The 126,200-nt window shown below is 36.6% G+C and overlaps 5 protein-coding genes and 3 pseudogenes across 6 annotated transcripts; all 8 read right to left on the bottom strand.

The window, feature by feature from the left end:
• Window positions 1–2,338: 2,338 nt before the first annotated feature.
• On the bottom strand, window positions 2,339–14,658 carry LOC131799968 (somatostatin receptor type 1-like). 2 transcript variants are annotated; one of them, XM_066168856.1, is made up of 2 exons: window positions 14,536–14,658; window positions 2,339–3,470 (listed from the first exon to the last, which is right to left on the bottom strand). In XM_066168856.1, exon 2 carries the CDS (start codon window positions 3,431–3,433, stop codon window positions 2,375–2,377), a length of 1,059 nt encoding a protein of 352 aa, XP_066024953.1. In that variant the 5' UTR covers window positions 3,434–3,470; window positions 14,536–14,658; the 3' UTR covers window positions 2,339–2,374. The 2 variants fall into 2 exon arrangements, with proteins under 2 accessions (XP_066024953.1, XP_066024952.1); XM_066168855.1 differs by lacking the exon at window positions 14,536–14,658 and adding an exon at window positions 10,913–10,974.
• Window positions 14,659–25,209: 10,551 nt separating this feature from the next.
• Window positions 25,210–26,189, bottom strand: LOC136281844 (somatostatin receptor type 1-like; annotated as a pseudogene).
• Window positions 26,190–36,117: 9,928 nt separating this feature from the next.
• LOC136281843 (octopamine receptor beta-2R-like) lies at window positions 36,118–37,176 on the bottom strand. Its single transcript, XM_066168879.1, has one exon. The coding sequence runs from the start codon at window positions 37,174–37,176 to the stop codon at window positions 36,118–36,120; it is 1,059 nt and encodes a 352-aa protein (XP_066024976.1).
• A 19,768-nt stretch (window positions 37,177–56,944) lies between these two features.
• On the bottom strand, window positions 56,945–59,655 carry LOC131772722 (uncharacterized). The gene has a single exon (XM_066168710.1). It carries the CDS (start codon window positions 59,307–59,309, stop codon window positions 56,991–56,993), a length of 2,319 nt encoding a protein of 772 aa, XP_066024807.1. The 5' UTR covers window positions 59,310–59,655; the 3' UTR covers window positions 56,945–56,990.
• A 6,238-nt stretch (window positions 59,656–65,893) lies between these two features.
• On the bottom strand, window positions 65,894–66,951 carry LOC136281842 (somatostatin receptor type 1-like; annotated as a pseudogene).
• A 9,930-nt stretch (window positions 66,952–76,881) lies between these two features.
• Window positions 76,882–83,666, bottom strand: LOC136281812 (somatostatin receptor type 1-like). The gene is made up of 2 exons (XM_066168834.1): window positions 83,361–83,666; window positions 76,882–78,220 (listed from the first exon to the last, which is right to left on the bottom strand). The coding sequence occupies exon 2, from the start codon at window positions 78,181–78,183 to the stop codon at window positions 77,125–77,127; it is 1,059 nt and encodes a 352-aa protein (XP_066024931.1). The 5' UTR covers window positions 78,184–78,220; window positions 83,361–83,666; the 3' UTR covers window positions 76,882–77,124.
• Window positions 83,667–93,271: 9,605 nt separating this feature from the next.
• On the bottom strand, window positions 93,272–103,611 carry LOC136281841 (RYamide receptor-like). Its single transcript, XM_066168878.1, is given in 6 exon segments — window positions 93,272–93,360; window positions 103,065–103,293; window positions 103,295–103,335; window positions 103,338–103,364; window positions 103,367–103,448; window positions 103,450–103,611. Coding segments are annotated over 6 exon segments (630 nt in total).
• An 11,851-nt stretch (window positions 103,612–115,462) lies between these two features.
• Window positions 115,463–116,536, bottom strand: LOC136281840 (octopamine receptor beta-2R-like; annotated as a pseudogene).
• Window positions 116,537–126,200: the final 9,664 nt, after the last annotated feature.

The raw sequence follows: 126,200 nt of genomic DNA, 5'->3' as shown, positions 1-126,200 counted from the left end.
GGCCTTCAGATCAAGTGAAAGATCCTCTGTAGTTTGAGAAAACACATTACTTGTCATCGGACTAACGCTGTTTCTGAATTAAAGTTTGAACTCCAATTTTTTTAGCGATATTTTTCACTGCCATTTTTTCGCCTGTAAGACCACCTTTACGCTCTAGGAGAACATGAATATTCCAATGAACAAAAAAAAGAAGGGTTAAAAACAGGGTTCATGTCTCGAAATTATGCGATAAACACGTTGTCCTGAATTAAGGCTTGAAAAGTGGTTGCTATTTCCCTGCTAGAAAGACATGTAAGGATCGGAGCTTATCGTGTGCGGATCATCTGCATCCAAAACCATAAACATCTGAGATAATTTAACTTTGAAATGTGCAAATACGTGTTATCCTTTATGACTTTTAAAGAATGCTCTCGATTTTCGCCTCAGGAATTAAAAAGTGATGAATTTCAAGTTGTAGACGATCGAATCAAGGACTTCTTCCTTCGTGAGTAAGAAACATTAACTTGTGAGCCAAGTGAAACAACCGAGTGATAAGTGTCTCAATTGGGTTAACTATTTGCCGTGAAAAGACCAAAAACCTTTTTAACCGTTATTCGTAACAAAAGGTAACCGTAATGTTTCCTTTCTGGAATGTGTAAGTTTGTCTGATTTGGACGGCTAGTCGTAAAATGGCCAATTTTTTTTCGTGAGCCGTAAAAGCCATCACCCACTGATCTCATAGTAAATCTTTTAATCACAAGCTTTTAAAATCCAGACAGCTCTGGTATCCCGACTAACTGTCCAGGTACTTTGCTTTCGTTTCAGTAAGATTATTCAAGAATAAATATATATTTTTAGACGTATTTGTGTGTAGTATCGCTGAGTAATTTCACGAGTTGTGCTTTTTTTTTACTATTCCGCAGAGCGAGTCAAAATACAAAAAAAAAGACTAAAATACTCAGTGATACTGCGCACCAAAACGTCTCATAAGATATTTATTATCCAACTGCTTTAATTTTTATGCAATTCTCATAAGGCGGGAAAAGCGAAACAAACAAAGGAGCGGTTTGTGACAGGTCTTGCCCAATGCTCGCGTCGGATTGGCCCATGAGACGTCAACTTGTCACATAGGGTTTCAAAACGATTCAAAGTTGAATTTTATTTTCGATCGTTGTTCTCAACTCGTGCACATCTGAACGTACTGCAAGAAGAAAAGTGTTCGTTTATCGATGAAAAGTGATGAATAATTTACCACAAGTAACAAAGCTTTGAATCTACCAGGAGACAAACTCTCAAAGACATGTATGAGCTCTAAGCCTACAAAAAGAGAATTTCCAAAACTACCTCTCATTTTCATCGTCCGACTCAATCATATGCCGACGACACTTACAGCTGTTAAATACGGCACCAGAGAAGGCAAGTCTACCAAACTTATCAAACAGTTTTTTTTTCAACAGTACAAAATAACTAATTGTCCAAGTAACCGTATAATATCGCGGAATATTTATAATCTAATCGCGCATTATATGTACTCTACCTTATGTAGTTGGAAAATAAAATTATTAGTTGCACACTACTTATAATAAAAAAAAGGAGGAAAAAAAAAGGTGAATTAGAAAGGCCATATTTTCCCGCTCCTTTTGTTCACAGAAGAAAAATTTACCACTCACCGCGTATTAGGTTTCTAAAGAAAAACTTGAGCTTTGGAAAAGAATTGTGCGCTCAAAAATTCCTAAAACTCGACGCCGCTATTTTTAAAAAATTGGCCGAAAAAGAAAAACCAAAACGTCAGCTCACAAACAGACCCTGCTCTAGTAATCGTCAAAAACCATTCTTTGTATTGAGTTTCCATTTCCTAATTTTTCAAACAAGTCGCTAAGAGACAGGAAAATGCAGGGTGGGACTCATTTCCTCACAGTAAAGAGGCTAAGTTGTTAAACACGATTCAAAATGGCGCTGTCAATCGTCAAATTCTTTACCACCCATGAAAACAGTTCAAAACTCACCAGCATGAGAATACATATTTTAAATCTAATTTCAAACGATTACTATAACTTTTCACAAAACATGTAAAAGACAAAAATTAGCGAACCTATAGTTATTAATAAAATGCTTTTGAGTTGTGGTACAATACGTCAGTAAATTCTGTATCACTTAAAGAAAATAATAATATACCAATTAATTAATGTTAAAAGAATGCTCTATCACTGGTAAATAAATTGGACGTGCTTTTGAGGTGCTACGCCGGTCCTATTTTTGCAATGTGATTGGTTTAATGAGCTAAACTTAATCCAATACCCGCGGAGTGTTCAGTCCAACTTATCTATGACTTTGTGCTGTTTTCTTAGGCAAAAAAAAAACCTTTCTCAGTGGAGTGTCCATCACCTTCTAGCAGTTAAACACGGCTTGTAAGAAATGTCTCTTCCCCAAAGGTCACGTTCCTATTGGGAATCATTCTCGGTTCTTGTCCTTCTCCTTCGAGCGTCGTTAACCTTCTGCTGTTGACGCTTGATCTGGATCTCAGTCGGCTCGTAAGACTAAGACACCCTGTTTGACTTTTTTGAGAAGTAGAACTGACCTTTTCCTTGTTTTGCAACAGATTCTGAAAGGCGGACCAGAAGTCGCGTTTGAAAAACGTGTAGAGAAGAGGGTTGGCCAAAGATGTGATATATCGAATGACCATAACAGCTTCAATGACGCTAAGCAAATCTTTTAGTCCTATTTGGAATAAAAGCATGACCATAAAATAAGAGAACCAACAGCAGGCAAATATGATCGCCATGGTTGCGAAAACCAAGATACACTTCCTGTCACTTTTTTTTTTCTTCTGCTCCCGCGAGTTTTTATTCTTAATCAACGATGGTCGTTGCCTTTTAGTAATTGCACTGAACATGGCTATGTATGCATAAATCATAAATATGTACGGGAATAGGAACACTGCAACAAGGCAAACTGCAGTATGAATAACTTCCCAACGTGCAGATACCTCAGAATTATGCAAAACGACAGGAATGATAGCAAAAACAGTAGAAGTGATCCAAATGCCGAACACAATTTTCAAAACCAAGCTCTTGGTCACCAAGTGGTGTTTCAGTGGACTGACAGTTGCCATGTACTTGAGCCCAGTAATAAAGAGTATGTGATAAGCACCTGAAATGACTAGTAATGTATGCGAGGCGTAAACCCCATCAACCATTTGTGGCGGCGAAATGCCAAAATTATGAACAATGAAGTATGGAATAGCGATAGCGCCAATACTGAAGTCACAAATTGCCAAACTGAGAAGCACGTAGTTAGAAGAGGTGCGAAGTCGACGACATCGGTAAAACAAGACAAACACGAGTCCATTAGCCAGAACTATTACTATGGCAATTGGAAGAAATTTACTCAGGGTCTTGAGTCCATCGTCGGAGTGTTGTTTAGGAAACTTTGAGGTTGCATTGCTGTCATTCATGATTTATTACGATGAACAACATGGGATGACGAAAACACTGAAAGAGAGCAAAAGTGTAAAAATGAAACAATGCTAGAGAAAGGTATACTATTACGCATCATGTGAGTAACGAGAGACTCAGATTATTTGGAATACAAAAACTGAGATTGAAAGAAAATTTCAACAAATGTCAGTGGGAATTTCGTAAGTGAGATCAATTAAAGATTTCAAGTTGATTTGGCAAATTGAAATACTGATATTGAGGTCAAAAAGCTTATGCTTTTACGGTTTTCAGGAGGTGGAGAAACCTGATATATTTGCCATGTTTGAAGACTTCTTTACAAAGGCCAGTTAAAGGTGATTGATATCTTTTGCACGATAACACCCACAATCGATAGTTTTCTTCGTTATATTTTTCATTAGACAGCAATCAATCATACTCGTATACATTATATCTCTCTTAAACTTGCTTGGCTAGAAAAACGAAATGTTAACAAAATACGCAATAGTTGATTGTCAGGGGTTTTTTAAGGGTTTGTTCATTGCTTTCTCGATAAACATCAACTGGCCTGCGGAGATGTTATACATATTTAGCAACTATGATGATTAGCAATAAGTACGAGCTCAGTTTCAGTTTTAAATTCAATACCGTTTTGGACAAATTTAGAAAAAAAGTTTTACCTGTTTTACCATTTAACTCAAATGGCCGAGACAATACCTTAGAAAATTAACGATTACTGTGTTTACACCACCTAGGGCAAAATGAATGCATAAGAGCAAAGAAATTTGATATAAACATAAATGCTAAGAGGTTTAATTGCTTATTTACGAATTATCTCCGTCACATCTTTAATTGTTAAATATGAAAAACATAATTGCTAAGTTATGAATTATCTCCGTCATATCTGTAATTGTTAAATATGAAAAACAAACATATACATGCGTATTCAAAAAAAAAAGTTGCGATAAAAGTTTTTTCTTGTTCTCGATTTTTCTTCTTTATTTCTTGTTTCTTTGTTTTGTTAGAATCGTTTTGTCTTTCCAGCTGTAAAATGGATATTCCGCTGAGCAAATGGCAGAGTCCTAAGCACAGAACAGCCAAAGAATTCATAATGTAAATCGGAGGCTCAAAACTTGTCATATGAAAATAAGAACCGTCGCTGATTCTGACCAGCCACAGCTCCAACACTGTATTTTCTTCCAATTAAGAACAAACTCTGCCGAATAAAAGCATATCAGATGTTTCCTTGTGTTGGTACCGCTACATGTCATGGCGATGCGTTATTAATAAATAATTTCTCTTTGCCGTATTTCAAGTCATACTGTCAATCCTTAATTTATTCTTCTATGAAAACAAAGCACCAATGGGCTTTTAAATACAAATGAAAACAAATTTCGAATCGAGATATTTTTTTCGACCTTTCACGAGGTTAGGTAAAACAAAAAATTAAGAGTGCTTATGGTGAATGAAACCTAAAACTATAGGCAAATTATGCGCACCGATGCTCTACCAATCCAAAAAACTCATATGAATGGTAAGCCACACTAGCTTCATATGGCAGCTGTGCCAGCTACAAGCTGTTCAAAGCTTCGTGTGTTTATATAAAATTGGAAAAATGGTAAATTTTAAGCTCTGCAAAAAGGATACGTTTAGAATATTTGAAAATTGCAAGTTTACTTACGTTTTGCCGAGTTATTGCCTGCTAAAGCACTTTTTGAGCTATATATACCAAGGCACAAGTGGAGTGAAAATACGTCTAAACACATACAATGATATACCAGTAATGATAAAGGTTCCTGTCGAAAGCATCCAATAACGTAGAATCTATTTTATATCCTGATATACAAGGCAATATTTTAGAATGATAACGCGAAGATCGACTCAATATATAGCGAGTGGCTTTGGTGGGATTGCTACGTTTTTGATTCTCTCTCAATGAGTCTTCATTATTCAGTCGTCAGTGGTTCGAATCTGTCGTAGACTACCGCTGTGCTGAAAGATTGTGTTTATTTTTCCCTCGAGAGTTTCATTTTCACCTCCATTGTTTTAAAATCTTATTTGGATGAAGCCTTAAATGTGATACCGTGTCGTTGCTCTGCGGGATCTTGTAATAATGAAACATTTTGTAACTACCTCCACGTTTTATATCATAATAAAGTACGGATATAACTCGCGCTATCATCGGTTTAACGAGCGCGTTATCAGGTTACAAAACACGGAGCTGGGCTAAAGCTGTCACGTCATCTGCCGATTTGCACAATGTCTGACCATTTTCCGAATTCCCCTCTAGCTTTTTTGCTAAAGGGCTGGCAAGTAGCAACAGAAGAACCAAGCAAGGGTTTGTGAACATGCCAAGCGCCTTGATAGACGTTATTATAACTTTAGCAAAGACTAAAATCACCAAAGAGAAGAAGAAATGGACTCTCCGAGTTGTGAAAGTTTTGGCGCTCAATTAGATCAATTAGTTTACGTACGATAATAAAACTCAAACACAGCTAACATACGTATAGCAGATATAGTTTGGTGACAAACGGAAACAAAACATGAACGATGAAAATATAGTCAAACTCATTATTATAGTATAACTGTTAAAATTCATACAAACTACGACGGCGTCAGAGCGTCTATGGTCATACTATGGTCCATCGTGGTTTGCTCATCATGGCGATCTCCCGCAGTGAAGCAAGCCTCAGAAGAAACATCGTCCGCCCTTTATATAATTAACAAGAGCTTGCTCTGTTATCCTTTCCGATGCATCGAACGTAGGGTCACATCATTCACAGCACCTGAGTTTTACAGCGCTGTCACCCTGAGCAATCACCATGTTCCCGAGAATTAGGCCGTCGTTCATTCCACCATAAAACTCACGCCTTGAGCAGTTTGTTTTCTAAAAGTCATATGAGATAACTTGTGCGCTTTATGATTTTACCTAACATTTCACCTTCAGATTCTGTATTAAGAATAAAAAAAAACTAAAGGGCAAAAGTGTTGAATTCGACCTGCCTTACTATTTTAGTTTGTAAACTATTGCAAATTGCGAACTTTGACGTCTCCTGGTATGTATATACTCTGTTGTAAAAGAGTTACGAGGTATTTCCTGGTCCATATTTCGTTCTTTCAGCTTTCAGTTGTAGTACTTTGCTTTCTTCCTGACGCTCGCGTGTTGTCAAGATAAGTTTTTCCCTCTTAATTAACATTGCAACACTATTGTCGATCGTTGCCCAAAGTAACCTTCAATGCGCCTGGAACAGCTACAGTGTATATTCCTCTTCTCTCCCTCATTATGGATTCCATAGTACCTTGGAATGTTTTTTTTATAAACACACCGCCTCGATACTTATGACGAAATCCATAAGTTAATGAAAAGATGCCGCAACCATTACTACAAAACGTGTAAGTTAATACAAAATGCCTCAATACAGTAAAAACTTTAACTGGCTCCAAATATATCTTCAAATACAAAAAGAAGCAGGAGAATTTGTCTTCTGTCGAGCAGGTCAGGAATATATTGAATTCATTATGTCACAAGCACGGGAAAAATTAAAGATTCCAAATTCCAACTAAAGATATTACACCTGCCTGCTAAAATTGAAAGAAGAATCACTATTATCGTCAAAACGAAGCCTTGTCACTCTACTTCCTTCCAAGCGCAAACTTAGCCGAATGATAATCATAAGCTGTTTCTCATATTTTGTGCCTCTACGTCTCTTTGATAATGACGAGAAAATTTGTAACATACTGAGTTTTCTGTGCCGTGTTTCAAATCAAACTGTACACCTGGAGTTTTTAAAAGCTTCTTTACTAACATAACAAGTTACGGCTTTTAAATGTGAACACATGCTGGTATGAATTCTTTCAAATTTGAATTTGTTTTCTTACCTAAAGTGTGTCTTTAGCTACTGATATGTTTTTAGGACAATTCTAATGGAAATTAGTTATTCCCATTTTTCCAACGGAAAAGACAAAGATCTTCTACGCGAGGGATGGTTGGAGAAATAAGATCCAATTGTAAACCCGGACGATGATAGGACAGTCAAGCGATGCCGTAAATTGATAACGCGCAACGTGAATTATTAGCACCTGGCTCGCACACTGTTATTGGCTCATTTTATATCGCTGTCTTTTCCATGTCGATCCTCATTGGTAATATCCCTCAGATCGGCATTGTGTTTTTTTTATTTTACGCACTCTGTCTAAGAGAATTATTCACCATTTTTATCACGACGCATTTGGCTCGGATCCATTTCTTCAAAGAGAACAACTTTAATAGGCTTCCCAGTTCCAACTTCTGGCCAGAAAGAGTGACCCCTACAAAGCTTATCGGTGTCAGTATTCAATAAGTCTTAAAGAGAAAAGAACATATAAATAATGTTTCTAGTGTCTCTAATGGCACCACCGGCTACATGACTACCCCTAGAGGTGCGTAAAATATCTAATCGCGTGTTGCCTGCGCAAAAGGCTTGAAAGTGGTTCATATATACACCTCTCCTCTCCATGTCAGATTTCTCTCCGCGGATAACTAAAATTGAGTTTTTCCCCATGAAAAAACAGACTAAAGGAAAAAAAACAAAACAAAAACAAACGTGAAATTTTCTTTTGACTGCCTTCGTCTTCAGCGGATATTTGTCGGATAATATCTGTTCTGAGTCCTCATGGGGACTCAGAATTTTTTCTTTGTCCCACGCTCGTGACAAGACGAAAAAACATCTTTCTTAATATCTACGTTGTTATCAAGACTGTGTAAACCTAAAATTTTTACCAAACTGTTGATGATTTCAGTTTTTATACTAGCTTATTTATTGACCAATTAAGAATCAAATATGCTCATTCGTATTTAATTAAATGATTCGGCTCAATTTTCGACCCTTTAATTTGTAATCTTTTTGTTTGGTCTTACTTTTTGCTCGATAAATGAAGGCTGAGTTGCTCATAACGTTAAATAACTTATATAAATTAATTCAAATCAATCAGAGGGTTAACACCTATCTAATAGAAATGGAAATTGTCCCTAATTCTGACCAAATAAAGCTTTGCCGCTGTATTTAATTTTAAGAGCAAACTGAGCTAGATAATAAATTATAGATTTCACTGACATCGACGTCGTATAGTCTTAAAAAGGTAAAAGCACAAGAGAATTCACAGCCGGTTATCTTCATTTCGAAAATTTGACAATAACTTGCAAATTCTGCATCGACATTTCTACCCTCTGACTCAACCCTGAGTTTCAAAATTTCATCTATAAATTACGTTCTGGCTGCCATAACGCTGGGTTTCTTCATTCCTTTCCATACAACAACGCTTCCAAACTGATAAAAGCAATACGGCTACTTATGATCAGTTGTAAATGAATTTGGAGAGTCCCCTTACCTATTAGATAACGAAGTGTAAATTTATGAAGTACTTCTTACACTGTTTATGTCCGGGGATAAGTGCAGTTGAAAGCATGAATGAACACGTCTATTCACATACCACAATCGATGATATTTTCTACAGAAGGGAACGTTTAAAGAAATGAAGAACGATTTTCATTAGAACGATAACGCAATTATTGATGAAGCAGGTTGGCTAGCTGCTATTGTTGCGGTTTAGTTCGCTATCAATGTGTCATTATTATTCAGTTGTCAAAAGCTTTCAGCAGTTATGACCACCTATTGGGCTTTTTCATTGTACACTTTTTCAGTTTTCGTTTAGCTTTCACCATTGATATTACAGATGAAGTCCTAGTATCGATAATACTGAAAAACATTACAACTTTCTTCAAAAATACTGGACGGAGTAGCCACGCAGGCTCAGTCTCTGCGTCAAAAAAACTAACATATGCATAGAAGAGTAAGAAGAAAGGGTGAGATTGACAAGGCTTCTCAAAAACTTCATTGATTCTATTATGGTGCAACAAAGAAAGGCTCGAATCCAAAACTCCAAAAAAAAAAAGGCTTACGAGGCTCTGATTGTTTCATTAATGAATTGCTGAATTTACACTTTTTAGAGTTCATATAATACCGAGTTAGACTGTCGACGATAACTCCGCCCTATGGTTTTCTAAATAGGTTATTGTTCCACATCGAGACAAAAGTGCATCGATGCAGACATCATCATAGTAAGCTCAAATAATTTAACTTGTGTACGATTTTAAGTCCCAAACTTTACCTGGGGATAATGACTACTCACAGAATTTCTCAGTGTTGATATCCAGGAAATTTCAAAATAAGAAAAATATGCATTTAATGTGGGATCACCTGGCCGTTACTTACGCACTGCCTTCTGTGCAAGTATTTTTCACAGGTTTCATTCTCTCCAAACTCCCCATCTGCAATTTTGCTTTACACTACAAGCTTTCGTGCATCGTTTTAAACAACTTGAAGCGGTCCCATTTTTGGCGCATGTTTTGTCACCGCGGGAAATGCGAGAACAGCATAAATTGATCTAAAACCGCCTCCATATAAACAGAAGAAGAAAAACTTTTACTTTAAAAGAATACCATGATATTAATCTTTAAGCTCGTCCTATTCGTTTTTATGGCCACGATATGAATACGCTTTAGCAACACCCCAGGAAATGAAATGCTTAATGCAAATCCAACCTTTGAGGAAGATATTCAATAGATTTTAACGCCCTTGAGTGATCTCAGTTTCTGCTATATTCAGCATCTCCACAAGACATCCATCGCTGCGAAGATCACTTTCATATTCAAGATATCCATGAATGGTACAACATTTTTTTTCCACTAACTTTGCTTCATCTTATCTCGTTCTTTTGTCTCTACATAAAGTTCCCGTTTACGTAAAAAACGGGAAGTTTCGTCTTTATTCAACAAATTCAGGAGATATGCAGATTTCACGGTAAGATATCTTTCTTCATCACAACCTGATTTTATATTTTTAAATAACGTTTTTAGAGCTAATTCGCAAAAATAGGCCACAAAACTTACGGCTTAGCACAATTCAGAATAATGTGTTTCGACTCAACACTGCCATTGATTTTCAAATTTATTGCACCAGACGCCAGTTGCTTTCAAAGGTAGACATCAAATTTGCCCCGATCATTCACCACTTTTCAAAAAAATATGTCTCATGATCCTACCGATAACACATATTTTTTGCCCTCTTGCATATTTTAACGAAATTAAGGTGGAAAAATAAGATCAAATCACAAACTATTAATGCTTATTTTGTAAATATTGATGAAACACCGGAATTTCGCCTGTTTCGAAAGCAATGTATGGAGGTATAGAGAGAAAAACAATTTTTCGATGCGATCTCGTTTAAATTGAAAGGTTTAAGTAACTTTCTACCGCCTCAGTTTACATGCGGGTGATTTCTGAATTCGTTCTTCCTCAAATGGGTTTCAAATTGTCTAACCTAAGTTTAGATATGTACACAACATTACGAATATTTTAATCACACTTCTGGTGACAAATTCTTTTTCCTGTGGTCATGAAATTCATTTCAACGTTTGGGTTTTTTACATCCGTTATGACTACTCATATCTTGATTTTCTACCTTCAAGGCCTTGGACATTTTCTCACCCACACTTTTCAAGTATTCCCTCTATTCAATAGATCTTTTTCCCTTGAAATGTCACGTTTCTTGAGCTTTTTCAACAATATGACTGTTCAGAAGAAAGGCTCTTTACTCTTAGTGGTCTTTTTCACCGTCATTTCAGTGCCTTGTCATCATTTGTTCTGCTGATTTTCGACCACCAGAGATCCTATTTGTTTACCAAATTAAGGGAATCAATCGAATGTTGTCCAAAACCCGTAATGCCTCAGTGTCCTCGCTAATCAAAACTTGTATATCATATCGCTCGATTGATTTGTCTTCTCTGTTCATTTGCCACAAAAGCAGAAAAAGTCTTTTAAAAAGTTGGTCATCATCTCCACTTGATGAGACCAAATGGCGCGGCATGGCGTGGTCAGAGATAAGGTATCAACGTGTACAGTTCTAAAGTAGTTACTGAAAATTTTCCACCAGCCATCAACACTCAGACAAATTTCAAATCAGGCAAGCGCACAGCACGATCGAGGTTGATTTGAAATTGCGGGTAGAATATCGAATAAAATGTCTAAATTTCTCAGACATGTTTTGAGCAAGATTTGAGGTTAAACAGATCGAATTTCTATTTGAGCAACGTTCAAAGAGGATCTGTATGAGCTTAACCACTAAACTTAAAACGGGCTTAAATTCAACAGCGTTTTCAAGGTCCTTCAGAACTCACCAATTAAGCTACCCCTCACGGGAGGCTCTCGATCTTGAAACATCTTTAAAATTAAAGTAAAAATAATCTTTTTACAGTCATTTCTCCTAGTTTTCGCAGTAACTGAGAGTTTGAAAATATGCCTCACGTCATTGATTACCTGTTTCTGACCACACCACCCAAAACCGACTGACGGTAGAACGCGTTCGGCTGCATCTTCCACTGCTTTAGTTCATATTCTTCCAAGCCATCTTTTTAACTAATAAATTTTTTAGAATGAAAACATTGATAATTAAGAAAAGTGTTAAAAACAGAAAATCTTGGCGAGATGAATATCCAATACTTTTACCGACGTGGTTTCGGTGTGTACAAGCTGCTTTGAAATAAATTAGCTTCATGTTTTTCTTCCCCAAGATTCGCTACTATCGAGATTACGAGATAATATGGTTTTGTAATTGTTGGGTTGTAACAGTTGAAACTGTCAAATCATGATCAAAATTGAGAACGGAAAAAATCTTTGAACAAACAGAAAGAAATTTGGAGATAAGCACATCTAGTGATATCAATATCTAAAAATAGAGGAGGAATAAATAGCGAGGAAACTGCCTCTGCAACCCAATTTTATCTCGCCTCTAAATGATCGGCAGGACAAATTGCACAAATTGTGAACATTTTGAGAGATCTTACCCAAGCAAATTAAAGAAAATCAAAAGCAAAGCCAAATTGACACTAGCAAGCACGAAAATCATTTTGATAATATTTACTACAGCAAACGAAAGTTCGAACCTCGCTCATTGCCTTTTGATGGCTTTTAGTGACCTTGAAATGAAAAAAAAACGCCTAAAAAGCTACGAGAGAAACATTACGCTGATGCGCGCGTCAACATTGAGCAAAAACTCTCATCTTCATGAGACTTCATCGAACATTACGTGTACCAATTCCGTTGAATCGATTTTAGGTGCAGAACCATTTGGAGCAAGTTAAATTTAAAGCTTTTCGTCGTAACCATTGGCTAAATGACTTTCCTCATTGTTGTGACAATGTTTTTCACCAAAACACGAACGGAGCTCTTGATAGAAATGAAATCTCGGAACTTTCTCACAATTGCTTTGAAATAATGTCAATTTTGAAGCTTCAAGAGAAAAGCTGTAGAATCAACTTACCTTGCTCCTTACCATGTAGTAAAGAACTTAGATGCACAGTAAAAAAAAATAACTTCGACTTCCTCAATTTCAAGGAAATGTCAATATTCGATCTGAGTAAGAAGTATGGTAAGATGACTTATCATTCAGACGACCAATCGTACAAAAGATACTTAAATTACTAACCGACTAAAAATTTAACTGAAAATTACTTAGCCATTTGAGAGGGAAGACAAGGAAATGCAACGAGTGTCATCACTTGAAAATAAAATATAACGTCTGTTAATCCTAGAGGTAAGTTATCCTGTTGTAGAAAGCAAGATAGCTTTTTTTGCAACGTTTTTTTTCCTCGTCGCGTAGTTTGTGTTTGAAAAATCAGAAGGGAACGGGAACAGTTTTAATTTGTTTAAACTGCTCGGAAAATAAATGGTGGAAAGGTCTGAATGTAGCAGATGGTTAAATGTAAAGTACATTGTCTCATTTGATCATAAGGAACAGTTTGCCAGAATTGATAACTTCCTTGTTATTAAAAAATTCATAAATGTTTGTGTTTTTACCGTTCAGAGTGATATACGTGATTGATGTTATCAAGACTCTTAAACAAAAATTTTGAACAATGTCTCTTTGACTGTGCTATACAGGGGGACATAAAGTGAGAAAGGATTTTTTTGTTCACCTGCGTCGACTGAAATCCATGAAATCAGTCAAATTTAGAGGCAAAACTAATAATTAAATTGTCTTAGGTCGACAGACATCAAGTCAATACCATTTTCCTTCAATCATGGTGGTAATTTCCTGTGGGAGTACATTTCTTTACCTCGGTTTATAGTAAGAGTTTGTGAGAATCGATTCATATTGGTCGGAATATGAAAACTATATATGACTACTAATCAGATCGGCATGCCTAGCTATAACTATCAAAGCTTAGAAATTTGAATAACGCAGGTTTTTAATAAATATCCCCCAAATTACGTTCTCAGGGTCTTTATTTACTTTATCTCAATTCAAAATTAGTGATCAGAAAGAGAAAGCTGTCTCAAAAACCATTACAGCAAAGCGACACTTATGCAAACCTGTCTTTTAAAAAATCAGTGCTTATTTCACTTTTCAAACTACACTTATTGGCTAAGAGAACACCAAAGTCACACTGGAGCAAACAGTCGGAAAAGACTGAAAGTTTTAAATAATCGCACATGTGTTCTATTAAATATCAAAAATTGCAAACCTCCAAAAACTGAAAGTGAAGTTTACTTAATACAAACATTTTAGTAGCAACAAGAACTTTGTCTTATTAATGCTCCCGGAGAAAGACATTAGTCTCGTTTTCCCACCATGATAAGAAAGTTCTTCTTGTATATGTCAATATTGTTTTGCTGTTGGCCGAAAAAAGTGTCCGCCAGAATGCAAAAGATGAGCTTCTTGCTCAAGCTATGCTTGTACAAGCTCACATAAAAAAAAACTCTTATTTTGCATCATACGATGTCCATATACATGGGAGAGAAAAAGGAACTGTAACCCAAATCGTTAATTTACAGAACTATTGTAGCATACATCAAAAATTCAAAATGAAGTCAAATCTTTAATGTATTTACCAAATCTTTCCCAATAATTTTGGCGTTGATCTCACCTACGTAAATTATTTGTACATGCCAACTTTGGAACCGTAAGTGAAAAGGGAAATTCACTTTTGAATTCAAATTTCCAATTTACCTTTAGTATCAAAGTGTCGACCACCATGTCTTAAACTGTCTTCTTGATTTCATCTTAGAATTGGAAAAATTACTAACCTATAATTCAAACCGTGGGCATCTTCCATCCTGGACTAGATTGTTGTTATACCCCAAAAAATATGGCTTACAGCTTCTGTTGCATTTTCTAGACTTCCGTTAATCAAATATGTTGGCTAGAACTGTTAAAGGTTAAGTCGACTCATTCTCAGCTGACGGCATTGATCGCCTCGCATTTTAAAACAAAACAAAAAGAAATATTAAAATGGCACGTATAAAATTAAAATTTCTACCTAAACTGAAGAACACATGAATATATTGACTACGGAAATATTTGTCTTGTTTTCAATAAAATTCTCGAGACTCAAAAATCGACTATAAATCCAGAGTTTTTCAATACCTTCTCGTTTTCATTTAATTTATTTTACCTTTCCCTTTTTTGTCTAATTAATTCTCTTGTTTGGCTCTGCTTTTGTTGATATGCTCTTTCCAGAAAAAGAAAAGCAGTAATTTACTTATCATGAAAGATAGTTAAGAAAGGAGAATTAGAAAGACAGAGCCTTTTCCCTCCGCTTTTTAGAAAATGTTCAGAGAGATTTACCGCGCATCACGAGTTGTTCCTAAAGAGAAACTAGATTCCAGTTTCGATCTCTTAATTATATAAACAAATCGCTAAGAGATGGAAAAACTCGAGACGTAACTCAGTTACGTCACCGGAAAACGGCTAGGCTGCTCAGCAAAATTCAAAATGGCGGCGTTCATCGCCAAATTCTTGAGCACATACAATGTTCGAAGACAGCTCTCCAAAGGCTAGGTTACTCTTTGGAATCTAAAAACCTCAATCAGTGTAACAATGACATACGTGGTTCTAATTTTCGGAGATAGAAATGAAAGGTCTCCATCAGCATACCTCTTCTTTGACTTGATAGCCACCACTTCATGTGCTAGACACGCTTTTATTACTTCCGTGAATGAAATCTTACATTATCTCTTGAAACCTAATGATTGCTACTTTCCGTCATAATCCACGAGCGCAAAAGTACCAGCCATCATTTCAAGAGTATTACAACAATCTAAAACAAAATTATGCAAACATGCATATTACTATTTATGCAACATGCATATTACATATTATTTTTTGGTTCAACTGCTCTTAATGGCGATTCAGCAGGAACTCTTGATACGTAAATGAGCCACCAAGTCTGTGTTCTTCTTTAATGCCCTGCAAGCAGTTAAATGTTTGGAATGTCTCGTTACCAGATGTTACTTTCCATTCTTGGTTCTTGTCCTTCTTCTTCAGGCGTCGTCAACCTTCTGCTGTTGACGTTTGATTTGGATCTTAATCGGCTCGTGATATTAAGAGACCCCGTTTGACCTTTTGAGTAGAAGAACGGAGGTTTTCCTTGTTTTGCAACAGATTCCGAAAGACAGACTAGAAGTCGCGTTTTTTATGCTTTATTGACTGAAAGCATGACGATAAAATAAGAGAACCAACAGCAGACAAATATGATCACCATGGCTGCAAAAACCAAGATACACTTCCTGTCCCTTTTTTTTTCTTCTGCCCCCGTGAGTTCTTATTCTGAATCAACGACGGTCATTTGCCTTTTAGTGATTGCACTGAACATGGCTATGTATGCATAAATCATAAATATGTACAGGAAAACTGCAGAATGAATAATGTCGACAGCGGTAAAACAAGACAAACACGAGTCCATCAGCCAGAACTATTGCTATGGCAATTGCAAGAGGTTTGCTTAAGGCCTTGAGTCCATCGTCAGAGTATTGTTGAGGAGATAATCTCAAATTGCCCAACGAAGTTAAAGAATTACGCTCTAAAAACCATATAGCGATAATCTCCACTATTTCACGATCACTTACCAAGGTGGAGGTCACTAGTGGTGGATATTTACCGAGCTGTGAAGCGGCTACATAAATATCCTACACTTTTACCGATGTTCAGGTAGGTTATTTTTTTTAACTTATAACATTTAGAAACAAAAAAATTAGTTTATTTCTGTGAATATATCGAGAAGTGGTAAATTAAAGAAGTTCAACTCTTGACGCGCAATTTTGTCTCTTCGGATGCTAAGAAGTGAAGAGATCTTGATAATAACTTCCAAACCAGCCAATCAGCCCACGGGTAAAGCACTATTCATCTCTGTAGTACATACTACAAAAAAAGATATTTATGAAAATTTGCTGCGGGGTGCAATTTGGGATTCTGGTTTGAAAATTTTCTACTAATCTCCGAATGATTTATCATTTCGATAACAATTGGAAAAGAGGAGCAAAGCTTAGCTTTGTCACTCGCAAACTGCAAATTTTGACAGATTTCAACACAATTTTGATATGATTAGCTTACTCTTTGAAATCTCATTGTCAAAATTCTTTGCAATCGCAGATATGACGTGGTTTTGGTGTACACATGCTGCTTTGAAATAAATTAACTTCATGTTTTTCTTCCCCAATATTCGTTACGAGATAACATGGTCTTAATCATTGTTGGGTTGTACCAGTTGAAACTTTCAAATCATGATCAATGTTCAGATCGGAGAAAATCTTTGAAAATACAGAAAGTTACCTTAAGAACTGATCAAGAACATTTTGCCTAGGGAAGTTTGTATTACAGTCAATTATTATTCATGAACGCTGAAAATGAGTTGTTCTCGAAATCAGTGTCAGATAGAGAAGAAATAACTGGCGCCTGAGAATTGAAAATTCAACTTATGGTAGCTCCATAGTGTTTTTTTACCTGAAAAGGTGTGCTTAAACAGTTTAATACAATACAGTTTTTATGTCATGGAATCTATGTGTTCCAGCAACTACACCTGTAATATTCATAGGCCTTCTACGCGTGAAAAAGAAGTCAGCCAAACAATAAACATGATGGGAAAGATTGCCAAAAGGCGACAGCTTCGAAAGTGTACGCACGCTTAGATACAGATCTTGGCGAACTTCTATTTCATTACGCAATATTTTGCAACAAAGAAAATAAGGATTTTTAGAGCAATATTTATTGCGTTTCCTCCGGTGGAATATCCTTAGATTTGCTAGATCGTTGAACACATTTCTGTCCTTCCTACTGCCTGTTTTCAAAAACTTCGTAGGACCAAAATTTAAGATGGAGGAAAAAACGCAAAATTGCAAATAGTGAGGATACTGCCTCTGCAACCCCAATTTTTTTGGCTTTCAAATGATCGGCAGGACAAATTGCATAAATTGTGAACATTTGCAAAGCAAAGCCAAATTAACACTGGCAAGCACCTTCCTTCATGGAGCCTCAGCCTAGTAACGAAAATCATTTTGATAATATTTACCACACCAAACGAAAGTCCGAACTTTTTGATGGCTTTAAGTGACCGTGAAATGGAAAAAAACAACCTGAAAAGTTACGAGAGAAACATTACCCTGATGCGCGCGCAAACATTGAGCAAAAACCCTATTGAGCCTCCTCAAGTTCTCCATGACGGAGATAGTTTCATTTTTATGAGATTTCATCGGACATAACGTGTTCCGTTGAATCGATTTTAGGTGCATAGCCATTTCTAACAATGAAAAAACAATGTAGCTATTAGAGCAAGTAACATTTAAAGCTTTTCGTCGCAACCATGGCTAAATTACTTTCTTCATTGCTGTGACATTGTTTTCCACCAAAACAATAACGGAGCTCTTGATAGAAATGAAATTTCGGAACTTTCTCATAATTGCTTTGAAATAGTGTCAATTTGGAGGCTTCAAAAGAAAAGCTATTGAATCAACTTACCTTGCTACTTACCATGTGGTAAAGAGCTGAGTGAGATGCACAGAAAAAAAATAGCTTCGACTTCCTCAATTTCAAGGAAATGTCAATATTCGATCTGAGTGAGAAGTATGGAAAGATGACTTATCATTCGGACGACCAATCGTAGAGAAGATACTTAAATTACTAACAGACTATAATTCAACAGAAAATTACTCAGCCATTTGACAGGGCAGACAAGGAAATGCAACGTGTGACATCACTTGAACATAAATCAATAAAAATATAACGTCTGTCAATCCTAGAGGTAAGTTATCCTGTTGTAGAAATCCTGTTGTAGCGTGGTTTGTGTTTGAACAATCAGAAGAAGGGGACAGGAACAGTTTTAATTTGTTTAAACTGCTCGGAAAAGAAATGGTGGAAAGGTCTGAATGTAGCAGATGGTTAAATGAATATAATCATTTCCCTGTATCATTAGAGATAAATTTTAACTCAAAGTACATTGCCCCATTTGATCATAAGGAACAGTTTGCCGTTTGCACTTCGATAAATTCCTTGATGATAAAAAAAGGAAATAGATACAGACATGTGTGTGTTTTTATTGTTCGGAGTGATATACGTGGTTGACGTTATCAAGACTTTTAAATAAAAATTTTGAATCATGTCGCTTTGATCGTGCTATACGGGGGGGGGGGGACACAAAGTGAGAAAGGATCTTTTTGTTCACCTGCGTCGTCTATGTTTGAACAGTCGACTGAAGTCGATGAAATAAGTAAAATTTGGAGGCAAAACTAATAATTAAATTGTCTTAGGACGACATACATTGAGTCAATACCATTTTCCATCATGGTGGTAAATTTTCCTGCAGGAAAACATTTCTTTACCTCGGTTTATAATAACAGTTTGTCAGAATCGATATCATATAAGTCGGAATATAAAAACTATGAATGACTACTAATCAGATCGGCCTACTTAGCTGCTTCTATCAAAGCTTAGAAGTGTGAATAATACAGATCTCTAGGTAATATCCCACAGATTCTGCTCCCGGGGTCTTTATTTACTTTATCTGATTGCAAAATTATTTATCAGAAAGAGCAAACTTTCAAAAACCATTAAAGCGAAGCGACACTTATGAAAACCTCTCTTTTAAAAAACTAGTGTTTAAACCAAAACTTACTGGCCAAGAGAACACCAAAGTCACCAAAAATACTGGCAGAAACATTTGAAAAAAAACTGAAAGTTTGAAATAATCGCGCATGTAATGAATTTGTTCTTTGGACCATCATAAATTGCAAACCTCCGGAGACTGAAAGTGAAGTTTACCTAATCCAAACATTTTGGTGGCAACAAGAACTTTGTCTTATTAATGCTCCCGGATAAAGACATTAGTCTCGTTTTCCCGCCATGATAAGAAAGTTTCTCATCTTTTGTATTCTGGCGGGAATGCAAAAGATGAGCTTCTCGCTCAAGCCATTTCAGGAAAAAAAAAAAGCTACAATCTTCATACTTGTACAAGCTCACCAACTTGTGATCAACTGAAAATGAATACACGTCTTAAACTATCTCTGATTTCATCTTAAAATTGGGAAAGTTATTTACCTACAATTCAAACCATGGGCATCTTCCATCCTGGATTAGATTGTCGTTGTACCCTAAAAAATATGGCTTTCAGCTTCCTGTTGCATTTTCTAGACCTCCGTTAATTAAATATGTCGGCTAGAATTATTAAAGGTTAAGTCGACTCCTTCTCAGCTGACGGCATTGATCGCCTCGCATTTTAAAACAAAACAAAAAGAAATATTAAAATGACACGTATAAAAATTAAAATTTATACCTTAACTGAAGATTACATAAATATATATACTACGGATATATTTGTCTTGTTTTCAATAAAGTTTTGTTTATACTTTGACAGCTTTTCATCCTTCTGGGCCTATTTTAATGAAAAAAACTGCTAAGAACTCGAGACTCAAAAATTGACTAAAATCCAGAGTTTTTCAATACCTTCTCATTTTCATTAAGTTCTTTTATGTACCTTTCCCTTTTTTGTCAAATTAATTCTCCTTTTTGGCTCTGCTTTTGCTGATATGCTCTTTCCAGAAAAAAAAATCAGTACTTTACTTATCGTTAAAAATAGCTAAGAAAGGAGAATTAGAAAGACAAAGTCTTTTCTCTCCGCTTTTAGAAAGTGCTCCTAAAGATTTACCGCGCACCATGAGTCAAGTTTCTGACGAGAAACTAGAGTCCAGTTTCGATCTCTAAATTATTCAAACAGAGAAAAAATTCGGGGCGAGACTCAGTTACGTCACGATAAAACAGCTAGGCTGCACAGCACGATCCAAAATGGCGGCGTTCATCGTCGAATTCTTGAGCACATACAATGTACGAAGACAGCTGTCCAAAGACCAGGTTACTCTCAGTGTAATAATGACATAAGTGGATTCTAATTTACAGAGATACGGAGAAGGTTTCTGCAGCATACTTCTTCTTTGACTTGATAGCCACCACTTCATGTGCTAGACACGTTTTTGTGACTTCCGTGAATGATATCTAACATTATCTCTTGATACCTAACGATTGCTACTCTCCTTTATAATCCACAAGCGCAAAAGTACTACATATCATTTCAAAACTATTACAACAATCCAAGAAATAATTACGCAAACATACATATTACTACATCGGACAGAACGCGTGGATATCATTAATTATTTGTTTGTGCTGTGTCTTTGCGCGAAAAAACCTTTTACAATGCCTCTCTCTATCCTTGAGTATAAATGGAGACTGACAAACCACCTCGTGCGTTTGTAATAAATGAAAGTTATGTTTCAGTTCAATCACACAACTGCTCTTAATGGCGATTCAGCGGGATCCTTTGACTCGTAAATGTGGCACCAAGTCTGTGTTCTTCTTTTATTCCCCGCAAGCCGTTAAACACTAATTGTATGCAACGTCTCGTTACAAAAGGTTAGGTTGGCTCTTGTCCTTCTTCTTCTTCTGTTGACGCTTGATCTTGATCTTAATCGGATCGTGAGATTAAGAGACCCCGTTTGACCTTTTTGAGAAGAAGGACGGACGTCTTCCTTGTTTGCAACAGATTCTGGAAGACGGAACAGAAGTCGCGTTTGAAAAACGTGTGAAGAAAATCTCAAATTGCCCAACGAAGTTAAAGAAATACGCTCTAAAAACCATATAGTGATCATCTCCACTGTTTCACGATCATTTACCGAGGTGGATGTGACTAGATGCGGATTTTACCGAGCTGTGAAGCGGCGAGATGAATATCCTACACTTTTATCGATGTTGAAGTAGGTTATTTCTTCTTTAGTTTATACCATTTAGAAAACAAAAAAATAGTTTATTTCTGTCAATATATTGAAGAGTGGTATATTAAAGAAATTAAACTCTTGACGCGCAATTTTGTCTCTTCGGCTGCTGAGAAGTGAATAGATCTTAATAATGCCGCGGGGTGTAATATGGGATTTTGGTTTGAAAATGTTTTCCTAATTTCCTAATGAGTTACCGTTTCGATATCAGTTGGAAAAGAAGAGCAAAGCATAGCTTTGTCACTGGCAAACTGCAAATTTTGACCAATTTCAACACAGTTTTGGAATGATTAGCTTACTCTTTGAAATCTCAGTGTCAAAATTCGACATGAACTTTTCAATCGCAGATATGAAAATCATGGTTTCGTCGTATAAATGCTGCTCTGAAATAAATTAACTTCATTTTTTTCTTCCTAAGATTCTCTACCTTCTAGATTACGAGATAATATTGTTTTAATCATTGTTGGGTTGTAACAGTTGAAACTGTCAAGTCATGATCAAAACTGAGAACGAAAAATGGAGTTCATTACCTCGCCTTAAGAACTGTTCAAGACCTTTCTGCCTTCGGGAAGTTTGTATTATAGTCAGTTAATATTCATTTACGTTAAAAATGAGTTGTTCTGGAAATAAATGTCCGATAGAGAAGAAATAATTGGCGCCTGAGAGTTGGAAATTCGACTTAAGGAGGCTCCATAGGGTTTTTGTACCGCGCGATATCTGGGTACGAACATAGCGCAAGTATAAAAGTGTCAATGTGCAAAACAAACAGGGCGGCTCCATACGATCGGGGTGTGTTAAAGCAGTGTGTTAAAGCAGTGTAACACAATGCAGTTTTTATGTCATGGAATCTAGGGTTTCCAGCAACTGTATCCGTAATATTCGTAGGTTCTCTATGCCTGAAAAAGAGGTAAACCGAAAGAAAACACTGCGGGAAAGATTTCCAAAAGGCGACAGAATTGAAAGTTAACGCATGCTCAGATACAGATTCTTGGCAAAGTCCTATTCCATAACGTAATGTTTCGCAACAAACAAATACGGATCTTTCGAGCAATATTTATCGCGTCTCCTTTTTGAGGAATTTCCTAAGATTTGCTAGATTTTTAAACATACTTGTGCCCTTCATACTGTCTGTTTTCAAAAAATTCCTAAGACCAAATTTAAGATAGAGGGATAGAACACGAAATTGCAAATAGCTAGGAAAATGCCTCTGCAACCCCAATTGTTTTCGGCTTTTAAATGATCGGGAAGACAAATTTCACAAATTGTGAAAATTTTTAGAGATTTTACCGGAGCAAATTGAAGAAAATCAAAGGCAAAGCTAAATTATCACTGGCGAGCGCCTCCCATCGTGGAGCCTCAGCTCAGTAACAAAAATTATATTGATAATATTTACTACAAAAAACGATGGTCCGAACCTTGCTTATCGCCCTTTGATGGCTTTTAGCTTTTTAACCCTCTAGAGCCTCTTTAAGTTCTCCATGACGGAGATAGTTTCGTCTTTATGAGACTTCCCAGAACAAAACATGTTATATGTTAAAGCAAAACCATTTCCAAAAATAAAATTTAAAAAAATGTAGCTATTGGAGCACGTCATATTTGAAGCTTTTCGTCTATTCTTAAGTCGTTTAATAATAACAGTCTATCTGAATCGATATCATATAGGTTAAAACTATGTATGGTTTTACAAGTCAGATCGGCATACCTAGTTGATACTATTAAAGGTTAGAAGTGTGAATAATGAAGGTTTCTGAGTAATATCCCACAAATTCTGTCCTTAGCGTCTTTATTACTTTATCTCATAACAAAATTATTCATCAGAAAGAGAAAGCTTTCTCAAAAACCATTACAGTGAAGCGACGTGTATGCAAACCTGTCTTTTTAAAAAACACTGCTAATTTCACTTCTTCAAACTAAACTAGTTGGCTAATAAAACACCAAAGTCACCAAAAAGACTAGTGAAAACATTTGAAAAAGCCAGAAAGTTTGAAATAATCGTACTTGTAATGAATGTGTTTTATGGAATATCAAAAACTGGAAACCTCCAAAGACTGAAAGTGAACTTAACCTAATCCAAAAGTTTTGGTAGCAACAAGAAACTTTGTCTTATCAATGCTCCCGTATAAAGACATTCGTCTCGTTTTCCCACTAAGATAAGAAAGTTCCTTTTAAATATGTAAATATTGCTTTGCCGTTGGCCGAGAAAGTTTCCGCCAGAATCTAAAAGATGAGCTTCTTACTCAAGCCATTTCAGAAACAAAATGCTATAATATTCATGCTTGTACAAGCTCACAGAAAAAACTGAGTTTCCTTTTTGCAACCTGTGATGTCCATATGCATGGGGGAAAAAAGGAACTGTTACCTAAATTTTTTTTTACAATACTAATGAAGTATCCAGCAAAAATTGAAAATGAATTGAAAATGAACTGAAAATCTTTAATGTATTTACCAAATCTTTCTTAGAAATCTTAGCACCTATGTAAATTATTGTACCTGCAATCTTTGGAACCGTAAGTGAAAAGGTAAATTTTCTTATGAACTCTCAAATTTGGATTCACTTTTTGTATCAATGTGTCGAAAAACTAAAAATGAATCATATGTCTTAAACTATCTTTTTTATTTCATTTTAAAATTGAAAAAATTACTTACCTATTCAAACCATGGGCATCTTCCGTCCTAGATAAAATTGTCGTTGTGCCCTGAAAATATGGCTTAGAACTTCCTGTTGCATTTCCTAGACTTCCGTCAATCAAATATGTTGGCTAGAATTGCTAGAGGTTAAGTTGACACATTTCCCATTGAGTATAAATGGAGACTAACAAACCATCTCGCGCGTGTATTATACATGAAAGTCATGTATAAGTTCAACCACACAACTGCTCTTAATGGCGATGATCGAAAAAGCAGCAAATTTGAACGCGACCTCGCTTTGAAGAGCCCTAAATAAGAGGAGAGTGTTTCTAAAAAAGTTTTAATTGACAATCGAGGGTAATCTGGAACGGCTTTGGTTTTGTTTTAACGATTTTTTTATCGAAAAGGGCTCTATAGAGCTTAAATTTAACCATTTTTCATAGCATACACTTTATATACGTGGTAACGACAAATTACAAATATTCTAAATGTTTAATTTTAACACGTTCATTTTGACACTCGTCGTAAGGTACTTGAATCAGTAAACACCATATGTATCTGAAGACACAATATCAGCGTCAATACTTCATCGAATTATTAATCGCTTGATAATGATATTACACAAAATAAATGATAAAAATTTTGTGCTTGCTATTGATGAAGCTTGTTTTCACCGCGACAATGTCATCTCTTCAATGTGATTAGCCTAATAAACTTAAATATATTCAAACGACTCAGTCCAGCTTTTTTATTCGTTTGTGCTTTGTTTCTGGGCGAAAAACCTTTTACAATGCCTCTCTCTACTCTTGAGTATAAATGGAGACTAACAAACCGTCTCGCGCGTGTATTATACATGAAGGTCATGCATAAGTTCAACCACACAACTGCTCTTAATGGCGATTCAGCAGTAACCCTTGACTCATAAATGAGGTACCAAGTCTGCGTTCTTCTTTCATTCCCTGCAAGCAGTTAAACACAACTTGTATGGAATATCTCGTCACTAAAGGTCATGTTCCTATCGCGAATCATTCTTGGTTCTTATCCTTCTTCTTCGCGAGTCGTCAACCTTCTGTTGTTGATGCTTGATCTGGATCTTAATCGGTTCGTGAGATTAAGAGACCCCGTTTGACCTTTTTGAGAAGAAGAACGGACGTTTTCCTTGTTTTGCAACAGATTCTGAAAGGCGGACCAGAAGTCGCGTTTGAAAAACGTGTAGAGAAGAGAGTTGGCCAATATCGAATGACCACAAAAGCTTCAATGACGCTATGCAAATCTTTTAATCCTATTTGGAATAATAGCATGACGATAAAATATGGGAACCAACAGCAGGCAAATATGATCGCCATGGCTGCGAAAACCAAGATACACTTCCTGTCACTTTCGCTTTTCTTCTGTTCCTGTGAGTTCTTATTCTGAATCAAAGGTGCTCGCTGCCTTTTAGTAATTGCACTGAACATGGCCATGTGTGCATAAATCATAAATATGTACGGGAGAAGGGAAACTGCAACGAAGCAAACTGCAGTATAAATAACGTCCCAACGCGTAGATACCTCAGCATCATACAGAACAAAAGGAATGATAGCAAAAGCAGTCGAAGTGATCCAAACGCCGAGCACAATTTTCAAAACCAAGCTCTTAGTCATCAAATAGTGTTTCAGTGGACTGACCGTTGCCATGTACTTGAGCCCAGTAATAAAGAGTATGTGATAAGCACCTGATGCAGCTAGTAATGTATGCGAGATGTGTACCCCAATACTTAATTGTGACGGCAAAATGCCAAAATTATAAACAATGAAGTATGGAATAGCGATAACGCCAGTACTGAAGTCACAAATTGCCAGGCTGAGAAGCACATAGTTAGAAGAGGTGCGAAGACAACTACATCGGTAAAACAAGACAAACACGGGTCCATTAGCCAGAAATATTGCTATGGCAATTGGAAGAAGTTTGCTCAAGGTCTTGAGTCCATCGTCGGAGTGTTGTTTAGGAAACTTTGAGGTTGCATTGATGTCGTTCATGATTAATTATGATGAACAACGAGGGTTGACGAAAACACTGAAAGAGAGCAAAAGTATAAAAATGAAACAATGTTAACGGACGGTAGATGATTTTGCATCATGTGAATAAATAGGGAATCAGATTGTTTGGAGTGCAGATAAACGCATATCATTACATTACTCAGATTGAGAAAAAACCGGTAGAAGTCCATGGAAATTTGGGTAGGCGAGATCAATGTGATCAATTCATGATTTAACTCAAAATAGCGATTACTGCGTTTACTATTAAGCCCTTTTTCGAAGGCTGAATACAACAGTACTTTGGTTTTAAAAGAGTTTTAACTATTTCAGTCCTTTCTTTTACGATCAAATTTGAAAAACGAACATGTATATGCGTATCAAAAAGGCTTTGTTCTTTTTCTCGTACTTCTCATCTGTATTTCTCTTTCTTTGTTCTGTTTGGTTTGGTTTTGTTTTTCCAGCGGTAAAATAAATATTTCGCAGAGCAAATGACAGAGTTGTTTTTACAGCACGCCTTTGGAACTGATCAGTGAAACAATCCTTTTCTTATGAAAATGAGAACTGTCGCTAGTTCCGAAAAAATATAGCTATATCAATGTGTTCGGTTCTAAGTACAAGCTCTGGCGAATAACAACTCATTGGATGTTTCCTCGTGTCAGGACCGCTACATCTACTTCATGGCGCTGAAATTCAAATCATTAATGTTTCTTTGTTTTATCTCAAATCACTCTTCCCATCTTGACTTTAGTCTTCTTTAAAAACAAAGCATGAAATCGGCATTCAGTGGCAATGAGAGTTGGTTTTGAAGAGAATATTAATTTTTTGGTACTTCTTTCACGAACTTAGAATAAAGAGAAAATTCTGGGTTCCCATGATGGATCAAAACTCAGATGCTCCACTACTGAGCTTCAAAAAACTTTATGTTGTGCGAGGTTATTGCTGCGTTCATGAATGACTTGGCGTCCCAGCTCATACTTTAAGGATCAGTGCTCTTAAAATCTTTTTGTGGCTATATGGAGTAGGAAAAATGGCAAATTTTGAGCTCAGTAAAAAAGTAAAGGCTTCGATAAAAAGTTTCCGGTTATACAGAATTAGTTTTATATCCGGATTTACAGGGCAAGGATGATAAAGCAAAGATTGAAGAAATATGCAGCGGTTGGACCACCAACTGTGCGTTTTGATTGTATGCATTCTTAACTCGAGAATTTTAATTTAACTTTCATTGTTAATGCTATTTGGGTGGGGTCTTGGGTGAGTGACTCCTTTAACCTCCAATGTCGTTGCTCTGAGGTATTTTGTGATACCTCTTGCAAAGATGTCTTACTTACTCACGAGATTCTGGGCCCTAGTTCATACCGTCCATAGTTTTCGAATAGTTTTCCTAAGTTACATTCTTATTCATTCATGTGACTTCTTTGAAAGAGGCGTGTGCTAGAGATAACGACGAAACACATCCCTGGTCATTTAAAAACCTATTACGCACGTTATTACAAAATGCCTCAACCGTTATTACAAAACTTATCGGTTACTATAATAAACTTCGGATATAACGCGCGTTGTTATTACCTGTTTATTGGGCTTTTTGGTTGTACGCATTACATGCTTCGCGTTGCTGCCAATACGGATCAACCATTCTTTTCATTTTGCAGTTAAAATATCCTTTAAACGTCAATCATGAATGCACCTTTTCGTTCTCTGACTCAAACTCTAAATCGAGATAAAACTGCATCTATGCAGGTATCATCTACATATTTGGCGTGGATCCATACTTCAAAGAGAACTTAAGAAGGCTTTTGAGTTTCAATTTTTGGCCAGACCGGAGTGACCCCTACAAAACCTCTTCGGTGTCAGTATCCAAGAACTCCTAAAGTGTTGCCTATGCAAGAGAATTGCAGGTGTTTCAAACCTCTCAATAAAATTTCGAAAAGTTGAAACCGCAACCGGAAGAGCCGACAAATGTGACACAATTTTTGAGTCGCACTACCGAAATACACAAATATGTCAAAATAAACACAGTTGATCAGATTTCATTTCTGGCGCGTATTGTGCGGTAATAAACATAAACCCAAATCGGGCATTTTGGTTTGCTTTTGCCCTTCTACTTCTACAAATTATCGACATGCAACATCTGCAAATGTTTCCCTCTTCATCCTGTATCAGAGATGTACGTGGAATTCGTGTTGCACCTTACACATGGACCATTTCTCGCCCAGCCGAATTATGGTTTGGTATTCATTACTTGAGCCCTTTGCTCTTCTTGCGGCCATTTGTCGTATTGTTTTTTTTTTCTTTTTATGCCAAACCTTCAGCTGACCTGAAGCTCCCTTACCACACTTGCTGGACTATCGGACTGATTAAGCAAAATTCCGCTTAGTCCCGCTTGATATAAGCTCGGTCCAGCCAATGTATGGTCAAAATGACGAACATTTTGGCTTGGGAATCCCGGCGCATAATTAAAAGGAAAACGTCCATCCATGCTAAAAGTTGGCAAGTGAATATCAAAAATTCCCGCCGATTGAATAGTTTAACTGCAGGTCATATGACTAGCGTTGACAGTTCCGGAAGCGGTGTCTTTTGTTTTTTTTATTTTTTCAAAATCTGCCTGTCCCACCCATACACTTCAGTGTCTTTGAAGTTTCTGCGGACCTTCCGAAATTTTAGAAATTTGTGAAACACCGGTCGCATAAGGAAACTCGCTGTGATAATAGACATTAATCCTTTTTTGACGGATTATTGATCAAAACTTCCCTAGTGCGACCCGGGCCTTAGCTAACTGATCTGTTTTATAAGCGTCTCATCTTACATGCAAACATTTGCTGTTTAGTTAAATCGTTCGCTGGTGGAACTTGTGGGTTTAGTTATCAAGAAGACCAAGTCGTTCCCTTGCGTGATTGTTAAAAAGACATTTCAAGTCACTTGCGGAGTTGCAAGTCTTCAGATCAAGAAAATGCCGTTGTCCGAGCGGATTTGGACCCCCCTAGATTTGGAGCCCCGGTCCAAATCCGCTAACGGATATGGAACCCCCGGTCCAAATCCACTAGCGGCCCAATGACCCATAATGAAAAGATGGGCTTCTGTAAAGAGTTTTTGGTCTATTTCTTCATTTGATTTTCTGAGTTCAGCAGTGCATGGTCATTTTGATTCCGTTCTTAATATTTGTAAAATTCTCTCAAATTTAGATTAGTTGCGTTCTTCATGAGGCAGTAGGTAGTCCATCCCGTATAAACGATGTAAAGAAACGGACAACAGTTTCTTGGAGTACATTTATTAGGCCTCAACTAATGAAGGCTAATTCTCTAAGATTAAAATGTTAAAAAAACCTCAAAAGAAATGCCTGATGGCATTGTCGTAAGAGGTGCTGGAGCTGTTGTGGGGGTTGGAGGTGGAGTTCTATTTTCCAAAGTTTTAACTCTCTCCAACAGTTCTTCAATCACGGAGCTGGCTACCAAAGGACGGGAAAAACTTTTAAAAACGTCTAAGAGTTAATATACGAAATTTTCTTCCTCAACTTTACCCAAACAGCTTAAAAGTGCACAGAGAACATTACATGACCGCCCATGGATACAATTTTTTATCTACTAGTGTTGATACTATCTTTCACGAGTGAGCTTCTCTCACGGGGGACGCGTAAAGATAGACTCGAATCTAAAAGGAAGACATATACTGTTCTGTTTATTATAAAAATATAATTTTCATCAAAATCAAAGACAAATTTAAAGCACATATTAAGAGCAAAGAACGCATATAATGTATGCATGTAAACCACACCGGTTACGAAGCTACTTCAACCTCCGACATAAAAATGCGATTTATAGGTTCTTATCCCAAGAATGTTGCCTCTCGTAGAAAAAGTTGAACTAAACCCTAGCACATGTTCGTCAATTAAAAAAAACCCTTCGTGGAAACAAGACAGTTGTTTAGATAAACTACGTTTCCATGCAAGACGACATTTTTATCTTTACTTATGGACGTGAATACATAAAAGTACGCTCACTGAAAGTACGTTGGCGGTAGTTATCTTTTTGAAAAAGGAGATATTTTTGTATCTCATCAATATCTACATGATAAAGTACTCTGTGATAGGTATTTCATCACCATCACATTGAATATGATAGATCAAGATTTGTTAGTATTATAAACATTCTACAACTTTCTACAAGTTTTAAATGTTAAGTTGGCACTCTTCCAATGCTTTTACCCTGGCTTTCAGCTGTTTCATTTTCTTTCGTCCACCCACGACAGGTTTGTTTACTTTCTTCTCTTAAAATGAATACAAGCAGCGAGGCAACAAAAGTAAAACTCATTTTGGACTGGACTTAAATCTGTGGAGTAGATACAGTAAGTCACAAGAACATTTTTATTCCCATGTCAGCCTCTCTCCTGACTTATTTTCTTTCACATCCTTTCTCGTTGAGGAAAAGAAGAGAAAAAAAAGCAACGAAAACATTTATGGGTACGTAATGACACATTTGGTATTTGCTCCAAAAAAGTTCTCTCATCGTCGACCAAAGTTCTGAATTGATAAGGTTCGCACCTCATATACTAAAATCATTTTATTTTTTGCACGCTTAAGTTTCCTTCAAGAGCATTTTTCATTACAATTCGAATATGAATTCGCAGAGTATAAACAAGGTAAAGGAGCGATGCTTACGGAAGCAGCGGAAACAATGTGAATTCGCAACCTGCCAGTAAAAATAAGATCTTCTCCAAGTAAACAAAAATTTATGATGACTTTTGCTTGAGCTTTCTTAAGATTGCGACTAATTACTAATTTAAAAAGAAACGAAACTGTCGCATCCCATTATGTTCTTGTTGTGAACTGCTGAACGTTTAACCATTTACACATCTGAATGCTCAAACAAAGTCATTTGGTAAAACCTTCTCCGTAACATCTTAACATCTAAGAGATCTCCGTTCCTGAGAGGTGTGGTCAAAATTCCTTAAACCTAATACGACTCTGATAGCAAACTTTTGAACCAACTGCAGTTTGTGTAGATTACGTTTAGATGTGATCTTCCACACTGAAGCACAATGAAACAGAAAACAAAGCTAGTAATAAAAGTGTTTTTATGTCTAAAAGGTGTTTAATTCTACTTATCTTTACTAACTACTTCATACAACTAGAGGCTGTTTTAGTGATATGTATCTCATAGGTAAGATATTGATCAGTGTATAACCGGAGATCCTCAGCAAACGAAACTGGTGAGATCGTTTTGCCTAACAGGGATGAGGAGGATATCCCTATCGTCTCTTTCTCCTATTTCTACTTTTACGATCTAATGGGGGTGGTGGGAAAACAACACCGTCTTTTTAGAAGTAGGGACACTCAGGTGCTAGGTCCAGAAACATAATGTTTGTTAATCCCTTTTCATGGTCACAAAAGTTTTTAAGAAAAGCTACCAGAGATCGTCATCGCTGAGAATACCTTCGGTTCTCGAGATGTTTACTAGTAGTAGTTATAAATCTGAGCCCAGTTGTGCAGAGTGAATAACGCTATATAACGGATAAATTACTATCCAGTGGATAAATGTTAGAAAAACGTACTACGCTATCCACCAGGTAGCGATTTATCCGGTGGATAGCGTTCTCTAACCCTTGAACAACTGGGGCCTGTAGTACAAGCGGTGAAGCGTGTACTGGTTTTTGTTTTAGTCGAGCCTCAATTTTGTGTCTCTTCCTCCATACGGAATGTTGCTCTGTAGCTAGTTACCTTATCAGAGCGGAGTTAGGAAACAAAGACATTGCAAGTTATTATTATCGCTAATATAATTATTATTGTTGAAATTTGGAATCAACAAACATTCTATGTCATTGCAAGCCTACTGACATTTTTACACGGGAAATTTTTTTTTCAGCTCAGGATTTCAATATTCAAAGAGCTCACACGCTCTATTTCTTAGAAAATGCCTCGAGCTTCTAGCCCTTAAAAACTCTCCCATCTATCAAATGTTAATCGATGCCATTTTTCCTTTGTGAAATATCTGGGTAAAAGTGAGATACAAAGTTTCGTTTTTCTCGCGAAAAAATTCCACAAGACTATTAAACTTACTCTGTTATTGTCACCAGAGTTGGTTTCGTTTTCATTGTAGCTAGGTGAGTGAGATATCAGCAAAATATTTGAAGGCTAAATGGTTCCCGTGCAGGTTTCATTGTTTGCGTCAAATCTTTTTGGGCTTACAGAGTTCAGTTGATGCAGGAAACGTCAATTGCTTTGAACACTTTTTTGAACTCTGGATTGCCATCACTAGGGGGAGCATATCAAGAAAATTTGGTTATTATCTACTGAATTTATCATGAAATTAGCCACCGTGAAGAGTTTCAAAGCTGAGGTTTCGAGCGTAAGCCCTTCGTCATTAGCTCTGACTTAGAGCTAGCGCTCGAAACGTCAGCTTTGAAACTCTTTACGGTGGCCAATGCACTATATCAACTCAGTTGAAACCCACAAGAATCAGGGGGAAATTGTGAAATTGAGATTTTTCAACTATTTTGAAACGTTCTTTTACCTAAATATTGGCAAGGAGCTTCCATACGAAAAATTTATGCCCCCTGCACCCTCTTTAGAATCCTGGCTGGCCCAGGAACGAGAAAATTTCAGTAGGAGATATATGAGGGGGTCAATCCACTCTTTACTTTCTTGAAAGAATCCAACCTAGTATAAGTTTGTTCGAGAGTAACGACACGCGACCGTTTAATCAACTGGAGTTAACTTGTATGCATGCCCTCGAGCATTGCAAAACAATAAGTGGGGTAAGTTTCTCAAGAAAATGTGGTACTTTATTTGAATCGATTCAAGATTTGAATTTAGATATAAAATCCGTTGGAATTAAATATAAATTAATTTTCTCTTTGTCAAAAGGCCTTCAGATTAAGTGAAAGATCCTCTGTAGTTTGAGAAAACACATTACTTGTCATCGGACTAACGCTGTTTCTGAATTAAAGTTTGAACTCCAATTTTTTTAGCGATATTTTTCACTGCCATTTTTTGGCCTGTAAGACCACCTTTACGCTCTAGGAGAACATGAATATTCCAATGAACGAAAAAAAGAAGGGTTAAAAACAGAGTCCACGTCTCGAAATTATGCAATAAACACGTTGTCCTGAATTAAGGCTTGAAAAGTGGTTGCTATTTCCCTGCTAGAAAGACATGTAAGGATCGGAGCTTATCGTGTGCAGATCATCTGCATCCAAAACCATAAACATCTCAGATAATTTAACTTTGAAATGTGCAAATACGTGTTTTCCTTTATGACGTTTAAAGAATGCTCTCGATTTTCGCCTCATGAATTAAAAAGTGATGAATTTCAAGTTGTAGACGATCGAATCAAGGACTTCTTCCTTCGTGAGTAAGAAACATTTACTTGTGAGCCAAGTGAAACAACCGAGTGATAAGTGTCTCAATTGGGTTAACTATTTTCCGTGAAAAGGCCAAAAAACCTTTTTAACCGTTATTCGTAATAAAAGGTAACCGTAATGTTTCCTTTCTGGAATGTGTAAGTTTGTCTGATTTGGAGTTAACCACGGCTAGTCGTAAAATGGCCAATTTTTTTTCGTGAGCCGTAAAAGCCATCACCCACTGAGATCCTCTGATATTTCTGGAGTAATTACTCTATACGTCATCACAAACTATGGTTAAATTAGATTAAAATCAGACATTTGCAAACTCAGAAAGAAAAGTCTTGTTTTGCCGAAAACAATGGTCTAATTCGGTTATCACATGATATAGATGCGATATTGATCAAGTGCGAGGTTGACATGGCTGAATATTGGCTGTAATGGTTTTTTGCATTTTGCCAAAAATTGAAAAGGCCAAAAACTGAAACTCGGCGCGACACGCCTTTTTGGCTATGAACCATCTCATGTTCAACGCACACTCTTCGAATAACTGTCAAATATAATGCTCAACCTTATCCAATAATTGCGTGTTATCAGCATCATCAATTATATTAATTTTATTGATACTACCATTTTACCTATTATTATGATTAAGTCATTAGAAAGGAAAATTAAACAACAGAAAGTGCTTTTTAAACAGCTTTGCAGTTCTCTGTGTTAATCATACCTACAATAAATTCGATATACTTTACCAAGGTCCAATTATCCAATACATATAAGGCATGAAGAATGGCTTATATATTCTTAACCACATATAAGGCATGCTACGTAAACTGGTTATAAGTAATTCATACAAATCTCATAGTAAATCTTTTAATCACAATTAGGTCCAATTATCCAATACATATAAAGCATGCCACGTAAACTGGTTATAAGTAATTCATACAAATCTCATAGTAAATCTTTTAATCACAAGCTTTTAAAATCCAGACAGCTCTGGTATCCCGACTAACTCTCCAGGTACTTTGCTTTCGTTTCAGTAAGATTATTCAAGAATAAATATATATTTTTAGACGTATTTGTGTGTAGTATCGCTGAGTAATTTCACGAGTTGTGCTTTTTTTTTACTATTCCGCAGGGCGAGTCAAAATACAAAAAAAAGACTAAAATACTCAGTGATACTGCGCACCAAAACGTCTCATAAGATATTTATTATCCAACTGCTTTAATTTTTATGCAATTCTCATAAGGCGGGAAAAGCGAAACAAACAAAGGAGCGGTTTGTGACAGGTCTTGCCTAATGCTCGCGTCGGATTGGCCCATAAGACGTCAACTTGTCACATAGGGTTTCAAAACGATTCAAAGTTGAATTTTATTTTCGATCGTTGTTCTCAACTCGTGCACATCTGAAAGAACTGCAAGAAGAAAAGTGTTCGTTTATCGATGAAAAGTGATGAATAATTTACCACAAGTAACAAAGCTTTGAATCTACCAGGAGACAAACTCTCAAAGACATGTATGAGCTCTAAGCCTACAAAAAGAGAATTTCCAAAACTACATCTCATTTTCATCGTCCGACTCAATCACATGCCGACGACACTAACAGCTGTTAAATACGGCACCAGAGAAGGCAAGTCTACCAAACTTATCAAACAGTTTTTTTTTAAACAGTACAAAGTAACCGTATAATATCGCGGAATATTTATATTCTAATCGCGCGTTATATGTACTCTACTTTATGCAGTTGGAAAATAAAATTATTAGTTGCACACTACTCATCATAAAAAAAGGAGCAAAAGAAAGGTGAATTAGAAAGACCATATTTTTCCGCTCCTTTTGTTCACAGTGGAAAAATCTACCACTCACCGCGTATTAGGTTTCTAAAGAAAAACTTGAGCTTTGGAAAAGAATTGTGCGCTCAAAAATGCCTAAAACTCGACGCCGCTATTTTTAAAAAATTGGCCGAAAAAGAAAAACCAAAACGTCAGCTCACAAATAGACCCTGCTCTGGTAATCGTCAAAAACCATTCTTTGTATTGAGTTTCCATTTCCTAATTATTCAAACAAATCGCTAAGAGACGGGAAAATGCAGGGTGGGACTCATTTCCTCACAGCAAAGAGGCTAAGTTGTTAAACACGATTCAAAATGGCGCTGTCAATCGTCAAATTCTTTACCACCCATGAAAACAGTTCAAAACTCACCAGCATAAGAATACCTATTTTAAATCTAATTTCAAACGATTACCATAACTTTTCACAAAACATGTAAAAGACAAAAAATAGCGAACCTATACCTATTAATAAAGTGCTTTTGAGTTGTGGTGCAATACGTCAGTAAATTCTGTATCACTTAAAGAAAATAATAATATACCAAACAAAAAAAGTAATGTTAAAAAAATGCTCTATCACTGGTAAATAAATTGGACGTGCTTTCGAGGTGCTACGCCGGTCCTATTTTTGCAATGTGATTGATTTAATGAGCTAAACTTAATCCAATACCCGCGGAGTGTTCAGTCCAACTTATCTATGACTTTGTGCTGTTTTCTTAGGCAAAAAAAAAACCTTTCTCAGTGGAGTGTCCATCACCTGCTAGCAGTTAAACACGGCTTGTAAGAAATGTCTCTTCCCCAAAGGTCACGTTCGTATTGGGAATCATTCTCGGTTCTAGTCCTTCTCCTTCGAGCGTCGTTAACCTTCTACTGTTGACGCTCGATCTGGATCTCAGTCGGCTCGTAAGAGTAAGAGACCCTGTTTGACTTTTTTGAGAAGTAGAAGTGACCTTTTCCTTGTTTTGCAACAGATTCTGAAAGGCGGACCAGAAGTCGCGTTTGAAAAACGTGTAGAGAAGAGGGTTGGCCAAAGATGTGATATATCGAATGACCATAACAGCTTCAATGACGCTAAGCAAATCTTTTAGTCCTATTTGGAATAAAAGCATGACGATAAAATAAGAGAACCAACAGCAGGCAAATATGATCGCCATGGTTGCGAAAACCAAGATACACTTCCTGTCACTTTTTTTTTTCTTCTGCTCCCGCGAGTTTTTATTCTTAATCAACGATGGTCGTTGCCTTTTAGTAATTGCACTGAACATGGCTATGTATGCATAAATCATAAATATGTACGGGAAAAGGAACACTGCAACAAGACAAACTGCAGTATGAATAACTTCCCAACGTGCAGATACCTCAGCATTAGGCAAAACGACAGGAATGACAGCAAAAACAGTAGAAGTGATGCAAATGCCGAACACAATTTTCAAAACCAAGCTCTTGGTCACCAAGTGGTGTTTCAGTGGACTGACAGTTGCCATGTACTTGAGCCCAGTAATAAAGAGTATGTGATAAGCACCTGAAATAACTAGTAATGTATGCGAGGCGTAAACCCCATAATTCATTTGTGGCGGCGAAATGCCAAAATTATGAACAATGAAGTATGGAATAGCGATAGCGCCAATACTGAAGTCACAAATTGCCAAACTGAGAAGCACGTAGTTAGAAGAGGTGCGAAGTCGACGACATCGGTAAAACAAGACAAACACGAGTCCATTAGCCAGAACTATTACTATGGCAATTGGAAGAAATTTACTCAGGGTCTTGAGTCCATCGTCGGAGTGTTGTTTAGGAAACTTTGAGGTTGCATTGCTGTCATTCATAATTTATTACGATGAACAACATGGGATGACGAAAACACTGAAAGAGAGCAAAAGTGTAAAAATGAAACAATGCTAGAGAAAGGTATACTATTACGCATCATGTGAGTAACGAGAGACTCAGATTATTTGGAATACAAAAACTGAGATTGAAAGAAAATTTCAACAAATGTCAGTGGGAATTTCGTAAGTGAGATCAATTAAAGATTTCAAATTGATTTGGTAAATTGAAATACTGATATTGAGGTCAAAAAGCTTATGCTTTTACGGTTTTCAGGAGGTGGAGAAACCTGATATATTTGCCATGTTTGAAGACTTCTTTACAAAGGCCAGTTAAAGGTGATTGATATCTTTTGCACGATAACACCCACAATCGATAGTTTTCTTCGTTATATTTTTCATAAGACAGCAATCTATCATACTCGTATACATTATATCTCTCTTAAACTTGCTTTGCTAGAAAAACGAAATGTTTACAAAATACGCAATAGTTGATTGTCAGGGGTTTTTTAAGGGTTTGTTCATTGTTTTTAGTTACGAATTATCTCCGTCACATCTTTAATTGTTAAATATGAAAAACATAATTGCTAAGTTATGAATTATCTCCGTCATATCTGTAATTGTTAAATATGAAAAACAAACATATACATGCGTATTCAAAACAAACATATACATGCGTATTCAAAACAAACATATACATGCGTATTCAAAACAAACATATCCATGCGTATTCAAAACAAACAGTTGCGATAAAAGTTTTTTCTTGTTCTCGATTTTTCTTCTTTATTTCTTGTTTCTTTGTTTTGTTAGAATCGTTTTGTCTTTCCAGCAGTAAAATTAATATTCCGCTGAGCAAATGGCAGAGTCCTAAGCGCAGAACAGCCAAAGAATTCATAATGTAAATCGGAGGCTCAAAGCTTGTCATATAAAAATAAGAACCGTCGCTGATTCTGACCAGCCACAGCTCCAACACTGTATTTTCTTCCAATTAAGAACAAACTCTGCCGAATAAAAGCATATCAGATGTTTCCTTGTGTTGGTACCGCTACATGTCATGGCGATGCGTTATTAATAAATAATTTCTCTTTGCCGTATTTCAAGTCATACTGTCAATCCTTAATTTATTCTTCTATGAAAACAAAGCACGAATGGGCTTTTAAATACAAATGAAAACAAATTTCGAATCGAGGAGATATTTTTTTCGACCTTTCACGAGGTTAGGTAAAACAAAAAATTATGAGTGCTTATGGTGAATCAAACCTAAAACTATAGGCAAATTATGCGCACCGATGCTCTACCAATCCAAAAAACTCATATGAATGGTAAGCCACACTAGCTTCATATGGCAGCTGTGCCAGCTACAAGCTGTTCAAAGCTTCGTGTGTTTATATAAAATTGGAAAAATGGTAAATTTTAAGCTCTTTTAGCTCTTTTTTAAGCTTCTCTTAAGCTTTAAGCTCCTTCTGCAAAAAGGATACGTTTAGAATATTTGAAAATTGCAAGTTTACTTACGTTTTGCCGAGTTATTGCCTGCTAGAGCACTTTTTGAGCTATATATACCAAGGCACAAGTGGAGTGAAAATACGTCTAAACACATACAATGATATACCAGTAATGATAATGGTTCCTGTCGAAAGCATCCAATAACGTAGAATCTATTTTATATCCTGATATACAAGGCAATTTTTTAGAATGATAACGCGAAGATCGACTGAATATATAGCGAGTGGCTTTGGTGGTATTGCTACGTTTTTGATTCTCTCTCAACGAGTCTTCATTATTCAGTCATCAGTGGTTCGAATTTGTCGTAGACTACCGCTGTGCTGAAAGATTGTGTTTATTTTTCCCTCGAGAGTTTCATTTTCACCTTCATTGTTTTAAAATCTTATTTGGATGAAGTCTTAAATGTGATACCGTGTCGTTGCTCTGCGGGATCTTGTAATAATGAAACATTTTGTAACTACCTCCACGTTTTATATCATAATAAAGTACGGATATAACTCGCGCTATCATCGGTTTAACGAGCGCGTTATCAGGTTACAAAACACGGAGCTGGGCTAAAGCTGTCACGTCATCTGCCGATTTGCACAATGTCTGACCATTTTCCGAATTCCCCTCTTCCTTTTTTTGCTAAGAGGGCTGACAAGTAGTAACAGAAGAACCAAGCAAGGGTTTGTGAACATGCCAGGCGCCTTGATAGACGTTATTATAACTTTAGCAAAGACTAAAATCACCAAAGAGAAGAAGAAATGGACTCTCCGAGTTGTGAAAGTTTTGGCGCTCAATTAGATCAATTAGTTTACGTACGATAATAAAACTCAAACACAGCTAACATACGTATAGCAGATATACTTTGGTGACAAACATAAACAAAACATGAACGATGAAAATATAGTCAAACTCATTATTATAGGATAACTGTTAAAATTTATACAAATTACGACGGCGTCAGAGCGTCTATGGTCATACTATGGTCCATCGTAGTTTGCTAATCATGGCGATCTCCCGCAGTGAAGCAAGCCTCAGAAGAAACATCGTCCGCCCTTTATATAAACAACAAAAGCTTGCTCTGTTATCCTTTCCGATGCATCGAACGTAGGGTCACATCATTCACAGCACCTGAGTTTTACAGCTCTGTCACCCTGAGCAATCACCATGTTCCCGAGAATTAGGCCGTCGTTCATTCCGCCATAAAACTCACGCCTTGAGCAGTTTGTTTTCTAATAGTCATATGAGATAACTTGTGCGCTTTATGATCCACAATTCGGTCGGATTTTACCTAACATTTCACCTTCAGATTCTGTATTAAGAATAAAAAAAAACTAAAGGGCAAAAGTGATGAATTCGACCTGCCTTACTATTTTAGTTTGTAAACTATTGCAAATTGCGAACTTTGACGTTTCCTGGTATGTATATACTCTGTTGTAAAAGAGTTACGAGGTATTTCCTGGTCCATATTTCGTTCTTTCAGCTTTCAGTTGTAGTACTTTGCTTTCTTCCTGACGCTCGCGTGTTGTCAAGATAAGTTTTTCCCTCTTAATTAACATTGCAACACTATTGTCGATCGTTGCCCAAAGTAACCTTCAATGCGCCTGGAACAGCTACAGTGTAAGTTCCTCTTCTCTCCCTCATTATGGATTCCATAGTACCTTGGAATGTTTTTTTTATAAACACACCGCCTCGATACTTATGACGAAATCTATAAGTTAATGAAAAGATGCCGCAACCATTATTACAAAACGTGTAAGTTAATACAAAATGCCTCAATACACACGCTTGGAAATTATTGCTCGAAATTGGGCCAACTTTCAATTTGGCCGCGCGTGACCTGGGGTAAAGTTTTCCAAAATCCAAGATGGCGAATAGCTCTGAACCTACCGAAGAGGAACTAATATTTTCAATAAAAGAAGCCCTTAAGCATAGCAAGTCAGAATTTGAGCGAAGAATTTCGAATGGGCAGAAATTGAGTGATCTAGATATCACATTCAACCGGCTAAACAAGGTTGCTGAATTAGCTGTGAAAGGAAACTTTGGAGCAATTCGAGAGCGACCTAAATATAAACTTGGCGAACTGTATCCAATGCTACAGCGTTGCATGATTCGGGCGAAATGTGCCATTGATCGCCGGCTATCACCAAGGATGAGTAAAGTGCACCCGCGGATGGTCATTTTTGATCTCCCTATGGCACAGGAGGTTTTTAACATTTTACATAAGGACGTTCTTGGTCTAACAAGGTATGGTTTAGAGGTAGAAGAGAAGCCAGGTTCTGTAACAATTACTTTTTTCAGTCTGAGAAGACTATGTCATTTGTTTGACAAATTTATGGACTGTGGTGGATTTATCAAGCAGCTTGGCGAAGGAAAGGGACAAGTCAAGCTCATTGTCAGCCAAGAAAAAAAAGGAGTGATGATCTACAATGCAAAAGCAGAGTGTTTGCAAGCTAAATTTTACTATGGCTATTGGAATTCGTTTGGTATCAGCCAACACTAAATACAGAAATCACCAGTTTATTTTGGAAACCGACATTGCTTAACTGTTGTGTTAAATGGTGTGAGCTACACAAAGAAAAGACACCAGTAAAACAAGGAAATAGTAAAACACTATCAAATAGTAATATTCATTCTGAATGTTATAATGCCTCCACATGATCATATAAGCTTAAATAAGGCAAACCACTACTATAAGCGCTGAAACTTATAAACTTATTATGGTTACAAGAAGTATGTAGACAGAGAAAACTTCTCATATATTATATGACATAAAGTTACAGTTGATAATTTTAAAAGCAAGCAGAGGTATAACTTTAGCCAAGAGCAGACTTAAAAGGCCTCTCAAAATGCACAATCAGGATTAACTCATGACAATTTCATACTTTAGGCCCTCCTTGGTAGGGGCATTCCCCTCTTTGCTGACTTTGTTTTTTCAGCCATGTATTATACAGATTATATAATTATACATAGTTCAATTTGAATTTTTATATTAACTTCTAAATGTTTTTCCTCCAGGTGATTGAATTAAATGAGGAAGAACATCTATAATTTTAATCAATGAAATTGAACCTTATGGTTATGAGCAGTATGTAAACAGAGAAAACTTTGGGTTTAATATAATCAGTTACAGTTAAATATAAACTTACATTTACCTCAACTCCTTATTCATGAAAATGTTACAAGGCATGAAAAATAAAACAGTTGTTTTATAAGTCCTTAAACAGCTGGGGTTCATTGTGAGTCACTGGGAGTCATTGTGAGTGGAGGTGTTTTTTGAAATTACAAATGCACTTGAACGTGGTGTTATCACGAGATGATTTATGCATTCTTGTACTTTCTCACTCTTTTCTTGAAGACGCTTATTTCTCTTTTTTAATGCCGACAACTTCTTACTTTTTGATAAATATTCATCACGGAGGTTACATTTTTCTCTTGCCAACTCACCGAGTGGAAATCGGCTTCTCGCAGAACATTTAGGAGACCTCCGAAGAGGTTTCTTCTTGGTTCCCATACAAGCTCAAACTTGAGCCCAAAATTCAATGGCCTACGATCAAATGCAAAGATTTTTACTAATTTTTCAAACAAAAATTCACCCTCTGAAGCTCACAATATTAACCATTTTTTCCACAAAACGAAAGACAAATACCTTTTCTAGAGAAGTATGATTTTACTTTTTCAAAATTGGGTGGCAATAAACTCAAATATATCACTTTCAAAAGTCCACTAGAACCAGAAATTTCTGAACTTATAGATGGTGTCGAAGTGCTTTTTCACAACCGCCGTATTTTTCGAAAACTGAACGCTATATGGTAAACAAGGTATCAAAAGAAAGCTTTTCCCTCGTAGATTTGGGATTTTTCGGCTAGAAATTGTGTACTCGTACCATTCCCCCCACAAAGGGGGGGAAAGCCTGGCCTGGCTCTTCGCGCGCGAGGAAAATGGCCGCGCCAAATTTTGAATAAGAGGACTGGGGAAAGCGGGACATTTACTTGGCCCAATTTTTGGCAATAATTTCCAAGCGTGACAGCAAAAACTTTAACTGGCTCTAAATATATCTTCAAGTACAAAAAGAAGCAGGAGAATTTGTCTTCTGTCGAGCAGGTCAGGAATATATTGAATTCATTATGTCACAAGCACGGGACAAATTAAAGATTCCAAATTCCAACTAAAGATATTACACCTGCCTGCTAAAATTGAAAGAAGAATCACTATTATCGTCAATACGAAGCCTTGTCACTCTACTTCCTTCCAAGCGCAAACTTAGCCGAATGATAATCATAACCTGTTTCTCATATTTTGTGCCTCTACGTCTCTTTGATAATGACGAGAAAATTTGTAACATACTGAGTCTTCTGTGCCGTGTTTCAAATCAAACTGTACACCTGGAGTTTTTAAAAGCTTCTTTACTAACATAAAAAGTTATGGCTTTTAAATGTGAACACATGCTGGTATGAATTCTTTCAAATTTGAATTGGTTTTCGTACCTTTCAGGTGCCAAACTGTGGCCTTCTAAAGTGTGTCTTTAGCTACTGATATGTTTTTAGGACAATTCTGATGGAAATTAGTTATTCCCATTTTTCCAACGGAAAAGACAAAGATCTTCTATGCGAGGGATGGTTGGAGAAATAAGATCCAATTGAAAACCCGGACGATGATAGGACAGTCAAGCGATGCCGTAAATTGATAACGCGCAACGTGAATTATTAGCACCTGGCTCGCTCACTGTTATTGGCTCATTTTATATCGCTGTCTTTTCCAAGTCGATCCTCATTGGTAATATCCCTCAGATCGGCATTGTTTTTTTATTGTGCGGACTCTGTCTAAGAGAATTATCCACCAATTTTATCACGACGCATTTGGCTTGGATCCATTTCTTCAAAGAGAACAACTTTAATAGGCTTCCCAGTTCCAACTTCTGGCCAGAAAGAGTGACCCCTACAAAGCTTGTCGGTGTCAGTATTCAATAATTCTTAAAGAGAAAAGAACATATAAATAATGTTTCTAGTGTCTCTAATGGCACCACCGGCTACATGACTACCCCTAGAGGTGCGTAAAATATCTAATCGCGTGTTGCCTGCGAAAAAGGCTTGAAAGTGGTTCATAATACACCTGTCCTTTCCATGTCAGATTTCTCTCCGCGGATAACTAAAACTGAGTTTTTCCCCATGCCAGACTAAAGGAAAAAAACAAAACAAAAACAAACTTGAAATTTTCTTTTGACTGCCTTCGTCTTCAGCGGATATTTGTCGGATAATATCTGTTTCCTACTCCTATTCCTCATGGGGACTCAGAATTTTTTCTTTGTCCCACGCTTGTGACAAGACGAAAAAACATCTTTCTTAATATCTACGTTGTTATCAAGACTGTGTAAACCTAAAATTTTTACTAAACTGTTGATGATTTCAGTTTTTATACTAGCTTATTTATTGACCAATTAAGAATCAAATATGCTCATTCGTATTTAATAAAATGATTCGGCTCAATTTTCGACCCTTTAATTTGTAATCTTTTTGTTTTGTCTTACTTTTTGCTCGATAAACGAAGGCTGAGTTGGTCATAACGTTAAATAACTTATATAAATTAATTCAAATCAATCAGAGGGTTAGAACCTATCTAATAGAAATGGAAATTGTCCCTAATTCTGACCAAATACAGCTTTGCGGCTGTATTTAATTTTAAGAGCAAACTGAGCTAGATAATAAATTATAACTAAATTTCACTGACATCGACGTCGTATAGTCTTAAAAAGGTAAAAACACAAGAGAATTCACAGCCGGTTATCTTCATTTCGAAAATTTGACAATAACTTGCAAATTCTGCATCGACATTTCTACCCTCTGACTCAACCCTGAGTTTCAAAATTTCATCTATAAATTACGTTCTGGCTGCCATAACGCTGGGTTTCTTCATTCCTTTCCATACAACAACGCTTCCAAACTGATAAAAGCAATACGGCTACTTATGATCAGTTGTAAATGAATTTGGAGAGTCCCCTTACCTATTAGATAACGAAGTGTAAATTTATGAAGTACTTCTTACACTGTTTATGTCCGGGGATAGGTGCAGTTGAAAGCATGAATGAACACGTCTATTCACATACCACAATCGATGATATTTTCTACAGAAGGGAACGTTTAAAGAAATGAAGAACGATTTTCATTAGAACGATAACGCAATTATTGATGAAGCAGGTTGGCTAGCTGCTATTGTTGCGGTTTCGTTCGCTATCAATGTGTCATTATTATTCAGTTGTCAAAAGCTTTCAGCAGTTATGACCACCTATTGGGCTTTTTCATTTTACACTTTTTCAGTTTTCGTTTAGCTTTCACCATTGATATTACAGATGAAGTCCTAGTATCGATAATACTGAAAAACATTACAACTTTCTTCAAAAATACTGGACGGAGTAGCCACGCAGGCTAAGTCTCTGCGTCAAAAAAACTAACATATGCATAGAAGAGTAAGAAGAAAGGGTGAGATTGACAAGGCTTCTCAAAAACTTCATTGATTCTATTATGGTGCAACAAAAAAAGGCTCGAATCCAAAACTCCAAAAAAAAAAGGCTTACGAGGCTCTGATTGTTTCATTAATGAATTGCTGAATTTACACTTTTTAGAGTTCATATATTACCGAGTTAGACCGTCGACGATAACTCCGCCTTATGGTTTTCTAAATAGGGTATTGTTCCACATCGAGACAAAAGTGCATCGATGCAGACATCATCATAGTAAGCTCAAATAATTAAACTTGTGTACGATTTTAAGTCCCAAACTTTACCTGGGGATAATGACTACTCACAGAATTTCTCAGTGTTGATATCCAGGAAATTTCAAAATAAGAAAAATATGCATTTAATGTGGGATCACCTGGCCGTTACTTACGCACTGCCTTCTGTGCAAGTATTTTTCACAGGTTTCATTCTCTCCAAACTCCCCATCTGCAATTTTGCTTTACACTACAAGCTTTCGTGCATCGTTTTAAACAACTTGAAGCGGTCCCATTTTTGGCGCATGTTTTGTCACCGCGGGAAATGCGAGAACAGCATAAATTGATCTAAAACCGCCTCCATATAAACAGAAGAAGAAAAACTTTTACTTTAAAAGAATTCCATGATATTAATCTTTAAGCTCGTCCTATTCGTTTTTATGGCCACGATATGAATACGCTTTAGCAACACCCCAGGAAATGAAATGCTTAATGCAAATCCAACCTTTGAGGAAGATATTCCATAGATTTTAACGCCCTTGAGTGATCTCAGTTTCTGCTATATTCAGCATCTCCACAAGACATCCATCGCTGCGAAGATCACTTTCATATTCAAGATATCCATGAATGGTACAACATTTTTTTTCCACTAACTTTGCTTCATCTTATCTCGTTCTTCTGTCTCTACATAAAGTTCCCGTTTACGTAAAAAACGGGAAGTTTCGTCTTTATTCAACAAATTCAGGAGATATGCAGATTTCACGGTAAGATATCTTTCTTCATCACAACCTGATTTTATATTTTTAGATAACGTTTTTAGAGCTAATTCGCAAAAATAGGCCACAAAACTTACGGCTTAGCACAATTCAGAATAATGTGTTTCGACTCAACACTGCCATTGATTTTCAAATTTATTGCACCAGACGCCAGTTGCTTTCAAAGGTAGACATCAAATTTGCCCCGATCATTCACCACTTTTCAAAAAAATATGTCTCATGATCCTACCGATAACACATATTTTTTGCCCTCTTGACGAAACTTAACGAAATTAAGGTGGAAAAATAAGATCAAATCACAAACTGTTAATGCTTATTTTGTAAATATTGATGAAACACCGGAATTTCGCCTGTTTCGAAAGCAATGTATGGAGGTATAGAGAGAAAAACAATTTTTCGATGCGATCTCGTTTAAATTGAAAGGTTTAAGTAACTTTCTACCGCCTCAGTTTACATGCGGGTGATTTCTGAATTCGTTCTTCCTCAAATGGGTTTCAAATTGTCTAACCCAAGTTTAGATATGTACACAACATTACGAATATTTTAATCCCACTTCTGGTGACAAATTCTTTTTCCTGTGGTCCTGAAATTCATTTCAACGTTTGGGTTTTTTTACATCGGTTATGACTACTCATATCTTGATTTTCTACCTTCAAGGCCGTGGACATTTTCTCACCCACACTTTTCAAGTATTCCCTCTATTCAATAGATCTTTTTCCCTTGAAATGTCACGTTTCTTGAGCTTTTTCAACGATATGACTGTTCAGAAGAAAGGCTCTTTACTCTTAGTGGTCTTTTTCACCGTCATTTCAGTGTCTTGTCATCATTTTTTCTGCTGATTTTCGACCACCGGAGATCCTATTTGTTTACCAAATTAAGGGAATCAATCGAATGTTGTCCAAAACCCGTAATGCCTCAGTGTCCTCGCTAATCAAAACTTGTACATCATAACGCTCGATTGATTTGTCTTCTCTATTCATTTGCCACAAAAGCAGAAAAAGTCTTTTAAAAAGTTGGTCATCATCTCCACTTGATGAGACCAAATGGCGCGGCATGGCGTGGTCAGAGATAAGGTATCAACGTGTACAGTTCTAAAGTAGTTACTGAAAATTTTCCACCAGCCATCAACACTCAAACAAATTTCAAATCAGGCAAGCGCACAGCACGATCGAGGTTGATTTGAAATTGCGGGTAGAATATCGAATAAAATGTCTAAATTTCTCAGACATGTTTTGAGCAAGATTTGAGGTTAAACAGATCGAATTTCTATTTGAGCAACGTTCAAAGAGGATCTGTATGAGCTTAACCACTAAACTAACGACGGGCTTAAATTCAACAGCGTTTTCAAGGTCCTTTAGAACTCACCAATTAAGCTGCCCCTCACGGGAGGCTCTCGATCTTGAAACATCTTTAAAATTAAAGTAAAAATAATCTTTTTACAGTCATTTCTCCTAGTTTTCGCAGTAACTGAGAGTTTGAAAATATGCCTCACCTCATTGATTACCTGTTTCTGACCACACCACCCAAAACCGACTGACGGTAAAACACGTTCGGCTGCATCTTCCACTGCTTTAGTTCATATTCTTCCAAGCCACCTTTTTAACTAATAAATTTTTTTAGAATGAAAACATTGATAATTAAGAAAAGTGTTAAAAACAGAAAATCTTGGCGAGATGAATATCCAATACTTTTACCGACGTGGTTTCGGTGTGTACAAGCTGCTTTGAAATAAATTAGCTTCATGTTTTTCTTTCCCAAGATTCGCTACTATCGAGATTACCAGATAATATGGTTTTGTAATTGTTGGGTTGTAACAGTTGAAACTGTCAAATCATGATCAAAATTGAGAACGGAAAAAATCTTTGAACAAACAGAAAGAAAATAAGCACATCTAGTGATATCAATATCTAAAAATAGAATTCATTACTTTGCCTTAAGAGCTGATCAAGACCTTTCTGCCTGCGGGAAGTTTGTGTTACAGTCAGTTATTTTTCATAAACTTTGAGTTGGAAATTCGACTTGAGGAGGCTCCATAGTGTTTTTTACCGCGCGACATCTGGGTGCGAACATACCGCGAGCTTTACAAGTGTCAACATGTAATACAAACATGGCGGCTCCATACGATCGCAAAATTGTTATCTGAAAAGCTGTGTTAAAGCAGTTTAGTACAACACAGTTTTAATGTCATGGAATCAAGGGTTTCCAGCAACTGCACCCGTAATATTCATAGGCCTTCTACGGTTAAAAAAGAGGTCAACCGAAACGAAAAATCTGTGGGAAAGATTGCCAAAAGGCGACAGCTTCGAAAGTTTACGCATGCTCAGATACAGATCTTAGCGAACTTCTATTCCATTATGTAATGTTTTTCGACAAAGAAAATAAGGATCTTTAGAGCAAGATTTATTGCGTTTCCTCTGGTGGAATATCTTAAGATTTGTTTGATTGTTGAACATATTTCTGTCCTTCCTTCTGCCTGTTTTCAAAAAATTCGTAGGACCAAATTTGAGATAGAGGAGGAAACACAAAATTGTAAATAGCGAGGAAACTGCCTCTGCAACCCAATTTTATTTCGCTTTTAAATGATCGGCAGGACAAATTGCACAAATTGTAAACATTTTGAGAGATCTTACCCAAGCAAATTAAAAAAAAATCAAAAGCAAAGCCAAATTGACACTAGCAAGCACGAAAATCATTTTGATAATATTTACTACAGCAAACGAAAGTTCGAACCTCGCTCATTGCCTGTTTTTTTTCCTCGTCGCGTAGTTTGTGTTTGAAAAATCAGAAGGGAACGGGAACAGTTTTAATTTGTTTAAACTGCTCGGAAAATAAATGGTGGAAAGGTCTGAATGTAGCAGATGGTTAAATGTAAAGTACATTGTCTCATTTGATCATAAGGAGCAGTTTGCCAGAATTGATAACTTCCTTGTTATTAAAAAATTCATAAATGTTTGTGTTTTTACCGTTCAGAGTGATATACGTGATTGATGTTATCAAGACTCTTAAACAAAAATTTTGAACAATGTCTCTTTGACTGTGCTATACAGGGGGACATAAAGTGAGAAAGGATTTTTTTGTTCACCTGCGTCGACTGAAATCCATGAAATCAGTCAAATTTAAAGGCAAAACTAATAATTAAATTGTCTTAGGTCGACAGACATTAAGTCAATACCATTTTCCTTCAATCATGGTGGTAATTTCCTGTAGGAGTACATTTCTTTACCTCGGTTTATAATAAGAGTTTGTGAGAATCGATTCATATTGGTCGGAATATGAAAACTATATATGACTACTAATCAGATCGGCATGCCTAGCTATAACTATCAAAGCTTAGAAATTTGAATAACGCAGGTTTTTAATAAACATCCCCCAAATTACGTTCTCAGGGTCTTTATTTACTTTATCTCAATTCAAAATTAGTGATCAGAAAGAGAAAGCTGTCTCAAAAACCATTACAGCAAAGCGACACTTCTGCAAACCTGTCTTTTAAAAAATCAGTGCTTATTTCACTTTTCAAACTAAACTTATTGGCTAAGACAACACCAAAGTCACACTGGAGCAAACAGTCGGAAAAGACTGAAAGTTTTAAATAATCGCACATGTGTTCTATTAAACATCAAAAATTGCAAACCTCCAAAAACTGAAAGTGAAGTTTACTTAATACAAGCATTTTAGTAGCAACAAGAACTTTGTCTTATTAATGCTCCCGGAGAAAGACATTAGTCTCGTTTTCCCACCATGATAAGAAAGTTCTTCTTGTATATGTCAATATTGTTTTGCTGTTGGCCGAAAAAAGTGTCCGCCAGAATGCAAAAGATGAGCTTCTTGCTCAAGCCATGCTTGTACAAGCTCACATAAAAAAAACTCTTATTTTGCATCATACGATGTCCATATACATGGGAGAAAATAAGGAACTGTAACCCAAATCGTTAATTTACAGAACTATTGTAGCATACAGCAAAAATTGAAAATGAACTCAAATCTTTAATGTATTTACCAAATCTTTGTCAATAATTTTGGTGTTGATCTCACCTACGTAAATTATTTTTACATGCCAACTTTGGAACCGTAAGTGAAAAGGGAAATTCACTTTTGAATTCAAATTTCCAATTTACCTTTAGTATCAAAGTGTCGACCAACATGTCTTAAACTGTCTTCTTGATTTCATCTTAGAATTGGAAAAATTACTAACCTATAATTCAAACCGTGGGCATCTTCCATCCTGGACTAGATTGTTGTTATACCCCAAAAAATATGGCTTACAGCTTCTGTTGCATTTTCTAGATTTCCGTTAATCAAATGTGTTGGCTAGAACTGTTAAAGTTTAAGTCGACTCATTCTCAGCTGACGGCATTGATCGCCTCGCATTTTAAAACAAAACAAAAAGAAATATTAAAATGGCACGTATAAAATTAAAATTTCTACCTATACTGAAGAATACATGAATATATTGACTACGAGAATATTTGACTTGTTTTTTACTTTTATACTTTGACAGCTTTTCATTCTTCTGGGCCTATTTGAATGTAAAAAAAAACTGCTGAGAACTCGAGACTCAAAAATCGACTAAAATCCAGAGTTTTTCAATACAATCTCGTTTTCATTTAATTTATTTTACCTTTCCCTTTTTTGTCTGATTAATTCTCTTGTTTGGCTCTGCTTTTGTTGATATGCTCTTTCCAGAAAAAGAAAAGCAGTACTTTACTTATCATGAAAGATAGTTAAGAAAGGAGAATTAGAAAGACAGAGCCTTTTCCCTCCGCTTTTTAACGAAGTTAAAGAATTACGCTCTAAAAACCATATAGCGATAATCTCCACTATTTCGCGATCACTTACCGGGGTGGAGGTCACCAGTGGCGGATATTTACCGAGCTGTGAAGCGGCTACATGTATATCCTACACTTTTACCGATGTTCAGGTAGGTTATTTTTTTTAACTTATACCATTTAGAAAACAAAAAAATTAGTTTATTTCTGTCAATATATCGAGAAGTGGTAAATTAAAGAAGTTCAACTCTTGACGCGCAATTTTGTCTCTTCGGATGCTAAGAAGTGAATAGATCTTGATAATAACTTCCAAACCAGCCAATCAGCTCACGTGTAAAGCACTATTCATCTCTGTAGTACATACTATAAAAAAAGATTTTCTACTAATCTCCGAATAATTTATCATTTCGTTAACAATTGGAAAAGAGGAGCAAAGCTTAGCTTTGTCACTCGCAAACTGTAAATTTTGACAGATTTCAACGCAATATTGGAATGATTAGCTTACTCTTTGAAATCTCAGTGTCAAAATTCTTTTCAATCGCGGATATGACGTGGTTTCGGTATACACATGCTGCTTTGAAATAAATTAACTTCATGTTTTTCTTCCCCAATATTCGTTACGAGATAACATGGTCTTAATCATTATTGTGTTGTAACAGTTGAAACTTTCAAATCATGATCAATGTTCAGATCGGAGAAAATCTTTGAAAATACAGAAAGCAAATTTGGAGATGAGCGCATCTAGTGATGTTAATAACTAAAAATTGCGTTTATTACCTTGCCTTAAGAATTTCTCAAGAACATTTTGCCAAGGGAGGTTTGTATTACAGTCAATTATTATTCATGAACGCTGAAAATGAGTTGTTCTCGAAATCAATGTCAGATAGGGAAGAAATAACTGGCGCCTGAGAATTGAAAACTCGATTTAAGGTAGCTCCGTAGTGTTTTTTACCTGAAAAGGTGTGCTTAAACAGTTTAACACAATACAGTTTTTATGTCATGGAATCTATGTTTTCCAACAACTACATCTGAAATACTCATAGGCCTTCTACGCCTAAAAAAGAAGTCAGCCAAACAGTAAACACGATGGGAAAGATTGCCAAAAGGCGACAGCTTGGAAAGTGTACGCACGCTCAGATACAGATCTTGGCGAACTTCTATTCCATTACGCAATGTTTTGCAACAAAGAAAATAAGGATCTTTAGAGCAATATTTATTGCGTTTTCTCCGGTGGAATATCCTTAGATTTGCTAGATCCTTGAACATATTTCTGTCCTTCCTACTGCCTGTTTTCAAACAATTCATAGGACCAAATTTGAGATAGAGGAGAAAACGAAAAATTGCAAATAGTGAGGATACTACCTCTGCAACCCCAATTTTTTTGGCTTTCAAATGATCGGCAGGACAAATTGCACAAATTGTGAACATCTTGAGAGATCTCACACGAGCAAATTGAAGAAAATCAAAAACAAAGCCAAATTAACACTGGCAAGCACCTTCCTTCATGGAGCCTCAGCCTAGTAACGAAAATCATTTTGATAATATTTACTACAGCAAACGAAAGTCCGAACCTTTTGATGGCCTTAAGTGACCGTGAAATGAAAAAAAGAACCTAAAAAGTTACGAGAGAAACATTACCCTAATGCGCGCGCAAACATTGAGCAAAAACCCTATTGAGCCTCCTCAAGTTCTCCAAGACGGAGATAGTTTCATCTTTATGAGATTTCATCGACATAAGTTGTTCCGTTGAATCGATTTTAGGTGCATAGCCATTTCTAAGAATGAAAAAACAATGTAGCTATTGGAGCAAGTAACATTTAAAGCTTTTCGTCGCAACCATGGCTAAATTACTTTCTTCATTGCTGTGACATTGTTTTCCACCAAAACAATAACGGAGCTCTTGATAGAAATGAAATTTCGGAACTTTCTCCTAATTGCTTTGAAATAATGTCAATTTTGAGGCTTCAAAAGAAAAGCTATAGAATCAACTTACCTTTCTACTAACCCTGTAGTAAAGAGCTGAGTGAGATGCAAAGAAAAAAAATAGCTTCGACTTCCTCAATTTCAAGGAAATGTCAATATTCGATCTGAGTGAAAAGTATGGTAAGATGACTTATCATTCGGACGACCAATCGTAGAGAAGATAGTTAAGTTAATAACAGACTAAAATTCAACAGAAAATTACTCAGTCATTTGAGAGGGCAGACAAGGAAATACAACGTGTGACATCACTTGAACATAAACCAATAAAAATATAAAGTCTGTCAATCCTAGAGGTAAGTTATTCTGTTGTAGAAAGCAAGATAGCTTTTTTCGCAACTTTTTTTTATTTTTTTCTCGTAGCGTGGTTTGTGTTTGAACAATCAGAAAAAAGGGACAGGAACAGTTTTAATTTGTTTCAACTGCTCGGAAAATAAATGGGGGAAAGGTCTGAATGTAGCAGATGGTTAAATAAATATAATCATTTCCCTGTATCATTAGAGATAAATTTTAACTCAAAGTACATTGCCCCATTTGATCATAAGGAACAGTTTGCCGTTTGCACTTCGATAAATTCCTTGATAATAAAAAAAGGAAATAGATACATACATGTGTGTGTTTTACTGTTCAGAGTGATATACGTGGTTGACGTTATCAAGACTTTTAAATAAAAATTTTGAATAATGTCGCTTTGATCGTGCTATACGGGGGGACACAAAGTGAGAAAGGATCTTTTTGTTCACCTGCGTCGTCTATGTTTGAACAGTCGACTGAAGTCGATGAAATAAGTAAAATTTAGAGGCAAAACTAATAATTAAATTGTCTTAGGACGACATACACTAAGTCAATACCATTTTCCATCATGGTGGTAAATTTTCCTGTAGGAAAACATTTCTTTACCTCGGTTTATAATAACAGTTTGTCAGAATCGATATCATATTGGTCGGAATATAAAAACTATGTATGACTACTAATTAGATCGGCATACTTAGCTGATACTATCAAAGCTTAGGAGTGTGAATAATACAGATTCTAGGTAATATCCCACAGATTCTGCTCCCGGGGTCTTTATTTACTTTATCTGATTGCAAAATTATTTATCAGAAAGAGAAAACTTTCAAAAACCATTAAAGCGAAGCGACACTTATGCAAACCTGTCTTTTAAAAAACTAGTGTTTAAACTAAAACTTACTGGCCAAGAGAACACCAAAGTCACCAAAAATACTGGCAGAAACATTTGAAAAAAACTGAAAGTTTGAAATAATCGCACATGTAATGAATTTGTTCTTTGGACCATCATAAATTGCAAACCTCCGGAGACTGAAAGTCAAGTTTACCTAATCCAAACATTTTGGTGGCAACAAGAACTCTGTCTTATTAATGCTCCCGGATAAAGACATTAGCCTCGTTTTCCCACCATGATAAGAAAGTTCCTGATCTTTTGTATTCTGGCGGGAACGCAAAAGATGAGCTTCTTGCTCAAGCCATTTCAGGAAAAAAAAGCTACAATCTTCATACTTGTACAAGTTCACAGAAAAAACTCCTTATTTGCATCCTACGCTGTCCATTTACATAGGAAAGAAAGGAACTGTTACCAAAATCGTTAATTTACAGTAACCGCTGTAGTATATAGGAAAAATCTGAAAGTGAACTCAAACCTTTAATGCATTTACCAAATTTTTTTATAAAATTTTGGCGTTGATCTCACCTATGTAAATCATTTGTACATACAATCTTTGGAACTGTGAGTGAAAAGCGAAATTAACTTTTGAACTATCAAATTTCCAATTTACCTTTTGTACAAACGTGTCGACCAACTGAAAATTAATACATGTCTTATCTCTGATTTCATCTTCAATTGGAAAAAAATTATTTACCTACAATTCAAACCATGGGCATCTTCCACCCTGGATCAGATTGTCGTTGTACCCTAAAAAATATGGCTTTCAGCTACCTGTTGCATTTTCTAGACTTCTGTTAATCAAATATGTTGGCTAGAATTATTAAAGGTTAAGTCGACTCCTTCTCAGCTGACGGCATTGATCGCCTCGCATTTTAAAACAAAACAAAAAGAAATATTAAAATGACACGTATAAAAATTAAATTTCCTACTTTAACTGAAGAATACATAAATAAATACGAGAATATTTTCCTTGTTTTCAATAAAGTTTCGTTAATTCTTTGACGGCTCTTCATCCTTCTGGGCCCATTTTTATGAAAAAAACTGCTGAGAACTCGAGACTCAAAAATTGACTAAAATCCAGAGTTTTTCAATACCTTCTCATTTTCATTAAGTTCTTTTATGTACCTTTCCCTTTTTTGTCCAATTAATTCTCCTGTTTGGCTCTGCATTTGTTGATATGCTCTTTCCAGAAAATAAAATCAGTACTTTACTTCTCGTGAAAAATTGTTAAGAAAGGAGAATTAGAAAGACAGAGCCTTTTCTCTCCCCTTTTAGAAAGTGCTCCTAAAGATTTACCGCGCACCATGAGTTAAGTTTCTGAAGAGAAACTAGAGTCCAGTTTCGATCTTTAAATTATTCAAACAGAGAAAAATTCGGGGCGAGACTCAGTTACGTCACGATAAAACGGCTAGGCTGCTCAGCAAGATTCAAAATGGCGGCGTTCATCGTCGAATTCTTGAGCACATACAATGTACAAAGACAGCTGTCCAAAGAACAGGTTACTTTCAGTGTAATAATGACTTAATGGATTCTAATTTGCAGAGATATTTTCTTATACTTCTTCTTTGACTTAATAGCCACCACTTCATGTGCTAGACACGTTTTTGTGACTTCCGTGAATGATATCTAACATTATCTCTTGATACCTAACGATTGCTACTCTCCTTTATAATCCACAAGCGCAAAAGTACTACTTATCATTTCAAAACTACTACAACAATCCAATAAATAATTAAGCAAACATACATATTACTACATCGGACAGAACGCGTGGATATCATTAATTATCACGGTGGTTCGTTGCTAGGTTTTTTCCTCCCGGAAGCGCGGGCGCGTGAATGTCTGCGGTAATTGCCATTAGTATTCCAACGTAAAGCAACATGGCGGCGAATTTAAGTGAAGTCGTGTTCGATTTAAGAGGCCAAACAGATTTTTCAGAGAGGGGAAAAACATTTTGGAACGCAAGTGAACTGGAGCTGAAGTTTTCTTTTGAGCGGGAGTGGATGAAGGCGGTCAGGCGAGCAAAAAGACGACCAAACTATGGTATGGGGAAGATGAATAGCGGACTGGAAGAGGTTTGCGGCAACAAACTTGAGCTTTGTGGTCCACTGGTGGATGGCTACCTTTTAGAAATTGGAGAGCAGATTGCTTCGAAACTAAGTCGCTCAAAAGCAACATCATTGGTAGGCCCAGTTGTCATCTTCATTCCGTGGCAGATATTTCGTCACATAACAGTTTTGTTCAGGGGCTATAGTGGAGAAGTGAAATTTAATGAAAGAAAATCAAAAATTACTTCGACACTATCTTGTATACAAGCAGTGGAGAAAGTGTTTTCGCCGGCGAGATTCGAAGGTCAGGATGTTCTTAGAAAAAGACATTTCAGTCAACAACCGAAATCAAAGGGAAAGCTGTCGTCTGTTTACAAAGGCAGGTCAGCCGTTGTTGTATCTTAAAACACTCCTTTTGTTGTTGAATACTACCTCAAAAGTCAGAAGGCTATGGTGACATTTTATATTCAACGGTACACGGCAGAGGATTTTGTTTTCGACAAAAGCTTACAAAGTCTCTTGAATAAACAAGGTAATATTAATTAATATTGTGAGGTTAGTGTTGATCAAAGAAACACGAGTTTGTAGCTTTTTTTTCAAACATACATTAGTTACACGTCTGTGTCAACATGGTCTCGTGTTGAAATTTTCTAGACACTGTATTTCCTGTAAATATATTTAGTTTTCCATCTGGTGTGTAAAATATATTATTTTAAATTTTATTTCAACTTCAATGATAAATAATCTTAGGTGACATTGCAGTTAAAATTTACCTGGTTAAAAAATAAACTTATGTAAACTTTATAAATGGTAATAAAATATGATTATGGAGTTTTCTGGTGATACATTGACAGTGAAAAGTCTTATTCTATATAGTCTCACTTGCTAATGTACCCTCAAGGCGTCTAATAAGAACATCTTTGTTTCCACTAGTGCTTAATTGCCTACTTTGCAACTCCATTTTTAGGTCACTTACTTTCATATTTCTAGGGTTTAGATTACGGCTATTTGTAGCTGGACCAACAGGCTGTTTGCTGCATAAGTGAACACTTTTATGAGCCTCGTATGTTACAGTATCAGGAAATCTCTCATTACATACAGAGCATAGAACTGGTTTTAATGATGAAAGTACTTCAGGTATTAGTTGCTGTCCCTCTGCACACTGGACAGTCACCCTGGCATCTACACATACCTCACATATATAATCATTAATTTCCTTTTCTCTTCCACAATTGCAAAAGTTGCTTGAATTTAGCTGAGAAGGAAGCCGAGACTTAAAATGAGAAGTATAAGAACTTGGCATTGGTTGATGTTCTGGCAAATAAAATGCTCTTACATAATTAGCTCTCATGACTTGCCACCATTTCCCTTTTTCAGTTGTTTTATCGGATCTGTTTGTCAAATCCAAGTCATTTTTAACCCCTGAATGTTTAGCCTCTTTTGCCTGTAATGATATTATACCATAATCCACTTTGTAACTTTCATACAGTTTAGTTGCATGATATGGTATAGCATACCCTACTGTCCACACAGTTACATTAACATCTGATGAAAAAAATAATGCATATAAATTAAAATAGAGTGTACAAAATTCTGTGAGCTCACTAAGGTAGGAAGGGCTAACTTCAATTTTGTTAAAAAGAGCCCCAGCATTCCTAAGGAATTGTGCAATTTTTCCTAATGCTAATCTTTCTAGTTTCTGGGCTGGGGATTCATCTAAGACCTTAAGGGCATCAATGAGCCTAAAAGAAAAGTTTGCCAAAGCAATGGCCTGGTCTCCTATCAACCGTACTGGAAGCTTCTTGTGCCTCTGAGCCTCATCATTATAGTGATCCTTAATCACAGAAGCTAAATACCCCAACCCACAACCAAGTTCACCAAAATCTTCCTTATGGTTACTTGACAGTGCATTGCCCAGGTCACATACAAACTTTTGGTTAGAGGCATTAACAAAATCAACCCTAGTAGATCGTTCTCCAGCACCATCATTATGTGGAACATAAACTTGGGATTTTCTATTCCCATTACCATTTCCTTGATCAGCTCTCCTTTCTACAGCAGAGGCACTTAATATATCAATAAATTTGGTAAAAACACCTCTTTGTGCTGCTACCCTGTATATGATATTTAACATATGTTGCCATGCATTAATTTCACAGTGGATAGGCTCTGGGCGCTGCCGCTCTGCAAAAATTCCAATTCGGGGGGTGCCTAACTGGCGAATTCCATTCTCTGCCATGAACTGTAGTTTTCTAGAGTGGCGATTTTTTTCACTCAGGGAAGATGGCAAGGAAATCATAAATTCATTTACCCTCTTAACATGGGAATTTCTGACCTCCAGAGTATAAGGTTTGAATAAATCTTCCTCCCCCATCCCAATAGTGGCACCCATAGTACACATATTTCCTTTGCTTACATTAGCATAAGGAGATGGGTAAGTGGCAGCTTGATTTAACTCATTGTTAGCCCAGCTTTGCCAGCTCATATCAGCACTGGGCTGAAACTCTACAGTACACTGCTTGTTAGAAACAACAAATACATTACCCTCTAACATTTCCATTTCATCAGTGTGTTGCTTCCAGATACTTTGTAACACCTCATCTTTCTCCCCCCGACTGACACAATGTAAAATGTACTGGAAATCCCTGCTTCTCACCCTGTCCCCAAAATTCCATGATGTTAGGCTGCCAATTGACATGGTTAGCTGACTTGACTCAGGGGCCCCATCATCAGAAAATTGCATGATGAAATGATTTATGTTGTCATTAAACCAAATTAGCTTACGGAATAAATAGGGAAGTCTAAGGTGCAGATCAATTATCATAAAAACCAACCCAGTTATTGTTCTGGAAACACCCGATGCATTGGGAATTTGATTAACATGACCAATGTCAAGACTTCTCACAAAATTCTCCACCTGTTTGTCAGAAATAGCTATATTTGGCACCCTTAAGTCCAAACCTAAACATTTTATGTTACGGGGTACCCATAGATCAGAGTTTGGATCAAAAACTGAAGACTGAGTTTTGCAGACAAGCGCATACTTTCTGCGAGACAGAAAGTTCTGGTACTTCATAAAAACAGCTTGTTTCAAAGCCTCCTTGGAATTTTGATACCCTTTCATTGTCTTGTCAAACAGACCCTGGAGATATTTCCCTCGTTTAAGTCCAGAAATCAGTGTGTCCATGGTTTGATTGTCAGCAGTAGATGAAATATAATCCCAAGCCCCATATATTGACCCTTCCTTTCCCCCATGAATAAATTATAATACATTTTTTGTCTCCTGTCTTCGTCTGTACTTAGTGCTGGAATTGACATTTGTAATCATATCATAAGTTGTACTGGCATTTTTTCTCCTAGCTACTGAAAAGCCTTTTTGTTCAAGCAGAGATTTAAATTTGTGATATTGCTCATTTAATTGTGTTACTTTTTCCTCTTGTTGCTTTACTTGATCTTCCTTTTCTTCCACACTCTTTTGAAGGCTTTGTAGCTCTTCTTCTACTGCATCTTTCTGAGCAACAGAAGTTTGTATTTGTCCCTCTTAAAAAAAACCAAAAAAAACAAACAGAGAAATTAGATCTCAAAATTTTTTGCAATCACATGTAAATAAAATACTAAAGGAACAGAATGTTGTACATACATAACTTAATTTTCCGTTCGAACTTCAGAGTAGCATGGTGGTAAAAATGAAATCTGTTGCACGTTTCGAAAACACTCAAAGTTATAGTATTACCATATTTATCCAGCCGAGCCTTTTTCGCTTCAATGTCCTGTGATAACCTTTTGTTTTGTTCTTGTAACTCTCCTTTTCTTTTCAAAGCTACATGTGAAGATGAACTCTTCCAGAATGCGTGAAAAGTTCTACTAGAATCACAGCGTCCTTGGTGAGAATTAGGCTTACTGCATTTTCTGCTTTTTCCGCACAGAGGTTTTCGACTGCAAAGTGAGCAAGAAATTTAAGTTATTCAACATAACCACACAAACGCGAATTCGGCGTTCAGAATTGCTTTGCTTACCTATCGTCCCGTTTATCCCCTGAAAAATTGCTGGCCATACGAAGATTCTTCCTCGAATGGTCTTTTCACTGCCGTAATTACACACAATGATTGGCGATCTGTAGAGAATCCAATATGGCTGCCAGCAAGAAGCATCGAGCGCTCGATAAAATCAGGGTTTAAAATGTACAAATTTACGGTTTCCACGATTGAAAATGCAAACAAACGGAGTCTACATATAACGATAAAGCTTTTTTATTTGTGATAGGTAGGATACAACGAGAATAGAAAATTACCCAGGATGGATTTCCCCCTCACAACGCGCCAAATTCACATTCTTAAACGATTTCACCTCGAAAACACAATCCAAAGGGGGGGTCCCGAAATCAAAAAGATACTTTAGTATGAGAAGAATATACCTACCCCTGAAAGTAACGATTTTGACCTTTTTAGCTAGCGTTTAAACCAGGAATTTGTCTCAGAAGGGGACTAAGTAAAACTCGCTTTTCGTTACCAAACGGAAGCGTATGCAAGCTTTATTATTAGAAAGCCATGACTGGAATGTTGAGCAACTGTGTAAGATGCAAATGTATTCATATTGTTTATTGTATTGCCGAGAAGCGAATTTCAATATCTCCACCGCTACTGAGCCATCGAACGCGAAAACAACAAAGGCCTGTTGGATCACGTGACGAGAGGGACGCTATGGGAGGAAATCGCATAGCAACGAACCACCGTGTATTTGTTTGTGCTGTGTCTCTGGGCGAAAAAACCTTTTACAATGCCTCTCTCTATCCTTGAGTATAAATGGAGACTGACAAACCACCTCGCGCGTTTGTAATAAGTGAAAGTTATGTTTCAGTTCAATTACACAACTGCTCTTAATGGCGATTCAGCGGGATCCTTTGACTCGTAAATGTGGCACCAAGTCTGTGTTCTTCTTTTATTCCCCGCAAGCCGTTAAACACTAATTGTATGGAACGTCTCGTTACCAAAAGTTAGGTTGGCTCTTGTCCTTCTTCTTCTGCTGTTGACGCTTGATCTTGATCTTAATCGGATCGTGAGATTAAGAGACCCGTTTGACCTTTTTGAGAAGAAGAACGGACGTCTTCCTTGTTTGCAACAGATTCCGAAAGACGGAACAGAAGTCGCGTTTGAAAAACGTGTGAAGAAAATCTTAAATTGCCCAACGAAGTTAAAGAAATACGCTCTAAAAACCATATAGTGATCATCTCCACTGTTTCACGATCATTTACCGAGGTGGAGGTGACTAGATGCCGATATTTACCGAGCTGTGAAGCGGTGAGATGAATATCCTACACTTTTACCGATGTTGAGGTAGGTTATTTTTTTTTTGGTTTATACCATTTAGAAAACAAAAGAATAGTTTATTTCTGTCAATATACCGATGAATGGTATATTAAAGAAATTAAACTCTTGATACGCAATTTTGTCTCTTCGGCTGCTGAGAAGTGAATAGATCTTGATAACGCCGCGAGGTGTAATTTGGGATTTTAGTTTGAAAATTTTCTCCTAATCTCGCAATGATTTACCGTTTCGATATCAGTTGGTAAAGAGGAGCAAAGCATAGCTTTGTCAATGGAAAACCGCAAATTTTTACCAATTTCAACACAGTTTTGGTAATGATTAGCTTACTCTTTGAAATCTCAGTGTCAAAATTCGACATGAACTTTTCAATCGCAGATATGAAAATCATGGTTTCGGCGTATAAATGCTGCTCTGAAATAAATTAACTTCATGTTTTTCTTCCCTAAGATTCTCTACCTTCTAGATTACGAGATAATATTGTTTTAATCATTGCTGGGTTGTAACAGTTGAAACTGTCAAGTCATGATCAAAACTGAGAACGAAAAATGGAGCTCATTACCTTGCCTTAAGAACTGTTCAAGACCTTTCTTCCTTCGGGAAGTTTGTATTATAGTCAGTTAATATTCATGGACGTTAAAAATGAGTTGTTCTGGAAATAAATGTCCGATAGAAAAGAAATAATTGGCGCCTGAGAGTTGGAAATTCGACTTAAGGAGGCTCCATAGGGTTTTTGTACCGCGCGACATCTGGGTGCGAACATAGCGCAAGTATAAAAGTGTCAACGTGCAAAACAAACAGGGCGCCTCCTTACGATCGCACGATTATTATCTAAAGGGGTGTGTTAAAGCAGTGTAACACAATGCAGTTTTTATGTCATGGAATCTAGGGTTTCCAGCAACTGTATCCGTAATATTCATAGGTCCTCTACGCCTGAAAAAGAGGTAAACCGAAAGAAAACACTGCAGGAAAGATTTCCAAAAGGCGACAGAATTGAAAGTTAACGCATGCTCAGATACAGATTCTTGGCAAAGTCCTATTCCATAACGTAATGTTTCGCAACAAACAAATACGGATCTTTCGAGCAATATTTATCGCGTCTCCTTTATGTGGAATTTCCTAAGATTTGCTAGATTGTTAAACATACTTGTGCCCTTCATACTGTCTGTTTTCAAAAAAATCTTAAGACCAAATTTAAGATGGAGGGATAGAACACGAAATTGCAAATAGCGAGGAAACTGCCTCTGCAACCCCAATTGTTTTCGGCTTTTAAATGATCGGCAAGACAAATTTCACAAATTTAAGTTCTCCACGACGGAGATAGTTTCGTCTTTATGAGACTTCCCAGAACATAACATGTTGTATGTAATACCAATTCCGTTGAATCAATTTTATGTGCAAAACCATTTCCAAAAACAAATAAAAAAAATGTAGCTATTGGAGCACATTATTTTTGAAGCTTTTCGTCGCAAACATGTCTAAATTACTTTCTTCATTGCTTTGACGTTGTTTTTCACCAAAACACGAGCGGAGCTTTAATTTGATGTCAATTTGATGCTTCGAAAGAAAATCTATAGAATCAACTTACCTTGCGACTTACCGTGTAATAAAGAATTTAGATGAAGGGTAAAAAAAAGAGCTTCGACTTCCTCAATTTAAAGGAAGTGTCAATATTTGATCTGAGTGAAAAATATGGTAAGACGACTTATCATGCCGACGACCAATCGTAAGCACGATACTTAATTTACTACCCCAGTAAAAATTTGAAAAAAAATTACTTAGCCATTTGAGGGGGCAGATAAGGAAATGCAACGAGTGTCATCACTTGAACATAAACCAGTAAAAATGCACGAAATGTCTATCAATCCTAGAGGTAAGTTATCCTGTCTTACAAATAAAAGTAGGTTTTTTCGCAACGTTTTTTTTCTCGTCGCGTCGTTTTTGTATGAACAATCGGGTGAAGTGGACGGGGACACTTTTAATTTGTTTAAACTGCTCGGAAAATAAATGGTGGAAAGGTCTGAATGTAGCAGATGGTCAAATGCATACTTTGTCTCATTTGATCATAAGGAACAGTTTGCCAGAATTGATAACTTCCTTGTTAATAAAAAAAAAAAATAATAAATACATTCATGCGTGTGATTTTTACTGTTCGGAGTGAAATACGTGGTTGATGTTATTAAAATTTTTAAATAAGAATTTTGAATGTCTCTTTGATCTTTCTTTGTGGTGGAACATAAAATGAGACAGGTTTTTTCTTTTTCACCTACATTGTTTATGTTTGAACAGTCGACTGAAATCGATGAAATCAGTTGAATTTGAAGACCAAACTAATTATTTAATTGTCTTAGGACGACAGACATTAAGTCAATACCCTTTTCCTGCAATCATGGTGGTGAATTTCCTGCGGGAGTATATTTTTAAATCGTTTAATAATAACAGTCTATCTGAATCGATATCATATTGGTTAAAACTATGTATGGTTTTACAAGTCAGATCGGCATAACTAGTTGATACTATTAATGGTTAAAAGTGTGAATAATGAAGGTTTCTGAGTAATATCCCACAAATGTCCTTAGCGCCTTTATAACTTTATCTCATAACAAAATTCTTCATCAGAAAGAGAACGCTTTCTCAAAAACCATTACAGTGAAGCGACGCGTGTGCAAACCTGTCTTTTTAAAAATCACTGCTAATTTCACTTCTTCAAACTAAACTAGTTGGCTAATAAGACACCAAAGTCACCAAAAAGACTAGTGAAAGCATTTGAAAAAGCCAGAAAGTTTGAAATAATCGTACTTGTAATGAATGTGTTTTATGGAATATCAAAAACTGGAAACCTCCAAAGACTGAAAGTGAACTTAACCTAATCCAAAAGTTTTGGTAGCAACAAGAAACTTTGTCTTATCAATGCTCCCGTATAAAGACATTCGTCTCGTTTTCCCACTAAGATAAGAAAGTTCCTTTTATATATGTAAATATTGCTTTGCCGTTGGCCGAGAAAGTTTCCGCCGGAATCAAAAAGATGAGCTTCTTGCTCAAGCCATTTCAGAAACAAAATGCTATAATATTCATGCTTGTACAAGCTCACAGAAAAAACTGAGTTCCCTTTTTGCAACCTGTGATGTCCATATGCATGGGGAAAAAAAGGAACTGTTACCTTTTTTTTTTTTACAATACCAATGAAGTATCCAGCAAAAATTGAAAATGAATTGAAAATGAACTGAAAATCTTTAATGTATTTACCAAATCTTTCTTAGTAATCTTAGCATTGATCTCACCTATGTAAATTATTGTACCTGCAATCTTTGGAACCGTAAGTGAAAAGGTAAATTTTCTTATGAACTCTCAAATTTGGAATTCACTTTTTGTATCAATGTGTCGAAAAACTAAAAATGAATCATATGTCTTAAACTATCGTTTTTATTTACTATAAAAATTTTATTCTTTTTATTCATTATAAAATTTTTATTCATTATAAAATTGAAAAAATTACTTACCTATTCAAACCATGGGCATCTTCCATCCTAGATAAAATTGTCGTTGTACCCTGAAAATATGGCTTAGAACTTCCTGTTGCATTTCCTAGACTTCCGTCAATCAAATATGTTGGCTAGAATTGCTAGTGGTTAAGTTGACACATTTCCCATTGAGTATAAATGGAGACTAACAAACCATCTCGCGCGTGTATTATACATGAAAGTCATGTATAAGTTCAACCACACAACTGCTCTTAATGGCGATAATCAATAAAGCAGCAAATTTAAACGCGACCTCGCTTTGAAGAGCTCTATATAAGAGGAGAGTGTTTCTAAAAAAGTTTTAATTGACCATCGAGGGTAATCTGGAACGCTTTGGTTTTGTTTTAACAATTTTTTTATCGAAAAGGGCTCTATAGAGCTTAAAATTTAACCATTTTTCATAGCATACACTTTCTATACGTGGTAACGACAAATTACAAATATTCTAAATGTTTAATTTTAACACGTTCATTTTGACACACGTCGTAAGGTACTTGAATCAGCAAACACCATATGTATCTGAAGCCACAATAGCAGCGTCAATACTTCATCGAATTATTAATCGCTTGATAAGATATTACACAAAATAAATGATAAAAATTTTGTGCTTGCTATTGATGAAGCTTGTTTTCACCGCGACAATGTCATCTCTTCAATGTGATTGGCCTAATAAACTTAAATATATTCAAACGACTCAGTCCAGCTTTTTTATTCGTTTGTGCTGTGTTTCTGGGCGAAAAACCTTTTACAATGCCTCTCTCTACTCTTGAGTATAAATGGAGACTAACAAACCGTCTCGCGCGTGTATTATACATGGAAGTCATGCATAAGTTCAACCACACAACTGCTCTTAATGGCGATTCAGCAGTAACCCTTGACTCACAAATAAGGTACCAATTCTGCGTTCTTCTTTTATTCCCTGCAAGCAGTTAAACACAACTTGTATGGAATGTCTCGTCACTAAAGGTCATGTTCCTATCGCGAATCATTCTTGGTTCTTGTCCTTCTTCTTCGAGAGTCGTCAACCTTCTGTTGTTGATGCTTGATCTGGATCTTAATCGGCTCGTGAGATTAAGAGACCCCGTTTGACCTTTTTGAGAAGAAGAACGGACGTTTTCCTTCTTTTGCAACAGATTCTGAAAGGCGGACCAGAAGTCGCGTTTGAAAAACGTGTTGAGAAGAGGGTTGGCGAAAGATGTGATATATCGAATGACCACAAAAGCTTCAATGACGCTAAGCAAATCTTTTAATCCTATTTGGAATAATAGCATGACGATAAAATAAGGGAAGCAACAGCAGGCAAATATGATCGCCATGGCTGCGAAAACCAAGATACACTTCCTGTCACTTTCGCTTTTCTTCTGTTCCCGTGAGTTCTTATTCTGAATCAAAGGTGGTCGCTGCCTTTTAGTAATTGCACTGAACATGGCCATGTATGCATAAATCATAAATATGTACGGGAAAAGGGAAACTGCAACGAAGCAAACTGCAGTATAAATAACGTCCCAACGCGAAGATACCTCAGCATCATACAGAACAAAAGGAATGATAGCAAAAGCAGTCGAAGTGATTCAAACGCCGAGCACAATTTTCAAAACCAAGCTCTTAGTCACCAAATAGTGTTTCAGTGGACTGACCGTTGCCATGTACTTGAGCCCAGTAATAAAGAGTATGTGATAAGCACCTGATGCAGCTAGTAATGTATGCGAGATGTGTACCCCAATACTTAATTGTGACGGCAAAATGCCAAAATTATAAACAATGAAGTATGGAATAGCAATAACGCCAGTACTGAAGTCACAAATTGCCAGGCTGAGAAGCGCATAGTTAGAAGAGGTGCGAAGACGACTACATCGGTAAAACAAGACCAACACGAGTCCATTAGCCAGAAATATTGCTATGGCAATTGGAAGAGGTTTGGTCAAGGTCTTTAGTCCATCGTCGGAGTGTTGTTAGGAAACTTTGAGGTTGCATTGCTGTCGTTCATGATTAATTATGATGAACAACGAGGGTTGACGAAAACACTGAAAGAGAGCAAAAGTATAAAAATGAAACAATGTTAACGGAGGGTAGATGATTTCGCATCATGTGAATAAATAGGGAATCAGATTGTCTGGAGTGCAAATAAACGCATATCATTACATTACTCAGATTGAGAAAAAACCGGTAGAAGTCCATGGAAATTTGGGTAGGCGAGATCAATGTGATCAATTCATGATTTAACTCAAAATAGCGATTACTGCGTTTACTGTGATGCCTTTTTTCGAAGGCTGAATACAACAGTACTTTGGTTTTAAAAGATTTTTAACTATTTTAGTCCTTTCTTTTATGATCAAATATGAAAAACGAACATGTATATGCGTATCAAAAAGGCTTTGTTCTTTTTCTCGTATTTCTCATCTGTATTTCTCTTTCTTTGTTCTGTTTGGTTTAGTTTTGTTTTTCCAGCGGTAAAATACACACACGCACACCTTTCGAACTGAGCAGTGAAACAATCCTTTTCTTATGAAAATGAGAACTGTCGCTAGTTCCGAGAAAATGTAGCTCTATCAATGTGTTCGGTTCTAAGTACAAGCTCTGGCGAATAACAACTCATTGGATGTTTCCTCGTGTCAGTACCGCTACATCTATTTCAGGGCGCTGAAATTCAAATCATTAATGTTTCTTTGTTTTATCTCAAATCACTCTTCCCATCTTGACTTTAGTCTTCTTTAAAAACAAAGCACGAAATCGGCATTCAGTGGCAATGAAAGTTGGTTTTGAAGAGAATATTAATTTTTTGGTACTTCTTTCACGAGCTTAGAATAAAGAGAAAATTCTGGGTTCCCATGATGGATCAAAACTCAGATGCTCCACTACTGAGCTTCAAAAAACTCTATGTTGTGCGAGGTTATTGCTGCGTTCATGAATGACTTGGCGTCCCAGCTCATACTTTAAGGATCAGTGCTCTTAAAATCTTTTTGTGGCTATATGGAGTAGGAAAAATGGCAAATTTTGAGCTTAGTAAAAAAGTAAAGGCTTCGATGAAAAGTTTCCGGTTATACAGAATTAGTTTTATATCCGGATTTACAGGGCAAGGATGATAAAGCAAAGATTGAAGAAATATGCAGCGGTTGGACCACCAACTGTGCGTTTTGATTGTATGCATTCTTAACTCGAGAATTTTAATTTAACTTTCATTGTTAATGCTATTTGGGTGGGGTCTTGGGTGAGTGACTCCTTCAACCTCCAATGTCGTTGCTCTGAGGTATTTTGTGATACCTCTTGCAAAGATGTCTTACTTACTCACGAGATTCTGGGCCCTGGTTCATACCGTCCATAGCTTTCGAATAGTTTTCCTTAGTTACATTCTTATTTATTCATGTGACTTCTTTGAAAGAGGCGTGTGCTAGAGATAACGACGAAACACTTCCCTTGTCATTTCAAAACCTATTACGCAAGTTATTACAAAATGCCGCAACCGTTATTACAAAACCTATCGGTTACAATAAAATGTTTTGTTATATGCAAAATTTTAATAAACTTCGTATATAGCGCGCGTTGTTATCACCTGTTTATTGGGCTTTTTGGTTGTACGCATTACATGCTTCGCGTTGCTGCCAATACGGATCAACCATTCTTTTCATTTTGTAGTTAAAATATCCTTTAAACGTCAATGATGAATGCACCTTTTCGTTCTCTGACTCAAACTCTAAATCGAGATAAAACTGCATCAATGCAGGTATCATCTACATATTTGGCGCGGATCCATACTTCAAAGAGAATAACTTAGGAAGGCTTTTGAGTTTCAATTTTTGGCCAGACCGGAGTGACCCCTACAAAACCTCTTCGGTGTCAGTATCCAAGAACTCCTAAAGTGTTGCCTATGCAAGACAATTGCAAGTGTTTCAAACCTCTCAATAAAATTATGTGATACACATATAAACTCTCACCTCTCCTGTCCTACCTATTTCAAGTTCCACACCGCGGAAGAAACAAGCTGAATGATTCATGGGCAAAAACAAGGAAAAATATTTTTGACTGTCGTCGTGTTTAGCGGATATGTGAAGAAATATACCATATTAATAGAACTGTAAGACTCTTTATTCAAACAAATACAGAACTATTTACCTAATTTGGCTATGAGGTGTTGTTATTTTTTTCTAAATTGATCAATTCCAAGAAATATGCATAATGAAATACATGAAATATACAATTTTCAATTATTTTCATTCTGTTGTTCGGTAAAATAAATGTTCGCAGAGCAGAAGCACAAGGCAGAGGTTTTCACCAAGATATACCACTTAAAACAATTAATTCAGGTCAATCACAGATTAAAATCTGTCTAATGTGAGTGGAAACCGTAGCTAGTTTTGACCAAATACAGCTTCGCCACTTTATTTTACACTTATGGCAAGCTAAGCTGAATAACTATTATTGAATTATCGGTTTTGGATATTACATTTCTGGTTTTCTGATAGGTTCAGCCAATTCCGGTTCATATGTATCAGCCAATAGGCCGAACCAACTTATATGGAAACTTATCCCCCAGGCGTTGTTGTGTTGATGAAAGCGTTGCGTGAACATTTAACATAATATACATATATATATTTGGCCAAGCCTAAAAGTGGAGCCTTTTTAATTTATTTTCCAGCCCCTCCCTATAATAAAAAATGCAATAAAACTCTTCAGCACTAACTGTCGATGATTTTCTTCAAGGGGATTTAGGGACCAAGATTGCTAGCGATCAAAAACGCATGAGGTATTTTCGAGTAGCTAAGGACTTTCATTACTGTTCCTAATGTTTTAAGCATACTTTCGAAGATAAGGAATGTTTTCCACTTCGGATGAAGTTTATGATGTCAGCATCAGTTGAAACTACTTTCAATTGAGCATGACTGATAATTTCTGTTTGGGAAAATGAGCCAAAATTGAAAGAAACGACGGTAAACTACTTCACGTTAAGACATCGCCGGTCGATTGAGGAGTGTGCAGGACCAACTGATCTCACCTGTACGTCAGAATCGTAAGAGCTTCTCTGATAGCTTCTTTTGGAGTTTCCAGGTATGACTGCTTGCCCCACCGTTTTTCCCTAACGTTTCAAACTCCTCTGATAAGCGTAGAAAATTAAAAAGAGAAGTCATTTTCAACTCGTGTTTAAGCCTGTTCTATTCTCTAGTTTTTCTCTTCTGGCTACTCTTGTTTCACGATTATCTTCTTGCTGGAAATGCTTTTTCTGTAATTAAACTCGGTAACCCCTAACTGCATATAATAAAGGTGTCTTTAAGAAAGTCCGTGATCTTTGCTACTTAAATACGAAATCTCTCTTAAAAGCTAATGTCAGCATGCATCAAACAAACAGCGGCAAGTCACCCAAATTTGCTTTCACTCCTACTTTTATATTTTGTAGCCCAATATGTTCTTATAATTGTGGTGTAGTTTTTATGTAAAAAATTAGTTTAGTTTTCGAGAAATAATTTTTTTCGTTCGACTGCTCAAATATGCAAATTTTCACCTTGAAATTACCCGAGTTGTGTGACCTCATGTAACGAATGTACAAGACCTACGGTAATTCTTTGAAAATAATCCTTTGTTTTATCATCTGGACTTAATCCCCTGTCGTTATTGAAGCTGGAAAAGAAATATTTATTTTTTGGTGAATATTTTTGTCCGAGATACTTTTCCTATGTCGAAAAGTAGCATCAAAACAAAGACAGTTTTAACAATGACCGATATGACAAAATCTACTGAGCTTCAGGCTTTTATAAGACAAAAGGATGGTTATAAAGTTTGTAAAAATTTCCTGGTGTATTTCTGTTGTTCTATCTTGAAACGAACTCAAAGTCCGGCAAAACTTACTTGATAGCGACTATGAAATATACATGGTTCGCCTACTTGTCGCCGCCGTTAACTGGCATAAATCACTACAGTTTGCAAAAAAACCTAACATAACACTCTTACCTTGTTTATTTATTAAGGCCGAGGTCGCGCTACTGCCCAAACCAAAAATTAGGTAGCCAAAAAATTTTTCGAAAAGTTGAAACCGCAACCGGAAGAGCCGACAAATGTGACACAATTTTTGAGTCGCACTACCGAAATACACAAACATGTCAAAATAAACACAGTTGATCAGAACGCATATAATGTATGCATGTAAACCACACCGTTTACGAAGCTACTTCAACCTCCGACATAAAAATGCGATTTATAGGTTCTTATCCCAAGAATGTTGCCTCTCGTAGAAAAAGTTGAACTAAACCCTAGCATTGTTCGTCAATTAAAAAAAACCCTTCGTGGGAACAAGACAATTGTTTAGATAAACTACGTTTCCATGCAAGACGACATTTTTATCTTTACTTATAGACGTGAATACATAAAAGTACGCTCACTGAAAGTACGTTGGCGGTAGTTATCTTTTGGAAAAAGGAGATATTTTTGTATCTCATCAATATCTACATGATAAAGTACTCTGTGATAAGTATTTCATCACCATCACATTGAATATGATAGATCAAGATTTGTTAGTATTATAAACATTCTACAACTTTCTACAAGTTTTAAATGTTAAGTTGGCACTCTTCCAATGCTTTTACCCTGGCTTTCAGCTGTTTCATTTTCTTTCCTCCACCCACGACAGGTTTCTTTACTTTCTTCTCTTAAAATGAATACAAGCAGCGAGGCAACAAAAGTAAATCTCATTTTGGACTGGACTTAAATCTGTGGAGTAGATACAGTAGGTCACAAGAACATTTTTATTCCCATGTCAGCCTCTCTCCTGACTTATTTTCTTTCACATCCTTTCTCGTTGAGGAAAAGAAGAGAAAAAAAAAGCAACGAAAACATTTATGGGTACGTAATGACACATTTGGTATTTGCTCCAAAAAAGGTTTCTCATCATCGACCAAAGTTCTGAATTGATAAGGTTCGCACCTCATATACTAAAATCATTTTATTTTTTGCTCGCTTAAGTTTCCTTCAAGTGCATTTTTCATTACAATTCGAATATGAATTCGCAGAGTATAAACAAGGTAAAGGAGCGATGCTTACGGAAGCAGCGGAAACAATGTGAATTCGCAACTTGCCAGTAAAAATAAGATCGTCTCCAAGTAAACAAAAATTAATGATGGCTTTTGCTTGAGCTTTCTTAAGATTCCAACTAATTACTAATTTAAAAAGAAACGAAATTGTTGCATCCCATTATGTTCTTGTTGTGAACTGCTGTACGTTTAACCATTTACACATCTGAATGCTCAAACAAAGTCATTTGGTAAAACCTTCTCCGTAACATCTTAACATCTAAGAGATCTCCGTTCCTGAGAGGTATGGTCAAAGTTCCTTAAACCTAATACGACTCTGATAGCAAACTTTTGAACCAACTGCAGTTTGTGTAGATTACGTTTAGATGTGTTCTCCCACGCTGAAGCACAATGAAACAGAAAACAAAGCTAGTGATAAAAGTGTTTTTATACCTAAAAGGTGTTTAATTCTACTTATCTTTACTAACTACTTCATACAACTAGAGGCTATTTTAGTGATATGTATCTCATAGGTAAGATATTGATCAGTGTATACCCCGAGATCCTCAGCAAACGAAACTGGTGAGATCGTTTTGCCTAACAGGGATGAGGAGGATATCCCTATCGTCTCTTTTTCCTATTTCTACTTTTACGATCTAATGGGGGTGGTGGGAAAACAACACCGCCTCTTTAGAAATAGGGACACTCAGGTGCTAGGTCCAGAAACATAATGTTTGTTAATCCCTTTTCATGGTCACAAATTTTTTTAAGAAAAGCTACCAGAGATCGTCATCGCTGAGAATACCTTCGGTTCTCGAGATGTTTACTAGTAGTAGTTATAGATCTGAGCCCAGTTGTTCAAAGAGTGAATAACGCTACATAACGGATAAATTACTATCCAGAGGATAAATGTTAGAAAAACGTATTGCGCTATCCACCAGGTAGCGATTTATCCGGTGGATAGCGTTCTCTAACCCTTGAACAACTGGGGCCTGTAGTACAAGCGGTGAAGCGTGTACTGGTTTTTGTTTTAGTCGAGCCTCAGTTTTGTGTCTCTTCCTCCATACGGAATGTTGCTCTGTAGCTTGTTACCTTATCAGAGCGGAGTTAGGAAACAAAGACATTGCAAGTTATTATTATCGCTAATATAATTATTATTGTTGAAATTTGGAATCAACAAACATTCTATGTCATTGCAAGCCTACTGACATTTTTACACGGGAAATTTTTTTTTTCAGCTCAGGATTTCAATATTCAAAGAGCTCACACGCTCTATTTCTTAGAAAATGCCTCAAGCTTCTAGCCCTTAAAAACTCTCCCATCTATCAAATGTTAATCGATACCATTTTTCCTTTGTGAAATATCTGGGTAAAAGTGAGATACAAAGTTTCGTTTTTCTCGCGAAAAAATTCCACACGACTATTAAACTTACTCTCTTATTGTCACCAGAGTTGGTTTCGTTTTCATTGTAGCTAGGTGAGTGAGACAGCAGCAAAATATTTGAAGGCTAAATGGTTCCCGTGCAGGTTCTCATTGTTTGCGTCAAATCTTTTTGGGCTTACAGAGTTCAGTTGATGCAGGAAACGTCAATTGCTTTGAACAATTTTTTGACTCTTTTTTCGGAAATTATTACAGTAAATGGTTTCAACCCGGGAGTAACATGTAATAGAGTAGTTTGATCGTCCGGGTGTGTGCACTCCTGAGAAGGACTGTTGTTGGTAGTGGTGACTAACGTTTTGACAACCTTAGCCAAAGTCATCATCAGAGTCAATTGAATAGTTGTTGTCAGTCGAACGTTCTAAGTCCCCTTCGTAAAAACCGATTGGTCAGTTTTCCGTCAATGTTATTGGCTAGGAGACTCTACTGGTGTTGGTCGGTCGTGATTGGTCGGTCTCAATCCGTCGGTAAAGTTGGGTCGCTCACTGTTCGGTTCGTTTGCTAAGAAATTATTAATCTTCGTTATTAGATCTTGCTCGTTCGATTTCTCTTGGGAATAAGGGTAGCTTCATTCTTGGAATACAAGTTACAATGTCAGATTTGGTAGGATTTTGTTCGCTCAAGCCGATGTACCGTTTGTTTTGGCCAAAAACAAACAAACAAACAAAAAAAGAAAAAAATTGCAAAAAGGGGATAAGTTTCTAAAGAAACTGTGGTGCTGCGTCACTAGGGGAGCATATCAAGAAAATTTGGTTATTATCAACTGAATTTATCATGAAAATTAGCCACCGTGAAGAGTTTCAAAGCTGAGGTTTCGAGCGTGAGCCCTTCGTCATTAGCTCTGACTTGGAGCGAACGCTCGAAACGTCAGCTTTGAAACTCTTTACGGTGGCCAATGCACAATATCAACTCAGTTGAAACCCACAAGAATCAGGTGGAAATTGTAAAATTGAGATTTTCAACTATTTTGAAACGTTCTTTTACCTAAATATTGGCAAGGAGCTTCCATACGGAAAATTTATGCCCCCTGCACCCTCTTTAGAATCCTGGCTGGCCCAGGAACGGGAAAATTTCAGTAGGAGATATATGGGGGGGGGGTCAATCCACTCTTTACTTTCTTGAAAGATTCCAACCTACTATAGGTTTCTTCGAGAGTAACGACACGCGACCTTTTAATCAACTGGAGTTAACTTGCATGCATGCCCTTGAGCATTGCAAAACAATAAGTGGGGTAAGTTTCTCAAGAAAATGTGGTACTTTATTTGAATCGATTCAAGATTTGAATTTAGATATAAAATCCGTTGGAATTAAATATAAATTAATTTTCTCTTTGTCAAAAGGCCTTCAGATCAAGTGAAAGATCCTCTGTAGTTTGAGAAAACACATTACCTGTCATCGGACTAACGCTGTTTCTGAATTAACGTTTGAACTCCAATTTTTTTAGCGATACTTTTCACTGCCATTTTTTTGCCTGTAAGACCACCTTTACGCTCTAGGAGAACATGAATATTCCAATGAACAAAAAAAAGAAGGGTTAAAAAAAGGGTCCATGTCTCGAAATTATGCAATAAACACGTTGTCCTGAATTAAGGCTTGAAAAGTGGTTGCTATTTCCCTGCTAGAAAGACATGTAAGGATCGGAGCTTATCGTGTGCGGATCATCTGCATCCAAAACCATAAACATCTGAGATAATTTAACTTTGAAATGTGCAAATACGTGTTATCCTTTATGACGTTTAAAGAATGCTCTCGATTTTCGCCTCAGGAATTAAAAAGTGATGAATTTCGAGTTGTAGAAAATTAAACAACAGAAAGTGCTTTTTAAACAGCTTTGCAGTTCTCTGTGTTAATCATACCTACAATAAATTCGATATACTTTACAAAGGTCCAATTATCCAATACATATAAGGCATGAAGAATGGCTTATATATTCTTAACCACATATAAGGCATGCTACGTAAACTGGTTATAAGTAATTCATACAAATCTCATAGTAAATCTTTTAATCACAATTAGGTCCAATTACCCAATACATATAAAGCATGCTACGTAAACTGGTTATAAGTAATTCATACAAATCTCATAGTAAATCTTTTAATCACAAGCTTTTAAAATCCAGACAGCTCTGGTATCCCGACTAACTGTCCAGGAACTTTGCTTTCGTTTCAGTAAGATTATTCAAGAATAAATATATATTTTTAGACGTATTTGTGTGTAGTATCGCTGAGTAATTTCACGAGTTGTGCTTCTTTTTTACTATTCCGCAGGGCGAGTCAAAATACAAAAAAAATACTAAAATACTCAGTGATACTGCGCACCAAAACGTCTCATAAGATATTTATTATCCAACTGCTTTAATTTTTATGCAATTCTCATAAGGCGGGAAAAGCGAAACAAACAAAGGAGCGGTTTGTGACAGGTCTTACCTAATGCTCGCGTCGGATTGGCCCATGAGACGTCAACTTGTCACAAAGGGTTTCAAAACGATTCAAAGTTGAATTTTATTTTCGATCGTTGTTCTCAACTCGTGCACATCTGAAAGTACTGCAAGAAGAAAAGTGTTCGTAAAGGTCCAATTATCCAATAGCAATAAAGCTTTGAATCTACCAGGAGACAAACTCTCAAAGACATGTATGAGCTCTAAGCCTACAAAAAGAGAATTTCCAAAACTACATCTCATTTTCATCGTCCGACTCAATCACATGCCGACGACACTTACAGCTGTTAAATACGGCACCAGAGAAGGCAAGTCTACCAAACTTATCAAACAGTTTTTTTTTTAAACAGTACAAAATAACTAATTGTCCAAGTAACCGTATAATATCGCGGAATATTTATAATCTAATCGCGCGTTATATGTACTCTACTTTATGCAGTTGGAAAATAAAATTATTAGTTGCACACTACTCATCATAAAAAAAAGAGCAAAAAAAAAGGTGAATTAGAAAGACCATATTTTTCCGCTCCTTTTGTTCACAGTGGAAAAATCTACCACTCACCGCGTATTAGGTTTCTAAAGAAAAACTTGAGCTTTGGAAAAGAATTGTGCGCTCAAAAATGCCTAAAACTCGACGCCGCTATTTTTAAAAAATTGGCCGAAAAAAAAAAATCAAAACGTCAGCTCACAAATAGACCCTGCTCTAGTAATCGTCAAAAACCATTCTTTGTATTGAGTTTCCATTTCCTAATTATTCAAACAAATCGCTAAGAGACGGGAAAATGCAGGGTCGGACTCATTTCCTCACAGTAAAGAGGCTAAGTTGTTAAACACGATTCAAAATGGCGCTGTCAATCGTCAAATTCTTTACCACCCATGAAAACAGTTCAAAACTCACCAGCATAAGAATACCTATTTTAAATCTAATTTCAAACGATTACTATAACTTTTCACAAAACATGTAAAAGACTAAAATTAGCGAACCTATACCTATTAATAAAATGCTTTTGAGTTGTGGTGCAATACTTCAGTAAATTCTGTATCACTTAAAGAAAATAATAATATACCAAACAAAAAAAGTAATGTCAAAAGAATGCTCTATCACTGGTAAATAAATTGTACGTGCTTTTGAGGTGCTACGCCGGTCCTATTTTTGCAATGTGATTGGTTTAATGAGCTAAACTCAATCCAATACCCGCGGAGTGTTCAGTCCAACTTATCTATGACTTTGTGCTGTTTTCTTAGGCAAAAAAAAACCTTTCCCAGTGGAGTGTCCATCACCTGCAAGCAGTTAAACACGGCTTGCAAGAAATGTCTCTTCCCCAAAGGTCACGTTGCTATTGGGAATCATTCTCGGTTCTTGTCCTTCTCCTTCGAGCGTCGTTAACCTTCTGCTGTTGACGCTTGATCTGGATCTTAGTCGGCTCGTGAGACTAAGAGACCCTGTTTGACTTTTTTGAGAAGTAGAACTGACCTTTTCCTTGTTTTGCAACAGATTTTGAAAGGCGGACCAGAAGTCGCGTTTGAAAAACGTGTAGAGAAGAGGGTTGGCCAAAGATGTGATATATCGAATGACCACAACAGCTTCAAAGACACTAAATAGAACTTTTAGTCTTATATTGACTAATAGCATGACGATAAAATAAGGGAACCAACAGCAGGCAAATATGGACGCCATGGCTGCGAAAACCAAGATACACTTCCTGTCACTTTTTTTTTTCTTCTGCTCCCGCGAGTTTTTATTCAGAATCAACGATGGTCGCTGCCTTTTAGTAATTGCACTGAACATGGCTATGTATGCATAAATCATAAATATGTACGGGAAAAGGAATACCATAACAACGAAAACTGCAGTATGAATAACTTCCCAACGTGCAGATGCTTCGGCAATATGCAAAATGACAGGAATGATGGCAAAAACAGTAGAAGTGATCCAAACGCCGAGCACAATTTTCAAAACCAAGCTCTTGGTCACCACGTGGTGTTTTAGTGGACTGACAGTTGCCATGTACTTGAGTCCAGTAATAAAGAGTATGTGATAAGCACCTGAAATAGCTAGTAATGTATGCGAGGCGTAAACCCCATCATTCATTTGTGGCGGCAAAATGCCAAAACTATAAACAATGAAGTATGGAATAGCGATAGCGCCAATACTGAAGTCACAAATTGCCAAACTGAGAAGCACGTAGTTAGAAGAAGTGCGAAGTCGACGACATCGGTAAAACAAGACAAACACGAGTCCATTAGCCAGAACTATTACTATGGAAACTGGAAGCAGTTTGCTCAAGGTCTTGAGTCCAAAGTCGGAATGTTGTTGAGGAAACTTTGAGGATGCATTGCTGTCATTCATGATTAATTACGATGAACAACATGGGATGACGAAAACACTGAAAGAGAACAAAGGTGTAAAAATGAAACGATGCTAACCAAAGGTATATGATTACGCATTATACAAGTATCGAGTGACTCAGATTATTTGGAATACAAAAACTGAGAATGAAAGAAAATTTCAGTAAATGTCGGTGGGAATTTAGTAAGTGAGATCAATAAAAGATTTCAAATTGATTTGGTAAATTGAAATATTGATATTGAGGTCAAAATGTTCATGCTTTTACGGTTTTCAGGAGGTAGAGAAACCTGCTATATTTGACATGTTTGAAGGCTTCTTTATAGAGGCCAGCGAAAGGTGATTGATTTCTTTTGCACGATAACACCCACAAGCGATAGTTTTCTTCGGTATATTTTTCATAAGACAGCAATCTATCGCACTCGTTTACATATCTCTTTTTAAACTTCTTTGCTAGAAAAACGAACTGTAAACAAAATACGCAATAATTGATTGTCAGGTTTTTTTTAATCGTTAAATATGAAAAGCAAACATGTACATGCGTGAAGATTTAGATATATGAAAATTCACATATTTGCACTGCGGTGGAAAGATGAAATTAGAAGATCCTCGCAGCTAAGAACACTACTGAAACTAGTAGTTGTAAGTAGGACCTGAAAAAAATTTCAGGCCCGTACGGGATTTGAACCCATGACCTCTGCGATACCGGTGCAGCGCTCTACCAATTGAGCTAACAAGCCAACTGGGAGCTGGTCAATGAATTGGGTACAAATAAACATCCGAGTGAATGAAGATTTAGATATATGAAAATTCACATATTTGCACTGCGGTGGAAAGATGAAATTAGAAGATCCTCGCAGCTAAGAACACTACTGAAACTAGTAGTTGTAAGTAGGACCTGAAAAAAATTTCAGGCCCGTACGGGATTTGAACCCATGACCTCTGCGATACCGGTGCAGCGCTCTACCAATTGAGCTAACAAGCCAACTGGGAGCTGTTCAATGAATTGGGTACAAATAAACATCCGAGTGAATGAAGATTTAGATATATGAAAATTCACATATTTGCACTGCGGTGGAAAGATGAAATTAGAAGATCCTCGCAGCTAAGAACACTACTGAAACTAGTAGTTGTAAGTAGGACCTGAAAAAAATTTTACATGCGTATTTAAAACAAACAGTTGCAGCAGAAGTTTTTTTCTTGTTCTCGATTTCTCTTCTTTATTTCTTGTCTCTTTATTTTGTTATGGTGCATGGCGATGCGTTATTAATTATTGATTTCTCTTTGCCGTATTTCAAGTCATACTGTCAATCCTTAATTTATTCTTCTATGAAAACAAAGCACGAAATTGGCTTTTAAATACAAATTAAAACAAACTTCGAATCAAGGAAATATATTTTTCGATCTGTCGCGAAGCTAGGGAAAACAAAAACTTATGAGTGCTTATGGTGAATCGAACCTAAAATTATCGGCAAATTATGCGCACCGATGCTCTACCATTAAGCATCCAAAAAACACATATGAATGGTAGGCCACACTAGCTTCATATGGCAGGTGTGCCAGCTACAAGCTGTTCGAAGCTTTGTGCGTTTATATAAAATATGAAAAAATGGTAAATTTTGAGCTCAGTAAAAAAGGATACGTTTGGAATATTTGAAAATTGAAAGTTAACTTACGTTTTGCCGAGTTCTTGCCTGCTAAAGCACTTTTTGAGCTCTTTATGTCAAGGCACAAGTGGAGCTCAAATACGTCTACACACATACAATAATATACCAGTAATGATAAAGGTTCCTGTTGAAAGCTTCAATAACGTAGAATCTATTTTATATCCCAATATACCGGGCAATATTTTAGAATGATAACGCGAAGATTGACTGGATATGTAGCGAGTCACTTTCGTGGGATTGCTGCGTTTTTGGTTCTCTCTCAGTGAGTCTTCATTATTCAGTCGTCAGTGGTTCGAATCTGTCGTAAACCACCGCTGTATTCAAAGATTGTGTGTATTTTTCCCACGAGAGTTTCATTTTGACCTTCATTGTTTTAAAATCTTATTTGGATGAAGTCTTAAATGTGATACCGTGTCGTTGCTCTGCGGGATCTTGTAATAATGAAACATTTTGTAACTACCTCCCCGTTTTATATCATAATAAATTTCGAATATAACTCGCGCTATCATCGGTGTAACGAGTGCGTTATCAGGTTGCAAAACACGGAGCTGGGCTAAAGCTATCACGTCCTCTGCCGATTTGCACAATGTCTGACCATTTTCCGAATTCCTCTCTAGTTTTTTTTTCCAAGAGGGCTGCCAAGTAGCAATGGAAGAACCAAGCAAAGGTTTGTGAACATGCCAAGCGCCTTGACAGACGTTATCATAGCTTGAGCAAAGACGAAAATCACCAAAGAGAAAAAGAAATGGACTGTCCGAGTTTTGAAAGTTTTCGCGCTCAATTAGATCAATAAGTATACGTACGGTAATAAAACACAAATACAGCTAACATACCTATAGTAGATATAGTTTGGTGATAAACAGAAACAAAACATGAATGATGAAAAATATAGTCAAACTCATTATTATAGTATAACTGTTTAAAATTCATTAAATTACGAAGAGTCAGAGCGACGCTGGTCATACTATGGTCCATCGTGGTTTGCTCATCACAGCAATCTCCCGTCATCGCAGTGAAACAAGCCTCAGAAGAAACATCGCCGCCCTTTATATAAACAACAAGAGCTTGCTCTGGTATCCAATGCGTCGAGTGTTGGGCCACATCATTCACAGCACCTGAGTTTTACGGCGCTGTCATCCTGAGCAATCACCATGTTCCCGAGTATTAGGCTGTCGTTCATTCCGGCATAAAACTCACGCCTTGAACAGTTTGTTTACTAATAGTCATATGAGATAACTTGTGCGCTTTATGAGCCACAATTCGGTCGGATTTTACTTAACATTTCACTTTCCGATTCTGTATTAAGGATAAAACAACTAAAGGCAAAAATGTTGAATTCGACCAGCCTTACTATTTTAGTAAGCTATTGCAAATTGCGAACTTTGACGTCTCCTGGTATGCATATACTTTGATGGAAAAGAGTTACGAAGTATTTTCTGGTCCATAGTTCGTTCCTTCAGCTTTTAGTTGTAGTACTTTGCTTTCTTCCTGACGCTGTTGACGCTCGCGTGTTCCCGAGATAAGTCTTTCCCCCTTAATTTACATTGTAGCACTACTGTCAATGCCATAGCATTCATTCGATCGTTGCCCAAAATAACCTTCAATGCGCCTTGAACAGCTACAGTGTAAGTTCCTCTTGTCTTCCTCATTATGGATTCCATAGTACCTTGGAATGTTTTTTTATTTTTTCAGCTGACTCCTTTATCTTCCATGGTAAGTAGATCGGATCACTTTGTCGCGCAATCACCGGTTTGAAAGTTGAAACTTACCTCCTTGAGATTGAAGGAGGCTAAAATCTATTTCGAATTCTTCCCATTTTTCACCTCTTGCAGAAATTCTCTGAGTGCCCATGAAATTCTAGGTCACTCTGGATACGATCCGGCTTTCCATGGTTTTCGTGTAATTTGCTTAGTTCTCTGGCTAGGTGTCACCGACTCAAGACGTCTTTGACAAAGGTATAAGCCAGAGATAACGTCTAAACACACCGCCTCGATACTTATAACGAAATCCATAAGTTGATGAAAAATGCTGCAAACAAAATGCCTCAATACAGTTAAAACTTTAACTGGCTCCAAATATATCTTCAAATACAAAAAGAAGCAGGAGAATTTGTCTTCTGTCGAGCAGGTCTGGAAGATATTGAATTCTTTCTGTCGCAAGCACGGGACAAATTAAAGACCTGGGTTCCCTAAAAGAAATCAAACCTCAAATCGAGGATTTGTTATATCGAAAACCTCGATTGAACGAATTTGCGGGAAAAATACCAAAATGTTCGTTACATCGAGGTATGGTTAATAACTGCCCCCCACACACACACATAATTGTTCTTTTTTCTTCTTCTTGTTCTTCTTTTTTCTACTTTCGTCCTTTTTACTTAATTACCAGCTCATGTATCAACTTGATTCCTTTGAAGGAAGCGTGAGCTAGAGATGACGAACAAACACAAAAACAAAAAAATAAAGATCGATGTTAAATGATGATGAAAGATGTCATTTAACAAGAGCATGGGTCATTACAAAAGATCCCGGTACCTCGCGCCTTTACAAAGTTCGTATGTGACAAGCTAAGCATCCTGCCTCTCCGCTGTCATATTCCCGGGCCGACCACTCTGTGACCGTGTTGGCGTTTGAAAAATGCGGTCAAAAATACAGAATCCGCTTGAAAAACTTCCAACCTATCGTGACTAGTACATCTCAATTAAATCTCATTAGATGTTAATGAACTGAAGAACAGTGGTCATCTGCCTCTGAGAACCTTTTTTGCTGAATCATTCTCGACCACAGGCTTGGTAAGAGGAAGAGAATACAGCCATCTTTTCAAGATGGAATTAAATTAAAACTACCCAAAATCCCACCTTAATGACGATGGTTCCTCATCGTTTAGAAACTGCTTCGTCTGCTTGATCTATTTAACCCTCGATCCTTCCATATTTCCCAAGAAATCGCCACTAAAATCTAGCAAACCACTTTCTGACTGTGATCAGTGCATAACAACCTTTTCTTTAAATTAAATACATATGCATTTACCTACGATTATAACAATTATTCAAATTAGCTTTTTAATTGATCACTACGAAGAACAAATATTTTGAAAGGGGCTTTTGAAAGAAAGCGGCTCAGTTTATCTCGCTCGGCTTTTTTCGCTTTCGCTTTGTTTTCGAGTTGCTCGCCTATTTCTTGATTGCTTACTTTTTTCTTATTTTTTCTGTTCCGAGCGGTAAAATAAATATTCGCAGAGCAAAAGGAAATTATATCTAATGATAGATCACCTTTAAATTTACTTGTTTAAATTCCAACTAAAGATATTACACCTGTCTGCTAAAATTGAAAGAAGAATCACTATTATCGTCAAAACGAAGCCTTGTCGTTCTACTTCCTTCCAAGCGCAAACTTAGCCGAATAATATAATCATAAGCTGTTTCTCATATTTTGTGACTCTACGTCTCTTTGATAATGACGAGAAAATTTGTAACATACTGAGTTTTCTGTGCCGTGTTTGAATTTGTTTTCTTACCTTTCGGGTGCCAAACTGTGGCCTTCTAAAGTGTGTCTTTAGCTTCTGATATGTTTTAGGAAAATTCTAATGGAAATTAGTTATTCCTATTTCTACAACGGAAAAGACAAAGATCTTCTATGCGAGAGATAGTAGGAGAAATAAGATCCAATTGTAAACCCGGACGATGATAGAACAGTCAAGCGATGCCGTAAATTGATAACGCACACCGTGAATTATTAGCAGCTGGCTCGCTCACTGTTATTGGCTCATTTTATATCGCTGTCTTTTCCATGTCGATCCTCATTGGTAATTTGCCTCAGATCAGCATTGTGTTTTTTTATTGTACGCACTCTGCCTAAGAGAATTATCCATCATTTTTATCACTACACATTTGGCTCGGATCCACTTCTTCAAAGAGAACAACTTTAATAGGCTTCCCAGTTCCAACTTCTGGCCAGAAAGAGTGACCCCTACAAAGCTTATCGATTTCAGTATCCAATAATTCTTAAAGAGAAAAGAACATATAAATAATGTTTCTGGTGTCTCTAATGACACCACCGGCTTCATGACTACCGCTTGAGGTATGTAAAATATCTAATCGCGTGTTGCCTGCGCAAAAGGCTTGAAAGTGGTTCATATATACACCTGTCCTTTCCATGTCAGATTTCTCTCCGCGGATAACTAAAACTGAGTTTTTCCCCATGAAGAAACAGACTAAAGGAACAAAAACAAAACAAAAACAAACGTGAAATTTTCTTTTGACTGCCTTCGTCTGCAGCAGATATTTGTCGGATAATATCTGTTTCCTACTCCTATTCCTCATGGGGACTTAGAATTTTTTCTTTGTCCCACGCTCGTGACAAGACGAAAAACATCTCTCTTAATATCTATGTTGTTTTTAAGACTGTGTAAACCTAAAATCTTTACCTAAATTGTTGATGATTTCAATGTTTTTACTAGCTTCTTTATTGACCAATTAAAAATCAAATATGCTCATTCGTATTTAATAAAATGATTCAGCTCAATTTTCGACCCTTTAATTTGTAATCTTTTTGTTTTGTCTTACTTTTTGCTCGATAAACGAAGGCTGAGTTGCTCATAACGTTAAATAACTTATATAAATTAATTCAAATCAATCAGAGGCTTAAAACCTATCGAATAGAAATGGAAATTGTCCCTAATTCTGACCAAATAAAGCTTTGCCGCTGTATTTAATTTTAAGAGCAAACTGAGCTAGATAATAAATTATAACTAAATTTCACTGACATCGACGTCGTATAGTCTTAAAAAGGTAAAAACACAAGAGAATTCACAGCCGGTTATCTTTATTTCGAAAATTTGACAATAACTTGCAAATTCTGCAACGACATTTCTACCCTCTGACTCAACCCTGATTTTCAAAATCTCATCTATAAATTACGTTTGGGCTGCCATAACGCTGGGTTTCTTCATTCCTTTCCATACAACAGCGCTTCCGAACTGATAAAAGCAATACGGCTACTTATAATCAGTTGTAAATGAATTTGGATTGTCCCCTTACCTATTAGATAACGAAGTGTAAATTTATGAAGTACTTCTTACACTGTTTATGTCCGGGGATAAGTGCAGTTGAAAGCATAAATGAACACGTCTATTCACATACCACAATCGATGATATTTTCTAAAGAAGGGAACGTTTAAAGAAATGAAGAACGATTTTCATTAGAACGATAACGCAATTATTGATGAAGCAGGTTGGCTAGCTGCTATTGTTGCGGTTTAGTTCGCTATCAATGTGTCATTATTATTCAGTTGTCAAAAACTTTCGGCAGTTATGACCACCTATTGGGCTTTTTCATTGTACACTTTTTCAGTTTTCGTTTAGCTTTCACCATTGATATTACAGATGAAGTCCTAATATCGATAATACTGAAAAAAATTACAACTTTCTTCAAAAACACTGGACGGAGTAGCCACGCAGGCCCAGTCTCTGCGTCAAAAAAACTAACATATGCGTAGAAGAGTAAGAAGAAAGGGTTAGATTGAGAAGGCTTCTCAAAAACTTCATTGATTCTATTATGGTGCAACAAAAAAAGGCTCGAATCCAAAACTCCAAAATAGAAGGCTTACGAGGCTCTGATTGTTTCATTAATGAATTGCCGAATTTACACTTTTTAGAGTTCATCTAATACCGAGTTAGACCGTCGACGATAACTCCGCCTTATGGTTTTCTAAATAGGTTATTGTTCCACATCGAGACAAAAGTGCATCGATGCAGACATCATCATAGTAGGCTCAAATAATTTAACTTGTGTACGATTTTAAGTCCCAAAACTTACCTGGGGATAATGACTACTCACAGAATTTCTCAGTGTTGATATCCAGGAAATTTCAAAATAAGAAAAATATGCATTTAATGTGGGATCACCTGACCGTTAATAATAATAATAATAATAATAATAATAATAACGAATTTTTATACAGGATTGAAAAACCCATCAGTGTGTAACACTGTTGTCCTTGGGGTCCTGTCAAAAATAATAAATAAATAAATAAAATAAAATTTAACAAGATATAATCATAGATCTTAAGGTCTAGAAAAGCATACAATAAAATGAAAAAAAAAAAAAATTAAAAATTAAATAAAAATGCTCTGAAAAGGATACCTATAACCACGTTTAGATAGAATTTAACTAAAATAATCTCGCAATTTGTTCTTAAATTTCAGTCTCGAATCTAACGACCTTAGTTCAGCAGGCAGGTTGTTGAAAGTCTTTGCTCCTTGGTAATAGAAGCTCTTTTTACCAAATTCTAAACGAACTTTGGGTAATTTCACTGATATACCGTTATTCCTAGTGGCCTTAGAATGAACCAGCCTTTCGAAGTAGTTCTTAAAGGGTGTGCAAACATTATTCAGGAGACAGTCGAAAACAAACAGACAGCTTTTACGCTTGATCAAATTGTTCACGGATGGGGGATTAAAAGAACTATTGCCGATAACTTTAAAGCCTCGTCGTTCGATGTTCTTTATCATTTCCTTTCGGTAATCCGGAAAGCTAAGACCAAGTGTTCCGCAATAGGTAAAGATAGGTGCGATCATAGTGTTATAGATCGATTCTGCACACTTTTGGTCGATCAAAGGACGAATTGATCGCAAGAGATTGATTCTGGTTGCAGCTTTTTTATAGATTCGGTCAAAATGTGATGCGAGGTTTAGTGATGAGTCAAGGTGAACACCTAAGTACTTATAGGTAGAGGTATTATTGATGAGTGACCCATTAGCAGAAAGTTTAAGTTCCTTGTCTTGAAGGTTGAAGGTTACTTACTTGAAGGTTACTTACGCACTGCCTTCTGTGCAAGTATTTTTCACAGGTTTCATTCTCTCCAAACTCCCCATCTGCAATTTTGCTTTACACTACAAGCTTTCATGCATCCTTTTAAACAACTTGAAGCGGTCCCATTTTTGGCGCATGTTTTGTCACCGGGGGAAATGCGAGAACAGCATAAATTGATCTAAAACCGCCTCCATATAAACAGAAGAAAAAAACTTTTACTTTAAAAGAATTCCATGATATTAATCTTTAAGCTCGTCCTATTGGTTTTTATGGCCACGATATGAATACGCTTTAGCAGCACCCCAGGAAATGAAAAGCTTAATGCAAATCCAACTTTTGAGGAAGATATTCAATAGATTTTAACGCCCTTGAGTGATCTCAGTTTCTGCTATATTAAGCATCTCGACAAGATATCCATGACTGCGAAGATCACTTTCATATTCAAGATATCCATGAATGGTACAACATTTTTTTCCACTAAGTTTGCTTCATCTTACCTTGTTCTTCTGTCTCTACGTAAAGTTCCCGTTTATGTGAAAAACGGGAAGTTTCGTCTTTATTCAACAAATTCAGGAGATATGCAGATTTCACGGTAAGATATCTCCCTTCATCACAACCTGATTTTATATTTTTAGACAACATTTTTAGAGCTAATTCGCAAAAATAGGCCACAAAACTTACGGCTCAACACAATTCCGAATAATGTGTTTCGACTCAACACTGCCATTGATTTTCAAATTTATTGCACCAGACGCCAGTTGCTTTCAAAGGTAGACTTCAAATTTGTCCCGATCATTCACCACTTTTCAAAAAAAATATGTCTCATGATCCTACCGATAACACATTTTTTGCCCTCTGGCATATTTTAACGAAATTAGGTTGAAAAATAAGATCAAATCACAAACTGTTAATGCTTATTTTGTAAATATTGATGAAACACCGGAATTTCGCCTGTTTCGAAAACAATGTTTGGAGGTATAGAGAGGAAAACAATTTTTCGATGCGATCTCATTTAAATTGAAACGTTTAAGTAACTTTCTGCCGCCTCAGTTTACATGCGGGTGATTTCTGAATTCGTTCTTCCTCAAATGGGTTTCAAATTGTCTAACCTTAGTTTAGATATGTGCACAACAACACGAATATTTTAATCACACTTCTGTTGACAAATTCTTTTTCCTGGGGTCATGAAATTCATTTCAACGTTTGGGTTCTTTACATCCGTTATGACTACTCATATCTTGATTTTCTACCTCAGAAGAATGGCTTTTTACTGTTAGTGGTCTTTTTCACCCTCATTTCAGCGTCTTGTCATCATTTGTTCTGCTGATTTTCGACCACCGGAGATCCTATTTGTTTACCAAATTAAGGGAATCAATCGAATGTTGTCCAAAACCCGTAATGCCTCAGTGTCCTCGCTAATCAAAACTTGTATATCATATCGCTCGATTGATTTGTCTTCTCTGTTCATTTGCCACAAAAGCAGAAAAAGTCTTTTAAAAAGTTGGTCATCATCTCCACTTGATGAGACCAAATGGCGCGGCATGGCGTGGTCAGAGATAAGGTATCAACGTGTACAGTTCTAAAGTAGTTACTGAAAATTTTCCACCAGCCATCAACACTCAAACAAATTTCAAATCAGGCAAGCGCACAGCACGATCGAGGTTGATTTGAAATTACGGGTAGAATATCGAATAAAATGTCTTATGTCATATTCTTCCAAGCCACCTTTTTAACTAATAAATTTTTTTCCAATGAAATCATTGATAATTAAGAAAAGTGTTAAAAACAGAAAATCTTAGCGAGATGAATATCCAATACTTTTACCGACCTGGTTTCGGTGTGTACAAGCTGCTTTGAAATAAATTAGCTTCATGTTTTTCTTCCCCAAGATTCGCTACTATCGAGATTACGAGATAATATGGTTTTGTAATTGTTGGGTTGTAACAGTTGAAACTGTCGAATCATGATCAAAATTGAGAACGGAAAAATCTTTGAACAAACAGAAAGAAAATTAAGAGATAAGCACATCTAGTGATATCAATATCTAAAAATAGAATTCATTACCTTGCCTTAAGAACTGATCAAGACCTTTCTGCCTGCGGGAAGTTTGTGTTACAGTCAGTTATTTTTCATAAAGTTTGAGTTGGAAATTCGACTTGAGGAGGCTCCATAGTGTTTTTTACCACGCGACATCTGGGTGCGAACATACCGCGAGCTTTACAAGTGTTAACATGTAATACAAACATGGCGGCTCCATATGGTCGCATGATTGTTATCTGAAAAGCTGTAGTAAAGCAGTTTAGCACAACACAGTTTTAATGTCATGGAGTCAAGGGTTTCCAGCAACTGCACCCGTAATATTCATAGGCCTTCTACGGTTGAAAAAGAGGTCAACCGAAACGAAAAAACTGTGGGAAAGATTGCCAAAAGGCGACAGCTTCGAAAGTTTACGCATGCTCAGATACAGATGTTAGCGAACTTCTATTCCATTATATTGTTTTTTGACAAAGAAAATAAGGTCTTTAGAGCAAGATTTATTGCGTTTCCTCTGGTGGAATATCTTAAGATTTGTTTGATTTTTGAACATATTTCTGTCCTTCCTTCTGCCTGTTTTCAAAAAATTCATAGGACCAAATTTGAGATAGAGGAGAAAACACAAAATTGTAAATAGCAAGGAAACTGCCTCTGCAACCCAATTTTTTTTGGCTTTTAAATGATCGGCAGGACAAATTGCACAAATTGTGAACATTTTGAGAGACCTTACCCAAGCAAATTGAAGAAAATCAAAAGCAAAGCCAAATTGACACTAGCAAGCACGAAAATCATTTTGATAATATTTACTAAAGTTAATGAAAGTTCGAACCCCGCTCACTGCCTTTTGATGGCTTTTAGTGACCTTGAAATGAAAAAAAAATACACCTAAAAAGCTACAAGAGAAACATTACGCTGATGCGCGCGTCAACATTGAGCAAAAACTCTCATCTTCATGAGATTTCATCGAACATTACGTGTACCAATTCCGTTGAATCGATTTTAGGTGCAGAACCATTTGGAGCAAGTTAAATTTAAAGCTTTTCGTCGTAACCATTGGCTAAATTACTTTCCTCATTGCTGTGACAATGTTTTTCACCAAAACACGAACGGAGCTCTTGATAGAAATGAAATCTCGGAACTTTCTCATAATTGCTTTGAAATAATGTCAATTTTGAAACTTCAAGAGAAAAGCTGTAAAATCAACTTACCTTGCTACTTACCATGTAGTAAAGAACTTAGATGCAGAGTAAAAAAAAAAATAGCTTCGACTTCCTCAATTTCAAGGAAATGTCAATATTCGATCTGAGTAAGAAGTATGGTAAGATGACTTATCTTCAGACGACCAATCGTACAAAAGATACTTAAATTACTAACCGACTAAAATTCAACAGAAAATTACTTAGCAATTTGAGAGGGAAGACAAGGAAATGCAACGAGTGTCATCACTTGAATATAAAATATAACGTCTGTTAATCCTAGAGGTAAGTTATCCTGTTGTGGAAAGCAAGATAGCTTTTTTGCAACGTTTTTTTTTCTCGTCGCGTGGTTTGTGCTTGAAAAATCAGAAGGGAACGGGAACAGTTTTAATTTGTTTAAACCGCTCGGAAAATAAATGGTGGAAAGGTCTGAATGTAGCAGATGGTTAAATGTAAAGTACATTGTCTCATTTGATCATAAGGAACAGTTTGCCCGAATTGATAACTTCCTTGCTATTAAAAAAATTCATAAATGTTTGTGTTTTTACCGTTCAGAGTGATATACGAGATTGATGTTATCAAGACTCTTAAACAAAAATTTTGAACAATGTCTCTTTGACCGTGCTATACAGGGGGACATTAAGTGAGAAAGGATTTTTTTGTTCACCTGCGTCGACTGAAATCCATGAAATCAGTCAAATTTAGAGGCAAAGCTAGTTATTAAATTGTCTTAGGTCGACAGAAATTAAGTCAATACCATTTTCCTTCAATCATGGTGGTAACTTCCTGCGGGAGTACATTTCTTTACCTCGGTTTATAATAAGAGTTTGTCAGAATCGATTCATATTGGTCGGAATATGAAAACTATATATGACTACTAATCAGATCGGCATGCCTAGCTATAACTATCAAAGCTTAGAAATTTGAATAACGCAGGTTTCTAATAAATATCCCCCAAATTACGTTCTTGGGGTCTTTATTTACTTTATCTCAATTCAAAATTAGTGATCAGAAAGAGAAAGCTGTCTCAAAAACCATTACAGCAAAGCAACACTTATGCAAACCTGTCTTTTTAAAAACCAGTGCTTATTTCACTTCTTCAAACTAAAATTATTGGCTAAGAGAACACCAAAGTCACACTGGAGCAAACAGTCGGAAAAGACTGAAAGTTCGAAATAATCGCACATATGTTCTATTAAACATCAAAAATTGCAAACCTCCAAAAACTGAAAGTGAAGTCTACTTAATACAAACATTTTAGTAGCAACAAGAACTTTGTCTTATTAATGCTCCCGGAGAAAGACATTAGTCTCGTTTTCCCACCATGATAAGAAAGTTCCTCTTGTATATGTCAATATTGTTTTGCTGTTGGCCGAAAAAAGTGTCCGCCAGAATGCAAAAGATGAGCTTCTTGCTCCAGCTATGCTTGTACAAGCTCACATAAAAAAAACTCTTATTTTGCATCATACGATGTCCATATACATGGGAGAGAAAAAGGAACTGTAACCCAAATCGTTAATTTACAGAACTATTGTAGCATACAGCAAAAATTGAAAATAAACTCAAATCTTTAATGTATTTACCAAATCTTTCTCAATAATTTTGGTGTTGATCTCACCTACGTAAATTATTTGTACATGCAAACTTTGGAACCGTAAGTGAAAAGGGAAATTCACTTTTGAATTCAAATTTCCAATTTAACTTTAGTATCAAAGTGTCGACCAACATGTCTTAAACTGTCTTCTTGATTTCATCTTAGAATTGGAAAAATTACTAACCTATAATTCAAACCGTGGGCATCTTCCATCCTGGACTAGATTGTTGTTATACCCCAAAAAATATGGCTTACAGCTTCTGTTGCATTTTCTAGATTTCCGTTGATCAAATGTGTTGGCTAGAACTGTTAAAGGTTAAGTCGAATCATTCTCAGCGGACGGCATTGATCGCCTCGCATTTTAAAACAAAACAAAAAGAAATATTAAAATGGCACGTATAAAATTAAAATTTCTACCTAAACTGAAGAATACATGAATATATTGACTACGGAAATATTTGTCTTGTTTTCAATAAAGTTTCATTTATACTTTGACAGCTTTTCTTCTTTCTGGGCCTATTTGAATTAAAAAAAAAAACTGCTGAGAACTCGAGACTCAAAAATCGACTAAAATCCAGAGTTTTTCAATACCTTCTCGTTTTCATTTAATTTATTTTACCTTTCCCTTTTTTGTCTGATTAATTCTCTTGTTTGGCTCTGCTTTTGTTGATATGCTCTTTCCAGAAAAAGAAAAGCAGCACTTTACTTATCATGAAAGATAGTTAAGAAAGGAGAATTAGAAAGACAGAGCCTTTTCCCTCCGCTTTTTAGAAAGTGTTCAGAGAGATTTACCGCGCATCACGAGTTGTTACTAAAGAGAAACTACATTCCAGTTCGATCTCTTAATTATTCAAAAAAATCGTTGAGATGGAAAAACTCGAGGCGAAACTCAGTTACGTCACAGGAAAACGGCTAGGCTGCTCAGCAAAATTCAAAATGACGGCGTTCATCGCCAAATTCTTGAGCACATACAATGTTCGAAGACAGCTCTCCAAAGGCTAGGTTACTCTTTGGAATCTAAAAACCTCAATCAGTGTAACAATGACATAAGTGGTTCTAATTTTCGGAGATAGAAATGAAAGGTCTCCATCATCATACTTCTTCTTTGACTTGATAGCCACCACTTCATGTGCTAGACACGCTTTTATGACTTCCGTGAATGAAATCTTACATTATCTCTTGATACCTAATGATTGCTACTTTCCTTCATAATCCACGAGCGCAAAAGTACCAGCCATCATCTCAAGAGTATTACAACAATCTAAAACGAAATTATGCAAACATGCATATTACTATTTATGCAACATGCATATTACATGTTATTTTTTGGTTCAATCACACAACTGCTCTTAATGGCGATTCAGCAGGAACTCTTGATACGTAAATGAGGCACCAAGTCTGTGTTCTTCTTTAATGCCCTGCAAGCAGTTAAACACGACTTGTATGGAATGTCTCGTTACCAGATGTTACTTTCCTATCGCGAACCATTCTTGGTTCTTGTCCTTCTTCTTCAGGCGTCGTCAACCTTCTGCTGTTGACGCTTGATTTGGATCCTAATCGGCTCGTGAGATTAAGAGACCCCGTTTGACCTTTTGAGTAGAAGAACGGAGGTTTTCCTTGTTTTGCAACAGATTCCGAAAGACGGACCAGAAGTCGCGTTTTTTATGCTTTATTGACTGAAAGCATGACGATAAAATAAGAGAACCAACAGCAGACAAATATGATCACCATGGCTGCAAAAACCAAGATACACTTCCTGTCCCTTTTTTTTCCTTCTGCCCCCGTGAGTTTTTATTCTGAATCAACGACGGTCATTTGCCTTTTAGTGATTGCACTGAACATGGCTATGTATGCATAAATCATAAATATGTACAGGAAAACTGCAGAATGAATAATGTCGACAGCGGTAAAACAAGACAAACACGAGTCCATCAGCCAGAACTATTGCTATGGCAATTGCAAGAGGTTTGCTTAAGGCCTTGAGTCCATCGTCAGAGTATTGTTGAGGAGATAATCTCAAATTGCCCAACGAAGTTAAAGAATTACGCTCTAAAAATCATCAATCAGCGATAATCTCCACTATTTCACCATGACTTACCGGGGTGGAGGTCACTAGTGGCGGATATTTACCGAGCTGTGAAGCGGCTACATAAATATCCTACACTTTTACTGATGTTCAGGTAGGTTATTTTTTTTTAACTTATACCATTTAGAAAACAAAAAAATTAGTTTATTTCTGTCAATATATCGAGAAGTGGTAAATTAAAGAAGTTCAACTCTTGACGCGCAATTTTGTCTCTTCGGATGCTAAGAAGTGAATAGATCTTGATAATAACTTCCAAACCAGCCAATCAGCCCACGGGTAAAGCACTATTCATCTCTGTAGTACATACTATAAAAAAAGATATTTATGAAAATTTGCTGCGGGGTGCAATTTGGGATTCTGGTTTGAAAATTTTCTACTAATCTCCGAATGATTTATCATTTCGATAACAATTGGAAAAGAGGAGCAAAGCTTAGCTTTGTCACTCGCAAACTGCAAATTTTGACAGATTTCAACACAATTTTGGTATGATTAGCTTACTCTTTGAAATCTCATTGTCAAAATTCTTTGCAATCGCAGATATGACGTGGTTTCGGTGTACACATGCTGCTTTGAAATAAATTAACTTCATGTTTTTCTTCCCCAATATTCGTTACGAGATAACATGGTCTTAATCATTGTTGGGTTGTACCAGTTGAAACTTTCAAATCATGATCAATGTTCAGATCGGAGAAAATCTTTGAAAATACAGAAAGTAAATTTGGAGATGAGCGCATCTAGTGATGTCAATAACTAAAAATTGCGTTTATTACCTTGCCTTAAGAACTGATCAAGAACATTTTGCCTAGGGAAGTTTGTATTACAGTCAATTATTATTCATGAACCCTGAAAATGAGTTGTTCTCGAAATCAGTGTCAGATAAGGAAGAAATAACTGGCGCCTGAGAATTGAGAATTCGACTTAAGGTAGCTCCATAGTGCTTTTTTACCTGAAAAGGTGTGCTTAAACAGTTTAATACAATACAGTTTTTATGTCATGGAATCTATGTGTTCCAGCAACTACACCTGTAATATTCATAGGCCTTCTACGCGTGAAAAAGAAGTCAGCCAAACAGTAAACACGATGGGAAAGATTGCCTAAAGGCGACAGCTTCGAAAGTGTACACACACTCAGATACAGATCTTGGCGAACTTCTATTCCATTACGCAATGTTTTGCAACAAAGAATATAAGGATCTTTAGAGCAATATTTATTGCGTTTCCTCCGGTGAAATATCCTTAGATTTGCTAGATCGTTGAACACATTTCTGTCCTTCCTACTGCCTGTTTTCAAAAAATTCGTAGGACTAAAATTTGAGATAGAGGAAAAAACGCAAAATTGCAAATAGTGAGGATACTGCCTCTGCAACCCCAATTTTTTTGGCTTTCAAATGATCGGCAGGACAAATTGCACAAATTGTGAACATTTTGAGAGCTCTCACCCGAGCAAATTGAAGAAAATCAAAAGCAAAGCCAAATTAACACTGGCAAGCACCTTCCTTCATGGAGCCTCAGCCTAGTAACGAAAATCATTTTGATAATATTTACTACAGCAAACGAAAGTCCGAACTTTTTGATGGCTTTAAGTGACCGTGAAATGGAAAAAAAACAACCTAAAAAGTTACGAGAGAAACATTACCCTGATGCGCGCGCAAACATTGAGCAAAAACCCTATTGAGCCTCCTAAAGTTCTCCATGACGGAGATAGTTTCATCTTTATGAGATTTCATCGGACATAACGTGTTCCGTTGAATCGATTTTAGGTGCAGAGCCATTTCTAACAATGAAAAAACAATGTAGCTATTGGAGCAAGTAACATTTAAAGCTTTTCGTCGCAACCATGGCTAAATTACTTTCCTTATTGCTGTGACATTGTTTTCCACCAAAACAATAACGGAGCTCTTGATAGAAATGAAATTTCGGAACTTTCTCATAATTGCTTTAAAATAATGTCAATTTTGAGGCTTCAAAAGAAAAGCTATAGAATCAACTTACCTTGCTACTTACCATGTGGTAAAGAGCTGAGTGAGATGCACAAAAAAAAATAGCTTCGACTTCCTCAATTTCAAGGAAATGTCAATATTCGATCTGAGTGAGAAGTATGGTAAGATGACTTATCATTCGGACGACCAATGGTAGAGAAGATACTTAAATTACTAACAGACTAAAATTCAATGGAAAATTACTCAGCCATTTGAGAGGGCAGACAAGGAAATGCAACGTGTGACATCACTTGAACATAAACCAATAAAAATATAACGTCTGATAATCCTAGAGGTAAGTTATCCTGTTGTAGAAATCCTGTTGTAGAAATCCTGTTGTAGCGTGGTTTGTGTTTGAACAATCAGAAGAAGGGGACAGGAACAGTTTTAATTTTTTAAACTGCTCGGAAAATAAATGGTGGAAAGGTCTGAATGCAGCAGATGGTTAAATGAATATAATCATTTCCCTGTATCATTAGAGATAAATTTTAACTCAAAGTACATTGCTCCATTTGATCATAAGGAACAGTTTGCCGTTTGCACTTCGATAAATTCCATGATGATAAAAAAGGAAATAGATACAGACATGTGTGTGTTTTTATTGTTCGGAGTGATATACGTGGTTGACGTTATCAAGACTTTTAAATAAAAATTTATAATCATGTCGCTTTGATGGTGCTATGCGGGGGGGGGGACATAAAGTGAGAAAGGATCTTTTTGTTCACCTGCGTCGTCTATGTTTGAACAGTCGACTGAAATAAGTAAAATTTAGAGGCAAAACTAATAATTAAATTGTCTTAGGACGACATACATTAAGTCAATACCATTTTCCATCATGGTGGTAAATTTTCCTGTAGGAAAACATTTCTTTACCTCGGTTTATAATAACAGTTTGTCAGAATCGATATCATATAAGTCGGAATATAAAAACTATGTATGACTACTAATCAGATCGGCATACTTAGCTGATACTATCAAAGCTTAGAAGTGTGAATAATACAGATCTCTAGGTAATATCCCACAGATTCTGCTCCCGGGGTCTTTATTTACTTTATCTGATTGCAAAATTATTTATCAGAAAGAGCAAACTTTCAAAAGCCATTAAAGCGAAGCGACACTTATGCAAACCTCTCTTTTAAAAGACTAGTGTTTAAACCAAAACTTACTGGCCAAGAGAACACCAAAGTCACCAAAAATACTGGCAGAAACATTTGAAAAAAACTGAAAGTTTGAAATAATCGCGCATGTAATGAATTTGTTCTTTGGACCATCATAAATTGCAAACCTCCGAGACTGAAAGTGAAGTTTACCTAATCCAAACATTTTGGTGGCAACAAGAACTTTGTCTTATTAATGCTCCCGGATAAAGACATTAGTCTCGTTTTCCCACCATGATAAGAAAGTTCCTCATCTTTTGTATTCTGGCGGGAATGCAAAAGATGAGCTTCTCGCTCAAGCCATTTCAGGAAAAAAAAAGCTACAATCTTTATACTTGTACAAGCTCACCAACTGTCGACCAACTGAAAATGAATACATGTCTTAAACTATCTCTGATTTCATCTTAAAATTGGGAAAATTATTTACCAACAATTCAAACCATGGGCATCTTCCATCCTGGATTAGATTGTCGTTGTACCCTAAAAAATATGGTTTTCAGCTTCCTGATGCATTTTCTAGACCTCCGTTAATCAAGTATGTCGGCTAGAATTATTAAAGGTTAAGTCGACTCCTTCTCAGCTGACGGCATTGATCGCCTCGCATTTTAAAACAAAACAAAAAGAAATATTAAAATGACACGTATAAAAATTAAAATTTATACCTTAACTGAAGAATACATAAATATATATACTACGGATATATTTGTCTTGTTTTCAATAAAGTTTTGTTTATTCTTTGACAGCTATTCATCCTTCTGGGCCTATTTTAATGAAAAAAACTGCTAAGAACTCGAGACTCAAAAATGACTAAAATCCAGAGTTTTTCAATATCATTTTCATTAAGTTCTTTTATGTACCTTTCCCTTTTTGTCAAATTAATTCTCCTTTTTGGCTCTGCTTTTGCTGATATGCTCTTTCCAGAAAAAAATCAGTACTTTACTTGTCATGAAAAATTGTTAAGAAAGGAGAATTAGAAAGACAAAGCCTTTTCTCTCCACTTTTAGAAAGTGCTCCTAACGATTTACCGCGCACCATGAGTCAAGTTTCTGAAGAGAAACTAGAGTCCAGTTTCGATCTCTAAATTATTCAAACAGAGAAAAAATTCGGGGCGAGACTCAGTTACGTCACGATAAAACAGTTTGGCTGCACAGCACGATTCAAAATGGCGGCGTTCATCGTAGAATTCTTACAATGTACGAAGACAGCTGTCCAAAGACCAGGTTACTCTTTGGAATCTCAAACCTCGATCAGTGTAATAAAGACATTAGTGGATTCTAATTTGCAGAGATACGGAAAAGGTTTCTGCAGCATACTTCCTCTTTGACTTGATAGCCACCACTTCATTGCTAGACACGTTTTTGTGACTTCCGTGAATGATATCTAACATTATCTCTTGATACCTAACGATTGCTACTCTCCTTTATAATCCACAAGCGTAAAAGTACTACCTATCATTTCAAAACTACTAAAACAATGCAAGAAATAATTACGCAAACATACATATTACTACATCGGACAGAAAAAGGGATGTCATTAATTATTTGTTTGTGGTATGTGTCTGGGCGAAAAACCTTTTACAATGCCTCTCTCTATCCTTGAGTATAAATGGAGACTGACAAACCACCTCGCGCGTTTGTAATAAATGAAAGTTATGTTTCATTTCAATCACACAACTGCCATTAATGGCGATTCAGCGGGATCCTTTGACTCGTAAATGTGGCACCAAGTCTGTGTTCTTCTTTTATTCCCCGCAAGCCGTTAAACACTAATTGTATGGAACGTCTCGTCACAAAAGGTTAGGTTGGCTCTTGTCCTTCTTCTTCTGCTGTTGATGCTTGATCTTGATCCTAATCGGATCGTGAGATTAAGAGACCCCGTTTGACCTTTTTGAGAAGAAGGACAGACGTCTTCCTTGTTTGCAACAGATTCTGGAAGACGGAACAGAAGTCGCGTATGAAAAACGTGTGAAGAAAATCTCAAATTGCCCAACGAAGTTAAAGAAACACGCTCTAAAAACCATATAGTGATCATCTCCACTGTTTCACGATCATTTACCGAGGTGGAGGTGACTAGATGCGGATATTTACCGAGCTGTGAGATGAATATCCTACACTTTTATCGATGTCGAAGTAGGTTATTTCTTCTTTAGTTTATACCATTTAGAAAACAAAAAAATAGTTTATTTCTGTCAATATACCGAAGAGTGGTACATTAAAGAAATTAAACTATAGACGCGCACTTTTTTCTCTTCGGCTGCTGAGAAGTGAATAGATCTTAATAATGCCGCGGGGTGTAATATGGGATTTTGGTTTGAAAATGTTTTCCTAATTTCCTAATGATTTACCGTTTCGATATCAGTTGGAAAAGAGGAGCAAAGCATAGCTTTGTCACTGGCAAACTGCAAATTTGACCAATTTCGACACAGTTTTGGAATGATTAGCTTACTCTTTGAAATCTCAGAGTCAAAATTCGACATGAACTTTTCAATCGCAGATATGAAAATCATGGATTCGGCGTATAAATGCTGCTCTCAAATAAATTAACTTCATGTTTTTCTTCCCTAAGATTCGCTACCTTCTAGATTACGAGATAATATTGTTTTAATCATTGTTGGGTTGTAACAGTTGAAACTGTCAAGTCATGATCAAAACTGAGAACGAAAAATGGAGTTCATTACCTTGCCTTAAGAACTGTTCAAGACCTTTCTGCCTTCGGGAAGTTTGTATTATAGTCAGTTAATATCCATGGACGTTAAAAATGAGTTGTTCTGGAAATAAATGTCCGATAGAGAAGAAATAATTGGCGCCTGAGAGTTGGAAATTCGACTTAAGGAGGCTCCATAGGGTTTTTGTACCGCGCGACATCTGGGTGCGAACATAGCGCAAGTATAAAAGTGTCAACGTGCAAAACAAACGGGGCGGCTCCATACGATCGCACGATTATTATCTAAAGGGGTGTGTTAAAGCAGTGTAACACAATGCAGTTTTTATGTCATGGAATCTAGGGTTTCCAGCAACTGTATCCGTAATATTCATAGGTCCTCTACGCCTGAAAAAGAGGTAAACCGAAAGAAAACACTGCGGGAAAGATTTCCAAGAGGCGACAGAATTGAAAGTTAACGCATGCTCAGATACAGATTCTTGGCAAAGTCCTATTCCATAACGTAATGTTTCGCAACAAACAAATACGGATCTTTCGAGCAATATCTCCTTTATGTGGAATTTTCTAAGATTTGCTAGATTGTTAAACATACTTGTGCCCTTCATACTGTCTGTTTTCAAAAATTCCTAAGACCAAATTTAAGATAGAGGGATAGAACACGAAATTGCAAATAGCGAGGAAACTGCCTCTGCAACCCCAATTGTTTTCGGCTTTTAAATGATCGGCAAGACAAATTTCACAAATTGTGAAAATTTTTAGAGATTTTACCGGAGCAAATTGAAGAAAATCAAAGGCAAAGCTAAATTATCACTGGCGAGCGCCTCCCATCGTGGAGCCTCAGCTCAGTAACAAAAACTATATTGATAATATTTACTACAAAAAAACGATGGTCCGAACCTTGCTTATCGCCCTTTGATGGCTTTTAGCTTTTTAACCCTCTAGAGCCTCTTTAAGTTCTCCATGACGGATAGTTTCGTCTTTATGAGACTTCCCAGAACAAAACATGTTATATGTAATACCAATTCCGTTGAATCAATTTTGTGCAAAACCATTTCCAAAAATAAAAAAAAATGTAGCTATTGGAGCACGTCATATTTGAAGCTTTTCGTCGCAAACATGTCTAAATTACTTTCTTCATTGCTTTGACGTTGTTTTTCACCAAAACACGAGCGGAGCTCTTGATAGAAATGAAATCTCGGAACTTTATCCAATTGCTTTAAGATGTCAATTTGATGCTTCGAAAGAAAATCTATAGAATCAACTTACCTTGCAACTTATCGTGTAATAAAGAATTCAGATGAGTGGTAAAAAAGAGCTTCGACTTCCTCAATTTAAAGGAGGTGTCAATATTTGATCTGAGTGAGAAATATGGTAAGACGACTTATCATGCCGACGACCAATCGTAAGGAAGATACTTAATTTACTACCCCAGTAAAAATTTGAAAAAAAATTACTTAGCCATTTGAGGGGGCAGATAAGGAAATGCAACGAGTGTCATAACTTGAACATAAACCAGTAAAAATGCACGAAATGCCTATCAATCCTAGAGGTAGGTTATCCTGTCTTACAAATAGGTAGGTTTTTTCGCAACGTTTTTTTTCTCGTCGCGTCGTTTTTGTATGAACAATCGGGTGAAGTAGACGGGAACACTTTTAATTTGTTTGAACTGCTCGGAAATAAATGGTGGAGAGGTCTGAATGTAGCAGATGGTCAAATGCATACTTTGTCTCATTTGATCATAAGGAACAGTTTGCCAGAATTAATAACTTCCTTGTTAATAAAAAAAATAATAATACATTCATGCGTGTGATTTTTACTGTTCAGAGTGAATACGTGGTTGATGTTATCAAAATTTTTAAATAAGAATTTTGAATGTCTCTTTGATCTTTCTTTGTAGTGGAACATAAAATGAGACAGGTTTTTTCTTTTTCACCTACATTGTTTATGTTTGAACAGTCGACTGAAATCGATGAAATCAGTTGAATTTGAAGACCAAACTAATTATTTAATTGTCTTAGGACGACAGACATTAAGTCAATACCCTTTTCCTTCAATCATGGTGGTGAATTTCCTGCGGGAGTATTTTTTAAGTCGTTTAATAATAACAGTCTATCTGAATCGATATCATATTGGTTAATACTATGAATGGTTTTAAAAGTCAGATCGGCATACCTAGTTGATACTATTAAAGGTTAGAAGTGTGAATAATGAAGGTTTCTGAGTAATATCCCACAAATTCTGTCCTTAACGTCTTTATTACTTTATCTCATAACAAATTATTCATCAGAAAGAGAAAGCTTTCTCAAAAACCATTACAGTGAAGCGACGCGTATGCAAACCTGTCTTTTTAAAAACACTGCTAATTTCACCTCTTCAAACTAAACTAGGTGGCTAATAAGACACCAAAGTCCCAAAAAGACTAGTGAAAACATTTGAAAAAGCCAGAAAGTTTGAAATAATCGTACTTGTAATGAATGTGTTTTATGGAATATCAAAAAACTGGAAACCTCCCAAGACTGAAACTGAACTTAACCTAATCCAAAAGTTTTGGTAGCAACAAGAAACTTTGTCTTATCAATGTTCCCGTATAAAGACATTCGTCTCGTTTTCCACTAAGATAAGAAAGTTCCTTTTATATATGTAAATATTGCTTTGCCATTGGCCGAGAAAGTTTCCGCCAGAATCTAAAAGATGAGCTTCTTGCTCAAGCCATTTCAGAACACAAATGCTACAATATTCATGCTTGTACAAGCTCACAGAAAACACTGAGTTCCCTTTTTGCAACCTGTGATGTCCATATGCATGGGGAAAAAAAGGAACTGTTACCTAAATTTTTTTTTACATACTAATGAGTATCCAGCAAAAATTGAAAATGAATTGAAAATGAACTGAAAATCTTTAATGTATTTTCCAAATCTTTCTTAGTAATCTTAGCATTGATCTCACCTATGTAAACTATTGTACCTGCAATCTTTGGAACGGTAAGTGAAAAGGTAAATTTCTTATGAACTCTCAAATTTGGAATTCACTTTTTGTATCAATGTGTCGAAAAACTAAAAATAAATCATATGTCTTAAACTATCTTTTTATTTCATTTTAAAATTGAATAAATTACTTACCTATTCAAACCATGGGCCATCTTCCATCCTAGATAAAATTGGTTCGTTGTTAACCCTGAAATATGGCTTAGCACTTCCTGTTGCATTTCCTAGACTTCCGTCAATCAAAGTATGTTTTGCTAGAATTGCTAGAGGTTTAAGTTGAACACATTTCCCATTGAGTATAAATGGAGACTCACAAACCTTCTCGCGCGTGTATTATACATGAAAATTATGCATGAAAGTCATGTATAAGGTTCAACCACACAACTGCTCTTAATGGCGATAATCAATAAAGCAGCAAATTTTGAACGCGACCTCGCTTTGAAGAGCCCTATATGAGAGGAGAGTGTTTTAAAAAGTTTTAATTGACCATCGAGGGTAATCCGGAACGGCTTTGGTTTTGTTTTAACGATTTTTTTATCGAAAGGGCTCAATAAAGCTCAAAATTTAACCATTTTTCATAGCATACACTTTATATACGTAAATGATTAATTTTAAACACGTTCATTTTGACACACGTCGTAAGGTACTTGAATTAGCAAACACTATATGTATTGAAGATACAATAGCAGCGTCAATACTTCATCGAATTATTAATCGCTTGATAATGATATCACACAAAATAAAATAAATGAAGTATAAATAACGTCCCAACGCGTAGATACCTCAGCATCATACAGAACAAAAGGAATGATAGCAAAAGCAGTCGAAGTGATCCAAACGCCGAGCACAATTTTCAAAACCAAGCTCTTAGTCACCAAATAGTGTTTCAGTGGACTGACCGTTGCCATGTACTTGAGCCCAGTAATAAAGAGTATGTGATAAGCACCCTGATGCAGCTAGTAATGTATGCGAGATGTGTACCCCATACTTAATTGTGACGGCAAAATGCCAAAATTAAAACAATGAAGTATGGAATAGCGATAACGCCAGTACTGAAGTCATAAATTGCCAGGCTGAGAAGCACATAGTTAGAAGAGGTGCGAAAGACGACTACATCGGTAAAACAAGACAAACACGAGTCCATTAGCTATGAAGCTATTTAGCAGAAATATTGCTATGGCAATTGGAAGAAGTTTGCTCAAGGTCTTGAGTCCATCGTCGGAGTGTTGTTTAGGAAACTTTGAGGTTGCATTGCTGTCGTTCATGATTAATTATGATGAACAACGAGGGTTCACGAAAACACTGAAAGAGAAAAAGTCTGAAAATGAAAGAGATGTTAACGGAGGGTAGATGATTTCGCATCATGTGAATAAATAGAGAATCAGATTGTCTGGAGTGCAAAAAAAACGCATATTTTACATTACTCAGATTGAGAAAAAACCGCTAGAAGTCCATGGAAATTTGGGTAGGCGAGATCAATGTGATCAATTCATGATTTAACTCAAAAAAGCGATTACTGCGTTTACTGTGAAGTCCTTTTTCAAAGGCTGAATACAATAGTACTTTGGTACTAAATTTAAGATTTTAACTATTTCAGTCCTTCTTTTATGATCAAATATGAAAAAATCATGTATATGCGTATCAAAAAGGCTTTTTTCTTTTTCTCGTACTTCTCATCTGTATTTCTCTTTCTTTGTTCTGTTTGGTTTCGTTTTGTTTTTCCAGCGGTAAAATAAATATTTCGCTGAGCAAATGACAGAGTTGTTTTTACAGCACACCTTTGGAACTGATCAGTGAAACAATCCTTTTCTTATGAAAATGAGAACTGTCGCTAGTTCCGAGAAAATATAGCGCTATCAATGTGTTCGGTTCTAAGTACAAGCTCTGGCGAATAACAACTCATGGATGTTTCCTCGTGTCAGTACCGCTACATCTACTTCATGGCGCTGAAATTCAAATCATTAATGTTTCTTTGTTTTATCTCAAATCACTCTTCCCATCTTGACTTTAGTCTTCTTTAAAAAAAAGCACGAAATCGGCATTCAGTGGCAATGAAAGTTGGTTTTGAAGAGAATATTAATTTTTTGGTACTTCTTTCACCAGCTTAGAATAAAGAGAAAATTCTGGGTTCCCATGATGGATCAAAACTCAGATGCTCCACTACTGAGCTTCAAAAAACTCTATGTTGTGCTGCGTTTCATGAATGACTTGGCATCCCAGCTCATACTTAAGGATCAGTGCTCTTAAAATCTTTTTGTGGCTATATGGAGTAGGAAAAATGGCAAATTTTGAGCTCAGTAAAAAAGTAAAGGCTTCGATGAAAAGTTTCCGGTAATACAGAATTAGTTTTATATCCGGATTTACAGGGCAAGGATGATAAAGCAAAGATTGAAGAAATATGCAGCGGTTGGACCACCAACTGTGCGTTTTGATTGTATGCATTCTTAACTCGAGAATTTTAATTTAACTTTCATTATTTAATGCTATTTGGGTGGGGTCTTGGGTGAGTGACTCCTTTAACCTCCAATGTCGTTGCTCTGAGGTATTTTGTGATACCTCTTGCAAAGATGTCTTACTTAATCACGAGATTCTGGGCCCTGGTTCATACCGTCCATAGCTTTCGAATAGTTTTCCTTAGTTACATTCTTATTCATTCATGTGACTTCTTTGAAAGAGGCGTGTGCTAGAGATAACGACGAAACACATCCCTGGTCATTTCAAAACCTATTACGTACGTTATTACAAAATGCCGCAACCGTTATTACAAAACCTATCGTTACTATAAAATGTTTTGTTATATGCAAAATTTTAATAAACTTCGTATACGCGCGCGTTGTTATCACCTGTTTTATTGGGCTTTTTGGTTGTACGCATTACATGCTTCGCGTTGCTGCCAATACGGATCAACCATTCTTTTCATTTTGTAGTTAAAATATCCTTTAAACGTCAATGATGAATGCACCTTTTCGTTCTCTGACTCAAACTCTAAATCGAGATAAAACTGCATCAATGCAGGTATCATCTACATATTTGGCGCGGATCCATACTTCAAAGAGAATAACTTAGGAAGGCTTTTGAGTTTCAATTTTTGGCCAGACCGGAGTGACCCCTACAAAACCTCTTCGGTGTCAGTATCCAAGAACTCCTAAAGTGTTGCCTATGCAAGACAATTGCAAGTGTTTCAAACCTCTCAATAAAATTATGTGATACACATATAAACTCTCACCTCTCCTGTCCTACCTATTTCAAGTTCCACACCGCGGAAGAAACAAGCTGAATGATTCATGGCAAAAACAAGGAAAATATTTTTGACTGTCTTCGTGTTTAGCGGATATGTGAAGAACAATTAATTCAATTCAATCACAGATTAAAATCTGTCTAATGTGAGTGGAAACAGTAGCTAGTTTTGACCAAATACAGCTTCGCCACTTTATTTTTTCAAATGATGGCAAGCTAAGCTAAAAATAACTATTATTGAATTATCGGTTTTGATATTTGTTCGGTATTTCTGGTTGGTTTTCTGATACGTTCAGCCAATTCTGGTTCATCTGTATCAGCCAATAGGCCGAACCAACTTATATGGAAACTTATCCCCCAGGCGTTATGTGTCGATGAAAGCGTTGCGTGAACATTTAACATAATATAGCTATATATATATATGGGCCAAGCCTAAAAGCGGAGCCTTTTTAATTTATTTTCCAGCCCCTCCCTATAATAAAAAATGCAATAAAACTCTTCAGCACTAACTGTCGATGATTTTCTTCAAGGGGATTTAGGACCAAGATTGCTAGCGATCAAAACGCATGAGGTATTTTCGAGTAGCTAAGGACCTTCATTACTGTTCCTAATGTTTTAAGCATACTTTCGAAGATAAGGAATGTTTTCCTCTTCGGATGAAGTTTATGATGTCAGCATCAGTTGAAACTACTTTCAATTGAGCATGACTGATAATTTCTGTTTGGGAAAATGAGCAAAATTGAAAGAAACGACAGTAAACTACTTCACGTTAAGACATCGCCGGTCGATTGAGGAGTGTGCAGGACCAACTGATCTCACGTGTACGTCAGAATCGTAAGAGCTTCTCTGATAGCTTCTTTTGGAGTTTCCAGGTATGACTGCTTGCCCCACCGTTTTTCCCTAACGTTTCAAACTCCTCTGATAAGCGTAGAAAATTAAAAAGAGAAGTCATTTTCAACTCGTGTTTAAGCCTGTTCTATTCTCTAGTTTTTCTCTTCTGGCTACTCTTGTTTCACGATTATCCTCTTGCTGGAAATGCTTTTCCTGTAATTAAACTCGGTAACCCCTGTCGTAACTGCATATAATAAAGGTGTCTTTAAGAAAGTCCGTGATCTTTGCTACTTAAATACGAAATCTCTCTTAAAAGCTAATGTCAGCATGCATCAAACAAACAGCGGCAAGTCACCCAAATTTGCTTTCACCTACTTTTATATTTTGTAGCCCAATATGTTCTAATAATTGTGGTGTAGTTTTTTATGTAAAAAATTATTTTAGTTTTCGAGAAATAATTTTTTTCGTTCGACTGCTCAAATATGCAAATTTTCACCTTGAAATTACCCGAGTTGTGTGACCTCATGTAACGAATGTACAAGACCTACGGTAATTCTCTGAAAATAATCCTTTGTTTTATCATCTGGACTTAATCCCCTGTCGTTATTGAAGCTGGAAAAGAAATATTTATTTTTTGGTGAATATTTTTGTCCGAGATACTTTTCCTATGTCGAAAAGTAGCATCAAAACAAAGACAGTTTTAACAATGACCGATATGACAAAATCTACTGAGCTTCAGGCTTTTATAAGACAAAAGGATGGTTATAAAGTTTGTAAAAATTCCTGGTGTATTTCTGTTGTTCTATCTTGAAACGAACTCAAAGTCCGGCAAAAACTTACTTGATAGCGACTATGAAATATACATGGTTCGCCTACTTGTCGCCGCCGTTAACTGGCATAAATCACTACAGTTTGCAAAAAAACCTACATAACACTCTTACCTTGTTTATTTTTAAGGCCCAGGTCGCGCTACTGCCCAAACCAAAAATTAGGTAGCCAAAAAATTTTTCGAAAAGTTGAAACCGCAACCGGAAGAGCCGACAAATGTGACACAATTTTTGAGTCGCACTACCGAAATACACAAATATGTCAAAATAAACACAGTTGATCAGAATTTCGGCGCGTATTGTGCGGTAATAAACATGTAAACCACACCGGGCACGGTTTGCTTTTGCTTCAACCTCCGACAAAAAACATGCGATTTGCAAATGTTCTTTTCCCTGTATCAGAATGTACGTAGAATTCGTGTTGCCTCTCGTAGAAAATGTTGAACTAAACCCTAGCAATTGTTCGTTTGGTATTAAAAAAAACCCTCTTCGTGGGAACAAGACAATTGTTTAGATAAACTACGTTTCCATGCAAGACGACATTTTATCTTTTTATGGAAACCTTGAATGACATAAAGTACGCTCACTGAAAGTACGTTGGCGGTAGTTATCTTTTGGAAAAAGGAGCTTAGTCCCGCTTGATAAGCTTTTTGTATCTCATCAAATCTACATGATAAAGTACTCTGTGATAGGTATTTCATCACCATCACATTGAAAACGTCCATCCATCAAATTTGTTAGTGATATCAAACATTCTACAACTTTTGACAAGTTTTAAATGTTAATGACTAGCGTTGACAGTTCCAAAGCTTTTACCCTGGCTTTTTTTTTAGCTGTTTCAAAACTTGCCTGTCCCACCCATACGACAGGTCTTTGAAGTTTCTGCGGACTTTCCGAAATCTTTAGAAATTTGAATAAACAGCGGTCGCAACAAAAGTAAATCTCATTTTGTGACTGGACTTAAATCTGTTTTGACGTAGATACAGTAATCAAAACATTTTATGCCCATGTCACCTCTCTCCTGCCTTAGCTAACTTTCACATCCTTTTTTGAGGAAAAGAAGAGAAAAAAACATGCAAACGAAAACATTTTATGGGTAAATCGTAATGACACTGGTGGAACTTGTGGGTTTCCAAAAAAGACCGTTCTCTCATCGTCGACCAAAGTTCTGAATTGATAAGGTTCGCACCTTCATATACTAAAATCATTTTATTTTTTTTGAAAATGCCGTTGTCGCTTAAATTTCCTAAGGATTTTTCATTACAATTCGAATATGAATTCGCAGAGTATAAACAAGGTAAAGGGCGATTTTTTACGGAAGCATTTCGGAAACAATGTGAGTTCGCAACAGCTGCCAGGTTAAAATAAGATCTTCTCCAATAAACAAAATTTCTCAAATTTGGATTTTGTTGAGCTTCTTCTGAAGATTGCGACTAATTACTAATTTAAAAATGTAAAGAAACTGTCGCAACCCATTATGTTCTTGTTGTGAACTGCTGATTAGGCCATTTACACATGAAGGCTAATGCTCAAGTCATGTTGGTAAAAACCTTCTCCGTAATAGACAAAATCTTAACATCTAACCTGAGATCATTGTTCCTGAGAGGTGTGGCAAAGTTCCTTAAACCTAATACGACTCTGATAGCAAAATTTTGAACCAACTGCAGTTTGTGTAGATTACGTTTAGATGTGATCTCCCACACTGAAGCACAATGAAACAGAAAACAAAAAGTTTTTAACTTTACCCAAACAGCTCTAGTGAAAAAAGCCTTTGCCCAGGATTGGTTCAACGAGACGCACAGCTTGAACATCTCTAAAGCGGACCTAATCGACCTCCTCCGAGCAGCTACGAAAAAACCAGCTTTTCCAGTTTGACGGTGCTTTATATGAGCAGACAGATGGAGTCGCTATGGGTTTCTCCCCTTGGACCGTTGCTGGCTAACGTCTTCATGTGCTCGATTGAGGAAACCTCGAACAACACGGTCAACTTCCGCGCTATTACCGGAGGTACGTCGATGACACCCTGACCGTAATGCCTGATAGGGTGACCGCTGGCCAGTTTCTAGACACCCTTAACTCTACCCATCCCTCCCTCCAGTTTACCATGGAAGTCGAACGGGAAGGATCCCTTCCCTTTCTAGGAACTGAACTGCTTAACCGTGCACCAAAGATTGAGAGCAAGGTCTACATCAAAAGAACCAACACGGGTCTCCTTCTGCATTTCCAGAGTCATGTTGACATTAAGTACAAGCGCAGCCTAGTTAACACCATGGTGGATCGCGCTTATCGATTATCTTCTAACTGGTTTCTTCTCCGAGGAGGAATGTGACCGCCTTAGAGGGGTTTTTCATAACTTGAAATACCCAAAGCCACTGGTTGAAACTACAATCAAGCGGTTCGTTGAGAGAAGGATTTCATCTGCAGAGCCCTGTCCATCACCAGACGTACCATCGGAGATTGTGAGATTAGTGTTACCCTTCAAGGACCAGTCGTCAGCTAATCATGTTAAACAACAACTGAACAGTCTAAGCTCGAAGTTAAGCGTGACTGTCCAACCAGTGTTCGTTAGCCCTAAGCTCGATCAACAGCTTAGCAACACGAAATTAAGCCCCCTATTGTTAACCAACAATGTATCGTTTATGAATTTAAATGTAACCTGTGTGATGCAGGGTATGTGGGCTATACTCGTGGTCACTTACACGAGCGCGTAGAAGGGCACACAAGGAAATCATCTTCTATCTACAAAAACACTACCACCTCCAGCACAATAGTGAAATGCCTGAACGCTTGATCGAGCAATTCAACGTCATCGCGAAATGTAACGGCAAATTTGATTGCCTTGTTAATGAAATGTTGTATATTCGCATGCGTAAGCCAACACTGAACGTGCAAACGGATTCCATCCGCGCCAAGGTGTTTCAAAGTTTAAGCCTAATACGTTCATTCTAATTTATGCAAAATTTGTACCTTTCCTTATTTAGATTACGTTTTTAAACTAGTGTCTCCATGGGAAGCACGATGAAACTTCATACAACTAGAGGCTGTTTTAGTGATATGTATCTCATAGGTAAGATATTGATCAGTGTATACCCCGAGATCCTCAGCAAACGAAACTGTGTGAGATCGTTTTGCCTAACAGGGATGAGGAGGATATCCCTATCGTCTCTTTCTCCTATTTCTACTTTTACGATCTAATGGGGGTGGTGGGAAAACAACACCGCCTTTTTAGAAGTAGGGACACTCAGGTGCTAGGTCCAGAAACATAATGTTTGTTAATCCTTTTTCATGGTCACAAAAGTTTTTAAGAAAAGCTACCAGAGATCGTCATCGCTGAGAATACCTTCGGTTCTCGAGATGTTTACTAGTAGTAGTTATAGATCTGAGCCCAGTTGTGCAAAGAGTGAATAACGCTATATAACGGATAAATTACTATCCAGTGGATAAATGTTAGAAAAACGTACTGCGCTATCCACCAGGTAGCGATTTATCCGGTGGATAGCGTTCTCTAACCCTTGAACACTGGGGCCTGTAGTACAAGCGGTGAAGCGTGTACTGGTTTTTGTTTTAGTCGAGCCTCAGTTTTGTGTCTCTTCCTCCATACGGAATGTTGCTCTGTAGCTTGTTACCTTATCAGAGCGGAGTTAGGAAACAAAGACATTGCAAGTTATTATTATCGCTAATATAATTATTATTGTTGAAATTTGGAATCAACAAACATTCTATGTCATTGCAAGCCTACTGACATTTTTACACGGGAAATTTTTTTTTTTCAGCTCAGGATTTCAATATTCAAAGAGCTCACACGCTCTATTTCTTAGAAAATGCCTCAAGCTTCTAGCCCTTAAAAACCTCTCCCATCTATCAAATGTTAATCGATGCCATTTTTCCTTTGTGAAATATCTGGGTAAAAGTGAGATACAAAGTTTCGTTTTTCTCGCGAAAAAATTCCACAAGACTATTAAACTTACTCTCTTATTGTCACCAGAGTTGGTTTCGTTTTCATTGTAGCTAGGTGAGTGAGACATCAGCAGCAAAATATTTGAAGGCTAAATGGTTCCCGTGCAGGTTCTCATTGTTTGCGTCAAATCTTTTTGGGCTTACAGAGTTCAGTTGATGCAGGAAACGTCAATTGCTTTGAACACTTTTTTGAACTCTGGATTGCCATCGCTTGACTCTTTTTTCGGAAATTATTACAGTAAATGGTTTCAACCCGGGAGTAACATGTAATAGAGTAGTTTGATCGTCCGGGTGTGTGCATTCCTGAGAAGGACTGTTGTTGGTAGTGGTGACTAACGTTTTCGACAACCTTAGCCAAAGTCATCATCAGAGTCAATTGAATAGTTGTTGTCAGTCGAACGTTCTAAGTCCGGTTCGTAAAAACCGATGGTCAGTTTTCCGTCAATGTTATTGGCTATGAGACTCTACTGGTGTTGGTCGGTCGTGATTGGTCGGTCTCAATCCGTCCGGTAAAGTTGGGTCGCTCACTGTTCGGTTCGTTTGTTAAGAAATTATTAATCTTCGTTCTTAGATCTTGCTCGTTCGATTTCTCTTGGGAATAAGGGTAGCTTCATTCTTGGAATACAAGTTACAATGTCAGCTTTGGTAGGATTTTGTTCGCTCAAGCCGATGTACCGTTTGTTTTGGCCAAAAACAAACAAACAAAAAAAAAAGAAAAAAAATTGCAAAAAGGGGATAAGTTTCTAAAGAAACTGTGGTGCTGCGTCACTGGGGGAGCATATCAAGAAAATTTGTTTATTATCAACTGAATTTATCATGAAAATTATTAGCCACCGTGAAGAGTTTCAAAAAGCTGAGGTTTCGAGCGTGAGCCCTTCGTCATTAGCTCTGACTTAGAGCTAACGCTCGAAACGTCAGCTTTGAAACTCTTTACGGTGGCCAATGCACAATATCAACTCAGTTGAAACCCACAAGAATCAGGGGAAATTGTAAAATTGAGATTTTCAACTATTTTGAAACGTTCTTTTACCTAAATATTGGCAAGGAGCTTCCATACGGAAAATTTATCCCTGCACCCTCTTTAGAATCCTGGCTGGCCCAGAACGGGAAAATTTCAGTAGGAGATATATGAGGGGGGTCAATCCACTCTTTACTTTCTTGAAAGAATCCAACCTAGTATAGGTTTGTTCGAGAGTAACGACACGCGACCTTTTAATCAACTGGAGTTAACTTGCATGCATGCCCTTGAGCATTGCAAAACAATAAGTGGGGTAAGTTTCTCAAGAAAATGTGGTACTTTATTTGAATCGATTCAAGATTTGAATTTAGATATAAAATCCGTTGGAATTAAATATAAATTAATTTTCTCTTTGTCAAAAGGCCTTCAGATCAAGTGAAAGATCCTCTGTAGTTTGAGAAAAACACATTACTTGTCATCGGACTAACGCTGTTTCTGAATTAAAGTTTGAACTCCAATTTTTTTAGCGATATTTTTCACTGCCATTTTTTTCGCCTGTAAGACCACCTTTACGCTCTAGGAGAACATGAATATTCCAATGAACAAAAAAAAGAAGGGTTAAAACAGGGTCCATGTCTCGAAATTATGCAATAAACACGTTGTCCTGAATTAAGGCTTGAAAAGTGGTTGCTATTTCCCTGCTAGAAAGACATGTAAGGATCGGAGCTTATCGTGTGCGGATCATCTGCATCCAAAAAACATCTGAGATAATTTAACTTTGAAATGTGCAAATTTAACTTTGAAAAAAAGTGCAAATACGATCGTGTTATCCTTTATGACGTTTAAAGAATGAGTGATAAGTGTCTCGATTTTGCCGCCTCAGGAATTTTTAACCGTTATTCGTAACAAAAGGTAACCGTAATGTTTCCTTTCTGGAATGTGTAAGTTTGTCTGATTTGGAGTTAACCACGGCTAGTCGTAAAATGGCCAATTTTTTTTCGTGAGCCGTAAAAGCCATCACCCACTGAGATCCTCTGATATTTCTGGAGTAATTACTCTATACGTCATCACAAACTATGGTTAAATTAGATTAAAATCAGACATTTGCAAACTCAGAAAGAAAAGTCTTGTTTTGCTAAAAACAATGGTCTAATTCGGTTATCACATGATATAGATGCGATATTGATCAAGTGCGAGGTTGACATGGCTGAATATTGGCTGTAATGGTTTTTTTGCATTTTGCCAAAAATTGAAAAGGCCAAAAACTGAAACTCGGCGCGACACGCCTTTTTGGCTATGAACCATCTCATGTTCAACGCACACTCTTCGAATAACTGTCAAATATAATGCTCAACCTTATCCAATAATTGCGTGTTATCAGCATCATCAATTATATTAATTTTATTGATACTACCATTTTACCTATTATTATGATTAAGTCATTAGAAAGAAAATTAAACAAAGAAAGTGCTTTTTAAACAGCTTTGCAGTTCTCTGTGTTAATCATACCTACAATAAATTCGATATACTTTACAAAGGTCCAATTATCCAATACATATAAAGCATGCTACGTAAACTGGTTATAAGTAATTCATACAAATCTCATAGTAAATCTTTTAATCACAAGCTTTAAAAGTCCAGACAGCTCTGGTATCCCGACTAACTGTCCAGGTACTTTGCTTTCGTTTCAGTAAGATTATTCAAGAATAAATATATATTTTTAGACGTATTTGTGTGTAGTATCGCTGAGTAATTTCACGAGTTGTGCTTTTTTTTTACTATTCCGCAGGGCGAGTCAAAATACAAAAAAAAAAACTAAAATACTCAGTGATACTGCGCACCAAAACGTCTCATAAGATATTTATTATCCAACTGCTTTAATTTTTATGCAATTCTCATAAGGCGGGAAAAGCGAAACAAACAAAGGAGCGGTTTGTGACAGGTCTTGCCTAATGCTCGCGTCGGATTGGCCCATGAGACGTCAACTTGTCACATAGGGTTTCAAAACGATTCAAAGTTGAATTTTATTTTCGATCGTTGTTCTCAACTCGTGCACATTTGAAAGTACTGCAAGAAGAAAAGTGTTCGTTTATCGATGAAAAGTGATGAATAATTTACCACAAGTAACAAAGCTTTGAATCTACCAGGAGACAAACTCTCAAAGACATGTATGAGCTCTAAGCCTACAAAAAGAGAATTTCCAAAACTACATCTCATTTTCATCGTCCGACTCAATCACATGCCGACGACGCTTCGCAAGAATCACTACCGTTACTTGGAGCTGAGGGCTATGAACCAAGAAAAATGGTACGGTTGTTAAATACGGCACCAGAGAAGGCAAGTCTACCAAACTTATCAAACAGTTTTTTTTTTTAAACAGTACAAAATAACTAATTGTCCAAGTAACCGTATAATATCGCGGAATTTATTATAATCTAATCGCGCGTTATATGTACTCTACTTTATGCAGTTGGAAAATAAAATTATTAGTTGCACACTACTACTCATCATAAAAAAAAGGAGCAAAGGTGAATTAGAAAGACCATATTTTTCCGCTCCTTTTGTTCACAGTGGAAAAATTTACCACTCACCGCGTATTAGGTTTCTAAAGAAAAACTTGAGCTTTGGAAAAGAATTGTGCGCTCAAAAATGCCTAAAACTCGACGCCGCTATTTTAAAAAAATTGGCCGAAAAAAAAAAAACCACAACGTCAGCTCACAAATAGACCCTGCTCTAGTTATCGTCAAAAACCATTCTTTGTATTGAGTTTCCATTTCCTAATTATTCAAACAAATCGCTAAGAGACGGGAAAATGCAGGGTGGGACTCATTTCCTCACAGTAAAGAGGCTAAGTTGTTAAACACGATTCAAAATGGCGCTGTCAATCGTCAAATTCTTTACCACCCATGAAAACAGTTCAAAACTCACCAGCATAAGAATACCTATTTTAAATCTAATTTCAAACGATTACTATAACTTTTCACAAAACATGTAAAAGACTAAAATTAGCGAACCTATACCTATTAATAAAATGCTTTTGAGTTGTGGTGCAATACGTCAGTAAATTCTGTATCACTTAAAGAAAATAATAATATACCAAACAAAAAAAGTAATGTTAAAAGAATGCTCTATCACTGGTAAATAAATTGTACGTGCTTTTGAGGTGCTACGCCGGTCCTATTTTTGCAATGTGATTGGTTTAATGAGCTAAACTTAATCCAATACCCGCGGAGTGTTCAGTCCAACTTATCTATGACTTTGTGCTGTTTTCTTAGGCAAAAAAAACCTTTCTCAGTGGAGTGTCCATCACCTGCAAGCAGTTAAACACGGCTTGTAAGAAAGCGTCTCTTCCCCAAAGGTCACGTTCCTATTGGGAATCATTCTCGGTTCTTGTCCTTCTCCTTCGAGCGTCGTTAACCTTCTGCTGTTGACGCTTGATCTGGATCTTAGTCGTCGGCTCGTAAGACTAAGAGACCCTGTTTGACTTTTTTGAGAAGTAGAACCTGACCTTTTCCTTGTTTTGCAACAGATTCTGAAAGGCGGACCAGAAGTCGCGTTTGAAAAACGTGTAGAGAAGAGGGTTGGCCAAAGATGTGATATATCGAATGACCATAACAGCTTCAATGACGCTAAGCAAATCTTTTAGTCCTATTTGGAATAAAAGCATGACCATAAAATAAGGGAACCAACAGGCAAATATGATCGCCATGGTTGCGAAAACCAAGATACACTTCCTGTCACTTTTTTTTTTCTTCTGCTCCCGCGAGTTTTTATTCTTAATCAACGATGGTCGTTGCCTTTTAGTAATTGCACTGAACATGGCTATGTATGCATAAATCATAAATATGTACGGGAAAAGGAACACTGCAACAAGGCAAACTGCAGTATGAATAACTTCCCAACGTGCAGATACCTCAGCATTATGCAAAACGACAGGAATGATAGCAAAAACAGTAGAAGTGATCCAAATGCCGAACACAATTTTCAAAACCAAGCTCTTGGTCACCAAGTGGTGTTTCAGTGGACTGACAGTTGCCATGTACTTGAGCCCAGTAATAAAGAGTATGTGATAAGCACCTGAAATAACTAGTAATGTATGCGAGGCGTAAACCCCATCATTCATTTGTGGCGGCGAAATGCCAAAATATGAACAATGAAGTATGGAATAGCGATAGCGCCAATACTGAAGTCACAAATTGCCAAACTGAGAAGCACGTAGTTAGAAGAGGTGCGAAGTCGACGACATCGGTAAAACAAGACAAACACGAGTCCATTAGCCAGAACTATTATTATGGCAATTGGAAGAAATTTACTCAAGGTCTTGAGTCCAAAGTCGGAGTGTTTTTGAGGAAACTTTGAGGTTGCATTGCTGTCATTCATGATTTATTACGATGAACAACATGGGATGACGAAAACACTGAAAGAGAGCAAAAGTGTAAAAATGAAACAATGCTAGAGAAAGATATACTATTACGCATCATGTGAGTAACGAGAGACTCAGATTATTTGGAATACAAAAACTGAGATTGAAAGAAAATTTCAACAAATGTCAGTGGGAATTTCGTAAGTGAGATCAATTAAAAGATTTCAAATTGATTTGGTAAATTGAAATACTGATATTGAGTAAAAAGCTTATGCTTTTACGGTTTTCAGGAGGTGGAGAAACCTGATATATTTGCCATGTTTGAAGACTTCTTTACAAAGGCCAGTTAAAGGTGATTGATATCTTTTGCACGATAACACCCACAATCGATAGTTTTCTTCGGTATATTTTTCATAAGACAGCAATCTATCATACTCGTATACATTATATCTCTCTTAAACTTGCTTTGCTAGAAAAAACGAAATGTAAACAAAATACGCAATAGTTGATTGTCAGGGGTTTTTTAAGGGTTTGTTCATTGTTTTCTCGATAAACATCAACTTGCCTGCTGAGATGTTATACATATTTAAACTATGATGATTAGCACTAAGTACGAGCTCAGTTTCAGTTTTAAAATCAATACCGTTTTGGACAAATTCAGAAAAAAAAGTTTACCTGTTTTACCATTTAACTCAAATGGCCGAGACCATACCTTAGAAAATTAACGATTACTGTGTTTACACCACCTAGGGCAAAATGAATGCATAAGAGCAAAGAAATTTGATATAAACATAAATGCTAAGAGGTTTAATTGCTTAGTTACGAATTATCTCCGTCACATCTTTAATTGTTAAATATGAAAAATATAATTGCTAAGTTCTGAATTATCTCCGTCATATCTGTAATTGTTAAATATGAAAAACAAACATATACATGCGTATTTCAAAAACAGTTGCGATAAAAGTTTTTTTTCTTGTTCTCGATTTTCTCTTTATTTCTTGTTTCTTTGTTTTGTTAGAATCGTTTTGTCGTAAGATTTTAGATATATGAAAATTCATATATTTGCACTGCGGTGGAGAGATGAAATTAAGAGATCCTCGCAGCTAAGAACACTACTGAAAGTAGTTGTAAATGAAAAAAAGTTCAGCCCGTACGGGATTTGAACCCATGACCTCTGCGATACCGGTGCAGCGCTCTACCAATTGAGCTAATATTTGCACTGCGGTGGAGAGATGAAATTAAGAGATCCTCGCAGCTAAGAACAATTCATTGACCAGCTCCCAGTTGGCTTGTTAGCTCAATTGGTAAGCACTGCACCGGTATCGAGGTCATGGGTTCAAATCCCGTACGGGCCTGAATTTTTCAGGTCCTCTTTACTCGTTTCAGTCTGTCTTAGCTGCGAGGATCTCTTAATTTCATCGTTTTGTCTTTCCAGCTGTAAAATGGATATTCGCTGAGCAAATGGCAGAGTCCTAAGCACACAGAACAGCAAAAGAATTCATAATGTAAATCGGAGGCTTAAAAACTTGTCATATGAAAATAAGAACCGTCGCTGATTCTGACCAGCCACAGCTCCAACACTGTATTTTCTTCCAATTAAGAACAAACTCTGCCGAATAAAGCATATCAGATGTTTCCTTGTGTTGGTACCGCTACATGTCATGGCGATGCGTTATTAATAAATAATTTCTCTTTGCCGTATTTCAAGTCACACTGTCAATCCTTAATTTATTCTTCTATGAAAACAAAGCACGAATGGGCTTTTAAATACAAAAAAAAATTTCGAATCGAGGAGATATTTTTTTCGACCTTTCACGAGGTTAGGTAAAAAAAAAAATTATGAGTGCTTATGGTGAATCAAACCTAAAACTATAGGCAAATTATGCGCACCGATGCTCTCTACCAATCCAAAAAACTCATATGAATGGTAAGCCACACTAGCTTCATATGGCAGCTGTGCCAGCTACAAGCTGTTCAAAGCTTCGTGTGTTTATATAAAATTGGAAAAAAAATGGTAAATTTTAAGCTCTGCAAAAAGGATACGTTTAGAATATTTGAAAATGCAAGTTTACTTACGTTTTGCCGAGTTATTGCCTGCTAAAGCACTTTTTGAGCTATATATGCCAAGGCACAAGTGGAGTGAAAATACGTCTAAACACATACAATAATATACCAGTAATGATAAAGGTTCCTGTCGAAAGCATCCAATAACGTAGAATATTTTATATCCTGATATACAAGGCAATATTTTAGAATGATAACGCGAAGATCGACTGAATATATAGCGAGTGGCTTTGGTGGGATTGCTACGTTTTTGATTCTCTCTCAATGAGTCTTCATTATTCAGTCGTCAGTGGTTCGAATCTGTCGTAGACTACCGCTGTGCTGAAAGATTGTGTTTATTTTTCCCTCGAGAGTTTCATTTTCACCTTCATTGTTTTAAAATCTTATTTGGATGAAGTCTTAAATGTGATACCGTGTCGTTGCTCTGCGGGATCTTGTAATAATGAAACATTTTTTGTAACTGCCTCCCCGTTTTATATCATAATAAAGTACGGATATAACTCGCGCTATCATCGGTTTTAACGAGCGCGTTATCAGGTTACAAAACACGGAGCTGGGCTAAAGCTGTCACGTCATCTGCCGATTTGCACAATGTCTGACCATTTTCCGAATTCCCCTCTAGCTTTTTTTGCTAAGAGGGCTGGCAAGTAGCAACAGAAGAACCAAGCAAGGGTTTGTGAACATGCCAAGCGCCTTGATAGACGTTATTATAACTTTAGCAAAGACTAAAATCACCAAAGAGAAAAAGAAATGGACTCTCCGAGTTTTGAAAGTTTTGGCGCTCAATAGATCAATTAGTTTACGTACGATAATAAAACTCAAACACAGCTAACATACGTATAGCAGATATAGTTTGGTGACAAACAGAAACAAAACATGAATGATGAAAATATAGTCAAACTCATTATTATAGTATAACTGTTAAAATTCATACAAATTACGACGGCGTCAGAGCGTCTATGGTCATACTATGGTCCATCGTGTTTGCTCATCATGGCGATCTCCCGCAGTGAAGCAAGCCTCAGAAGAAACATCGTCCGCCCTTTATATAAACAACAAGAGCTTGCTCTGGTATCCTTTCCGATGCATCGAACGTTAGGGTCACATCATTCACAGCACCTGAGTTTTACAGCGCTGTCACCCTGAGCAATCACCATGTTCCCGAGAATTAGGCCGTCGTTCATTCCGCATAAAACTCACGCCTTGAGCAGTTTGTTTTCTAATAGTCATATGAGATAACTTGTGCGCTTTATGATCCACAATTCGGTCGGATTTTACCTAACATTTCACCTTCAGATTCTGTATTAAGAATAAAAAAAAACTAAAGGGCAAAAGTGTTGAATTCGACCTGCCTTACTATTTTAGTTTGTAAACTATTGCAAATTGCGAACTTTGACGTCTCCTGGTATGTATATACTCTGTTGTAAAAGAGTTACGAGGTATTTCCTGGTCCATATTTCGTTCTTTCAGCTTTCAGTTGTAGTACTTTGCTTTTTCCTGACGCTGTTGCGTGTTTTCCCCCTTAATTACATTGTCAAGAAAGTAACCTTCAATGCGCCTGAACAGCTAAAGTTTTCCCTCTTATGGATTCCATAGTACCTTGGAATGCAACACTATTGTCATCGTTGCCCAAAGTAACCTTCAATGCGCCTGGAACAAACTTACAGTGTAAGTCTATTTCGAATTCTTCTTTTTCCCTCAGAAATTCTATGGATGCCCATGAAATTCTAGGTCACTCTGGATACGATCCGGCTTTCCATGGAATTTGTTTTTTTATTATAAACACACAAAGGTATAAAGCCATCGATAACTCTATCGATACTTATGAAATCCATAAGTTAATGAAAAGATGCCGCAACCATTATTACAAAACGTGTAAGTTAATACAAAATGCCTCAATACAGTAAAAACTTTAACTGGCTCCAAATATATCTTCAAATACAAAAAGAAGCAGGAGAATTTGTCTTCTGTCGAGTAGGTCAGGAAGATATTGAATTCATTATGTCACAAGCACGGGACAAATTAAAGATCTGGTCTCCTAAAAGAAATTAAACCGCAAAACGAGGGTTCGTTATATCGAAAACCTCGATTTAACGAATTTGCAGGAACAAGAACCAAAATGTTCGTTAAGAGTATAGTTAATAATTGCCCCCCCCCCCCCCCCCCCACATAATTTTTCTTTCTTCTTCTTCTTCTTTTTTTTTACTTTCGTCCTTTTTACTTAGTTACCAGCTCATGTATCAACTTGATTCCTTTGACGGAAGCGCGAGCTAGAGATGAGGAACAAAACACATCTATGGTCGTTCGCTTAAAAAAAAAAAGATGTTACATGGTGATGAAAGATGTCATTTGACACGAGCATGGGTCATTACAAAAGATCCCAGTACCCGCGCCTTTACTAAGTTCGTTCGTATGTGACAAGCTAAGCATCCTGCCTCTCCGCTATCATATTCTCGGGCCGACCACTCTGTGACCGTGTTGGCATTTGAAAAATGCGGTCAAAAATACAGAATCCGCTTGAAAAACCTTCCGACGCATCGTGATTTGTCTCAATTAAATCTCATTAGATGTTAATGAACTGAAGAGCAGTGGTCATCTGCCTCTGAGACCTTTTTTGCTGAATCATTCTCGACACAGGCTAGGTAAGAGGAAGAGAATAAAGCCATCTTTTCAAGATGGAATTAACTTAAAACTACCACCAAAATCCCACCTTAATGACGCTGGTTCCTCATCGTTTAGAAAACTGCTTCGTCTGCTTGATCTAATTAACCCTCGATCCTTCCATATTTCCCAAGAAATCGCTACTAAAATCTAGCAAACATTTTTCTGACTGTGATCAGTGCAAAACTGGCAACCTTTTCTTTAAATTAAATACATATGCATTTACCTACGATTATAAAAATTATTCAAATTAGCTTCTTAATTGATCACTATGAAGAACAAATATTTTGAAAGGTCCTTTTGAAAGAAAGCGGCTCAGTTTATCTCGCTCAGCTTTTTTCGCTTTCGTTTTGTTTTTTCGAGTTGCTCGCCTTTTTCTTGATTGTTTACTTTTTTCTTATTTTTTTGTTCCGAGCGGTAAAATAAATATCCGCAGAGCAAAAGGAAATTATATCTAATGATAGATCACCTTTAAATTTACTTGTTTAATTCCAACTAAAGATATTACACCTGCCTGCTAAAATTGAAAGAAGAATCACTATTATCGTCAAAACGAAGCCTTGTCACTCTACTTCCTTCCAAGCGCAAACTTAGCCGAATGATAATCATAAGCTGCTGTTTCTCATATTTTGTGCCTCTACGTCTCTTTGATAATGACGAGAAAATTTGTAACATACTGAGTTTTCTGTGCCGTGTTTCAAATCAAACTGTACACTGGAGTTTTTAAAAGCTTCTTTACTAACATAACAAGTTATGCTTTTAAATGTGAACACATGCTGGTATGAATTCTTTCAAATTTGAATTTGTTTTCTTACCTTTCAGGTGCCAAACTGTGGCCTTCTAAAGTGTGTCTTTAGCTACTGATATGTTTTTAGGACAATTCTAATGGAAATTATTCCCATTTTTCCAACGGAAAAGACAAAGATCTTCTATGCGAGGGATGGTTGGAGAAATAAGATCCAATTGTAAACCCGGACGATGATAGAACAGTCAGCGATGCCGTAAATTGATAACGCACACCGTGAATTATTAGCAGCTGGCTCGCTCACTGTTATTGGCTCATTTTATATCGCTGTCTTTTCCATGTCGATCCTCATTGGTAATATCCCTCAGATCGGCATTGTGTTTTTTTTTTTTTTATTGTACGCACTCTGTCTAAGAGAATTATCCACCATTTTTATCACGACACATTTGGCTCGGATCCATTTCTTCAAAGAGAACAACTTTAATAGGCTTCCAGTTCCAACTTCTGGCCAGAAAGAGTGACCCCTACAAAGCTTATCGGTGTCAGTATTCAATAAGTCTTAAAGAGAAAAGAACATATAAATAATGTTTCTAGTGTCTCTAATGGCACCACCGGCTACATGACTACCGCTTGAGGTGCGTAAAATATCTAATCGCGTGTTGCCTGCGCAAAAGGCTTGAAAGTGGTTCATATATACACCTGTCCTTTCCATGTCAGATTTCTCTCCGCGGATAACTAAAACTGAGTTTTTCCCCATGAAAAAACAGACTAAAGGAACAAAAAAAAAAAAACAAAAACAAACGTGAAATTTTCTTTTGACTGCCTTCGTCTTCAGCGGATATTTGTCGGATAATATCTGTTTTCCTACTCCTATTCCTCATGGGGACTCAGAATTTTTTCTTTGTCCCACGCTCGTGACAAGACGAAAAAACATTTTTCTTAATATCTACGTTGTTATCAAGACTGTGTAAACCTAAAATTTTACTAAAACTGTTGATGATTTCAGTTTTTATACTAGCTTATTTATTGACCAATTAAGAATCAAATATGCTCATTCGTATTTAAAAAATGATTCGGCTCAATTTTCGACCCTTTAATTTGTAATCTTTTTTTTTGTCTTACTTTTTGCTCGATAAACGAAGGCTGAGTTGCTCATAACGTTAAATAACTTATATAAATTAATTCAAATCAATCAGAGGGTTAAAACCTATCTAATAGAAATGGAAATTGTCCCTAATTCTGACCAAATAAAGCTTTGCCGCTGTATTTAATTTTAAGAGCAAACTGAGCTAGATAATAAATTATAACTAAATTTCACTGACATCGACGTCGTATAGTCTTAAAAAGGTAAAAAACAAGAGAATTCACAGCCGGTTATCTTCATTTCGAAAATTTGACAATAACTTGCAAATTCTGCATCGACATTTCTACCCTCTGACTCAACCCTGAGTTTCAAAATCTCATCTATAAATTACGTTCGGGCTGCCATAACGCTGGGTTTCTTCATTCCTTTCCATACAACAACGCTTCCGAACTGATAAAAGCAATACGGCTACTTATGATCAGTTGTAAATGAATTTGGAGAGTCCCCTTACCTATTAGATAACGAAGTGTAAATTTATGTGGTACTTCTTACACTGTTTATGTCCGGGGATAAGTGCAGTTGAAAGCATGAATGAACACGTCTATTCACATACCACAATCGATGATATTTTCTACAGAAGGGAACGTTTAAAGAAATGAAGAACGATTTTCATTAGAACGATAACGCAATTATTGATGAAGCAGGTTGTTGCTAGCGCTATCAATGTGTTACGGTTTAGTTCAGCATTATCACATTATATTCAGTTTTTCATTGTACACTTTTTCAGTTTTCGTTTAGCTTTCACCATTGATATACTGAAGTCCTAAACGATAATACTGAAAAACATTACAACTTTTCAAAAACACTGGACGGAGTAGCCACGCAGGCCCAGTCTCTGCGTCAAAAAAACTAACATATGCATAGAAGAGTAAGAAGAAAGGGTGAGATTGACAAGGCTTCTCAAAAACTTCATTGATTCTATTATGGTGCAACAAAAAAAGCTCGAATCCAAAACTCCAAAAAAAAAGGCTTACGAGGCTCTGATTGTTTCATTAATGAATTGCCGAATTTACACTTTTTAGAGTTCATATAATACCGAGTTAGACCGTCGACGATAACTCCGCCTTATGGTTTTCTAAATAGGTTATTTTCCACATCGAGACAAAAGTGCATCGATGCAGACATCATCATAGTAGGCTCAAATAATTTAACTTGTGTACGATTTTAAGTCCCAAACTTTACCTGGGGATAATGACTACTCACAGAATTTCTCAGTGTTGATATCCAGGAAATTTCAAAATAAGAAAAATATGCATTTAATGTGGGATCACCTGGCCGTTACTTACGCACTGCCTTCTGTGCAAGTATTTTTCACAGGTTTCATTCTCTCCAAACTCCCATCTGCAATTTTGCTTTACACTACAAGCTTTCGTGCATCGTTTTAAACAACTTGAAGCGGTCCCATTTTTGGCGCATGTTTTGTCACCGGGGGAAATGCGAGAACAGCATAAATTGATCTAAAACCGCCTCCATATAAACAGAAGAAGAAAAACTTTTACTTTAAAAGAATTCCATGATATTAATCTTTAAGCTCGTCCTATTCGTTTTTATGGCCACGATATGAATACGCTTTAGCAACACCCCAGGAAATGAAATGCTTAATGCAAATCCAACCTTTGAGGAAGATATTCAATAGATTTTAACGCCCTTGAGTGATCTCAGTTTCTGCTATATTAAGCATCTCCACAAGACATCCATCACTGCGAAGATCACTTTCATATTCAAGATATCCATGAATGGTACAACATTTTTTTTTCCACTAAGTTTGCTTCATCTTATCTTATCTCGTTCTTGTCTCTACATAAAGTTCCCGTTTACGTAAAAAAACGGGAAGTTTCGTCTTTATTCAACAAATTCAGGAGATATGCAGATTTCACGGTAAGATATTCCCTTCATCACAACCTGATTTTATATTTTTAGATAACATTTTTAGAGCTAATTCGCAAAAATAGGCCACAAAACTTACGGCTTAGCACAATTCAGAATAATGTGTTTCGACTCAACACTGCCATTGATTTTCAAATTTATTGCACCAGACGCCAGTTGCTTTCAAAGGTAGACGTCAAATTTGCCCGATCATTCACCACTTTTCAAAAAAATATGTTCATGATCCTACCGATAACACATATTTTTGCCCTCTTGCATTTTTAACGAAATTAAGGTCTAAGATCAAATCACAAACTGTTAATGCTTATTTTGTAAATATTGATGAAACACCGGAATTTCGCCTGTTTCGAAAACAATGTATGGAGGTATTTTTTCGATGCGATCACTCTGGTGAAACAACTTTCTACCGCCTCAGTTTACATGCGGGTGGAATTCGTTCTTCCTCAAATGGGTTTCAAATTGTCTAACCTTTTAGATATGTACACAACAACACGAATTTTTAAATCACACTTCTGGTGACAATTTTTTTTCCTGTGGTCATGAAATTCATTTCAACGTTTGGGTTTTTTACATCCGTTATGACTACTCATATCTTGATTTTCTACCTTCAAAGGCCTTGGACATTTTCTCACCCACACTTTTCAAGTATTCCCTCTATTCAATAGATCTTTTTCCTTGAAATGTCACGTTTCTTGAGCTTTTTCACGATATGACTGTTCAGAAGAAAGGCTTTTTACTCTTAGTGGTCTTTTTCACCGTCATTTCAGTGTCTTGTCATCATTTGTTCTGCTGATTTTCGACCACCGGAGATCCTATTTGTTTACCAAATAAGGGAATCAATCGAATGTTGTCCAAAACCCGTAATGCCTCAGTGTCCTCGCTAATCAAAACTTGTATATCATATCGCTCGATTGATTTGTCTTCTCTGTTCATTTGCCACAAAAGCAGAAAAAGTCTTTTAAAAAGTTGGTCATCATCTCCACTTGATGAGACCAAATGGCGCGGCATGGCGTGGTCAGAGATAAGGTATCAACGTGTACAGTTCTAAAGTAGTTACTGAAAATTTTCCACCAGCCATCAACACTCAAACAAATTTCAAATCAGGCAAGCGCACAGCACGATCGAGGTTGATTTGAAATTACGGGTAGAATATCGAATAAAATGTCTAAATTTCTCAGAC

This window comes from Pocillopora verrucosa, chromosome 6 (assembly GCF_036669915.1).
Source record: "Pocillopora verrucosa isolate sample1 chromosome 6, ASM3666991v2, whole genome shotgun sequence".
Lineage (NCBI taxonomy): Eukaryota > Metazoa > Cnidaria > Anthozoa > Scleractinia > Pocilloporidae > Pocillopora > Pocillopora verrucosa.
Note: the sequence above shows the minus strand (reverse complement) of the source record. Positions and strands in the feature narration are given on the sequence as shown.

What these genes read in the sequence shown, in the direction of transcription:
- LOC131799968 (XM_066168856.1), bottom strand. Translation starts at nt 3,433, where the DNA reads ATGAATGACAGCAATGCAACCTCAAAGTTTCCTAAACAACACTCCGAC.
- LOC136281843 (XM_066168879.1), bottom strand. Translation starts at nt 37,176, where the DNA reads ATGAATGACAGCAATGCAACCTCAAAGTTTCCTAAACAACACTCCGAC.
- LOC131772722 (XM_066168710.1), bottom strand. Translation starts at nt 59,309, where the DNA reads ATGGACACACTGATTTCTGGACTTAAACGAGGGAAATATCTCCAGGGT.
- LOC136281812 (XM_066168834.1), bottom strand. Translation starts at nt 78,183, where the DNA reads ATGAATGACAGCAATGCATCCTCAAAGTTTCCTCAACAACATTCCGAC.